Raw genomic sequence first — 121,896 nt, forward strand, 5'->3', positions numbered from 1 at the left:
TTATATGGGAAGAGGAAATGTATATGTGTATAGGGTTGTTAAATCCATCTTGTAAAAAGTACAAGTTTATCCTCTCAAACCAACATATCAACTGCTATCCAGAAGCAGCCATAGTTAGAAAAGTCAGAAATGATGATGGCCACCAATTTAGATGACTGTGGAAAGGAATTGGCTGTATTCACAGAGCAGCTTCTTCCAAATTCAACAGCCTGTTGGGTTGCTATATACTTTCTAGAGATTAGCTTACTTTTGCATAGCAGTCACTCAGAACAGCCCTTTAAGAAAACACATTAAGTGTGTTGGTCTCTCATTTTCTTCTTCTGTCCTATCACGTTCTCATGTGGTTTCTAGATCTAGGCACAACCTCTGAGATGAGGTTGTTGAGTTTCTAAGTTCCATCATGGAAAATATCCGTTTCCAGAATTAGCTCAGTCTCACACTGAAAAGGTAGCAAAACTGGCATATTGGAACTGCTTCTGTAAGCCCTTGGAGAGGATGGACATATCTCTTTCTCTGATATGAGCCTTCCATAGTGCTCTTCTTGGATGCTTGCTGTGGAGGGGAGTGGCTCATTCCAAGCCACAATGGCTTGTGCAGGTAAGGACATAGGGGAACCTTCATCTTTTCTGTGTGGGTAGGAGGTCAACTCACCACTCAGATGGACTCTCTGGGTGGCAGAACGGTTGGGAGTACAGCAAGGAAAATGGTGGCCGCCCAACAGGCTCCTGAATGCCCGCTGGAAGTCTACATTGAAAGCATAGATCACCGGGTTGATGGTGGAGTTGGACCAGCCAAGCCACATGAAAATATTGAAGACAGATGGGTTGACGCAGGTCAGCTGCTCAGGGCTTCTGTCCTTGGAGCCTGTGTCACAAAAGGGCAACAGGCAATTGAGCAAGAAGAATGGCAGCCAGCAGCAGACAAAAACTCCTAAGATGATGGTCAAGGTTTGAAGCAACTTAGTTTCTTTGCACAGTGAGCTGCGCAGAGAAGAAACCGGCTCCTTCCCCTTGACCAAGCCCAGGCCACCTGCCCTTTCCAAGGTGGAGATGCGACGGATCTGAGCCTTAGCAATGCGAAATATCTGCGCGTACATCCCAATCATGACGGAGACGGGAATGTAGAAGCTGACCAAGGAGGAGACGATGGCATAAGTACGGTTGAGACGCGTGTCACAGTGATAGGGAAGCAAGCCAGGGGTCGCCTCGGCGCTGTGCCAGTGGAGGTGGACCGGGATGAAGGAAATGAGGACAGAGAGAGTCCAAGCCAAGGTGATCATCGTGAAGGCCAGGGACTGTGTCATCCGCCGCTCATAGCAGAAAGGGTTGGCGATGGCCCAGTAGCGATCCAGGCTGATGATGCAGAGGTGGAGGATGGAAGCCGTGGAGCACATGATGTCAAAGGCCACCCAGGTGTCACAGAAGGTGCTGCCAAAGAGCCACGCCCCGCCTGCCACTTCTGTGACCGCTTTCCAGGGCATGACCAGCAGTCCTACGCAAAGGTCAGACAAGGCCAGGGAAAGCACAAACCAGTTGGTGGCTCTGGTCCGGAGGTGGGGGAACCGGAGGATGGCCAGGCACACCACACTGTTGCCCACCAGGGTGCTCAGCACCAACAGCGACAGCAAGCATCCTGCCAACACCCTCAAGCCACTGAGCGGTCCCTGGCGGTCCCAGGCCTCCCAGCTGTGGTTGGAAGCATTCTCCATCGGGGAAGGTCTTTCTCTTTCTCCTTTTCTGGGCTTCTTCTTTGAAAAAAAAAATTTTTTTCCCCCTCCCTTCGAGCCTGAATTTGGTGGGCGCTTGTAGGGGACCTGGCCAGCCGCGGGTTCATCAGCAGGTCCGCAGCGCCACCATCTTCGAATCAGAATCAGAACCACAGAATTGGAAGGGGCATTGGATGTCTTGGATATCTTCTAATGGTGCAGTGGTTAGAGTGCAGTACTGCAGGCTACTTCTGCTGACCTTCGGCACTGCAATTTGGCAGATCGAATCTCACCAGGCTCAAGGTTGACTCAGCCTTCCATCCTTCCGAGGTGGGTAAAATGAGGGCCCTGATTGTTGGGGGCAATAGGCTGACTCTGTAAACCGCTTAGAGGTGAAGCGGTATATAAGTCTAAGGGCTATTGCCATTCTAATCCAAGCCCCGGCTCAAGCAGGAGACCCAATACCATTCCAGACAAATGGCTGTTTAGTCTCTTCTTAAAAACCCCCAGTGATGAAACACCCACAACTTCTGAAGGCAACTTCTTTCCACTGGTTAATTATCCTCACTGTTAAGAAGTTCCTCCTTCATTCCAGGTTGCTTGTCTCCTTGATTAGTTTTCATCCATTGTTTCTTGTCCTTCCCTCTGGCGCTTTGGGAAATAAGTTGTGTTTTTGTCTTTGTGGCAGTAGCACCTCAAATCCAGGGAGAACACTGCTCTCATATCACCCCTTCATTGGCTCATGACCACCAGCCAACGAAGAAGTCTGGGACTCGCTGCCTTCATTCTTGAGAATGGTCCAATGCAGACTGGAAGAAAGACGGAGAGAGAGAGAGAGAAGGAAACCGGACGGCGCGCCTCCCCGTTGAGTTGCCTCCGTTTCCATTGCCAAACTTTCCTGCCTTTGGCGGGCTGCGAGCGAGGATCCGGGGTTGGGGCTGGGGTGGTCGATGCTGCAGGAGCCGGTGGGATGCTACGAGATCCGGGCGCTCTGCCTCTCCCTTGAACGCGGAGCCAAGCAGAGGAGGCGAGGCGAGGCGAGGCAGGAGCCAGTTCCGGGGGGCGATGTATCCGCGAACCAGGTTAGCTGTTTGCCGGCGTCTCGTTTGAAAGTGCGTGGTGCTCGCCCCAGATCTTCTAGCCAGCTTTTCGCTGTTGAAAGAACGGGGAGATGCCTTCCCTTCCCTGAGTCTAACAAGCCAGCTCCGCTCATCTGTGTGTGTGTGTGTGTGTGTATCTACCCACCTACCCACCTACCTATATATCTATATATCTATATACCTACCTACCTATCTATCTACCTACCTACCTATCCATAAATCTACCTACCTACCTACCTATCATCTACCTACCTACCTTTCTACCTACCTACCTACCTATCTATCTACCTACCTATGTATCTACCTACCTATGTATCTACCTACCTATGTATCTACCTACCTATGTATCTACCTACCTACCTACCTACCTATCATCTACCTACCTACCTACCTACCTACCTACCTACCTATCTATCTATAAATCTACCTACCTACCTATCTACATATCATCTACCTACCTATCTACCTTTCTACCTACCTATGTATCTATCTACCTACCTACCTATCATCTATCTACCTACCTACCTACCTATCATCTATCTATCTATCTATCTATCTATCTATCTATCTATCTATCTATCTATCTATGATGATGGCAGATGAGATTCTGCCGAAATGTTGCTACAACTTTAAAAGCACAGCTATGATGACGTGGGAAAATACCCGAACAAAGCTGAATACCATACATCTATCTATCTATCTATCTATCTATCTATCTATCTATCTATCTATCTATCTATCTATCTATCTATCTATCTATCTATCTATCTATCTATCTAAACAGCCCAGTCTGAAGCTGGCTCAGATAGAGAAAGACTGGGCTATTCACAGCATCATGGGAGGCAGGCAGAAATTCTACAGGTGCAGCTTTCCTCTCTGATAAGGAGGAACAGGAGGTGGGGGACAAGCTTGCTGCCTAATGCACAACTGTGTAATACTTACAATAAAAAAACAAAAAACTACTGGATGAAATGCCAACTGATGCTGAATTCCAAATGGGCCACCAAACTTTAAGCCTGTGAGAAGAGGGCAAACCAGTTTAGAGGCAAACCAGTTTATTCAGGCCAGGCCAGCAATTCCCTTGAATGGAATTATTAATGACAGAATTAACAGAATATATATTCTGATTTTACTATATTAATTTATTTGATTTTACTATATTAATTTATTTGATTTTACGAGTTGTTTTGTTTTAAACTGTGGTTTTATATGTTGTAAGCCACTTTGAGTCGCCATGGCGAATAGGCGGCAATACAAATCTAATAAATAAATAAATAAAATATAAGAGAGTTGGAAGGGACCTTGGAGGTCTTCTAGCCTAACCCTCTGCTCAAGCAGGACACCCTGTACCATTTTCGACAAATGGTTGTCCAATCCCTTCTTAAACAACATGAGTTCAATGTGCAGCTACCTGCCTTGATTGTAAAGAACAGGGATCCCCAAACGTGGCAACTTTAAGACTGGTGGACTTCAACTCCCAGAATCCTCCAGCCAGCTGGCTGGAGAATTCTGGGAGTTGAAATCCACCAGTCTTAAAGTTGCCAAGTTTGGAGACTTCTGGTCAAGAATGACCTAAGCCCACAACCTCAGGAAAGAACAAAAGCGAATCGATCCATCTGTCTCTCCTTCCTTCACACACAAACACCCAGTTTATCAGTGTATCTTATCGCAGCCCTGAAATTACCCTGAGGGTTTTTTAATCTGTGCTATTGTGGCTTTTGAAAGGAGAGACAGCAGTTAATCTGATTTAAGAAAAGGTTTCCTGAATTGTGGTTAGCCATTCCGCTCAGCTGTTCGTTTGTCTTTTGATTTCGGAGACTTTATTGCTTCCATCCTTCAGAAGAAAATTATACCAGCCTGACATTTGCCTTCCTAATTGTCCGTCTCTGTCCTGATTTTGTTACTCACGGTCATCGTAAATTAACATGTGGCAAAACTAAACACATTTTCCATCCCTTCTGGTTGCCTTGAGATGGGGCTGATATAAGGGAGAAAATGCTCCTTTAAGACCAGCATAGCTAAGAGTCTCGCTCGTGGATTGGACATTAAATGAAGGCAATACGATTAATTTTTGGCATCACTTGCATCTTTTTAAATACATAGCAGAAAATACATAAATAGAAAACATTTGAAGAATGGTTGCTGGAATTGGGTATGTCAAGTTTAATGAAAAAGGAAGACTAAAGGTGACATGATATCTGTGTTCCAATATCTCAGGGGTTGCCACAAAGAAGAGGGAGTCAAGCTATTCTCCAAAGCACCTGAGGGCAGGAGAAGAAGCAGTGGGTGGAAACTAATCAAGGAGAGAAGCAACCTAGAACTAGAGAGAAATTTGCTAAGAGTGAACACAATTAACCAGTGGAACAGCTTGCCTTTAGAAGTTGTGGGTGCTCTATCATTGGAGGCTTTTAAGAAGAGACTGGACAGCCACTTGTCTGGAATAAACAGATAACAGATAATCAGAGTTGGAAGGGAACTTATAGGTCATCTAGTCCAACCCACTGCCCAAGCAGGAGACCCTACACCATTTCTGACATATGGGAGTCCAATCTCTTCTTCAAGGTCTCAAGGGATGGCACTCCCACAACTTCTGAAGGCAAAGCTGTTCCATGGGTTGGTTGTTCTCACTGTCAGAAAGTTTCTCCTTATTTCCAGGTTGAATCTCTCCTTGTTCAGTTTCCATCCATTATTCCTTGTCTGCCCTACAGGCGCTTTAGAAAATAGCTTGACCCCTTCCTCTCTGTGGCAGCCCCTCAAATATTGGAAGAATGCTGTCATGTCTCCTGGTCCTTCTTTAGTATAGGGTCTCTTGTTTGAGCAGAGGGTTGAACGAGAAGACCTCCAAGGTCCCTTCCAACTCTGTCATTCTGATAATTCTCTCAAATATTTCTAATATTGTGTATGTTGTGGCAGCCTGTGCAGACAGCAGCAGAATCGACAGTGGGGAAGAACGGGGACCAGTCAGGGAGTCTGGAAAGGACTCGGATGAGGGTCCTGCATCCGATGCAGAGATGGGGCCAGGACCATCTGGGAGTGAGGTGCTGACTCTGGAGCCTCCGGAGTCTGGCAGCAGCAAGGCAGAAGAACAAGGGGAGCCTGTTCCCAGTGCGCGTGTGCGCAGAACTGCTGGAAGGCAAAAGCAGCTGAGACAAAAGGGGCGACTCGGGAGTAAGGCTTGGAGGTGATTGCCCCTCTCCTAAGGTATAAAGAACAGGCAAAAGTGACGAAACCTTTGCAGGAAGCAAAGTCATTCTTTCTGTTCCGATTAAACCTTGAAGCTCTGTGTGGACTTTGTACTTCGTTTGGTTTTTTATAATTCATTTGGCACTCTAGTTGTTGGCAGCAATTCAAAGGAAAGAAAGGTGGGCGCTTATCTTGAAGGGACAGTTTGGGACTCATTACCAGCTGGGAATGAACATAATTCTCAGCGTTGAAATAAACCAAGAGTTGTTTTAACTAAATGTATGCTTAATTATGGTCTCAGGAAGCCTTGGTCAGAACAGTATATGTACACCTCACAGAGTCCCTCTATAAGAGAGTTGGGTGGTTTTAAAAATTTGATGAATAATTAAAAAACAAACAAACAAATAATCAGGAGGCATGGCACAAAAGGGAGGTTCCCAGGGCAAAATTCTGTCATGGTTAATGGGATAATCAACAAGTCATAGGCAGGAACTTGGAAACTTGGCCATATATGTCTTGTTCACAGCTTAAAATCATGGGCGCCTTCTTTACCAGGGCTTGATTGCCATAGCTCTCTTAAACCTTCATTTATTGAGTGAAGTTTTGTTGGCTGTGCTAAGCCACAAATCATTGCATAAAATGGTAATCGTTGGCTGACAAATCCCAAGTCAAGTCCAAGCCAACCATGTCACAAGAGTGCATGGTGGATGAATGAGGGAACATGTTAAAACAATTCAAAGAGTTTGGCCCCTCCATTAAAGATAGATGCTTGTTTGTTCATTATCTATTTTCTTATTAGAGTTATATCCCACCTTTTTTTTACCAGGAGTTCCAGAAAACCTATTTAGCTCCTTCTTTGTATTTTTTCCAAAGCAGGAATCATTCGAGTTTCCGTCGTTGAGGCCAGTCTCAAACCTGCCTCCACTCACTATTTTTCTTCTTCTTCTTGCGCCATATCCATCATCGGATGTTGACGATCACGTTGGCGATCCTATTTTACGAACAGCCACACAAAAAAGTACTGCTGAGTTTTGTCCAAACCAAAACTTAGATTTTGAAGCCATGATGTTCTTCTGCCTGCGTCTCATTTGGCTTCAATCTTTCCTTGGAGGATTAAGTGAAGTATGCTGTATTTTTCCAGGTGTTGCATCACACGTCCAAAATATTCTTTCACTTTTTATGGTTTTGATGATTTCCTTTGACTTTCCCAGCTGGCTTATACCTTATCACTATCTTTAGGGTATCTCAAACAATTATTTGGCTTTGGATTTCTCCCTTAGTAACGCAGTAAACATTGCAGGCTACAGTGTTAGATTTATTTATTTTAGAGCAGTCTCTTTCTGCTGATCTCAAAGATATTTGCCATCTTCACCCTTTTTAATGTTAGAGCTGTGAAAATTATATGTTGTTCTGTGAAAGCTCTTGGCTCTAAATGAAGAAACCAGCTGGCATCCAAGTTGGTGATAACATATTCACTTTTTTTAAAAAGTACTCCATAAAAAACAGAGATGATTAAGAGCAGAATACCTCCAAGACATGGCCTCTCAGGGGAAAAAAAACCAAGTTCCTGGTTTGCCAATCAAATCTTTTTCATTACAGTTACCTATAATGGATGGAAATATATGCAAAGGGCATATTCTTTTTCTCCCCACATGTTGGCTGGAAACATTTTTAGGTGCAGATAATTCAGTGATAAAATGTCCCTTGCATTCTGAAGTAGTATAAGATAGTTCTCAATTTTGATCATAATTGGGCCCAGAACTATGGTTGAAGGTTGAGGTGATTGTAAAACCAAGTGCCCACATAATTGTCTCACCTACTGGCCACAATCCCTGCTCTGCCTGTTGCAGCCATGAAGTGACCACACAGGTTGTTATGTAGAAAAGGGGTGCCTCATGGAATCACCTTTGGGAAAGAGATGCAACTAATCTGCTGTGTGACCTTCCCTCTACAGAGATTGAGTGCCAGAAGCAGGTGCCATTTTGGGAGAGCCAGAGGCGGCTTTGTGCAATTCTAGAGCAAGTGCCATCCCACATGTCGCAGAGGTGGCTGCCATAGCGCCAGTGTCATGGTTACCCTCAGAACCCAGTTCGGAGAAGGAGGAGTTGGAACTAGAACCATCTGAAAGGGAAAGCATACCAGGGGCTGAGGACGGTGCTGTCCCAGGCCCCTCTGGCATTGGGGGAGGTAGTCAACCAGATGGAGAGCTGCCTGCCTTCATAGACACAGGGGAGGATCAGCTGCTGACTGGCAGCGGTGCTGATAGACAGCCAATCTCCTCTGATGACGAACAGTAGTTTAATCCACTCTTTGCAAATTATGGATTGTAGTTTTAGTATAGTTAGACCACGTACAATGGACCGACTGGATTTTATCATAGATTTTAGCTATTATTTTGTACTAGAATGTTTAATTGTATATTTACTGAGTGTTTTTATTTGTTCTGGTCTCTGGTCTATTACTGTAATAAACTGAATCGAATACTCCACTCAATCTAAGGGCAAGAAGAGTGGAGTGTAGGGTTAGGTCTGCAAGGCTACTCGGGAAGAGGTCACTCACCCCTCTTCACACCTGCAGGGGAGTTAACACCTGCAGGGGCGTAACTTAAGGAGAAGCTGTGAGAAGTTAATTTTTGCCAGGAACAATTGTTTTCTTTGGTTTACAATCCCCCGGGTTCGACTCGGGCCTGTTGCTGTTTGCCTTGCCTCGCGTGGAAGATTGTTTGGATCTAGCCCTTCTCTTGTGGTCTGCTTTTAGCCCTTTGCTTCGCTGGCCCTTTGAAACTACTTCTTGTCTGGGACCTGTTCCTCATCCTGAAGACTGCCCTTGTCCTGCGTCTGGAGTCTGCCTTGTGGATTGGACTTGGAACCTTGGACCTTGCCCTGTGAGTATGCTCCTACTCTGTGGGTTTTCTTTGTACTTCTGGGGCTGTGTTTGGGAGACGGAGGATGGCTGCCTCCAGGTTAGCGTGGGGGTGGGAGCAGAGGTGGCATTCAGCAGGTTCTGACAAGTTCTGGAGAATTGGTAGCAGAAATTTTGAGTTGTTCGGAGAACCAACAAATACCACCTCTGACTGGCCCCGCCTCCATCTATTCTCTGCCTCCCGAGTCCCAGCTGATTGGCTGGGTTGCTGTCAGGATTCTGGCAGTGACCTCAATTAACTCATGAGTCTCGAGCCAAACTTCCAAAACTTCAAAGGATTTATTGGGAGGTTAATATGTTGCCCTGCACAGAAGAACGGAGCTGGAAAGCAGGTTAGTGGGGTGGGAGAGAATGGGATTTTGCAGTAACCTTGCCCTGCCACGCCTACCAAGCCACACCACGCCCACCAAGCCACACCCACAGAACTGGTAGTAAAAAAAAATTGAATCCCACCACTGGGGTGGAGCCTTACCCGTCATTGCCGTTGGCTGGAATGTTTGTTGAGAGAAATAAAGAGCTATTTGGAGGTCTGCCTTGCCTGGGACCACCTGGGACAAAACAGTCGTACCTTGCCTGCCATTTCATGCAACCTTGTGCAAAGGTCAGGCAAGGCCAGCAGGACCACAAAACAGTTGGTCGTCTAGCTCACAGGCGGAGAAACCGGAGGAACCAACTGCTGTGTGGCCTGCACCGGCCAGGCACATCAGGCTGATGCCCACCAGGGCGCCCGACAGTGACAGCAAGCACCCTGCCAACATCCTAAAGTCAGAATAAAAGATCAACATAAGGAAGCAATTCACATACCTTTATTGTAAAATGAAAAACGGAGTCGCTATGGAAATTGCTAAGAGACTTGGCATTGTCGCCCAATTAGTGTTGAGAAGTTGTAAGCTGCTGTTTAAGAAGGGCAACCACAGCCACATTTTAAAGAAGTAAAAATTGCTAAATTGGAAGGAAGTCTGATAGACCGAACACTCATTAGGGCATAAGGGATCTCAGAAAGGAAGAGGCTACACCTGTGGGCGGTGGGTTTGTGATGGGCTGTGAGATGTCAAGGACAGTGCTGTTTACAGATGACAGGTGAGTTGGAAGGGACTTTGTAGGTCATCTAGTCCAACCCCCCTCCCATGCTGATGATGCTTACACACTCTACAAATGATGTGTGGTCTGCATTGGCTCTGGGACAAGGAGAAAGTGCAGATCTAGTCACTGTGGCGTCAAAGCAACAAAAAACATGCCAAAATTTCAAAGAAGAAAAGATTCAAGCAACTGTCAGGACAAGCTATTGTGATAGACAGAGAATGATGGGCAGTGAAAGACTTGGGTAATAAGCAGGATATACAACAACTAAATGTACATTTTTAAAGGAACGAATAAGAGAAAAAGATGTCAAAAACTAAAAAAAAAAAAGAGAGAGAGAGATAGATTTTTAAGACCAGAAAATCACAGAATCATTTACACCTAAGTTAAGATTACTCCAAACTAATTGTGGATGATATACAGTACAATAGAGACAAATGACATAAAGAAATATGGAAAGTTGGTATTGAAAGTCTGCAGAGAAGATTATAAAATAACAGAAAAAATAAATCAGAAACCTATCCCCCTAGAAAATTAGTTAGAAGACATAATAACCACTTGTCATAAAGAAAACCATCAGATGCAGAAGAAATACCCACTGGGTTATTTAAAAGTTGAGAGGCAGTTAAAGTGTGACATAAGACTTGAGAATCTAGAAAAGATAATAGATTCATAGATATATCTATACCAAAGAACAGAAATGCAAGAGATGGTGTACTAAATCTTCAAACAATCATTTTTTTTATAAAGAAGATAGTCATACTTGGAAGGAGATATATTAAAAAAACAGAGAGCCATATGTGGAAGCAGATATGACAACTAAATCATTAAAAAAAAAACAGGCAAAGGAACACAAAATCAGATAGCTAGCATAAAATGGATTATAGAGGGAATAAATATAAAAAGAAGGTTAACCTTTCTTGTACTGAGTATAAAAAGATGCTTGATTATAGATCATATCTGATAAGGGGGGGCGGAAATGAAGGCTAGTAAGTATACCAGAATAGCTGATTTGAAGAACATTCACAATGAACAAGAAGCTATTGACAGGGGATAATTAGGACTGCAGAAAAAACAATTATTACCAACCTGCCTTCAATCGAGGACCTGTACACTGCACGAGGAGGGCTGTGAAAATATTTATAGACCCCTCACATCCCAGATATAAACTGTTTCAACTCCTTCCCTCAAAACGACGCTATGGAGCACTGCACACCAGAACAACTAGACACAAGAACAGTTTTTTCCCCGAACGCCATCACTCTGCTAAACAAATAATTCCCTCAACACTGTTCAACTATTTACAAAGTCTGCACTACTATTAATCTTCTCATCATTCCTTATCACCCATCCCCTCTCACTTGTGACTGTATAACTGTAACTTTGTCGCTTGTATCCTTACAGTTTATATTGACTGCTTCCTAGTATGATTTGATTGCTTATTGTATCCTATGACTATTATTAAGTGTTATACCTGATGATTCTTGACTCTTGACGAATGTATCTTTTATGTATACAGAGAGTATTTGCACCAAGACAAATTCCTTGTGTGTCCAATCACACTTGGCCAATAAAGAATTCTATTCTATTCTATTGTAAAAACTAAAGTTAAAGAAACAATTGTTCAAAATTGGAAAGGGAATGAGGCAAGGATGCCCATTGCCCCATACATGTATTTATTTTGGATAATTATAATTGTTTTAATTATACTATATTTTTTGGATTGAATGTACACCATCATTGATTGTGACTGGCGGCTATAGAAAATGAATGAATGAATGAATATCTGTTTAACTTGTGTAGAAGATCTGGTATCTAGAATCAAAATACTGTAAATAGGAAACCCTTAACCATTTTTGACGCTGAGATGACACCCACTGTGTTAGTTGAATTAGCTGAATGTAAAAAAAAAAAGACTTGAAACAGTTTGTTAGAAAAATTTTAAAAACAAAGAAAAAAAGTCAGGGTCGGGATTAGATGGATTATGTCAACCAGCATATTTAATGAACTCGCGGTTGATGAAAAAAAGATTAAGATAATTTTGCATTCAGGTATTCAAGGACAGATAAACATGAATAGAGTATGAGAGAAGAAAAGTAGAGATTTATCCTGGCAAGAAGGCAGTGGAAAACTTTCGCAATAATGAAGATATTGTTACACTATGTTGTAAAGATAATCCTCATTTAGCAACCCATTTTGCTTTGTTTGCAACCTGTTGCAGTTATAATTGTAATGAAAAAAATAACTGCAACCAACCAACTGCAATTCTGGAAGAAATAAACCAATCTGTAAAGCAAAGGAAAGCTGAAGTAAAATAATAAGCACAGTTGCAGTTTTAATAAGTGAACACTTAACAAGTAATTGCCAATCCCAATTGTGGTTACTAAACGAGGGCTATTTATGTAATTATGAAGATCAGAATTGTTAAAACAATGTTTCTTTCATTGGTGGTGCACAGTTCTGAATGCTGTGCCTTAAGAAAGAGAAGGAAACAGATTCAAAGTTGTTTATTATGGGCTGCCAGAAGAATCTACCAATTGATTCTGGAAGAAATAAAGACTGACTCTTCCCTTGAACTGATGAGTGGCAAGCTGAAATCACATATTTCGGTTATGTGAGCAGATAACGTACTAATAAAAAACAATTGCCATACATTTGGTGAGATGGAGGGAAGTAGAAAGTCAAGACAAAGGATAAATTAGATGTAGAAGATCAGAGTGTCAGGATTCCAGCAATCGCCCTAATTAAATAATGATTATTGAGCCTAACTTTTAAAAACATCAAAGGATTTATTAGAGGTGACATACTGGCATTGCCCTGTATGAAGCCCACCCTGGCATATGTAATGTACCTGTGACCCTGTTTCTCCCTTCCCCCCTGGGTGTCTCATAAATCAGATTCTCCAATTAAGCACATTCACGGGTTGTCATCAGTCACGTTTTCCAATTAAATATATTCTCGGGCAAAAGCTCTGGTAGTTTAGTTACAATCTTTTAAAGATAAGTGCTGGAATGTACTTTTGATTTCAAACTGCTGCACTGCTTTTCCAGATTTCCTCCCTCCCCCTTTTTTTATGGCAGCTACTAAAACAGGCATAGGAATATTGTAGGAGTTGACACAGACATACCTTTGGGATGTTCCAAAAAGAAGTGCAAGATACTTGTTGATGCTCATCAGGATTAATATCTACACCTGTTGGAAGTTAAAACCCACCCCTCTCCTAGGAAAATGAAATATTTTAGGATATATTAAAAAGGCAGAATATTTCCCCTAAAAAGAGAAACTCAGAAGGATAAGCTCATCCCCACCTTTGTTAATGGGTGGGCCATTAAGGCCTAGACCAGAGTATATTCTACATAACAAAGGCCTCTGCCCATCTCACCACCTGGCCTGGGAAGATTGCATCAGCCAGCACTCAGGTGAACCCATGTGGTCCAGACAAAGCTTACAAAGTTAGTTAAGACCCCCGCCACTGGGAGTCTGACAGCCAATGGGATACATTTCTTGCACAGGAACAGGAAACACTAAGGTGGGGCCCAACAGAAGGTATAAAACTAAGGGTTTCTCAGCATCTCAGCCCTTTTTTCCCCTTATTTCTTAACCCAAGGCATGTGATCCTATCCACCATTAAACCATCTTTCCAAGCAGTCACCATGTTTCCAATGTCTTTCTTCCCCACTTGGAACCGAACCCAGAAGTCTATTTCTTCCAACGCACCACAACGGTGGTAAGATCTTTTTAGAATATGTACTTTGTTCTTTTTGGAGGGAAAAAAAACCTAGCCAAATTGCGTAGGAGAATAAACACAATTGTGCAGGAGACTTTCCTAACTGTAACAAAGCACCATCAAATAGGAAGGCCACAGGCAGGTAACCTCCTCACTGCTTAATTGACAGCAGCTGCAGACCCTTGAAAGCTAACATTTTAGATTTTTCATAGTGCATTACAGCCAGGTCATGTGGGGTTGTGGGAAAATTTGAAATGGTATCCCTGCTGATGACAGATGTTGGAGCAAAGTCAGAAGAGGCAGAATGGGACATTCCATTCAACCCCTAGGATGTCTGGGGAAGCATATTTTTAAAAATGGAAGTCTATCTTTTATGTCCTGCTGTTTAATAATGTTGGTACAATCCTCTGTTGCTTTTGATCCCAGTAGCCTTGAAAACGCAAAAAAGCAAACAGAAAGGGACAGATTTCAAAGAGTACCACTAGAGGGCAAACCTGACATTACAAAAAAGTCATTTCCACCCCGCCCCCTCCCGGTTTCTGTTGACTGTCCCTTGATAGTCCCTCTTGTTCAATGATTCATACTGTCTGTTAACACATGGGGGGAAATTCTGTTTCGTTCTCTAAAGTGTTAGCAGTTTTTAATGTTAGGAGATGAAGTGAGAGACCGTTTAGGACGCATACAAATTGCACTGAGAAATGTAGTAGCTTGGGGAGTAATCCGTTCTGCTCAGAAAAATAAAAATGGTAAAAACAATTGCATTCTGCAACAAGACATCAAGGAGAATAGTTTATCGACTCTGGAAGGCCACTAGAGAATTCTAGGGCTGCCGGCTAAATTTGGAAGTCAAAAAGCCCTGGAAAAAAACACACTTTGATACTGGTATCAAAGAAACTGAATGGTTATGCCCATGAAGATCCCAAGAGGTGGCTTCAACTCAAAGGAGCCTTACTTCATGAGTGGCCAGTTTACAATAAATTTTAAGTAAACCTAAATATGATTAAACCTATAATGCTGTTCAGCCTGCTTAAGAGCAGTTGCCATGTTTTAAACATGCTTTTCTTCCTTCTCCCAGTGAAATTTCTAAATTCTTAGATAAATTAATAAATGGAGTATTATCTAAGGGTTTCCTGCTTGAGAAGTGGGCTGGACTAGAAGACCTTCAAGGTCCCTTCCAACTCTTTTATTCTGTGTTCCATGTTCTAAGTTGGTGGTAGGATCTTTGGGCAAATTCCTTTCTCCTCCTTTTTCATCATCTATATCCTCTCTCTCTTTCTCTCTCTCTCTCTGGTCAGCTATTCTGTTTGGCATTTATTGTTCCAATTGTTTTATAACCAATAATAAAACAGTGTGTGAACTCATTCCTGATTAAACCATCTCAATACTTTAATACAGAACTGGGAAATAGATGCTTTGTTTCAGAGACTTAACATAATATGGATAGCACAGCCAAGTTTCTTGAAGGCATTTTTAATATCGTCTTTTCTATTCATTACACCAGCCTTCTCCATATAAATGCTCGCCACTTTTGGTTTATTTAGTTATCCATAAGTCACACAGTCCCATGTTCTTATAATCCATACGTTGCATCTCAGTAGCAAAAATGCCAAATTTTGATTGGTGCGGTTTTTTTCTTTCTCTCTCTTTTTTTTTTTTTAGAAAGAAGGCATCAAATAGGTATACTAAGCCACTACAAAGTTTGATGAATTGATTTTATAAGAAACACTCAACCCTTTAGTTTATGTTACACCCTTTCTTGGCAAATAATTTTAAAATCAGGGCGGAAATTTCTACTCTCTCCTTCCCTCTGATGGTATAACATAACCGGTTGTATCTGCTGAAATCCTTGGAGGTTAAAACCTTATAATAATTATTCTTCTCTGCAAGAGAATATGCTTCATATGTCATGGTTAAACCAGAATCACAAAGCCAATCTCCCTCTAGATGGCTTCTTCCATGATTCCTTCCTTACCAGGTACCTTATAAACTGCATACATAGTGTGGGTGACTCCTCTGATGAACCAGTCAGTAGGCACAGATTGTGCCCTGCATTCACTCACTGCTGTGTGGAAATGGATGAGGGAAGCCACAACATGTTTCAGGGCTCTTGAACAAAGGAAGTTCTTCCTGTTACTCAATGAAGCCACAGAGTTCCTCTCTGTTTGCAGAGATCTTTAGATATTCAAGCCGGTTTTAGAATGCAAGGTCATGTTTGCCCTTTCCTAGGGGCCCTAAGTTCTTGTTGTGAATCAATAAAAGTGAATAACCTAAATGCAAATTAGGGGTTGAAAACCTGCACACTTGATTGGTCCTTATACAACAACTTGGGATTGGGCCAGAACCAGTCCCTGATTGGCCACTTTTGGGACTGTCCTTATTGGTCAGTAGTTTGAACCTGATGCACATTTTCATTGGTTAATAAGGCAGCAGCTAACCCTATAAAAAGGGTTACTGCTGCCCATAGCATTGCTCTGTTATGTTTATCACTTTATTAAAGAGTTGAAGTCACTGGCCAGATGTCTGGTCTCCATTATTCTCCATACTTAACACTGGCGACGCAGGATGGGATCCGGAGACCGAAGAACTGACTAACCGACAGAGCAACCAACAGAGCACGTGGTCGAACACGCACCATCAACGGCAACATGGCCAGCGGTGCCGTACCACCCGCTCCATTCAACCCAGAGACCGAAGACTGGGAAGCCTACATGGATCGGTTCCAGATGTTTCTGGAAACCAACAATTTGAAAGATGCAACAACCGGCAAAAAAGAGCTATCTTTCTAACGCATTGTGGTCCAACCGTGTTTAAAATGGCAAAGTCGCTGCCAAGCCAGCAGAGGTAAAAGAAATGGACTGGGACGTCCTCGAGCCGTTACTACGGGCTCACTACGCGCCCACCGTACCAACCCTAGTAAGAAGACACGAATATTACCAGAGGGACCAACGGAAGGGCGAAAGCCTTGCCAATTACATCGCAGACCTCCGGAACCTAGGAGGCCTCTGCGGGTTCGCATGACTTAGAAGAAGCCCTCCGGGACCGCCTGGTTCTGGGCCTAGAAGACGGCGCGATCCAGAGCAAAATTATGGCTAAGGGGGACATCAGCCTCACCGATGCCCTTAAAGAAGCCTCGGCAGCAGAGGCGACAAAGAAGTCGGCAGCCCAAATGCGCCGCACCAACGCACCGCCACGTAAACTCGCCACGGATACCTCGCCTCGCTCAGAGAGACACCCGGTATCAACTCACCACAAAGACCTAGAGTCCCCGTCCGACAGCGATGAGGAAGAGGTCAACCGACTTCGAACGGAGAGAGAGACCAGTCCTCACAACCCTCATTCCGACCGTGTGCCGGCTGTGGAGCAAATCACCCACGATCCGGCTGCAAATTCCTTGACGCACTTTGCCGCCATTGCGGGAGACGCGGTCACATCGCAAAGGTTTGCAGGAGCAAACAGAACTCCAAACCCTGACAGGCCGAATTCCAGTCTTCAGGATTCTTCGGCACACACCGAGAAAAATTGAACCACTCCTACAGAAACAAGCCGTCCACCACTTCCACCAGGCGTGAAGAAACCAGGCGGGAAGAGACCCACCAAACAATCACCATAGGCCACGCTACATCCCTTGATGCTGGGAAAATCCGAGTAAAAGTCGCCATCGAAAACAAACCTTGCGTGATGGAGGTAGACTCGGATCTTCCTCTCAATGGTGTCGTGGAAAACGCTCCAACAGCTCCTTCCAACGATTCGCCGCCAAGACCTTAACCCTCAGAGGGTTATACTCAAAGACTATCAGGGCAACCAAATTCCTGTCGCCGGGTCCCGCAGATTCCAGGTCTCATTCAAGGACCGCACCATCGCACTGCCACTGACTGTTGTGGATCGAGACAGGCCTAGTCTTCTAGGCCTCCAATGGTTCAGACCACTCGGAATCACTGTAGCCGGAGTCCACAAGGCCGAAAGCGTCGATTGGGAGGAAGCACTCGTGCAAGAATTCCAAGACGTTTTGCGAACAGACTAGAATGACCCGTTGGTCTGAATTCCTGGCGGCCTACAACTACACCTTGCAACACCGCCCGGGAAAATCGATTCTCCACGCCGATGCATTGAGCAGAACACCGCTCCCAGGCGCTGGATCCAGCCCCAACCCTCTCAACACTACAGATTGAAGCTCTACAGGCACCACCCTTGACGGCTAGAGACATTGCTTTTGAAACGAAACGTGACCCAGTTCTGCAACACATACTACGCTGGGTTGAACGGGGTGGCCGATGGACCAAATTGCACCTGAATGGGCGCCTTTCAAAGCCCGCCAAACCGAGCTGTTTTCCCAAAAGGCTGTATCTTGTGGGGCGATCGAGTCGTAATCCCTAGCAAATTGCAACAGACTGTGTTAGCGGTATTGCATGAGGGACATCCGGGCATTGTGCGGATGAAATCACTCGCACGTAGCTATGCTTGGTGGCCGGGAATCGACAAAAGAATCGAGGCCTGGGTCGCTACGTGCCAACGGTTGCCAGGACGTCAGCAACGGCCCACCTAAAGCAAGCCCAACCGAATGGGAACGCCGAGGGGACCGTGGTCCCGTATTCATATTGACTTTGCGGGGCCTACCAAAGGTCACACTTTCCTGATTACTGTCGATGCCTATTCTAACTGGCTCAAGATTCATCGAATGCACACAACTACAACTGACTCAGTTATTAATAAATTAAACAGACTATTTGCCACGCACGGGTTTCCGGACGTGTTGGTCTCGGACAACGGCCCACAGTTCACTGCATTGCCCTTTGAACAATATCTTGCTGATCGGGGCATCCGCCATGCGCTAACCTCGCCCGCGCACCCTGCGGCGAATGGACGTGCAGAACGCATGGTACAATTTGTGAAAAAGACCCTGCACAAAATGGAATTTGGCAACATCGATGAGAAAATCAATCGAATCCTCTTATTGCAGCACATCACGCCCCACAGCATGACCAACAAAACACCCGCTGAACTTCTTATGGGGCGGAAAATACGATCGCACCTTGACCGACTCCACCCCGCTTCGCACCGGAAAAACCTTTCGGCTCTAGCAGCAAATGCCGGGAATTTAAGGTAGGCGATTTAATCTTTGCCAAAAACTTTTCCGGCGACCGTTATGGATACCCGCAACCGTTACCCACCTCACCGGGCCTAGATCTTACCGCCTGCTAACAGACGATGGGAGGGTGTGGAAACGCCACATAGACCAGCTCCGATCGAGATTACCACCCAGCGGCCATGACTTCCCGGTTCACCAACTCAAGGGGAGGGAGTATCGAGGAATTTGACTTTGATACAACTAATAGCAGGTCAACGGGAGCCCTACAGCCCAGCGAAGCACCGGGCGTGAAGCGGGGAGGGAGTTGATGTCTTCAGGGAACTTTAATACGGGGAAAACAAACTGCAAAACCCGAAGAAACACGCAGTGGCAGAGACAACCACAGTGAATACAGCACGGAATCGCCGTGCAGCGAAATAGAACTTAACAATGGTCATCCAAACGCTCCACGAACCGGACATTAGACAAAACCCGGTGGAGCCTCGAAATCATCCAGGCAGACCAAACGGCCTGCCTATCTTGAGGATTTTATCACAGCTCCCTCAAACGGAACCCAAGGGGAGGGTGTTGTGAATCAATAAAAGTGAATAACCTAAATGCAAATTAGGGGTTGAAAACCTGCACACTTGATTGGTCCTTATACAACAACTTGGGATTGGGCCAGAACCAGTCCCTGATTGGCCACTTTTGGGACTGTCCTTATTGGTCAGTAGTTTGAACCTGATGCACATTTTCATTGGTTAATAAGGCAGCTAACCCTATAAAGGGTTACTGCTGCCCATAGCATTGCTCTGTTATGTTTATCACTTTATTAAAGAGTTGAAGTCACTGGTCAGATGTCTGGTCTCCATTATTCTCCATACTTAACAGTTCTGCTTCCAAGTTTTCTATAACAAAGGAATTTGAGGTTATCCTATCATTTCAGGTGAAGGAAAAACAACGGAAGGCAACAACAACAAAAAAGTTCACGAACACCTAAATGCAAAAGTTCTACAATCCAGCCATCAATAAAAGGACAACTAAAGGTATTAGGTGTTAATGACTTTTATAAACAGAAAATACAAATAACAATGTGATTTCTATGTGTAACTAAAATTATTACCAGCCGAATGTGGAATGTGGCCATATGGAGCTCAAAATGCCTGCTAGCCAATGCTTTCTAACTGCTCTAGGTGATAAGACCCCTTCTCTCGGACCAGGCCCTTGTAATCTAACATATAGCCAGGGTGGCACAGTGGTTAGAATGCAGTATTGCAGATGAACTCATTATTCACTGACAGCAGTTCGATCCCGACCAACCCAAGGTTGACTCAGCATTTTCATCCTTCTGAAGTCGGTAAAGTGAGGACGCAAATTGTTGAGGGCAATATGCTGATCCTGTAAACTGCTTAGATAGGGTTGTAAAGCACTGTGAGGCAGTATATAAGTCTAAGTGCTCCTAATAAGTGCTATTGCTATATATGGAAAACATCTGATTGGAGAAGGCTAACCGCATTTTAATGTGCTCAGAGGCTTTGGACTTCAAGCAGCCATCTTCATTTCATAGTTATGTGAAACACTGCCTTTATCATTCCAGGTAGTTCAGTGAAAATTAGTAGAAACAATCTAATGGACAGGTTCAACCTTTTGGATGCACCTAAAGTAGATCTTCAGATTGCTCAACAACGTGATATATCACATGAGAAGGTTCAGTTCCTCCGTTTTTCAAGAAATGTGCTTGGTGGGCCATTATTGTCTTCTAATATATTTTGGTCAACTTCCTTGTCTAGCTTTCAGAGACAGATGTGGTATTCAGCAGGTTCTGACCAGTTCTGGAGAACCGGGAGCGGAAATTTTGAGTAGTTCGGAGAACCGGCAAATACCACCTCTGATTGTCTGCCTCCTGAGTCCCAGATGATCGGCTGGGTCTTCTTTGGTTGCCCTGCATAGGAGAACGGAGCTGGAAAGCAGGTTAGTGGGATGGGGAGGAATGGGATTTTGCAGTAACCTTCCCCCAGGGGTGGGAAGGAATGGAGATTTTACAGTATCGTTCCCCTGGAGTGGGGTGGGAATTGAGTTTTACAGTATCCTTCCTTTGCCATGCCCATCAAGCCACACCACACCTACCAAGCCATGCCCACAGAACCGATAGGACAAAATTGTGAATCCCACCACTGTTCAGAGGTGGTAGTATATTCCAAGTTGAATGGAGAGAAAGTTGCAAGTTGCAAAATATTGCCACTTTGGAACAGCAGTACATTTCTCTTTTCCCAGGAAAATGAATAGCCTTTTTGGTTTTGTTTTATTATTTTATTTGTATCCCACCTTTATTATTCCTATAAATAACTCAAAGTGGTGAACATATCCAACACACCTTCCTGTTTTCCCCACAACAAGAAGTCTAGCTAAGAGAGAGTGATTGGCCCAAGGACTTTCATGGTTGACTTTCATGATTAAGGTAAGATTTGAACTCATGGTCTCCTGCTTTCTAGCCTGGAGTCTTAACCACTAGACCAAACTGACTTTACTGTATTAAAAGCAAGAAGATCAAGGAATTCTTGCCCTAACCAGATTCTTTTGGAGTATTACTTAATAAAACTGAATAAAACTGAATAAAACTGAACAAAGGGAAACAACAACAGAACAAAAATTACACACTTAAGGGCCCACATACACAGGGGTGGGATTCAAATTTTTTAACAACCGGTTCTGTGGGCATGGCTTAGTTGGTGGGCATGGCTTGGTGGTCATGTGACTGGCTGGGCATGGCCAACTCAACATCACTCACATCAAGGCACGCATCTCCTCACCTGGCCTCTCATGACTGTGGGGATGCTGCAATAGTCGTAAGTGTGAAAAATGGTCATAAGTCACTTTTTTCAGTGCCATTGTAACTTTGAATGGCCACTCCACACAAGCAAAGTACCAGTAAAGGAGGGGAAAAAAACTCCAGAGAAGTTCCTGAGACAGGAAGTCTAGTCCTGCCAACAATGTAATAAGGGTTAACAGAGAGTCAGTTTCTATAAGCAACACCAGAATGTTTCCTTCTTGCCTTCCTTACAGGATTAGGCCAGTAATTTCTTCTAACAACTGGTTCTCCGAACTGCTTAGAATGTTAACAATCGGTTCTAGCGAATAGGTGCGAACTGGTAGAATCCCACCCCTACACACACACAGGTAAACTTATACAAACAGTCAGAATAACAAGGTTGCAAGGGACTTCTAGTCCAGGGGTCCCCAACCTGTGGGCCATGGCCTCCTAGTGAGCCGTGAAGGGTTTGCAATCAGGCCATGGAAACGGCCAGCAAGCATGCGCACATTTGCATCCCCACTTGCATGATCAGCGGGCGAGCGGGTGCACACACGCTCCATTTAAGTGAGCAGTAGGTGTGTGTGCATGCCGCTCGTGCAAATGGTGCTGCGTGCACATGCGCAGGCCTGCCAATTGCTCGCGCAGAACCATCCCCTCTCCCACTGAATCCGCAAAGCCAGAAACATTGGGGAACTCTGTTCCAGTCCAACCCGCTGCTTAAGCTGGAGAGCCTATAACATTTTCGACAAATCGTCTCTAGTCTCTTCTTAAAAGCCTCCAGTGTTGGAGCATCCACAACTTCTGAAGGCATGCTGTTCCACGGGTTGATTGTTCTTACTGTCAGGAAATGTCTTCTTTGTTTTAGATTGCTTCTCTCTTTGTTCAGTTTCCATCCATTGCTGTTTCTCTTGCCTTCTGGTGCTTTGCCAAATAGGTTGAACCCTCTTCTTTGTGGCAGCCCCTCAAATTTCGGAATTTAGAATACTTAGATACAATGAATCTATCCATCTGCCAAGATTTTTATAGCCTAAACCAGGGGTGTCCAACCTTGGCAACTTTAAGACTTGTGGACTTTGCTGGCTGAGGAATTATGGGAGTTGAAGTCCACAAGTCTTAAAGTTGCCAGGTTGGACACCCTCCTACAACCTACCTTCCTTCCTTCCTTCCTTCCTTCCTTCCTTCCTTCCTTCCTTCCTTCCTTCCTTCCTTCCTTCCTTCCTTCCTTCCTTCCAGATACCAGCTCAGAAAGAGTGTTATCTCCTGTTATTGCTTGGAAAGGCAATGAGATTGGTGTACAAACCGTTATCTTAAGCCTGAAGGTAAAAAGGGGGAATTGGCAAAATTGTGAAGATTTTAGTCAAATTAAGCTTTGACTTCAGCTTGGTTCACCCATCCTGCCAAGCCATAAATCAGAGGGTAGGATGCAGCTTGTTTAGGGCAGTACCATTTGATGTCTAAATGACAGGATACAGCTTAGCATGGCACGAACACAAAGCCTGTTTTTTCTTCAGCAAATCAGGAGATGCAAACTATAGCCTAGCACACACCCATCCTGGCATATGAACCCAGTTTTGGCCCGGTTTAAAAGGAAATGAAAACAAAACGTATTGTAATTGAGACGATTTAGATCACCATTATAGCTTAAGAAACACATGAACAAAAATTATAGTCCATGATAGTAAAAAAAAACCCTCACAAAGAAACCAACTCCGCTGCAACCAAATAAAACAATTTAGACAAAATGGTTTCTTTTTTTAAATGAAGATTCCCCCCCACTCCATTGTTGTAGCTACCTTAAGGCTACCAAGTGCCTAGATACTTCCAATTTTACGCGGGAGAAAACCCGAATAACCAAAGATCCACATACAAATACCCGCGAGAACCTCAGAAAACATTATGTATGTATGTATGTATGTATGTATGTATGTATGTATGTATGTATGGTATTCAGCTTTGTTCGGGTATTTTCCCACGTCATTGTAGTTGTGCTTTTAAAGTTGTAGCAACGTTTTGGCAGAATCTCATCTGCCATCATCAGGCTTTTGTATTGTGCTCGTCTGTGAGTCAGACTTTTACAGTTGTTTCAGTTTTAAATTTGGGGCAGCCTACTGCTGTGCCAGAATGGTTTTTTCTTCATCCTGATTGGTTGGGAGTCTTGGTCTGTGTTTATTGGTCTTGGAGTTTGCTGTGTTCTGCTTGATTGGTGTTTCTGATATCTTCTGTCTGTTTTGTGGCTTTTTTTGTGTCTTGATTGGCTGGCAACATTGTGTTTCTGTATTGGAAGCTTTTAGTGCAGCTTGGCTCCGAGTAAATGGATGGCTATCATTTGTTAGGAAGCTAGGATTCATCTGGGTGCCTGGTTGGGGTGTGTTTGAGCTGGAGGTATCCGGGGATTTGTTTGTGCCCAGGTGTTTGCCTGGCTAGTGGTGTGGAGATTTTTTTGTTTGTGAGTGCAGGCTTCCAAATAATTGACAGTCTGGTGGAATCATCTCTTCTATTCATGCTTTCAGGTCTTTTTAAATCTCTATGGCTTCTCTGATAATTCTGTGGCTGGGGTTTTCTATAGTGGCTAGGGTTTTGGTGCCATTGAAGTCGATGCTATGACCTGTGGCTTTCATGTGTTGGACTACTGAGGAAGTGTGTTCCAGCTTTTTTGCTGCATTTTTGTGTTCATCCAGGTGAGTACTTATTCTTCTTCTATTGGTCTGTCCAATGTATGTGGCCGGGCATGATGCACAGGGGACTTCATATATGCCTTGGTTTTCCAGGTCAATTTTATCTTTGGATGGCTGCTATTTTTCTGTCTGTTTTGAAGGTAGTCTTGATGTGATGCCTATGTAGTATCTTACTGATTTTGTCTGTAGTACCTCTTATGTAGGGTAGGACAGCTGTTCCATAGGTCTGTTCATCTTCTAGGTCTCCATTATGTCTCAGTGTGTTTTTGTGGATCAAGCCGGTGATTTTGCTTTTGTGGAAGCCGTTGGCTGTCAGCACTTTAGTCAGGGTGCATAGTTCAGTCTTTATGTGTGTCTTGTCTGCCAGACATTTGGTTCTAGCAATTAGTGTTTTGGCCACGGAGTTTATCTGTTCTGGGTGGTGGTGGGATTGGGCGTTGAGGTAGCGGTTGGTGTCTGTTTTCTTCTGGTATATGGTGTGTCCTAGTGTGCCATCTGTTTTTTTGTAGATTAGTACGTCTAGGAATGGTAGTTGTTTGTTTGTTTCCATTTCCATGGTGAACTTGATTTTGGGGTGTGTGCTGTTTAGGTGTGTTAGGAAATTGTTTAGGTTTTCTTTTCCATGGGGCCAAATCACAAATGTGTCATCGATGTATCTTAACCATAGTTTGGGTTTGTGGGTGGCATTGGCTAGGACTCTGGATTCGAATTTTTCCATGAACAGGTTTGTAATGACAGGTGACAGTGGTGATCCCATAGGGGCTCCTTCAATTTGCTTGTATCTTTGTCCTTTGTATATGAAATATGTGTTGGCTAAGCAGTGTTCTGTTAGTTCCATGAGGGAGGGCACAGAAAAAAAGTCACTTTTTTGCACGTACATAGTGCTCTCCCCTGACCTGGAGCAGCCTGAAAAGTTGAGGTGATAGAGTTTGAGGACATCAAATCAGGTTAAATTGGTTCGGCCCTCTTCAACAATCCCAGTTTCTTATGTGGCCCACCCCGTCTTCTGGAGAAGGAAAATAGGAGGAAGAAAATGATATGTGGTGTTTTAAGCTCCCTAACAACAAGAAGAAAAACAAAGGATATAAGTCTAATAAATAAATCTCAACAGGGAGCGGCAGGTTGAGAATTCATTCCTAGGCAGAAACATGTTTCTCTATCACGATGCAAAGAGAAGATATCTCCTGTGAACTCCATGTAGGCGTCAGGAAGGGCAGACAGCCAGTAAATGCTCAGCTCCATTCAGTCGCCCTGACCCCACCCCGAAACAAGGAATTATAGAGTCGTAAAAAGAAAAAAATAAATCTCAGTAGGATTCATCCCTGAACAAACACGCTAAGGAAAATTAATTGCCCACCCATGACATAAAAGAATACTATGAAAAGACAAGTGAGTAGGGAAGTAAAATGTAATTAATACCTTTGCTTTACCAGTCTTGAAGTAGGAACTGGACCTGTCTTGTATTCTCATAATAGAAAAAAAAAAGACTAGATTGGATACAAAGGCCTTGTTGTAATTAGAACAATGAATAATGAATGGATTGAACAAGGAAGAGTAATTCAGAGGGTACTATCTCCCCTGATTTTTCTGAAATGACATTCTGTAGACTTAAATAGCATTGATAAACATAAGTTCCTTTCTGGTAATTTGAAAAAGAAGGCTTTGTGAAAAGAGGTTGGTCCAGCAATAGTCATCAATTGTTCTTTGTATGCAATCACTAGCAGCCTTTCGTCTCGATGTAAATACTGTACACAGCTCCCTTGGCATCAGTATGATCCATATTGACTAAGCTGTACAATGGCAATTGTTCAATCCAGTGTAAAAGAGGCTGCCCAACAGGGACATTTGCAGCAGAGATTAAAACATGACACTGTAATCCTTAGCATGTTTGTTCAGGGATGAATCCTACTGAGATTTATTTTTTTCTTTTTACGACTCTATAATTCCTTGTTTCGGGGTGGGGTCAGGGCGACTGAATGGAGCTGAGCATTTACTGGCTGTCTGCCCTTCCTGACGCCTACATGGAGTTCACAGGAGATATTTTCTCTTTGCGTCGTGATAGAGAAACATGTTGCTGCCTAGGATTGAATTCTCAACCTGCCGCTCCCTGTTGAGATTTATTTATTAGACTTGTATCCTTTGTTTTTCTTCTTGTTGTTAGGGAGCCTGAAACACCACATATCATTTTCTTCCTCCTATTTTCCTTCTCCAGAAGACGGGGGTGGGCTTCAAAAACTTTAGCAAGGGGTTCTCCGTCCTTGCTGGGTGGGCGTGGCCATGGTGGGTGTGGCCTAGTCGGCCTCCTGCACTATAGCGGGGGAATGGATTTTTGCCCTTCCTGGGCGCTGGAGCCTTCCAAATTCACCCAATAAGCTTCTGCAACTCAAACTGGAACTCGCCTCTCCCTGGTCTTAGGCCACGCTGCCATTCAGTGGATAATTCTCCCAAGATAACCTATAGCCTGAAAATGTGTCTGCCCAGATTTTATTTTTTATAATTGGCAATTATTATATTGCATGAGATCTAAATGATTATAGTTGGGGTGCATTTTATGATATTTCGGGTAAAATAGGATGTCCTTGGAATACTTGTTTTTCATCTTCTAACTATAAGTGCTCTCTATTGCTGCTGACTTCATTATATCCAGCCCCAATGTTTCATAGAAGAAAACAGAAACAGATATGTTCTTTTATAACCTTGTTTTCAAAGTTACAGTCTGATTCTCTTCCCCCAGCCCTGCTCTCAAATGTCATAGAGGTGGGGAAACTGTGACCTTCCCAATGTGGAGGAGCTACAGTTTCCAACAGCCTCAATTATCCTGGCTAATGTGAGACCTGATAGATCTTGGACTAGTGAAGACATTAAGCCCAAAAGAAACTGGTTATCTTCCATTCTTCTTTAAAGGCTGTCTTCAGAAAGTCGAAGGGGCAGAACTGGAGATCTGCTTATCTGCACGAAATAAACCTGTCTTAGTTTGGCTGGAGAAGTCAGCCTCCTAAATAATTGATGCCTTTCTATGTCTAAGAATAAAGAAAAAAGTTGTTAATTCAGAAAGCTCGAACTGCCCAAGGAGCTGCTGATACATTTCTACAGAGGAATTATTGAGTCTGTCATCTGCACCTCTATAACTGTCTGGTTTGGTTCTGCAACCCAACAGGACAGACACAGACTTCAGAGAGTAATTAGGACTGCAGAAAAAACAATTACTACCAACCTGCCTTCAATCGAGGACCTGCATACTGCACGAGTCAAAAAGAGGGCTGTGAAAATATTTACAGACCCCTCACATCCCAAACATAAACTGTTTCAACTCCTACCCTCAAAACGACACTATAGAGGGGGGGGGGGGGGGGGGCGGGGGTGGGGGGGGGGGGGGGGGGGGGGGGGGGGTTGGTTTGGGTGGTGGTTTTTTTTGGTGATGGGTGGGGGGGGGGGGTGGTGTTTTGGTTTGGAGGGGAGGTTTGGGCGTTAAAGGATTTTTTGGTTTTGGTGTTTATTTTTATAATGGAAAGCGTGGGGGGGAAGGGTTGTTTTGTGGGCTTTGGTGGGGGGAGGGGGGGGTTTTTTCCGGGGGGGGGGGGGGGGGGGGGGGGTTTGTTTACGGGGCGGGGGGGGCGGGCCGGTGGGGGGGGCCCGGGGGGCGTGGGGGAGGGGGGGGTCCTTGGCACTGCATACCAGAACAACTAGACACAAGAACAGTTTTTCCCCGAAAGCCATCTCTCTGCTAAACAAATAATTCCCTCAACACTGTTCAACTATTTACAAAGTCTGCACTACTATTACTGTTAATCTTCTCATCACTCCTTATCACCCATCCCCTCCCACTTGTGACTGTATGACTGTAAGTTTGTTGCTTGTATCCTTACAATTTTTATTGACTGTTTCCTAGTATGATTTGATTGTTTATTGTACCCTATGACTATTATTAAGTGTGGTACCTTATGATTCTTGATGAATGTATCTCTTCTTTTATGTACACTGAGAGCATATGCATCAAGACAAATTTCTTGTGTGTCCAATCACACTTGGCCAATAAAGAATTCTATTTTATGTTATTGTTTATACCTGGAATGTCTGATCAATCCTAAGAATTCATAGCACTCAGAACTCAGTATTATATCATGCATGCTTTGCTTTGCACACAAACAACTTGACCAGCTCTTCCACGCCTGAAATAGTTCATAGGCAAATCTTTTTGGCATGTCCTTCTTTTCTTTGTAACCCAGTGGCAATAATAGATAATATAAATGTTTCTTTTTCCTTTTCAGGAACCGCTATCCTACTACAGGTAGTCCTCGACTTGCAACAGTTCATTTAGTGACTGTTCAAAGTTACAATGGCAGTGAAAAAAGTGACTTATGACCATTTCCCACAGTGTGGCAGCATGGTCACATGCTTTACATTTTGATGCTTGACAACTGGTTCATATTTATAATGGTTGCAGTGTCCTCTGGTCATGTCATCATCTTTTGCAACCTTCCGACAAGCAAAGACAAGCAGGAAACCAGATTCACTTAAAAAACAGGTTATTAATTTAACAACTTCAGTCATTCACTTAACAAATGTGGCAAGACAAGAACAGTTATAAAATGAGGCAAAACTCACTTAACTTTATGACATATGACCTATTACTTACTGTTTGTATGTAGACTATAGGCATATGTACTGGAGGCAAATTCCTTGTGTGTCTGATCACACTTGTCCAATAAAGAACTGTTCTATTCTATTCTATTCTATTCTATTCTATTCTATTCTATTCTATTCTATTCTATTCTATTCTATTCTACAAATTTCTTGCTTAACCACATAAATTTGGGGGTTAATTGTGGTCATACATTAAGGACTACCTGTATAGCTTCTCCTCAAACTAACATAGGTGAGGGGAAGGAGTAATGGTGGAGGTAGTCATTAATCTCCTTTTCTATCGAGTAGGATAAAGGAATTTTTCATTCCAAGATTTAGATCAGCCCAGAGATTGGTACTAATTGAATAAACTTTTTATGCTCCATTGATCAACCATAGAGTGCAGGACTGATGGTAATTTCAGGATATTTCCTCTATTTCTAGATTGGTAGCAATTTTCAACAGTTAAGAGAACTTGGAGAAAGGAAATTGACAGTGTAAAAGTGTCCTTACATTAGAAGATTCACTCTTTCCTCCCCCTCAGCTTTGTTCCCTTCAACTATCAGCCTTCTTCTATCAACTGGCAACCAGCTACCAGCTGAATTCTTCCTTTTCAGTTTTTAAACTTCTAGCATGAGATCTCTGCATAAGGTCAAGTAAAAGGAAAGCAGCCGCAACAACCTTTTGTCTGGGTTTGGCCTACTTAGTTATATAATAACTCATGCAAGGACTTGCAAACTATAAACATCACATGTACAAACAAATCGATAAAAATATAGTGTTCTTCACACAACCCCGAATGTGGCTAAGGAAGGGAATGCATTTGTTTGAAGAATGTTTTCTCTCTCTCTGTTCCACATTAGATTAATCAGTGGCTTATGTTACGGAGGTTGTCTTGCTCTTTCGCTCTGACTTGGAATAATCCCAAGTGTTGAACTTTGATAACTGTATAACTAATGAGTTTGTTTAACAGAGTTGTAGAAAGTTTCTTAGGACACTTTATAAACATGGGCCACATAAAGGGTTTCTTTGAGCCCAAAATAGGGGACATCTAGAAGCCATGTGTCTTTAGGAGACCATGAATGGAAGGATACAACAAGGATAAAATGGCCTATCTTATTTAGTCATATCTGATAGTACTAATGATTCTTTCTGCATCATTTCACGTGCCAACCCAATAAATGTCGTATCGGCAACATGAGCTACTACTCATGTAGTTGGTTAAATATTTCTATCCACCACAACCTCAGGAAGAGGCTTATTTTTGTGTTTGTCTGGTTAGTGAGAGTGGAAGTTTCATAGGCAGGTGACATAAGAAACATTCAACAGTGGTTGCCATTGATAGGGTATGCTGAGGAGAAGAAGTGAGCCAGTTGGTGTGATCAGTTATATTTATCATTGTTTATAAGCAAATTTGTCGTATTATCTACATGCACCCAGGTTCAGCTTCTTTTTCTTCTCCAGACATGTATTTTTCCTCTTCCTCTTTTCTAAAAACCGCTTAGGATGAGTGTTTCCCCTGAAGCAGAAGTGAAGTAAAAAAGTGAAAACCATCACTCTTGTAATCAATCTATTCCCTTGCATGATCATTCCCAGATTGTGTGATTGTGTAATTCAGATGCTTTTGTGGAAGCTAAATGTTGTGAATCAATAATAGTGAATAACCCAAATGCAAATTAGGGGTTGAAAACCTGCACACTTGATTGGTCCTTATACAACAACTTGGGATTGGGCCAGAACCGGTCCCCGATTGGTCACTTTTGGGACTGTCCTTATTGGTCAGTAGTTGGAACCTGTGCGCATTTTCATTGGTTAATAAGACAGCAGCTAACCCTATAAAAGGGTTACTGCTGCCCATAACATTGCTCTGTTATGTTCTATCACTTTATTAAAGAGTTGAAGTCACTGGTCAGATGTCTGGTCTCCCTTATTCTCCATACTTAACACTGGCGACGAAGGTGGGATTCGGAGACCGAAGAGCTGACTAAACCTACAGAGCAACCTGCAGAGCACGTGGTCAAACACGCACCATCAACGGCAACATGGCCAGCGGTGCCGCACCACCCGCTCCATTCAATCCAGAGACCGAAGATTGGGAGGCCTACATGGATCGGTTCCAGATGTTTCTGGAAACTAACAATTTGAAAGATGCAACAACCGGCAAAAAAAGAGCTATCTTTCTAACGCATTGTGGGCCAACCGTGTTTAAAATGGCAAAGTCGCTTGCCAAGCCAGCAGAGGTAAAAGAAATGGACTGGGACGATCCTCGAGCCGTTACTACGGGCTCACTACGCGCCTCCGTACCAACCCTCGTAAGAAGACATGAATATTACCAGAGGGATCAACGGAAGGGCGAAAGCCTTGCCAATTACATCGCGGACCTCCGAACCTAGGAGGCCTCTGCGGGTTCGCCGACTTGGAAGAAGCCCTCCGGGACCGCCTGGTTCTGGGCCTAGAAGACGGCGCTATCCAGAGCAAAATTATGGCTAAGGGGACATCAGCCTCACCGATGCCCTTAAAGCCTCAGCAGCAGAGCGACAAAGAAGTCAGCAGCACAAATGCGCCGCACCAACGCACCGCACGTAAACTCGCCACTGATACCTCGCCTCGCTCAGAGAGACACCGGTATCAACTCACCACGAACCTAGAGTCCCCGTCCGACAGCGATGAGAAGAGGTCAACCGACTTCGAACGGAGAGAGAGCAGTCCTCACAACACTCGTTTTCGACCGTGTGCCGGCTGTGGAGCGAATCACCCACGATCCGGCTGCAAATTCCTTGACGCACTTTGCCGCCATTGCGGGAGGCGGTCACATCGCAAAGGTTTGCAGAAGCAAACAGAACTCCAAACCCGACAGGCGAATTTCAGTCTTCCGGATTCTTCGGCACACACCGAGAAAAAGTGAACCACTCCTACAGAAACAAGCCGTCCACCACTTCCACCAGGCGTGAGAAACCAGACGGAAGAGACCCACCAAACAATCACCATAGGCCACGCCACATCCCTTGATGCCGGGAAAATCCGAGTAAAGGTCGCCATCGAAAACAAACCTTGCGTGATGGAGGTAGACTCGGGATCTTCCCTCTCTATGGTGTCGTGGAAAACGCTCCAACAGCTCCTTCCAACGATTCGCCAAGACCTTAACCCTCAGAGGGTTATACTCAAAGACTATCAGGGCAACCGAATTCCCGTTGTCGGGTCCCGCAGATTCAGGTCTCATTCAAGGACTGCACCGTCGCACTACCACTGACTATCGTGGATCGAGACAGGCCTAGTCTTCTGGGCCTGCAATGGTTCAGGCCGCTCGGAATCACTGTGCCGGAGTCCACAAGGCGAAAGCGTCGATTGGGAGGAAGCACTCGTGCAAGAATTCCAAGACGTTTTCGCGAACGGACTAGGCAAGTATAAGGGGACCCCAATCTCGTTTAACTTGAACCCTGAAATAGCACCCATCCGCCTTAAGCCGCGTCAGGTGCCGTTCGCCTTAAAGCCTAAAAATCGACGAACAACTCGATAAGCTGATAGCGCAGGGCGTACTGAAACCCACCCGACCACGCCCGTTGGAAACCCCAATAGTGCGCCTATCAAGCCTGATGGGTCCCTAAGAATTTGCGGAGACTACCGGGCCACATTAAACCACGCACTGCAGCAAAGTGCTTATCCAGTACCGGTAGTGCAACACTTACTCCATTCTCTGGGCGGCGGAAAAGTTTCGCCAAACTAGATTTAGCCCAGGCGTATCAACAATTGCCTGTAGACCCAACCACAGCCGAGGCGCAAGCGATCGTAACACATAGGGCGCATTTAAATGCAACCGGCTCCAATTCGGAGTAAGCGTCGCCCCTGGAATCTTCCAGAGCTTAATGGAAAGGTTGTTACAAGGGATAAAGGTGTTGTCCCATATTTCGACGATGTACTCATCGCCGCACCTAACAAAGACATCTTAGAAAAACGACTCAGAGAGGTTTTACGAAGATTCCAAAATGCAGGCCTCAGAGTAAAAAAAGATAAATGCCACTTATGTACCGAAAAAGTAGAATTTTGGGATACCTCCTGGACAGCCAAGGAATTCATCCCACCGAAGACAAATTACGAGCAATTAAAAAGGCACCCACTCCTAGGAACAAGGCAGACCTACAGGCGTTCCTTGGACTTATCAATTTCTATGATGTGTTTTTACCCCACAAAGCAACAGTAGCTGAACCATTGCATAGACTATTAGACAAAAAAGCAACGTGGGTTTGGGGACAACGGAACAACATGCTTTCCAACAAGTAAAGAAATTGCTAACTTCTGATTCAGTACTTATGCAGTACAACGAGACTCTGCTGCTCACTATCACGTGTGACGCATCACCTTTTGGGGTTGGGGCAATTCTGGCCCACGTGTTACCAAACGGAGCAAGAAGCCCCATCGCGTTTTTCGAACCCTAGCTAAAGCTGAGCGAAATTATAGTCAGCTGGACAAAGAAGCTTTAGCTATTGTTGCTGCAGTTAAAAGATTTCACGAATATGTTTATGGCCGTGCATTTACAATAATCACTGATCATAAACCGCTACTGGGGATCATTGTGGGTAATAAACCAACCCCGTATATATTGTCTCCCAGAATGACCCGTTGGTCTGAATTCCTGGCGGCCTACAACTACACTTTGCAGCACCGCCCGGGAAAATCGATTCTCACGCCGATGCATTGAGCAGAACACCGCTCCCAGGCGCTGTTGTGGATCCAGCCCCAACTCTCTCAACACTACAGATTGAAACTCTACAGGCACCACCCTTGACAGCTAGAGACATTGCTTTTGAAACGAAACGTGACCCAGTTCTGCAACACATACTACGCTGGGTTGAACGGGGTGGCCGACTGACCAAATTGCACCTGAATGGGCGCCCTTCAAAGCCCGCCAAACCGAAGCTGTTTTCCCAAAAGGCTGTATCTTGTGGGACGGTCAGTCGTAATCCCTGCCAAATTGCAACAGACTGTGCTGGCCGTATTGCATGAGGGACATCCGGGCATTGTGCGGATGAAATCAATCGCACGCAGCTACACTTGGTGGCCGGAATCGACAAAAGAATCGAGGCCTGGGTCGCTACGCGTGCCAATGCTGCCAGGACGTCAGCAACGCCCCACCGAAAGCAAGCCCAACCGAATGGGAAACACCGAGGGGACCGTGGTCCCGTATTCATATTGACTTTGCGGGGCCTACCAAAGGTCACACTTTCCTGATTACTGTCGACGCCTATTCCAACTGGCTCGAGATTCACCGAATGCACACAACTACAACCGACTCAGTTATTAATAAATTAAACAGACTATTTGCCACGCACGGGTTTCCGGACGTATTGGTCTCGGATAACGGCCCGCAGTTCACTGCATTGCCCTTTGAACAATATCTGGCTGATCGGGCATCCGCCATGCGCCTGACCTCGCCCCATGACCCTGCGGCGAATGGACGGCAGAACACATGGTACAATTTGTGAAAAAAGACCCTGCATAAAATGGAATTTGGCAACATCGACGAGAAAATCAATCAATCCTCTTATTGCAGCACATCACGCCCCACAGCGTGACCACCAAAACACCCGCTGAACTTCTTATGGGGCGGAAAATACGATCTCACCTTGACCGGCTTCACCCGCTTTCGCACCAGAAAAACCTGTTGGCTCCAGCAGCAAATGCCGGGAATTTAAGGTAGGCGATTTAATCTTTGCCAAAAACTTTTCCGGCGACCCGTTATGGATACCCGCAACCGTTACCCACGTTACTGGGCCTAGATCTTACCGCCTGCTAACGGACGATGGGAGGGTGTGGAAACGCCACATAGACCAACTCCGATCGAGATTACCACCCAGCACCCATGACTCCCGGGTTCCACCAACTCAAGGGGAGGAAATATCGAGGAAATTGACTTTGATATGACAAATAGCAGGCCAACGGAAACCCTACGCCCAGCGAAACACCGGAACTTGAAGCGGGAGGGAGTTGATGTCTTCAGGGAACTTTAATACTGGGGAAAACGAACTGCAAAACCCCGAAGAAACACGCAGCAGCAGAGACATCCACAGTGAATGCAGCACGGAATCGCCGTGCAGCGAACTAGAACTTAACAATGGTCATCCAAACGCTCCACCGGAACCGGACGTTGGACAAAACCCAGTGGAGCCTCGAAATCATCCAGGCAGACCAAATGGCCTGCCTATCTTGAGGATTTTATCACAGTTCCCCTCAAACGGAACCCAAGGGAGGGTGTTGTGAATCAATAATAGTGAATAACCCAAATGCAAATTAGGGGTTGAAAACCTGCACACTTGATTGGTCCTTATACAACAACTTGGGATTGGGCCAGAACCAGTCCCCGATTGGTCACTTTTGGGACTATCCTTATTGGTCAGTAGTTGGAACCTGTGCGCATTTTCATTGGTTAATAAGACAGCAGCTAACCCTATAAAAGGGTTACTGCTGCCCATAGCATTGCTCTGTTATGTTCTATCACTTTATTAAAGAGTTGAAGTCACTGGTCAGATGTCTGGTCTCCCTTATTCTCCATACTTAACACTAAACATAGCTACAAGCCCATCTTGTTGATTAGGAAAAAAGATAAGGAGTCATTCCTTCCGAGGTTAGCCTCATAGCTATTAGAAAGATAGCTTTCTTAACAATTAAGGAAATATATGTGCCTAATATATATTCCTTAATCATTATATTTCCTTAATCATTACGTATATATCTGCTGCTATTAACTATATTTTAGTTCCATCTTTATCATTCCATTGGGTGAATTCTCCTAATTTTATTTTGGTCCATTCGATTGAGTTTTAAAACACTTGAAATATTTGTTAAAAATAATTGCTGTCATCAAATCAGTATCAACTCTTAGTGACCATATTGATAGATTTTTCTCTATATATCTATCTCAAAACTTCAGAATTCCTAGTAGTGCATCCGTAGCTGCTACCATGCGGGTGGCCATCCTTTTCTTCTCTTATACTTTTTCCATTATAATGGATTTCACAGGGGAGCTAGGTCTTCACATAATGGACTAAAATGTGATAATTTAAGTCAGGTCATTTTGATCTCAAATAAGAACTCGGGATTGATCTATGATCATTTGCTTGTTTCTTGGTTAACCAGGATATTCTCCTACAACACCAAACTTCAAAATATTCAATTCTCTTTCTCGCCTACTTCTTCAACATTCCATTTTTGCTTTCGCGGGGAAAAACATTGGTTTCATGATTGTGACCTCTGTAGCTATGGACACATCATGTTGTCTGAATATCTTTTTCCAAGTCCTGCATTTCTACCCTACCAAGTGTTGGTCTGCAGTTCCTTTTCTTGTTAAAAGTACTAAAATAATTAATTAAGGAATCCTGTAAACCAGGATCTCTGAAGTTCTGAGCTAGGACAGACAATCTTAAGCAGCTTTCTACATGAGTAAAAATTCAAAAACAACCAGAAAACTTTGACTTTACTTTCCACATACTGATCTTGGCTGCCTGAAGCCACTACTTCATTCTGCAGCAGTGTGGAAGGTGGTAACCATCATAAATTAGACTACACATGCATCTTCTCACCACCACCTTGGAAATTACACCAGTCGAAATGTAGACCTTTTACATGTGAACTCAGGAGCTCTATTGCTGAGTGCTGGTTCCACTTGCCGATCTCTTCAGACTCCTAAAGTACCTGGTTTAATGCTACATCTTCTACATCTCTCCAGATGTAGAAATAAATCACAGTGAGTTATGAAAGGCACAATAGTGGAACAAAAACATAAATCCTGAAAACTGTAAGTGTTCTGTAAGCAACTGGATGCTTCCAAGTTTGCTTTGAAATATTTAACTTCCAGATGGAGATACTGTATGCCAAGTTTCTGGACTGTACTTTTATAGTTGAGTTATAAGCCTGTGTAATATTAAACCAAATAGATCCAAAATGACAAGGTAAAGGAGCAAATGCAGGACAAAAAAATATTTGATGAAGTATAAACAAAATAATAAGGGTGGCATTGAGTTTGTCATACAAGGTTGGCTTAGGACAGGATAAACTTGTTTTGATCTCTACATTGGGATACACCCTGTAATGTATAATATTATGAGGAAATATTTGGTATCATATCTTGAATACAGTAACACACATGCGTGCATGTTCAAATAATGTGCATTCTGTAGAAAATTGCCTTAAAGAAAGCTATGATATAAAAATGTGAAGCTATGCTTTAACAAACTCAGCAACTCAAATTCTGTCATGGTTCTATTTATTTGTTTGCTGGATTTTAAATAAAAGTAAACGTGAAACTTGGAGCTGATCTCATCTCCATTCCTCTGAAATCTTTGCCTCATATAACACTATTTTCAAATGTTTTCCAATGGTTACTTTATGAAATAACAGGCTAGATGCCTTGCTTACATGTACTTGAATTAGATGTTTTAATGTTTTTCAGTGTTTGAATGGTTTTTTTTTTTACTATTTTTATTGTTTTAAAATGTTTTTAAGATTTTAATTGTAATATTTGTTTCTGAATTGTGAGCTGCCCAGAGTTGTTTGCTGAGATGAGAGGCTATAGAAAATAAATAAATAAATAAATAAATAATAAATAATAAATAACTAAATGTGATGCATACAGGTAGTCCTTGACTTACAACATGTCATGCCCCTGTTGGAGTCTGACTCTGAGGGAGAGGAGGAACAACCGACAGGAAGTGGAAGTGTGGCTCCAGAGGTTGTCAGAGGAAGACCCAGGCCCATCCCCTCTCCATCCTAGGGCATGAAGGGAGGAGAGGATAAGGGAGAGACATGAATGGTGTGGTCTACAGGGGGAGGAATGGGCCTTGATCCTCTTCATGGGCTGCAGCTGTGAGAACTGGTTAAAAGGATGGACATACATATGGGCCAGTGCTGGAAAAAAAGCATGGAAATATCTCTAGTCTGTTGTTCCTCTCTGAGTTTGGCATCCTTCCCAGTGTGTGTTCCAATATCTGTGGACGTCTTCAAGCCCTTATCTTGCCTGGTTCCCTTAAATTGCTTCAGTGTGGTTTGTGTTGTTTTTACTCTTTATAATTTATAGGCATTTTTAGTTTAAACGGCATTTCCTCCTTTTCGTAACTGCTTGTGGGGGAGTTTTTTTGTCTCCAGTCAAGGATACTTGGAGCTCTGAAGCAAAGTGAAGGAATAAAAGTATCCCACCCTGGGTCATCACATAACAGTTCATTTAATGACTATTCAAAGTTACAACGGCACTGAATTTTCCATGGTCGCATGATGAAAATTCAGAGGCTGGGCAACTGGTTCCTATTTATGACAGTTGGTGTAGTCATGTGATCAGGGATGGGATCCGACCAGTATAACTACCGGTTCTGTTGCTCTGCGTCGCGTGCATCGCGTGAGTGCAATTTACGACCAGCTGAGCTGCCCAGACAGCTAGCAGCGCTGCATGCAAGTGCGCAGCAGTTGAAAAAGCATTTTCCCCCTTGCTTTTTCAACCGCAGCTGTGCTGCACAAAGCAGCTGCGGTTGAAAAAGCAGGAAATAAAGGTCAGGTAAGAGACCGGGCGGCGGGCGGGCAGGTGGGCCAAAACAGCAGCAGACATAGAACTGGTTCTATGTAGGCTCTCTGTTTGCTGCTTTTCATAGCAATTGGTTCTACAGAAGTGGACAGAACTGGTAGAATCCCACCCCTGCATGTGATCCCTTTTTGCAAACTTCTGACAAGCAAAGTCAACGGGGAAGCCAGATTCACTTTAACAACTGGGTGGCTAACTTAACACCTTCAATGATTCACTCAACAACCGTGGCACAAAATTTCGTCAAAATGGGGCAAAACTCACTTAACAAATGTCTCACTTAACAACAGAAATTCTGGGCTCAGTTGTGATCGTAAGCCGAGGACTACCTATATTAACTTTCACTCTGGACATTTGATAATCAAAAAATATCAGCACCGTTACCAGAGCCAAGGACGGGGTAGAGACGTGTGAAAGTAATTGACTGCAGAACATTTTAGTACAAGTAAAGCGCTTCTCCTCAGAGCAATGAAAGCAACAGCCTCATTTACAAAGCTTGCTGCTCTCATGTCTGTTTCAAAGTCTATTCCTGACTGTTTGCAGCTGGCTTTTGGGGAAGTCTCAGTTATAGCCTTTCTGAGGCAGGAGTGTGAGGCCTTCCAAGTAATGTAGCCTCTTTCACACTTTAAGGAAAGGCCTTTTTCATGCAAACGCAGAGTATGGAGTACAGCATTAGTCCCCGACTTACAACAGCATCTAGTGACTGTTCAAAGTTGCAACGGCACTGAAAAAAGTGACTTATGATCGTTTTTCACACAACCTTTGTAGCATCCCCATGATCATGTGATCAAAATTCAGATGCTTGGCAGATGACTCATACTTGTGACTTTAATTTTCCACATTCCATTACAGTTTCCCAGCCAGTCTCACAATTCCTTGCTCTCTGGTCCCCCCACCCCTCCCTTAGCAGCAAGAATGGACTCATCACATGGCTGTTAAAGAAGCAACTTTAAGGTGAATAAAGAAAGGCTTAAATACTTTTTTATTGCTTTATGTGTCTCTTCAAATATACATGTGTATCTACATTGCATTTTGGTTCAGGTTCTCAAGGCACATACAAAGTGCTCCATCTTTCCATACAGGTAGTCCTCGACTTACAACAGTTCACTTAGTGATCGTTGAAAGTTACAATGGCACTGAAAAAAGTGACTTATGGTCGTTTTTCACACTTACGACATTTGTAGCATCCCCATGATCGTGTGATCAAAATTCAGATGCTTGGCAGCTGACTCATACTTAAGACCATTGCTGTGTCCTAAGGTCATGTGATCACCTTTTGACAAAATCAACGGGGAAGCCAGATTCACTTAAGAACCATGTTACTAACTTATCAACGGCAGTGATTCACTTCACAATTGTGGCAAGAAAGGTCACAAAATGGGGCAAAACTCACTTAACAAATGTCACACTTAACTAGAGAAATTGTGCTTGTAAGTCGAGGACTGCTTATATCTCTTTCAAAAGCTTAATTGAGCCCTATTTTGGGCAGGTCCACAGGGCGTTGCTAGAGAAGGCAATTGTTCTATACTGAAGTAGCTTTAAGAGTCCTGTAACAATAAGCACGCACTTGCTAATGTGAAAGATTCAGCTTTTAATGGGATTATCAGGAAAAACTTTTACTAGGAGAGTCCTTGACTGCAGAGACAAGACAAATCTAAAGTTCCGTCACTCGTATCAAACAGTTGATTCTTTCGCATTGTCCCCTTTTCTACTTTCTAACCCCCCATAAAAACTGAACATGATTTTCAATCCGTTGGCTTAAAAACTCAAGAGAAAGTGAAAATCATTAGCTTACCTTGACCTTACATTGTGTTTCTTTGTTTGGCAGTCTACAGGTATCCTAACTATTCCTGGGGATTAGGGGCAGGGAAAGCTGAAAAGGGTACTTTTTCCCCTAGAAAAAATTACCAACTTGGCTATGGGAAATGATTCACCTAAATTAAAACAAAGTTTCACAGCAGTTATCAAGTATACCATGAGAATCATAGTGGGGCAGAGCTGATCCTGGAATAAGTAAGCTATTTGTACTTGATCTTCAAGGCAATATTCTGTTCTGCTTTTGCATTGTACAGGTGTTGTCTTTTTGACTTCTGATACACAAAAACAGATTAAATTCAATTAAAGGCCATAACTACTATTCATTCAGTGCCACTGTAACTCTTTGAACAGTTGCTGAACAAATGGTTAAGCACTAGCCATGTGTGTATTGTCACTGTATGTGTGTGTATTATATTATTTTTCTTTTTATTATTTTTCTTTCTTTTATATGGTGCTTTTCATCCTTGTTTTTTGTCCTTGAAAATAGAAAATTGGAATATCAGGGGAAAGATTAATCAGGTTATTCCCCCTCCAGTTTTGATATTAATTTTTTTTTCAGCATGTTGTGTTGTTTAATGTGAGAAATACTGAAATGCCAGTTGTCCATGAGGATGGTCTGCAGTCCGAAGTAGTAAGTCCATGATACTTGGTGCATATTATCACTTACCTGGATGTGTAGACTAAGTCTGAGTCCTTTTGATTTGTTGGGGAAAACGTGAGTATCAATGGGCTGGAGACATATATTACACTAAATCTAAATTAGATCTAAGCCTAGTCTGTATATACTTGACAGTTGGTGGGATTTTCAAATCATAAGTGAAAAAGTTAACCATCAGCCAAATGAAAGATGTGCATCTCTGGCTCAAAATCAAACCATATTTTGTCAGTCGGTGGGAACCACGTTCTTATATGCAACCTTTCAATTCAAACTAATTTTCTTAAATTAGTCTTATGCATGCCTATTCACAAGATAATTTCATGTTTAATGAAGATTAATCTGAGGAATGCACTCAGAAACTTAAGTCGAAAGTACATCGGATAGCATGCAGTGTTTTCAAAGTTTAGAAACGTTAGAATCTGTGGACTTCAATTCCCAAAATTTCCCAATTCAACATGGCAAGGTTGGGAAAGAGGCAAAAAGAGGCGATGTCTCAAAATAAGCCCCCACACCGCCCCGAAACGCTTCTTCCAAAGAAGACAAAAGGAGACGTGTTCTTCCAGCCGCCGTAACAACCTTCGTAGAACTCCGTTTCGTAGGCGGCGCTTTTAGAGACTATACGGTAAAAGCCAAAGGCTTCCGTCGATCTTACTCGGGGCGGCCCCAGACCGCACCGGATGTTTACAAGCTGCATTTCCGCACTAACGAAATCGTCTCTATGATCGGCCGCCCCTGGGACCGCTGAGAGGGTCGGATGCGCCTGCGCGAGCCGGGCCCCTTTAGGCCGCTCCCGCCGCCACGACCATCCACGGGAACTGTATGCGTTGAGCGGAGACGCGCGGGCTCGGCGGCGCCCACAGCAGCAGCCGCCCCGCCCTCTCCCCTCCGGTGGTCCCCGCTGCGCCGCCGTGAGGAGCCGCTTCTCCTCCCCGCGTCTTCTTGCTCTCGGCCGGGCCGCTGGCTCCCCTGGAGTTCCGCGGCGGCAAATGGTGGGGCCGGAGGATGCCGGAGCTCAGGGCGGCGCAGCTTTGCTTGCCTCGGGCCGGGACAAGGAGGCGGAGGAGGCGGCGGCGGAGGAGGAGGAGGCGGACGGGGAGGACGCGGAAGCGGACGGCGAGCGGGATGGGAGCCGAGAGAGCTCCCGGGACCGACTGCATCGCTACCTGGCCGGCAAGAGGCCGCCCAACGGGGACGCCTGCGGCGGAGGGAGGATGACCAACGGGGACGCCGGCTTTCTGCTCCTCGCGCCGCCGGTCTCCGAGGCGGCCGCGGCTCCGCAGCGCGGCGAGGAGAAGAAGCAGCAGCAGCAGCAGCTCCTCAACGGCGCCTTGTTCCTGAGCGGCGTGGCCGGGGCTGAGCCGCCGAGCGGGAGCAACAGCCTGGCGGGGGCTGCCGGGGCTTCGGCCCCTTCGCCCACCTCCTCCGCCTCGGCTTCCTCCTCCTCCGCCTCCTCCAGCTCCTCGGGGACCCCCGAGGAGGCGGAGGGCAGCCTGTCTTCCCCGGCGAGGGCTCTGCCTTGCCTGCCCGCCTTGGCCTTCATGGACATCAGCCTCAACTCCCGAAACACCTTCGAGGTGAACCGTCGCCGCAGCGCCCCGGACCACTTGCCTCCCCCGGAGCCTCCCGACGACCCCGCCGCCGGCGCTCACGCAGCGGGGCCCGGCTCGGAGCAAGGGGATCGGGCCAAACGGTTGAGCGGTGGGATCGCCGGGTCCAGTTTTGCGGAATTTTTCACGAGGTAAAAGGAAAAAAATATGACTCATCGGGCCCCTCCCTGGCGCGGGAAGGGAAGGTACGGTGCGCTCGGGCCCCGCAGACCCGAGTTGTGCAATGCCGGCCTCACCAAGGAAGGCGACGGAATCGAAGCGTCCCGGGACGAGGGTGCGGGATCCCATCTGGGAGATCGGCTCCTGGGGAGACCAAAAGCTCTGGTTCCCGGGGACCGACCCAGATTGGATCCTGCGAGATTCTGGTCTCCTCCGTCGTCAGATCCTCGGTAGCATCGATCTTCCTTGCTGGCCTTGCCGTGGAAGGAGTGTCTCAACTGCATTTCAAAGCCTGGGCTTTGCAAGAGCAGAATAAGGCTCTGAATTATGGATGGTGTGAGGTTGCTTATTTGCACTCCCCTCCCCTCTTCTACCCAAGCAGCAGGTATTGCTTTCTAGGTATCCTGACCTATTGCAAAGGATATGGATCTGGAAGGAGGGGGGGATGGCCCACTTAAAAGATGTTAGGCTAAGAAATTCCTTGTGAAAGGAAAAAAATAATAATCTTAGCAGGTAATATGTAGGGCTGTCTAAAGCACAACCCCTTCATTACTGATGAACCAGTTCTGAAGGCAAAGAAAATTACACATATGGGATGTGTGTAACCTTCAGAGTGGTGTCCTTTTATGGAGTGTGCCAACTTGAATGCATTCATTGCTTTGTTTAATGCTTAACGTAGGGTACATTTAAGAAATATTTTAACTTAGTTCCACTCAGATTTCTACTTGTAAATTGAGTGCAATCAATGATGAACCAGTTCTGAAGGCAAAGAAAACTACACGTATGGGATGTGTGTAACCTTCAGAGTGATGTCCTTAACTTTTATTGAGTGCCATTCACATAAAGCATGGTCAACTCGAACGCATTCATTGCTTCGTCTAATGCTTAACGTAGGGTGCATTTAAGAAATATTTTAATTCAGTTCCACTCAGATTTCTACCTGTAAATTGAGTGCAATAGTAGTTTATGCTTTGGATAGCATTATTCTAGCTTTGCACAAATGCCATATTAATGGATAATGGGATAATGTTTAATGGGACTGTTATCCCATTGATGGGATAATGTTTTGTATCAGATGTCTTGTTACATAGCTGCATGTGGGCATTGCTACACATTTGATTACTTTCGAAAGCAAAATGTGCTTTTATTGCATTTAGGGAATTTGACCTCTACAGTTCCTTAGAAGCCTATACACCAGGAAATATTGGCAGACCTTTTAATCAGAAGCATCTATTATCTCTCAGTGATACTTCCTTTTTGAAGCAGGGAGCTGTTTTTTGTGACATGTGGAAGAACATACTAAATCATTAGCTTCTGAGGCCTCTGAAGTAGCTGCACAAGCACATCAGAATATCTGTTAGAATGAGACCTATCATAACACTAATGTTTCCTAATCATTCTCCTCTTTCATGTTACAAAATATTATTTTCATATTCTTTACTTCAAGTAATTAAAGGCTTTACAATGTTTAGGTTAATAGGAAAGAAAAGGAATTCTATTACAGGCTAATGTTGCAGTGTTACATTGTTCTTTAGGTACGCATGACATACTCCAAATTGAGCAGTTTTCAGGAATGAAACCTTACATCATTATTTGGCTGTATGTTCAGTTTTATGAAGGACCAATGCATTCTTACTTGTTCTTAGCTTCAATAATGCTGGAAGACTTAATTACTGGAAATGGTGGAGTAAAAATTAGCCACTTTAAATTATTTTTCTAAAGGGATTTTATTCTATCACACCCTGATGCAGTATTCGGTGTTCTGGACACTGAAGCAATTTATGTTATGTTACGTTTGTTACATTTGTTATGTTAGGTGCCTAGAGTAGCCCTATAGCAAAATAGGCAACAAATAAATTTAACAAATATATAAATTTATGCTCCCATGCATGGTAGCAGCTATGGATGCACTCCCTACTAATAGGTAGTTTTTGAGTCTCTATCTTGATGTTTACAATCTAAAACCCATGAAGACCTGGCTCTTCATCCACACCTTCAAGAAAGGGAGAGTAAAACTCATCATTATGCTTGCCATTTGTTACCATTATGTGTATTCATTTTACTGTAATGTTGTAATTATGAACCACCCAGGCATTGAGAGTCAGAATCAAGTTAAATAAATTATCACTATAAAATTATGATACAAAAGAAAAACAAGATGGAGCTTGTAAAAGAAAACAAGATCATTATAGCATCAGTTCTTGATGTTACAGGGATTCTAATCTCACATATAATAGTTCACTAGAGTGGCTCTTAAGTCACTAGTGTGGGAGAATCAAAGAGAAATTTACTTTTTTGAAGAATATAGATGGTGGCCTTGCTTTCCTTCTCTCCTTCTGACACAGTGCAGTGGAATGGCTTCTGGATTATGGCAGTTATTTAGAGCAGAAACTTTAATTCTGACTGTACTAAAAGGTAGGATGGTTTTAAGTTTTTCCACTATGTTATTGATATATGTTTTAGTATACCAATAAACTTAAAATCATTTATTTCTTCAACTTTTGCCTGGTGAAGATGGGTAGAGAAGAGGAGAAAGGAAAATGACAATGGACAAATCCTTTAGAAGTAGCCAACTGGTATTTTGCAAAATATCCTGCTGAAACTTCTGATGTAATTTACAATACTTGCCGGAATTGTGATTCTTGTATTGAGGAAGTATTTCTTGTCTCGGTATTCATGAATAGCTTATTTGTTGCCAGTTGCTCCTTTAACAATTATCTAGAAACACTTCTCCATCTGAAATGCTCACTATCTCATAACATAGCGTAATCTAGAAAATGTATCATTGGAAAAGTATTAATCCTATTTACAGAAATGTGCCATTTATCCTGAGTGGTATAAGAGACTATAGAATTATACCAGTGCTTTTTCTAACATCCAATTTTGTCTGCTTTCACCATTTCAAAATCTTCTGGGTTTGTTTTCTAACTGCATTTCCTAAACACCAACAAATCATGATGAATAGAGTAATAAAATTATTTAATTATAATATCTGTAAAAGTTGAGTTCCTAAGTTTTTAAGATTGCAATAATCATGTGAAAGCTGTTTGTATTTCTTGAGCAGAACTCTTGCTTCTGCATTCAAGTTTAATTTCCAAGCTTCTTTCTCATTTACCCTACAGCAACTTTGTGAAGTAGATTAGGCTGAGAGAGAAAGAATGGCCAAAGTCACCCAAGGATAAAAATGGCATAGACTGTGGGTCACTTAATCCTGGCTCTCTGTCTTGTCTTGTGCGGTTCATAATATGACAGCAGAGACTAAAGCCTGAATTACTTAATATATCCCCTATATATTCATATATACATATGAATAGTATTTTGAAATTGTGCTTGATCATTGATCAAATATGAGTCAGTAGTATAACCTGACTTTTAAAAAGGCAAAATGCAAATTTGAATTGCCTCAGTAGAGGTATAACGCTTCAATCACATGAAGTAAATGGTTCCATTTTCTTTTTCATTAGTCAGAGACAAGGTAGAACATGTCCAGTTCCAATGATCACATTTTAAAAAAAGTTCAGACAATTGACACAGGTGCAAAAAATGGGGGGTGGGTGGAAGGGTGGGCAGTACGGATGATGAAGCCGGTAGAAACTAAATTCTACAAGGAGATGTAGAATAAATTGGCTAGGTCTTGGGAAAAGAGAACTGGTAGGGAAGTGTCAGCAAGCATTTTCCAAATATCTGAATGGGGAATCACAAAAAAAGATCAAGGCCTGTTTTCTATTGCCTCAGGTTGAAGTATACAGGCAAACAGATTTTGGCTGAATGTGAGGCTAGATTTACAATTTTTAGATGGTAGAAGTGAATGTTTCAGGCAGCCATCTGTTGATGCTTTAATTTGGGTTCCTGCACTGTGAACATAGTTTGATTTATGGGTGTAAGGGATCCTTTCCAATTTTATGATTCTGTGATAATTGTCTCAATTCATCACCTTTTGTTTTGACAAGCTGCAGGTTAAAAAAAAAATGCCAGTGGTATCTGGTATAATACCTCCTGAAGGGAAAATTGCTTCTGTATTCCTTCTAGATCATTTAGGAAATTCAGGAGGTATGTGGAATTGCCCCCACAATATTGTTTAAAGGGAATGTTAACTATGAACTTCGCTGTCAGTGCATCCTTCAGGATCTAATCTGATCCCACTGTTCATTTTGAGAAATGAGAAAATCGCATCTTGGCATATTTGCTTGGTTTATCACTTTTCTTTCATACAACTATCCATTTTATAGTTCGGCAAAATCTGAAGTCTTCCTGGGTTAGTTGTTACTTGTTGCTGTATCTGGTAGTGACATGAAATGTCAATTTTATATTGAAAAGCAAATGCTTAATTTCTGCTAAGGCTACGGTCTAGAACAGGGGTGTCAAACTCTCAACGGCACATCATCACACGATGCATCGTGACTTTCCCCTCTTCGCTAAACTGGGGTAGGCGTGGCCACCGTGTAACGCATCCAGCCCACGGGCTGCGAGTTTGACACCCCTGGTCTAGAATTTCTTTTGAAGTGTGTATCTCTGAGCATCATTAATAAAGTTAATCATTTCATAGTAACACTATGTCTGAAAATTGAAATTTTATTTAAGCATTTAGTAATGGTCTGCTACATAAATGCCCACTAGAAGTAATGTATTTGATGTAGCAGTGTCAGAATTGTGGAGTCCCAGATGCTCTCTGAGCTGGGTTGTTTGCTTGCTGACATTTCATTACAGTGTAAGCTGCATGTGAAATTTGGACAAAAACGACCAACGAGTAAAAAAAACCACATAGCTGAATGCAAATTATGTACATATCCAGACACACATTTCATACATTGTTATCCTTTTTATTACATGTTTTATATGCAGTATTGTAAAATATGCTGCTAAAACTGTACAGTTAAAGTCACCTACCAAGGAGAATTTATTTCTGAGTTGATGCAACACAGTAATATAATTCAGTCCTTCAGGTGCTTTATACATATAGTACTTTCATTATTGGTACTAAAAGAGAAAAGTGTTCTAGGAATTACTTACCTAAAAATGAATAGAAAAGAAATTGTATAAAGACACACCTCCATTCTACTCTAAGTTTATACTAGATAAGGCTATAAGTAACCTACTTTAAAAGTTGATAAACTTGAATGTTGCAGGGCTGCAATGTGCTGTGGCATGTTTTACTACAGCTGTAATGTTTCAGAAATCTAATACTTTAATAAACAGATATTGAAACTGGTACAAATATAGGCAAAGAGTACTTGTTAGCTGTCATTTTAATTTAAGTTCCCCTAGCATCTCAGCTGAAACTCAATGTTTCGGTTTGATTGTAAACTTGTTTTTCAGGTTGTGATTTCATTTTTTTTCTTTTTCATATTTATGTGGGTAATACTTATCAGTGTACTGAATGACTTTCATAGGTATCAGTTTCACCTTTGTCTCAATCCATAGTGTTTACAAAACTTTTGTTAGAGATTTAGTTTATGCATATTTCATTGAATACAGGTAGCCCTTGACTTAAAAACCATTCATTTAGTGACTGTTTACAGTGGAACCGAAACAAATTACTTATGACTGTTTTTTACACCTATGATGATTGCAGCATCCTCATGGCCATGTGATCAAAATTCAGAAGCTTGACAACTGGCATGTATTTATGCCGGTTGCAGTGTCCCGGGGTCATGAAATCACTTTTGCAGCTTTCCGACAAGCAGAACCAATGGAAAAGTCAGATACACTTAACAACTGGGTTGCTAACAACTGCAGTGATTCACTTAACAACTGTGACAAGATAGATCATAAAATGGGGCACAACTCATTTAACAACTGGCTTGCTTAGCAACAGAAATTTTGGACTCCATTGTGGTTTTAAATTGAGGACTACCTATAAGGTATTCATCTATACCTTAGATGAAAAGCATAAATTTAAGTCAGCTACTATTTCCTCATTTGATATTAACTGCAAAAAAAATTAAATGGATTTTCTGGATATATGTCAAAGATACAATAAAGTTTACTGATAGATAAATTGTATTGTAGACCTGTTGAATACAGAATGTTACATACTGCTGCTCGTAATGCCTGTGTCCCATTTGCGTGATGATGATGATTACATGCCATCAAGTCGTTGTTGACTCTTAGCAATCACATAGATTTGTCCAGGGTGATCTGTGCGTAACCTGGCCCTTCAGGTCTTCCAATGGCTACGCTCACCACTACTGTAATTTAATCTATTCACTTTGCTTCTGATTGTCCTCTTCATTTTCCTTCTACTTTCCCAGCATTATAGTAGTCCTTGACTTAAAATCATAAAAGAGCCATAAAAAGCAGATCATTCATTGCATGATCAACCCAATTTTATGACCTTTTTTCCCTTGGTGCTTGTTAAAGTGAATTGACATAGTTGTTAGTGAATCGCAGTCACTAGGCAAACATTGCAATTTTTGAGCAAACTCATTTTCCTGACAGTTAGAACAATTAATCAGTGGAAGACATTGCCTCTAGAAGTTGTGAATTCTCCAACACTGGAAATTTTGAAGAGGCAATTGGACAACCATTTGTTCGAAATGGTCTAGGGCAGCGGTCGCCAACCAGTGGGCCAGGGACCACTGGTGGTCCGCAAGAAAATTTTGGTGGTCCCCAGAGAAATGTCACCCCCAAAGCAATTAATCCAGGCTGTATGGGAACACAAGGCTGTGCTGCCCACATGGCCCGTGGGAACATAAGGCTTATATCACTTGTATTGCGAATAATATGAGGTAGTGAGGGGAGGGGGGAAAGGGCAGAGGGGGGGAACTTGCCCCACGCACCTGGCCTGGCCACCAGGCTGCTTCTTTCCGCTTCTTTCTTCTGCTTTTGGCTGCACGCAAGGAAAGCAGCAAAAGTCTTTCTTTTTCTCCCCCAAACTCCGCCAGAAATGAGTCTTTGGGACCCTGCAAGGCATCCTGCTCAAAGAGGCTGCGCTGGCACGACAAGTCTCATGAAAACTCATTTCTGGCGGAGTTTGGGGGAGAGAAAGAAAGAGTTCTGCTGCTTCTGCTGCTTTCCTTGCATGAAGCCAAAAGTCTCTCTCCCCGAGAATGGAGCTGGAGACAGTATCCTGCGATCCCAAATAAAGAATGATTGATCGGTAGGAAAACAGGGTGGGAAATTTTCCTACAGACTTTTTTTGGAATTTTCCAAGGGTCCCTGGTCCGTGGGATTTAAAATTATGAGTTTGGTGGTCCCTGAGGTCCAAAAGGTTGGTGACCCCTGGTCTAGGGTTTCCTGTCTGAGCAGGGAGTTGGACTAGAAGACTTCCAAGGTCCCTTCCGATTCTGTTCTGTTCTGTTCCATTCCATTCATTGTTCACTAGGGTGCATTTTGCTGAAAATCCGAAGTAAACCTGTTTTTGGCCAAACCATAAACCACGGTTGTGCAATCACACAATCTACTAATGCAAATTGGGTACTGAAATGTGGTCATGTGACCATGGAGGGGGACCTAGCCATCAGAACATCAGAACTGAGTCGTAAGTACATTTTGGGGAGGGGATCCACCATAACTTTGAATGGTTGCTAAGTTACTGGTCATAAGTCAAGGACTGCCCTTAGGTCTTTTCATAATGTGTCCCAAAGTAGGATAATTTCACTCTGGTCATTTGTGCCTAAAGTTTGATGTTGCTTGATGTTTCATTTATTTGTTTTCTTGACTCTCCACAATGTTCTCTTGTATTAATGCTTTTGAACACCAAAGTTCAAAAGCATCAATACTTCTCCTAGCTTGTTTCTTAAAAGTCCAACTTTAGCGTCCAGAGTGTCACAGGGAATATCATGTTTTGCACATTTTTTTTTATCTTTGTAGGCATTTACAAACAGTAAAAAATAAAAATAAAGATTGTTATAAAAAAGGGAGAGCAATATGCTATTGATCAAACTCATACACAGAAATTACACACACACACATACATGTGTGTGTATGTGTGTGTCGTAGCACTGACATATAAAATTGTAGAACATGGGAGAAAATTGTTTTGCTTTGTGAGTAAAAGCCTGTTTTATATCCCATTATATGTCATTGGAATTCTATTTTTTGTTCGTAGGATTGGGATTTTTTCCCAAAGTTAAGTGACCCAAATTTCAACTCAGGATTTCTTTTTACCTCTTTTCTCAATAATCAAAAGGCATTAACATTTAAGTTGAAAAAATGGATTCTAAAATGGCAAATTCTGCATCATTGTGCCCATTGCTATATAATTTAACCACATGAGCTACATGATAGCCAGTAAATAAATGGGTATATTCATGTTCACCTCCTAGAGAGCTTGTATAATAATAGAGTGGAATACATATTAATTAATAGTTAAAATTGCTCAACAACACCGCCGCCCCATAAATTGGACCCTGATACCTTTACAGGTTAAATCCCTCCTGCTCCTCCGGTTTATATGTTGCTCTAGCTCAAAAAAAAAAAAAAAAAAAGTCTTGCACTTCTCATTCCAGACATAAGGTTAAAATACAATTTAATTATAAGAATACTTCATTCTTCTGTTAAATTATCAGTAGATATAAAATATCAGTTACAAGTAAAAGATCAAATGTAATAGTCCTCCACATACAACAATTAGTTTAGTGACTGTTCAAAGTTAAAATGGCACTGAAAAAAAATGTGAGTTATGACTGTTTTTCACAGTTCCAACCTTTGCAGCATTCCCATGATCGTGTGACAGAAAAACCCAGAAGCTTGGCAACCAGTTCATACCTGTTTATGACTTTTGCTGTGTCCCAAGATCACGTGTTCCTTTTTTTCTTTTTTCTTTTGGCAACCTTCTGACAAGCAAAGTCAATGGGGAAGCCGGATTCACTTAACAACCGGGCTATTAACTTATCAACTGCAGTGATTCGCTTAACAACTGTGGCAAGAAAAGTGGTAAAATGGGGGAAAACTCACTTAACAAATGTCTCACCTAACAACTAGAAAATTTCAGGCTCAATTGTGGATGTACGATGAGTGCTACCTGTACCGTTAGACCTTGCTTAGTGACCATTCGTTCAGCAACTGTTCAAAGTTACGACAGTGCTGAGCAAGGAGAGTTGCAACCCATCCTCAACGTTGCAGCTGTTGCAGCCTTCCCACAGTCACGTGACCCCAATTCAGGCGCTTGGCAACCAGCTTGCGATTATGACGGGCTAATTGAACTCACACAATTAGACTGCTAGATCACCCCGTTTAAAATTGCTTTCCTACTTCAACTTGTTAAACGTTGAAAGATTTATTTCTGCAAACCCTTCATGAGAATGTAGTGGGCCTGGAGGGTAAATTATCTTCTTTTGGGGGAAGTGAGTGGGTGGGGGCTTCTTGTGTATTCCATTTTAAAACAAAGGTGTGCCAAGAAGGCATGCAAGAAACACATTTGTTTTTAAAACAGAATTATAATGTCATTCAGTGTGCAGCGTGTTTGTCAGAAAATAAGAATCCGCCCAATGTACCCCATTGTTATGCCTTTGCTGTGTTTAATCGTGATGGTTCCTGCAACCTGCCTTCTCACAAACCTAGGGTAAAGAAGAAGGAAACTAAATGACTAGTCCATTGTGCCACAAGTATGTTCTGAAACTGGCCATCTGAATTCATATTAGAAGCTGTATTCATATGAAAGGACTTAAAGCTTTTGTCAACTTTTCTAGAGCAAGGTAATTCTGTTTTGATGGTATTCTGAGAGGATTCCTCCCACATGGAGTCACTATCTGTACGTTTCGCTTGTATCCATGTTGATAGAAGGATACAGGTATATACAGGTTCGGCTACTTGACTGTAATCCATCTTTTTGGGAGAGCTGGAAGGAACACCATACTAGTTGTTACCAATAGGTGAGATACACACTTTAGTTAGGATCATCTCCTCTGGTTATTCATCTGTTACTTGCAAAGTAAGAAAGGTGGGTTTAAAAAAAAACAACCCTAATATTTCCAAAATTTCTGGATGCAACATAAGCAACGGCAATGCTCAGTTTCTCTGGATGCCACGTTACTGTAAAAATGTAGTTGTCATTTAAATGTGAATGCATCTGGCTGCAGTTGGATATGCCGCATGAATGACTGTATGTCCATCCAAACGAAACGAAAATAAGGAGTCAGTAAAAATATCCAGGCAACAGCCTTTTCTCCCTTCCCTATGCAGATTAGGGAATGCATATAGGGAGTGTATACATTCATATGACACCATATTTGCAATTTATTTGAACCAGCAGGGGCTTGGACTAGATCATCTCCAAGGTCCCTTCCAACTCTGTTGTTCTATGTGTAAAGTACAAAGTAGAATTGTATGTCCCCCATACAGCACTTCCTTTTCTTTAAAAATCTATCCCATCTCCATTATTTTTTCAGCACAGGAACAAAAGCTAGGAATGATTACAATGGTACATGAAGGTGTAGGTATTTCTACTTAGACAGTAGGTTTCAGTGAATCTTTAAGTGAACAATAACTAGCACAATCTCCCCACAATAGTGTACCTTGAAGAACTCTTCTAACTCTGAAATATTTTTGGGCTTCCTTGACAACACTTCATGTTTGAAATCTCCTCACAGATTTTCAACTGTGTTCAAGTCTGGGGAATGCAAAGGCTATTCCAAGATTTTTGTCTTTTTTGTTCCTGGAAGCATTTCATGGCCAGTTTGGAGGGATGTTTTGGATTGTTGCCTTGCTGAGATATCAAGTTTGTGTTCAGCTTCAGTTTGTTCACCTACTGGGACATCAGCCTCAAGGCCAAGAAAGATCTCTGTTAGAACTGCCTCCAAAACTGGTTAGTTCTGTAAAACGGAACCTCTGATCATTCCAGACAAAAACAGAATCCCTGGTCACTCCAGATAACTGCTGAAAAGTTTAGCTGACACTGGAGCCGTTTTCTGCAATCTTATAGTATAGGATTGCTTAAACAACAGTAATCTTCCTGTGAGAGTTGTCAGAATTTTTTGTTTTATTTTGTTTTTGGTTCTCTATAACAAAAGTCAATTATACAATGCATCCATAAATTGAACTTGGAATCTTCCAATCATTGAACAAAGTAGTTGTTAAGCAAGACATCACACGACTGCTTCCGTCAATGATCACAATCCCGGCTCTCCCAATGTGGTCATTAAGTAATCATATGAGTTGTTAAGCAAAGCATGGGGGGGGTCCTGGAGTAGAGGAGGCTCTTTGCAGACTGCAGGGCCCACCAGTGTGTGGAAAGTTGTTGCAGGTCGGGGGGGTCTAGGCCAGCTGCTTATAGGGGCCATTGGCGCACAGAGCATTCTGAACAATTGTGAGAATGGCATCTGCTTGCAGAATGGTATGGTGTGTCTGTAGGAAGGCCATGCCAGGTGTGCCTGTCAGCAGCTGCAGAAAAATGCAAAGATAAGTGGAGCAATTGATGTGCATTGCTAAGCCATATAGCTGTCCTGGCCCTCCAAGCCTGGCCCAGTCCTGGCCCTCCCAGCAGTTTTCTATGTATACCGGTGGGGGCTATAGTAGCTGGCCCAGGCTACCTAGTCCATGGCAATTTTACATGCACTGCTCAGTCCTGTAAGTGGCTGTGGCCTCCCAGGCATGGTAGGGTGGGGATTGGTAAGGATTAAGCAAGGATTATTTGTATACAAAAGAAAACCTTGAGTAGCCTGAGATATTTTGGAATAAGATCAAAGAGGGGGGGAAAACTATTTGGCTGAAACTATGCAAGATACATTCAGAGAAAAGGAGTGTAGCAGGAGTTTCAAGAAAAGAGCCCCCTGACAACTTGCAGAACCACAGGAGTGGCTCTATTATGCTTTGGGGATGTGTGACAGCCAGCAGTACAGGAAATACTATGTGGCCAAGCTGAAGTATAGATTAAACTAAATAGTAATATATCTGAGAATATTTATGGACTAGCAAGAGTGGGAAGAGTGGGAAGTATTCTAAACAAACAGGAAGACTTTTAATTGTCTGTAGGAAATATTTGGAAGCTGTTGTTTTTCCAAAAGAAATCTTAATGACCAAAAGGCTGTCTGAATTTCTACAATGCCTTATTCATTCTTTTTTCATATTTTAATCTGTAAACAACTGCACATAAATATTCCTTAATTTGTTATTAAGCTATATACCAAAGGTTGAATTTCTTAATTGGATTGTACTGTAGATGTACGGTATATCACAGAAGGGAATACACTCTGTCACATTTTGTAAATATTTATATCTTTTCATGTGACAACACTGAAGAAATGACACTTGGGCTACAATTAAAGTAGTGGGTATAAAGCTTGTATAACAGTGTAAATATGCTGTCCCCTCAAAATAATGCAACACACAGCCATTAATGTCCCTGGGAACAAAAGTGAGTACACCCCTAAGTGATAATGTCCAAATGGGGCCCAAGTAGCTGTTTTCCCTCCCTGGTGTCATGTGACTCATTCGTGTTACAAGGTCTCAGGACGTTCTACGTTTGTATATTAAACAGTCCCATTCAAGTCAAAACTTGATTTCCCCCACAACTGAAAAACCAATAGGCCAGGGATGGGGAACCTTTTATAGCTCACTCAGGAATTCTGGGAGTTGAAGTCCATAAGTGATAAAAGAGCCAAGTTTCTCTACCCCTGGCCTAGGCTATAAGAAGATTGACAAGACCCTGAAACTGAGGTGCAGCATGGTGGCCATGACCATAGAGCGGTTTAACAGGACAGGTTCCACTCAGAACAGGCCTTGCCATGGTCAACCAAAGAAGTTGAGTGCCTATGCTCAGCGTCATATCCAGAGGTTGGCTTTGGGAAATAGACATATGAGTGTTGCCAGCATTGCTGCAGAAGTTGAAGGGGTGGGGGGTTAGCTCAGACCATACGTCGCATGCTGCATCAAATTGGTCTGTAGGGCTGTCATCCCAGAAGGAAGCCTCTTCTAAAGATGATGCACAAGAAAGCTCCCAAATGGTTTGCTGCAGACAAGTAGACTAAGGACATGGGTTTTTGGAACCATGCCCTGTGGTCCGATGAGACCAAGATAAACTTATTTGGTTCAGATGGTGTCAAGCGTGTGTGGTGGCAATCAGGTGAGGAATACAAAGACAAGTGTGTCTTGCCTACAGTCAAGCATGGTGGTGGGAATGTCATGGTTTGGGACTGCATGAATGATGTCAGCAATGAGGAGCTACAGTTCATTGAGGGAACCATGAATGCCAACATGTACTGTGACATACTGAAACAGAGCATGATCCTCTCCCCTTGGAGACTGGGCCGCAAGGCAGTATTCCAACATGATGATAACCCCAAACACACCTCCAAAATGACCACTCTCTTGCTAAGGAAGCTGAGAGTAAAGGTGATGGACTGGCCAAGCATGTCTCCAGACCTAAACTGTATTGAGCATCCTGAAACGGAAGGTGGATGTGTGCAAGGTCTCTAACATCCACCAGATCCGTGAGGTCATCATGGAGGAGGGGAAGAGGACTCCAGTGGCAACTTGTGAAGCTCTGATGAACTCTATGCCCAAGAGGGTTAAGGCAGTGCTGGAAAATAATGGTGGCCGCACAAAATATTGACACTTTGGGCCCCATTTGGACATTATCACTTAGGGGTGTACTCACTCAAGTCATCATGTGAATGCAATTTGCCACTTTCCCTGCTGGCTTCACCATTGACTATGCTTGTTGGAAACTGACTGGGAAGTTACAAATGGTGATAGATCACCTCAGGAACACAGTGTGAGGACTGGTCATAACTCATTTTTTCCAGCACTGTTGCAACATTGGAACAAGCACTAAATGAATGGTTATAAGGCATTTGTTCACCTGCAGTGCCATAATGTGTGGCCTAGGTATTAGGATTTGTATGTTGTCTTTCCAGAAAAGAGCCATACCATGAAATTGTATGTTACCATGGAGTTATGTATGTCCAATAGTATTGCTTTGCGATGCTTGAATATTTGTTCAATCGACAATACAAAATGAGCATTTTCAGTTGTATGCAGTACATCCACAAAAATTTGTGTGTGTGTGTGTGTTAAATCTTTGCCAACTCTTCAACAACATTTGAAAGAACTTCCATTTTAAATCTTCATGCTGCAGTACAGAAGACAAGAGAGATTGTTATTTCTTCCTAGAAGTAGCAAAAATTGGACAGGACAGGGAGAGTGCCACTATTCTACAAAGAAGAATGGTGACTTTCACAAATGGCTTCAATGCTTGCTAAACCATGTAGTTAGTTTCTCTGAATAAACACACATATTAATTATGCAAGTCAAGTTTCTTGTTACTTCAAGGGCAGCATAGCAATATATGGTAGGTACCAAACACTTCCCAAAATTAGATTTCTGCTTCTCCTAAACCCTGTTTTTCCTCCTGTGTGTCAGTTTAGTTTCTTGTCATGCATATTTCATGCATATTGTCATGCATATTTCAAACTGGTAAAGGATTAGCAAATTTTTGGAGTCGTCTCTGCCTTGTCACACACAAAAATTTGTATTTATAGATAACCTGTGCAAAATGTCATTTGTGGCATGTGTGTGCCTTTCTAGCTTTTTCCTTATGTTATCCATGAAGATAGAAAAAAACCATTTATTTCATAGATTTTATAGAAGAAAACAATTCTATGTTCAACAGGGAGAATGGATCTCTAGATCAGAAGTATATAACTGATTGTTATACAACAATGTAATTATAACACAAAACAAGTTATTTCCTCTAAACTTCTAAGTTAATTTTGTTTACTGTTATAACTATATTTCTATTTTATATTATATATTGTGAGTAACATAAAACATCAAGGGAAAGAATTTTTATTGGGATATTAAGTGTTTCTTGATTTCAGTGATGGTTGAACTCTGTAGCATCTGAAAACCTTATTTTTAAAGTCAGTGATACATCTGCATTAATTTAATCCTTGTTCTTTTAAATATTTAGACTGGGAAAACAGTTTATTTCATTCCATTCTAGTCAGAATAAATAAAATATTTTCCAATTGCTGTAAAATTAGTAATACATAATGCTCACTTTTAGATGAGACAGCTTTTTATTTCAGTCTGTTAATGTAGTGAAAACATCTACATTTAGATTTTATTTTTTTTACAGGAACTTCTTTACCAAAAGAACAAAGGAACTCAAGTCTGGCATCCATAGTGCTCCTGGCTGGAAGTTATTCGGGAAAGTTCCACCAAAAGAGAACCTGCAGAAAGACTCCAAGATAATTCAACAGGTTAGCATTCTAGAGTGGTATCATAAGCTTTTGCCTTCGTTTTTAGACTGTTCTTCCACTTCAAGTCTTTCTCAGAGTGATTAACCCTTTAAAAAGAACCCTGTATGGAATCTGTAGATTTGATGTGTATTTGCTTTAATGATCTTCAGTTGAACTAAACTCCTATTGACTTCAGTGACATGTCCAGTCATCCACCCACTTTTTTTAGCAGCGGCTGGCTGATCTTGTCTAAGCTAGAAAGCTAAGTAGGTCTGGAGCTACTTAGTACCTAGGTGGGAGACTACCAGGGAAATTGAAAAACATGCTGGAAGAAGAGATGGGCAAACTTACATCCTACTGTAAGTGCTAAAGTACCTGGATGATTGCATCCATGTAGTCATCAGGAATGAGCTCGATTCAAAGGAGATATAACCTTTAACTTTGCTGTAGTGGTAAAGATGATTGACCAGGAAAAGAAAGATCCAGAACTGCCATTTCCATTGCTGTCCCTGCCTATCTTGCCTACCTGGTCAGTTTTCCCAGTAGCTTCCCTCCCTCCCCACTTAGCCACTGCTCTTAACTCATTACATGTTCATGTTTCCAATCTTTCCAACTATTTTCCAGCCTTCCTTTCTCAACTCTGCCCCAGCATATCAACCTGTCTTCTCTCACCAGGGACTCAAACCTGATCCATGCACAGAAGAAACCTATATTTTTGAAGGGAAGCAGAAACTACTTTCCAGATTGTTTCCCCACATAATGGACAAGTCCATTATTCCAGGGCATTATACCTGAACTCCTGAAGCCCCCCTAAGTAGTAAACAACTAAACTGAAGGTTTATGTACAAGACATAAATAGTGTAATTAGAATTCTAAAGATCCAGTAGCTTAAAGCCATATGGGATGTTTCCAGTAACAGTATAAATTTCATCCTTCGGATTTGGAGGTGAGAAATCCCCACAGCTTCTTGTCTGCTTTGCTTATTTTAGGAGGTCTACTAACTCTAGAACAGACCTAAGAATGCATTTGGACTGCAGAGAAGACCGTATTAGGAGGAGGAGAGCATTTCTGAGTTTCACCCAGTTTTATCAACAAGAACAGTCAAATTTTAATAAATAATATGAATAAAAATACTTCATCATGAGACAGAAACATATTCTTTTACTATTATTTACTAAACAATATTTGTTGCCAAGCTCCTTCAGCATTTTTCAGTAAAGACATAAAACTACAATTAAATCTGAAGTTACTAAAAACAATTAAAAATCCGTTTGAGAAGGCTAGGTTTAAAGGCCAGCAAAGATTAAGCCATTCAACCTAGTTGAGTACATTTCAAAGAACTGACATTTCTGCTCCATTTGAAATTTCAGATCAAGTACTGAACTGGCTATGTGCAGAAATGCCTGTAACTGATTCTGATAGGCTCAATATTGTCATGGTTGCCAGAAATTTCTATTATCAGAAGAAACAACACAAAATAGATCATGAAGTTATCTAACACTATGAACCTGGGAAATCCCAACACCAGCTCAGTCACAGATTTCATTAAGCAGCCTGAAAGATAAAAGGGGGAAATAGCACTTCCATTTTTAATCTCTTTCCCCCTGTAACAGATTGCTAACTTGTCAACAACACCAAGAATGCTGTTTCTCATTACTACTGTAATTGCTGCTCTGGATTAAATAGATACATAATACATATACTCCCCATCCCGATGAAGTGCTGAATGAATAGTTCCAATAGCTATTTAATAGGCAAACCAAGTATTGAAAGAGGATTTCTTTTTAAAAAAATGGTGAATCTTTCAGATCAGAATCCTATCGGGGCCATCAGGAAAATCCAGTACCTTGTAACTCAGCCCAAAGATTGAATATATTCCCTGAAGTGTCAATCAAGCTTATAACATCACTCCCAGTGAGTTCCTTCTCTTAATACCAGTTGAGCTGGTTGGACTTAAATCAACCGTTTCTGCTGGTCTTGGTTGTTTCCCAGGGACAGCTTCAGGCTTTTTATATTTTCACACCAACACCCACACCACACCAGTAGGGTTAGAGCTCTCATTTTTATGTTACTCCAAAGTGGCATATCCCAGAGGGATAACTTCCATTGCTCCATGCTAACCAGCTTTAAATGCAACAATCCCAAAGAGATTCAGCCAGCAGCTGGTTGCTTGATTCTTCCAGGACAGGTCTTCTCCTGACTCACAGCTGACAAGCTCCTCCATGCTAGGCAGATTGTTGACCCAAGCAGCATAGAAACGCAACAATCAAATCATATGTTTCCAAGAAATTTGTCTCATGTGCTCCTTGATTGTCTTCTACTTCTGTATTCTGGCTATTGAAAACTATGGTTGCAATTTAAGATACATTTGCTATGTTTTTCTACTTACTGTTGTATAATTGGCAGCCCTGTTTTAAACTTTTTACATTGGTTTTCAAGCAATACTTTTCAAGGTGAAAATTCTGTCTTTAAGGTTAATCAGTTCAATCAGAGAAGAAATATTTTACATTCAAAAATATTTTACATTCAATAGCACATGCTATTTTGAGATGGGTATATTCTCTATATCAAAAAACGTTAGCAGTAAAATATATTGATTCAATTAGAGTCATTAACTTTCATGTGCTGCAGAATTATACTGAACTAGATAAAGACACATCATTGTACTTCCCATACACAGATGTAAAACGAAACTATTTGAATGCTGTAGAAATCCTGTTGAACAAAATAGACGAATTGACACATTTCCTGAACATGTGGGAAAACTATGATTGGCAGATCTTTCCCTTTCATCTCCCACAAGCAGTTAACTTGAAGAATATATTTGTATCGAGATTTTTTTCTTAATTCAGAATGCTGCAAGGGGGCATTTTGGAGATAACAAATCACAACTGGATAGGGAAAGTGTAATTCACATCCTTCTATACTTATGTCTCTTTCCTGCCCCAAATTCCTGACATTCCTGCAATTGGATTTAGGAAAAAAGATCCCATTTATATTAATGAGAATTTTTCTGATAAGGATTGTAAGGAGCAATAATATAAAGGGGGAAGTAGAGGGAATAGAACAGGAGAGTCTTAAATAGATGGTATGACTACATGGGAATTTTAATGGAGGTGTGCAGGATGAATGAAGGTTAGGAGCTAGGGTGATGCAGTGGTTAAAATGCTGTATTGCAGACTAACTCTGCCCATTGCCAGGAGCTCGATCCTGACCAGCTCACGGTTGACTCAGACTTCTATCCTTCTGAGGTTGGTAAAATGAGAGTCCAGATTGTTGGGGGCAACATGCTAGAGTCAGTTTTCAGGTGTGCAATTTTTTGACGCCTCTCCCTGTCCCCCAAAAGGATAATGATAGAAATCAAAGTCTTTGGGACCATTTCAATTTCATAAAATTGCACGCCTGAAATTTAATCAGTTCATCACTAAATTTTAGTGGTATGACTTGGAACTTATTTTCAAGGTTTAAAGAGATTTTGGTGATGAAAATAGATTGTAGGGCTGTTTGGCAGCTTCTGAAATCTCAAATATTATCCACCCTGGTGTAAGAAAAAAACTCCACTCTGTGTAGTTTTAGAGCAGCTTAATTGTTAGGCAAAAGGCATAGTAGGAGACAAAAGATTTCCATTAAAAAAAAAAAAGGAGTGGGGGGGAAACTACACACACAATTGTACAGTCCTGGTTGGTTTATTGGATAGCGAAACATAAAACTTGTTTTGTACAGGCCCGTACTAAAAATAAAAATAAAGAATGAAGAGTGTTTTCAAGTTAAATGGATTGAGGTTCTTATTGTTGCTTTTGAACGCATAAAATTATAGTCTAATTCTGGTTTTGGTGATTAAACAAATCTGTAGTTATTTAGTAAATATGCACACTCTGATAATGCAAAGATAAAAGCTGAGGAATTGTTGTTTATTGTGAAATCAACTAAGATGAGTTTTATGCATTATTCCAGCGACTGAAGTTTGCTTGCTATTTATTATGAACTTTTTAAAATCTCCATATTTAATAAACTGATTTTTGGGGGGTAGAGGGGAGGGTGGATCACTGATGTTCACTAGAGCAGGGAAGAAAAATAATTTCTGCTGATTCTATGCCACCCTGCCTGCTTAAGCTGTTGGAACAGTGGGCTTGCTGCAGCATGAAGATGTTCTCCTTGACTGAATTTTGAGGGACATGCCATGATATTGTTGCCTCCATTTTATAGCCAGCTTGCTACTGAGGCAGTCTAAAGCCATCTTTAATTGTTTCCATTTTGAAGTAGTTTGCTTTCCCATGCCAACACTCTAGAAGAGCAGTTTGCTCCACAAACACCTCTCTTTGACAAGTCACAGGTCACTGCTTCCCATGGCCCGTTTTGTCTTTTATTTTTTTCATTGCATTATTGATCTCCCAGGAGACTAAAGGATTTGCCAGCCAGGAATCCTGTTGTTTTGATTTGTGCACGAATGTAGGTCTACATTGGAAGATACGTTTATATATTATTTAATTTATACGCTGCCTGATTCCCACTGATTGGACAGTTTACAAATGATTTAAAATGTGAAAAACAAGGCAAAAATAACAAAAGACAAAAAGGGACACAGAGGACGGAAACTAAGGAAGCAACCTAGATTAAAAGGAGTCATCCTCACCAAAGGCCCAGGTAAAGAACTACATTTTCAGGGTCCTTTGAAATGCGAGTAGTATAGGGACCATTCAGATCTTGGAGAAAAGCTAATTACATAGGGCAGGTATGCTTCCATGATTCCAGTAGATAACATAGTTTAATTGAAGGAATCTGCCATGTACCTTTAAATGCTGAAGTAAACAGATGCTCCCTCAAATCACCAGACTCTGTGCCTTGTAGGGCTTTATAAGTAACAATCAGCATCTTGAATCACACCCAGGTGCAAACTGGCAACCATTGCAGCTTGTTAAACAGAAGTGTTATACGGGCATACCGAGGCATTCTGAACCAGTTGAAGTTTCTGGGTGGTCTTTCAGGTCAGCCCCATGTGGAGCACATTGCAAAAGTCAAGCCATGGGGTGATCAGAGCCTGAATGCCCCTCATCTAGGAAAGGATGCAATTGGTGTATCAGATGAAGCTGCGCAAAAGCCTCCTTAGCTACAGCAGCCACCTATTCATTGAACAGCTCTGAGTTCAGGAAGAAAAAAACCTTCAGGTTGTTAAGCAAGTAAGGAAGCGCATAGCACATTCACAAACACGAAATGCAGACTGAAGAAAGGCTGATCTGCCTGAGCAAAACCAATTTGTGGAGGGGATTTGGCTTTAGGCTGAGAAAGGTAGAAAGATGTAAACCCTAAAAAGTCTGAAAGGGATTTCCATTCCTTAAGTGTTATTAGGCCATTGTCAGACTGGCCCTAGCTTGTCCCCTAGGAAAGAACAACCCTTGAAAAAGTACTTTTAACTAGAGAGTGAGTACAGGGTGAGAAAGGCAAGCTCTGAAGGAAAACCGCGCGAAAACCATATATTGAAAGCAATCCCCAAAGTCCTAAACCCGTCCAGTCGAGTCTTGTTCTGATGTTTTGGGGACCTGGTGCCCCAGGGCGTAGTAAATTCCCTTCCCAGGACCTGTCAGTGTCCATACTCCCCAATTTCCCATAGCTTTCCTTTCACACCTTCAGCACTGAACCCCTCCCAAGGGCCCCCTCCCCCCCTGGTCATGGCAGTTGCTAGTGCGCTTCAAAGAAAGCAAAGATGGGCAGCTGTCAGCCCTACTGACTCTTGATCACTTTGATCACCTAGTAAGCCTGGGTTCAACCTGTTAAGAGTCTTTGGTGTAGATCAGGGGTGTCCAACCTTGGCAACTTTAAGACTTGTGGACTTCAACTCCTAGAATTCCTCAGCCAGCTTTGCTGGCTGAGGAATTCTGGGAGTTGAAGTCCACAAGTCTTAAAGTTGCCAAGGTTGGACACCCCTGGTGTAGATGTTACCCTCGGTCTCCTTGATGCAGTAGTGAAAATACTGTAAAAGATAACTTTTTTTAAAAGCCCAAACTTGAATTTTGCCTAGGTAAACAACCACACTTTATTTATATTAGTCTTCTACTAAGTTTTTGTGTTAGTGTTGCATTTATCTTTAAACCTTGTATCTTCTAAACGTGTAAGCTGGTAGCATGTGTATGTGTTTTGAATTGCATTCCTTCTAGCCATTTACAAGCTCACAGACAGCTCTGACATTTTAAGGCAGAGAAATTGTTCTTAGCAACCTTTTTCTTTCAACTTATGCTTAATGAGAAGTAGAATAGTTCAGTAGCTCTCAACCTACTACCATAATTGAGACTGAAATTTCTATTGTAAGTCAGAAAGGTGAGATGTCACATGACTGCACTGACGCTGGCAACCCTGGCTCTCTCTGAGAATCATGGGTTGTTAACTGAGAATCATGGGTTGTTAAGTGACTACCCATCCCAATCAAGCCATTCCAGGTGTGGTCCCTCCCATCCCAAGCCTCAGTATGGTCAGGGACTGCCTCCAACTCCCCCCACCTGCCTATCTTCCTTCCTACCTCTGTTCTTTTGGTCACTCTGCACCTCCTCCCCACTCTGCACCCTCACTCTACAAGCCTGCTACATCAAGCAAGCCAGCAGACATTCCTTCTCTGCCCAGCAAGTACCAGTAGGCATATATGCACCCAGCTGCCTTCTCTCCCAGTTCTCTGCACCAACCTTTAGCCTTTTGCGCCCAGCCCTTCTTCGCTGCCTTTGCGGTGTCCTTTTTCAGTCCCAGCTTCTCCAGTAACCTTCTTCCCTCCCCATTTCCAAAAACGACTAAAGCTGCACCCTGTGTTTGCAAACCTTTCCAAAAAACCATACGGTTTTGGCCGGAACAGAAATGAGTCCGTAAAGGAGACAGCAGGCAAGGTGCTGAATGCAAAAGAGGAAAGGTTGATATGGAGACCTGGGAAAGAAGGCAGAATGCTTGCTGGCACTTGCTGAAGCTTTTGGGGGCCATAGCCAGGCAATTGTGGGGACTGCCCCTCAAGTCAGGGTACAAGATGGCCCAAAGGGTAGAGATGGGGGGGGGGGCAGAATAGATGGGTGAGAGGAGTTGAAGCACCCTCTGTGGTCATAAGTGCAGTGGGATGCCAAGTACCTGAATGTTGATTATTTGACTGCAGGGATGCTGCAATGGCCATGTCTTCAGGCACAGGTCACAAGTCCATTTTTTCAACACCATTGTAATTTTAAACAATTGAATGGTTGTAAGTCAAAGACTATATACAGCCAGGATTATGTTCAGTGTTGTCTGCAAATAGAGTGAGGTTTTTTTTTGTTCTGCTTTGGAGAAAAATCAGAAAACAAGAGGTGTCTTAAAAATGTGAATTATTCCTAAATAGTGCTGTTATCAGTAGAGTAGAAAGCAGACCAGATTTATGTCTCTGCATATATCAGTTACAAATGGAGCTAGCAATTCAGAAGTGCTAACAGTTTTTGATCGTGTTGTGTCAGGATAATGGGCAGAATGCAAACAGTTGCAAAAATAGTTTTGTGATCATCAGCAAACTTGAGGATTTCTTCTTTAACAGTAAACTTTTGTTCCATAGTTTTCTTCTTGCCTGTTTGCGTTGAAAATGGGCAAGCCTCCATATCGAAGTTACTCTGGAGGGGGGTGGAATCCCCAGACTCAAACTTTTTGCATGAGTCAGGAAGTATCATATGTGTGAAAGTGGGTGGGGTAGAAGGTAAGAATATCCTGCTGGGAAGAGGTGTTTCTAACTCTACCTCCCTTTCTGATAACTCTTGATATTACAAAAGTTGTTTTGGAAAGTCTTAGGATAGAAATGAAGTGTTTTGGCTTGAGATCTCTGATTTATCATCTCTTCTGGCCTACTGTTAGCAAGAACATAAACAACAGAATTGTTTGCTTATGCTCTTTGTCCACGAATGTTCTTTTTAATCTAGCAGTAAAGGTCTTTTATGCCAGAACATAAATATTTTCATCTAACCATTTGTTTTAATCTCTCCTATAGAAAGGAAGCAAACATTCCATATGTATTCACTGCATTAAAATACAGTCACCTCTAAGCACTGAAGCACTGATTGAAAGGAAAACTTCAAGCACTGATTGAAAAGAAAACTTTCTTTTTTTTAAAGGGCCCTAGAATTATAATCAATATGGTATATTTTCTAGAGCTTCCAAGTTCTTCTTGAGTGGGTGAAACTGAAAATCCCTGGTATCAGCTTTTCTGCTTCCCTTTTAAATATGTCTACTTGTCTCCTTTCTCACAATTATACTTCTCTTAATATACTATATACAGTCTGATATTCTTTGGTGATTTTTAAACAGGTTTTTCTGGTTAATTTTGAGAAAGTAATGTTAGAACAACTAAGATGTGTTAGGTTACTCTAGCATGGGGCAGTGTCTAACTTTGGGGCTCAAGGTTTTTGAGAGTAATTTCTAGGTTCATGGCCAATCATTTCTGAAACCAAGACATTTTCAAAACCAGTAGGTTAAGATCATTGTGGCTGTCCATGGAAAACAATGTAAAATAAAATCTTATCTTTTGTATACCTATCTTTTGTGTTCTGGATTTTAAATTACCTCACTTAAATTGGAGTTAATAAATATATTTTGGTCAGGTTATTTTTAATACAAAGGAGGATTCTGTGTAGTGATGTTACTTCTAAATAAGCAAAGCTTTCCCCCCTAATTTGCAAATATATTGATGCAGTACAGAAGAAATGTTTAGTCCCACATAATGGGCTTTCAAAGCTATGAGCAAATAATCCATAGAAGTGGTTATTTTCTATCAAGTTTCCTGGTATCTCAGTTCAACCGGCCTTCTAGGATTTTGGGGATTATTTTTCAGTTTCTGAGAAGGAACAAAAATTGTTGGCTTCTGTATGTCTTGTGATGTCTGGAAATATGTCAGCATTTTGATTGGAAGGTGCTGTCCAGGAGAGGGAGAGTTATTAACTTGAATTGATTAGAAGATGGAGAGCTAGAAAAAATGTTTAAATACATAAAAATTGTGGCTCATACCTCCTTGTACCAGACTGGCAAGGTTTACAATATATCAATCCATTATCAGCATATCAATATATCCTGCTGCATCACATACAGGTTTGGCAGTTTGAACAGTTTGTTATGCCTCTTCCATGGTGAACTCTGCATACATTAATCATACCACTAAAGCAATTTAATAATAATAGATATTTAGTGTAATTTTATCTACTCATTAACAAAAAAAATGTCCCAACAACACAAAATAAAACCAACCGGTAACATAGGAAATAGGAGAACAGTTTCAATTTTTCCATAAAATGCAAGTGTGCAAATGGTTGGGAGAAGGAAGATGGCACAAACAGATAACTGGTAGTACCAGACATGTTCTTTGAGGGGATATTTTGTAAATGAGCGTACTCTAGCTGAGAAGACTTTCTTCCCAACTCCCAAATTTCAATTATAAATCTTAGAGAGAACGTAAAATAGATTTAACAAATGTAAATATTTTAGAGTGAACTTTTAAATTCGATAAGCGTTAAAAAAAAGAATGTGCAACACAAGTGGTGATATTCCATAATTATGTATCCCTGTTGAAACTCTCTATATAGATTAAATATATGTGCCTTACAGAAAATCATTTTGGTAGAGCCTATGATATGGGAAATAAAGGTAGTTAATGAATAATTGATAAGAGACTTTTAAACAATGGCAATTGGCTGTGATTTTAGACTAGACTGGTTTTTTAGTTTTGGAGAATGAAAATGGGATAGCTACATGACCAAATGCCAGATATCTTTGAGACTGCCTCTGAATGTTTTCCTATATTTTGAAGTAGTTGAAATCTTGGAAATTGTAAGACGCTGTCAAATTTGAATTTAAACCTATCAAATTTATTTAAAAAAAACATTAATCCTACAGACTCCTAAATGAATGGTATAATTAAACAAGAAAAGTTTAGCTATGCAGTAGCAAAAGCCAAATCCCCGAAAGAATTAAAGATAATAGTTGGGTTTGGGAAATCTTCAGGATTCAAAGATAAAACTTGTAGGAAGTCTATATATCTAACTCTTTATCTATCTAGAACTTAGAATTCTAGTATAGTATGGCTCTTCCTTAGGCATGCACACCTCTTCGCATAAAGTCTTGGAACAGCTAGAACTTTTTATAATAACTGTCAGTGTTAGAGTTTACGTAATTGCTTTTTTGACTTCAGAATTTAGACTGGTGTTTGGCATACTTTTGGGTATATATAGGCAACTTCAGCTAGCTAAATTTGAGCCATTAATCTGATTTACCAGTACCTAGGTTATAAAGGAAAAGCTAAGTTTTGCATGCGTAATGCTGTATGTTAATGATTGTCAAATGTTTCTCTAAGGATCTACTTCTGTTTTTCTCATTAGGAAGAAAGTTCTGGCACTGTTGCATCAGTATCTACACTCAGTCTATTAAACACTGGGGTATGAAATTTAATATTTTTCTTTCACATTCTATGCCATTTAGGATCTTCGTAGCATTCATTGAAATACAAGGTACATTACATAATGGTAATATGAGTGAATAGTACTAACACATCATCATTAAATGCCATTAACAAAAAGGGGAATTATATTAACTGCTTTTGTTTCATATTAAATATTGGTATTAACTGCCTTGTTTCTCTTAAGTTTACATAATTTTACTGTTCAGTTGAAATGTGCTTTAATATATAAATTTCATTTATATTCAGTTGATTCTGCTGCATAATACATTTGGCCAACTTATTTTGTTGGTGTAAATGTATAGACATTTTCAGTAGCTTTAAAATCTCATTGCTTTATGAAAGTTGTTACTTTAAATATAATTGAATGTTGAAATCTTCCAGCAACAAATTTAAATGAGTTGCTAAAAGAAAAAGAATGTTAGACTTGAAATTGTTAAAGGCTTTAGTTGTATTCTTGTAATTTGAAGAAATATGCTAAAAGAATAGTTGATTCTTTGATCATCTGGGCTCATACAAAATATTCCTATATAAACTGTTTACTCCTTCCAGTGTAGCTGTATAATTGTTCTCTCCTTAAGGTTCAAAGGTTCAGAAGCAAATGGTTTATTTATTTTAAAAAAATCATACAGCAACTAATTACAAAATAAATCTTTTAATTACAAAGAATGAGTCACAACTAATAACATGATCCATACATCACAGTTGGGGATGTAATGACAAATGGGATGGTGAACAACTAATAACATGATCCATACATCACAGTTGGGGATGTAATGACAAATGGGATGGTGAACAACTAGGCCTAGCTTTTTATTTAGAAACCTGCTCTTGCCCTCTTTAGAGGCAGTTACAGCTTTCACTGTGACTATTTTATTTTAGGTAGCAAATTAAGCACAATTTTCTTAATGTCTTAAAAGTTTTACTAATGTCTTAAAATTTTCCTAATATCCTAAACCACACATCAGTCTAGCCTTTTGATAAATTTGGTTTGAATTTTCAGTATTTAGATATTCTCAACTGCTATTTAATATATTTTGCCCCTTTCTATTTAATTGTTGTCAGTGGTTTTAATAGAAAGTTACATGGTATAAGAGTTACTGTCATCTCATTATATTTGACAAAAAATATGTATTTTATTCCATTTAAGATACATCAGAATGGAAAATAAATTGGGTTTATGTCAATGTACTGTATGTTTACAAATGCAAGGGAGGTCAACTTTGCTGTGATATTTTCCTTTCCTCACTCTCTGCTTTGCCTTTGTTGAGCTGGTTTTTCTATCCTGTATATATTTGGATGGCTTTTCTTATTTTGTGACTCTTCATGAAGCCAAAATAATAATCTTGGGAACAAGCTGGAAGAACCAGGGAATTTGTGGGGTAATGATAGCATGTAGTTGGGGTCCTTATACTATTTTTAAAAACATCTTTATAAGAGACCTGACTTGAATTGGAGACTATGAAGAAGTCATAGAGCTGTAGATTAGATTGGAAAGTTAAAAACAAAAACAAAAACCAGACAGACCTTTTATGTACATATGCTGTGTAGCTGCCAAGAAGTGAATTTGACGAGGGCATCTCTCTTTTATCAGATGTTTTAAAATGATGCTTCTTCTTAGGACTGTTTAGTGCTTTGGATTCAAAAGAATAAAGTTATTTTGCATGCACATTGCAAAGAAAGATGTGCATGCACTATCTGAAAAGCTTAGTGCATCTCAAAACATTGTATAGCTCTATTGTTTACAAAAAAGGAGACATGTTGATTGATTTGTTACTCCATTTAGTTATCTTCACTTCCTCTTTGTGGAAGTATGTTGCCATATCCATGGCTATGCAGCCTGCTTTTGTTCTGATTATTTTTTTTATGAGGCTTCCTGTTTAATATCCACCAAAGTCTCTTTGATTACTAATGCCAACATTTTCTCTCTGAAGTGCAAATTTTGAAATTAAGTGTCTCGTATTTAGGAAGATCTGATTTTGGTTTTGATCATTCATTTAAGTCCAGACAGAAATTTATTGTGTTCTATTCTGGGAAGAATGACATATCCTGTTTTAGTATATTAAATAGAATACTTAATAAATTTAGAATTCCTCATTTGAACTCAAACTCAAGTTTCAATTTTACAATAAAGGATCATACAGAATGGGGTCTATGGTGCAAGAAATTGGATTAGTATCTGGCTCAGAATTCCTCTAAACCAGGGGTGTCCAACCTTGGCAACTTTAAGACTTGTGGACTTCAACTCCCAAAATTCCTCAGCCAGCTTTGCTGGCTGAGGAATTTTGGGAGTTGAAGTCCATAAGTCTTAAAGTTGCCAAGGTTGGACACCCCTGCTCTAAACTATATATTTTTATGGTTTACATCACAAAAACTGGGGTTTCCATCAGTTCTCCTGAACAAGTCTGTTTCCAGCAGGTAATGGATAAAAGAAAAGTTTTTGATGAAACAAGACAGAATTAGCAAACTGTCCATTTCCTGAGTATTAAATGAAGGAATCCAGTTGAGCGGTGTGGTGGCCTAGCAGTAAAGACACTAGCCCTCTCCTCGGAAGGTTGAGAGTTCAATCTAGGTAGCAGCAGATATTTTCTCCTAGGAACAAAGAAGATATTTTTCTCATAGGGAACAAAGAAAAGATATCTGCTGCAAACTCCATGTGGCATCAGGAAGGACATCCGGCCAGTAAACACTCAGCTCCATCCAGTCGACTCTCCCCCAATTAAGGGATTACAGGGTCGTAAAAATGGAGGTTTTTTTTTTTTAAATCTAAGGAATCCAATATGTCTATTTAAGGACTAACAGCTTTAAGAATTCTAAGAGAGTAAAAAACATATGGAGATTAAAAAAACAAGACATTTCCTGCCTGAATGCTTACAGTATAGTATAGTTTTCCGCCCAAGTAAAAAAGGGAGTGGGAGAGAACACATTGCCAAGTTTCTTTGAGCAAAAACTCCAAACTAAATAAATCTCAGTGGAATTAGGGGAACCTTAGATGCTGCTACATATCTACAGCAGTGATGCTTGCTGAGGCTGTGCAGCTGTTCCCCTTGGCATTTTCCCCAATGCAGTAGACATGAAGCATATGAACTGAAATGCTTACTGTGTACAAATTAAAAGCTGTAGCAAGTGTTCGGCTGTGATGTGCAAACATGATTCTCTACAGCGTATCTTAACAACTAAGTACCTTCAGCAAATGGATGGCTTCCCATCCTGCTCATAGCATCTTCATGGGCAGTTGAGGAATCAACCGCATTTCAAAGATCTGACTGACACAATGCAACAGAATTTAAGGAATATAATGTGGATTAGTTTTATTATTTTAATCTAGATTTACTAGTTCTTAGAAATGTTTAAGACATCTTATCAAATGTTTAGCAATCTGAATTCAAAACCCAGACCTGATTTGGAACATAGGTGAGTATACACATAACATTTCTCAGAAATTCCTCAATTCTTTCTGGGGATTCTAGGTGAGTTGAAGAGGGAGGTTGTGCAAATCCAGTTAAGGTTGCAGCTGCTTCAATGTATTTCCAGCAGGTCCTTTTATGCATCTATAGTGCTTTGCCTTATATTTTGCCCTTCAGATTGGGAAGCTTTTTACAGTTCTACTATGTATATCATTTTGTATTAGTCATAGACCTGATTTATATAAAGGACCAAGTTTATTTACCTGTGGTTTCCTTGGTTTGGATTTATGTGCTATGTACCCTTAGCTACTGTGGTTTGAAAATGATGGTGTATGGTTTAGCATAATCTGTATAATTCCTAGTTTCTGTAGCTTCTTCTGGAAAATTATCATTTAAAACTGGATTATACAATGCATGAGTGCAACCATTGCTTTGTAACTGCTTGATTTTTCTTCTTGAAAACAAAATGTCAAATAAGGAAAGCAATATGTCACAGTCTGGGGGAATATAATATATTGTATATTTTTCCTCTTGGTTCAGAGGTGGTATTCAGCAGGTTTTGACTAGTTCTGGAGAACTGGTAGCGGAAATTTTGAGTACCACCTCTGACTGGAGATTTTACAGTATTCTTCCCCTGCCACGCCCACCAAGCCACACCCACAGAACCGGTAGTAAAAAAATTTGAATCCCACCACTGTCTTGGTTCATATATTTGAATTCCTTGAGACTGTGCTGCGTATATAGCTGAAGTTCATGAACATTACCTGGTCTGTTTTTAGCCGGTGTTACAGTTAAAAGAAGTCATGAGATAACAATATTAGCCTAAAGCATTATTTTACCTAAAATATACAGCACTCTTTTATTACAAAGCATATAGTGGATTGTTTTTCATTTTGTCACATGTACTAAAGACTATATAAGGAGTTCAGGGTTTAGAATTTTTTCCCTCCTTTGATTCCACAGAAAACAGTGCCCAAAACTACATTTTAACTGAGTTTCAGTTTTTTAATCAAAAAAATGTTATTTACCTTAACTGTCCTTAAAATATATATTTAAACATCGATTGATTTATTAAAATATATAAATCATCAGTGGTTTCACTGTACAGTATAGAATTTGTATTGGTACAGAATTCAGTAATTTAATAATTTCAACTTTCATATTTTTATGTTATTTCAAAGAGCAGTTTTCTAATCCTTAAATTTTGAAGGCTAGTGTAAAAGTACTAATAGACAACACCTGGGTAATTATTTTATTATTTCAGTTTCTGTCTGTATGCTAGATAGGTTTTAACAGGATAAGCAAATAAAATAATGTGCAGGAAGCTGAAAAATTGTAGTACATTAGCACAACATGTTTTGAATATCCTTTTGAGTGTGCTATCTGCTAATAAACCACGAAAGCCTCCGCACCTGTATCTTCACTGACACTTTTTCTGTTGCATTTTGTTGCACCGTTTATACAAGTGTGTTGATTCTGCTGATTTGTTCTTGGAAATGTATCAGTGTGTGTTCTATGTCCATTATCTGAGCTACTGGTTCATCCCATAGACCCATGAGGTGGAAATAAATTTAAATTTAGAATTGGGGTGTGTGCGTAATAATTTGGATTTCTATTGGCAGTTATTTAAGATTAAAAAATACTACATATTAGGATATTAATAAATATTTGTATTAGTCAAATAGTATTGCGTGAGGTTGACTTCAAACTTCTTTAATTAAAAAGAAATGGCTGATTCCACCAGATAGCTGTAAAACAAGCACATGTAGTCCTTGACTTATGATCACAGTTAAGCCCAAAAATTTCTGTTGCTAAGCAAGATAGTTAAGTGAGTTTTGCTTCACTGTGTAAACTTTCTTGCTATAGTTGTTAAGTGAATCACTGCTGTTGATAAGTTAGTAACCCAGTTGTTAAGTAAATCTGGCTTCCCCTTTGACTTTGCTTGTCGCAAAAGGTCGCAAAAGAGGATCGCATGACCTTGGGACACAGCAACAGTCATAAGTATGAATCAGTTGCCAAGCCTCTGAATTTTGATCACATGACTATGGAGATGTTTCAGAGGTCAGCACTGTGAAAAATGTCCATAAGTCCCATTTTTCAGTGCCATTGTAACTTTGAATGGTCGCTAAATGAACTTTTTGTAAGTTGAGCACCACCTGTGTTTGTTTTAGATTGAAGTATCATGTAACATAGCATACAAAAAGTAGAAGAGATACAGGTATTCTTTGACTTATTATCACAATTGGACTGGAATTTTGGTCTCTCAGCACTGCAGTTGTTAAGTCTGTCATTATGTAACCGGACTTAATTCTACAACCATTTTAACAATGGTTGTTAAGCAACTCAGGTGCTGGCTAAGTAAATCCAGCTTCCTCAATTGACTTTTCTTGTCAGAAGCCAGTTAGGAAGGTTGCAATCACATGACCACAAGGTACTGCAGCTGTGGTAAATGTGAGCTGGGTACCAAGTGTCCAAATTGCGATCATGTGATCATAGGGGATAGCACAACAGCCATAACTTCAAGGACAGGTCTTTTCCAAGGCCATTGTTAACTTTTAACTGTAGTTAAACGGTTGTAAGTTAACAAGCACCTGTAGCAATATAAGCATATTCAAAAGACCTTTTTGGTGGACCATTGTTTATGGTGTAGCATTTTCTAGTTATGCTGCTCTGGCATGACGCTTGATTGTTATCTTGTTTAATCAGAATTTAAGATCAGGTATTATATTTCAGTCCAATTGCTATAAAATGAAAGGAAAATATTCTCACTCCATCCTCAGTGAGGCTGGAGGAGGACAATGGTGCAAGTGTGAACCCAAGGTCCTTGTACTCCTATTTCATCTGAACTAGGAAAGTGTTATTTCTCTGGTGTTTTTCCTTCTCTTTGCTTGTAACTTTGAGCTTGCATAATATTGTTGTAGGTTGTAAGTGTCAGAAACTACATTTCTCTGTGGCATTGATGCAATGTTTCTCTTTTAATCTTAAATTAGCCCTGCTTCGTGGCAACTGCTGTTTATCTAAAACGAACCTGAAATAACTTTAAATCACTTGATCTCAATAGAGGGTAGTATCTGAACTGTGCAGGTTTTTTATTTACAAATCTGTAAAAGTATATTATTTAATTTTGTTTAGGAATATGAAGCACGAATAGGAAAATTGTGTAAACCTGCACCCCAAGCAACAAGGCGTAGACATTTTGAATTTGAGCCACTTTCAACCACTGCTCTTATTCTGGAGGATCGACCATCGTAAGTCCCTAAGGATTCTTTTTATAAGTGTCAGATCAAAAAGTAAGCTGAGGTAGATACTTAGGTAAATTATGTTTGGATTGTAGCACACATACATACATACATACATACATACATACATACTGGTGCGGTTGCCTAGAGGTGGAACTCTCACCTCACAATCCGGAGGCTATGAGTTCGATCCTAGTTTGAGGCAGATATTTCTCTCTCTGGGCATAAATGAGAATATATCTGCTGGACAAAACTCCACATTGGTGACACGAAGGGCATCCGGCCAATAAACACTCTGTTAGCTTTCAGTTGCCCAGACTCCACCCTGCAAGGGATTGTGGGGTCATTAAAAGATGATGATGATGATGATACATACATACATACATACATACACACACACACACACACACACACACACACACACACTTAAAATAAAGCCATTACATAGTTCATATTAGGAAAAGTAAAACCTATCTTAGTAGGAACTGCAAAAAAGTATCTTAAAAAAACTTTTGCTAACCATCATGCTCTAAGGGTAAACTACGCCGGGCCACATCCCCGTTGGTCTTTTTAATCCCCGCCCGAAGATTGGTACAAATTAAGGTTTGATGTGAATGATTGAATGATTGCATTCATTTGATTTTGACTTATAATGACAGGCATTTCGACACCAGGTGGCGGCCGTCTTCAAATTTAAAAGTCAATAGGCCCCAAGCTAACCATCATGCTCTAGCCTGTAGTCTATTTGAATACAATCTAATACTGCTTTACTTATAAACTTAAATCATTTAAAAATCTAAGTGGGTACAACTTTACCACATAAGAATTAGGCTTTAATGTTAGCTTATATCTGAGGAACTGTACTTTGTACAATTGACATGCTACTGAAAATAATCCTGTTTCTAAAGCAACTAGTAATGCTTTCTTTGGAACCCTGTTTTTGAAGCAAAGCTTTGAGATATAATATTAAGATTAAATAATAAACCTGCATTTTATCACTTTAAAATAAATATTGTCTACTCTGCATTGAGTTGATAATTCAAACTGATTCAGTGAAGTAACTTGTTGCTTGTTTATTTTTAATTTATTTAGAACACTTACATGTCAAAGATCTATATGTTAAGGATTCAGAGTGTTTGATATTTTGTATATATCAAGAGTCCTTTTGGCTAAAGTCAAGTTTGAAGGTTAGACTACTAGGCGGATCAAGAAGTAAACAATGAAACATTTATAGAGTAACACTTAATAAAGCATGAAGCTGCTAGTAAGAGTAGAAATAGACACTTAGGTGATTTATACCTTGCTCTTTCAGCATTAATGCGGGTAACATACTTGGAAAGATTTTTTCAGGGACCAGAGCAAGCAACTTTGCAGCTCTTCACCTTGTAGAGAGCTTTTTTAAAATCCTCTAATCAGCTTTTTTTCTCAAATCATTCCTATTGCTAATTAGAGTAGCAACAGAACACTTTCTAAAATCCTTGAACATTTCTTTTAAGTTTGGTTTGGGAGGATATTATGACTTCAGGGAAAGATCATCTGAGTGATTGGAGTAGGAGTTAGATGAAAAGCAACTTATTGGAGCTGCAGGCCTAGGGTAGCGAATGATTTTACAGCAAGGAAGGAGAGAAGGATGTCAGAATAGATATATAAAGTTTGTGTGGAAGAGATATGTTTCTATTTTTTGAAAGCTTTGGAATAGGCACAGTCCTCAAATATAGATGAACAGTTGAATAATGAAAACAGTGACGTTGCATAGTACACTGGAGACTAATTATATTATATCTCAGGGGTCTATTCCTTTGGGTTTCATGGTACCATTATCTTTTTGGTCTTATTTCCGCACATACTTGCATTGGTAATTGGTCTATTTTTCTCATGTACTCCTCAGAACCGATGATGGGATATGTTTATACTTAAACAATTTTCAGCACTCTTATTCAGTAATTTCAGGTCTCTTTCAGATAGAGCAATAATAATCCCATATCATTTCAGATTATCCTTCAAATAGTCCAAACTTGTCAGAGAACAAATTGGTTTGACGTGCACCTTACACTAAATCTAGAAACTAAATTGTTTTAGCATAAAACCATTTAGTTCAGACTATAATTTGTTCCATTATTTGTAATTAGACTTGCTCTTAAAACATTAGTTATTACGTTTTTATATACATTATTTGTGATAACCTGTAAAATGAAGGATTTGTTGGGAAAATATACCATTCAAGCATTCCATTTTTTAACGTATGGAACATTTAACAAGATTTTAATTTGATTAATCTATACTACTTAAAATTCTTTTTAGGAACCTTCCTGCAAAATCTACAGAGGAGGCTTTACGTCACAAACAAGAATATGATGAAATGGTGGCAGAAGCAAAAAAGAGAGGTATGTCTGATCTAATAATATTTAGTACATTATGTAATTTATCTGATTTAACCAAACTAAAAAAACTGGCTTGTTACAGAGGCACTATATTCTTCAGATAAAGTTAAAACAACATCGTTCCAAGTCTTAAGTGCCATTTTTACTACACACACACACACACACACACACACACACCAAAAAAATAAAACAAAACCACATTGAACAAGTAAAATACGCAGTGTATGTGTCAGCGTTCTGGACATGAATATGGACATGAAGAAGTCCACTTTTTTCTATCCACAATAATCTTTCTCAGAAAGGCATTCAGTAGATCATTTTTGAAGCCAAAAAATAGCCATCTCTTTCCATAAGTGAACCATATTTATATCTTTTGCACAGGTGTGCATTGTTTATATACCTGAAATGTTTGTTGTTTGATTTATTACAAATGTAAGTATTAAATTACTTCATGATTTGATCTTTAACTCACTTTGTCAAGCTGATCATCTTTGATGACAAACCAAAGGTGCTAGTTAAAATACACACACACACACACACCTTTATAAATATGTAAGAGATTGTTTATTAGAAATGCTTCCCAGAACCACTCAGACACATTTGGTTGAAATGGAAAAACTATAGAAATTAAATGAATGAATGAATGATTCTAGCAACAAAATGTTTGCTACATGAAAGAAGCATAAATTTTTATACAAAATATAGCACATGCTATTACGTTAAAATACCTATAATTAGTATTTTCAGTATTTCAGTCCCAAGTATGCTACTAAACCAGATTCATTCCATCCCTTATTTCAGTGGGCTTAATCTGTAGAAAATTATACTGTATTTAATCATACAGAGAACTCTTATCTTTAATACCACAAGTATTTCAACAATTGTAAAACAGAACATAAAACAACTATTGTAGATTGCCACATATTTTCAGGTGGAAGCTTCTAAGATTGAGATTATTCAATTTCATCTTTATATTTAAGTATAGTTGTGGTTCAGAGTATAGTAATAGTCTGATGGGTCAAGAAGCAAAATTGTAAATTATTTTTTAATGTATCTTTGAGGGCATTTTCAAGATTCTGACAGACCAAGAGGCAGCATTTTATTTTGATTTTCCAATTTTTTTGTTTGTTAAAGTCATGGCTGGGAGAACTATTGAAATAATTGTTTCCAATATATTTTTAACATATTATTTTTGCTAATTTGAAGAAATAATACTGATCCACTCATTTTGAAATACTAAATTAAGTTACGGATGAGGGATGGGGGCCCCATCATTGCTGGAACCTACAGAGCGTCCATAAGCAGTTTTCCTTGACATCTACCAGACTCTGTGTTTTGATATGTAGAAAAGTGACATCAGAATTTACTATGACTATGTAGATTTTCACAGTTGCAAAAGGTTGACTGTACGATATGGACAAAACACTTCATCCTTAAAAATGTAACATTCTTGAAAATGTTCTCATTTTATTCCAGATCATACCACCTGACAATTCCAGGTGTTATGGGGCTATTTCCCTCTAGGAAATCTTCCAAAATAAGGAAGTGATTTATGGTGTTCCAAATCTACTTCTAGAAAACAGCTGGACACCACTCTTGGGATTGCTTAATAGGGAAAAAAAATAACACTCTAGAATCCCTCAGAATGTCCTTTTCTGGAGATGGAAGACTTTGCACATACCTGTTTACTTTTTCTGATGTTGAAAAAAGAGCTGCAACAGTGTAATAAATACATTCATTCCTGTAATCAGAATTATCTATTATGAGAATTATCTATTATGAGCTGTTTACATAGCAGATATATTATTTTATAAGCATTTATATTTAAGGGACCCATATCCTTTAATGATCTAATATTTGTTTTAAACATGGCTTTTGATGTCACATTGCAATTAAAATTCTGAATTTAATAGAAATTAAAGAAGCTCACCGAAGGAAGAAAATAATGAAAGAACGCTTCAAACAAGAGGAGAATATTGCTAGTGCTATGGTGATTTGGGTCAATGAAATTCTGCCTAATTGGGAGAGCATGTAAGTGTAGAATTACTTGGTAATACAAGATTGATGCAAACTTCTGTGTGTTTTCCTTTCTGTTCTCCGCTGTACTTTTAATTCATCACAACATAGAATTACTTTTTCTTGTATCTGCTATTTTATTTTACAATTCAGAAGTCACATATTAATATAGCAATGCTGTCTTATAAGATCAGGCAATCTTACACTCACAGGAAGCACTACTAGTAAATATCAATAGGAAATCTCTGGCTTCTTATACAAAGCTAAAGTTTACTGCTGTATTTGATGCTAGGATATTTCTAGCAGTGGTCAAATTTTCACACTATTTTTACTTCTGTGTCTTTATAGGCGTTCTACAAGGCGAGTGCGAGAATTATGGTGGCAAGGATTACCTCCAAGCGTTCGTGGAAGGGTTTGGAGTCTTGCCGTAGGAAATGAATTAAATATCACTCCTGGTAAGTTAGAAGCATATAATAGGTTCAAGCGATATTCTGCAATGTAACTCACCCTTTGGTTATCTTGAGTGTATGATGGTGTGCATTTTGCCCAGGAATAATTGCATTATTAACTGTCACACTTCAGTAACCTAGTGCTTCCCTTATAAATGATTAGATTTATGCGGCACTTAGATCCCTGTCTTAAATTGAAGCCCTTTCTTTAAAAGATAATCAAAAGGGCTGAATGAAAAAAATCAGAGTTTTTGAATTATTCTACAAGTTAAACTTACATGGTGGTGACTAACATTTCTTATGGTATACATTTAGCTAGTAATAATCTATAGTATTTTAAATGTTAGCTCTAAACAATGTAGAAATAACGTGGGGTTAATATAAGTGAGAATTCATTTGTGAAGGCTTAACAAACTAATTTTCTTTTTTAGTTTGAATAGTTAATTTCTGAACAGATTATCAAAGGTTTTGCTATATCAGTGCCCCCTCTCAACACTTCTGGTTTAGGATAATGTAGACATATTTTCCCCAGAAGGAGGAAACTACTAAAAGGACATTAAATAGTATGTGTGTGTGAGAGTTGGGGGGGGGAGAGAGAGAGAGAGTTAGGGGGAGAGAGAGAGAGAGAGAAGCTTATTTTCAATAGCTGCAGTTACGATTCAGTGACTAGAGAGGTGATGACCAGGTTGTTTGAGCCAAACAATGATAATCAACAGTTGCTCATCAAACTTTAATAGGCATCAAATGGTGTACCATTGAATTAGATCCTGGGCTTTCTACTCTTCATTTTTATGAATGACTTAGATATATCACATTTGCAGTTAATACAAAACTTGATGATAAAGTTAATACTGTAGCCCACAAGAGCAAAATTCAAAATGTTTTTGACTGATCAGAAAGCCGAACTAGAAGTAACAGAATAATGTTTAATGGAGATAGGTGCAAAGTTTTCCAGTTAGGAAATAGAATTGAATGCATAAGAAATGAGGATTATCTGGCATGATAAATGAGAACAGAATATTTGAATTGTAGTTGAATGTGAAAATGAATGTGAATCAGCAGTGTAACAATGCTTCCAAGGAGGCAAATTCAATTTTAGGAGCTACAAATCTACTTTCCAAATCAGGGAAGCAATAATTCAACTTACTTTTGGATTGTTCAGCTCTTTCTGTTGGCATGAGTAGGACAGGCTTGTCCTACCAGAACAAAATGGTTCATCAGGTAGCCTAGACCTAGGCCATTAAGGGCTTTAACGGTCATAACCAACACCTTGAACTGCACTTGGAAGCAGACCAGTAGCCAGTAAAATTCTCCGGGCAGAGGTGTAACATGTATCAGGTGCAAGAAACCAGGAATCAGGGTTGTTTAAATGAGTACAACTTTATTCCATGCTAGCTTTCTTTGAGAAGCTGAATTAGTAACAGTCAAGGCAAATTGGCAGATTTGAGACAACGGAATTCAAGGAGGGCTGGACTTAGATATCTTATGGGTGTAGAGAAACTCCAAGCGACATACTTGACCCCACCCTCAGGCTCAGCCTGGTCATCGCCTACATCCTAGGGATCCCAAAGACTGCTCTCACTGCCGCACTTGAAGCTTCTGAATGAACGTCAAGGGTAGCCCCCTGTAGAGCACATTGCAGTAGTCCAGGCGAAAAATGACCATGACTTGACTAACTGCGCACAGGGAGTCATAATCCAGGAAAGGTCACAACTGGTGTACGAACCGGAGCAGTGCAAAAGTTCCCCTGGTCATGTCTGCCACCTGCTCTTCAAGCAGGAGATGTGATATGTGAGGAGAACCCCAGATTGAGAACTAGGGTCTGAATGGGGTAGTGCAACCCCGTCTCAGTATGAGGTCGTTGCCTAGCAACTGCAACTGGGATTACCGGAACTGCCATCACTAAGTGGTACAAACAGGTGACATTTCGCCTAACCATCACTTTGCTTAGGGATAGAAATTTCAGTCCCAGTTAGGGTTGATAAGCAAGGACCACCTGTATTCATGGTATACCATATGTATACCATATTCCTATATACCACCACCTGTATACCATATTCATGGTAACAAAAGCATGTGTTTGTCCCTTTGTATTCTCTTTTTACCCTTAGGTGAGTAGAGGTTGAATCTAATTACTGAGGTTAGAAGTTCCTAAATCATTAAACCAAGACTTCTACTAGTCAATTTATAAAAGTTATGTTTTTTTTAAAAAAAAAAAATCTGTAAATTAATACTGGAATGGGAATTATACCGTTCAATTTGCAAAGTCATAAATTTGATTTCTGGCTGCATTTTGCTGTGTTTTGCAGAACTCTATGAAATTTTCTTATCTAGAGCCAAGGAACGATGGAAAATTTTTGGAGAGACAGGCACTGAAAATGATACAGAAGGTATTTCGAAATGGCATGATATACTGTTCGTACTGTTTATGATAATGCAAATACACTTTCAGGGATTTTAACAATATAATTTCCCAACACAGAACCATTTAGCAGACAATTGTGTGTTTCATACTTACTTAAAGGGAAGGTCAGAGAGAAAAATTCTAGAAATGTTATGTAGAGGGTCACATTTGGGACTCTAGTCTCTGTAGTGGTACAATTCTGAATTATTAGTGCTATGTGGAACTTCTGGATATGCTCAACCCTGTGTTAGAAGATGTTTGTTTTACATTAAACTTCATAGCCATTGTTGTTATAAGCTTCATAATGCCCTTTTCTTCTGAAATAACAGCATGACTTAGTAAGATTCTGGTTTTATAAGTCATGCTAATTTTTTCTACCTAAGTTCACTTTTTATGCCCAGTCAGTTTTGCTCTTTTCTTCTTCTGACTATTACAAAACTGAGGGAAAAGATGATATTTTTTTCAATACAAGATCCTAACTAACCCTGTCATTTGCTAAATGGCTGTATGGCATACATATTCCTAACACACTTACAAATCCTAATTACATGTAGTTCTCATTCAGCAGCTATTCAGAGTTTTTACAGTGCTGAATGAGGAAGGTTGTGACAGGTCCTCAAAGTTGCAGCATTCCCGCAGGTCACATGATCACAATTTGGGCACTTGGCAGCCAGCTTGCAATTATAACATTGCAGCATCCTTCCTGTCACATAATCCATCATTTGCAGCCTTCACTGCTAGTTACCAATGAGCAGAGTCAATGGGGAAGTCAGCAGGAAGTCACAAATGGCAATCACACGATGTTCTTCCCAGTGACCATGAAGGCTAAATCAAACAATAGCAACCAGAACTGCCATCATAAGTCGGTGCAGTTGCATCACATTTGACTTTATAATCGTGCCAAACAGCAACAGAGTTCCTTGTCCCAATTAACCATTGCTAATCGAGGATCACCTGTAGATATTTTTCAAAAACAGTGCCAGGGAAAAAAAATTACGTTTGCTGTTATGGTAACCTCATAATGAACAGCATGTATATTTGGTGCAGAGAGAAAAGTCCATATTAAAAAGCAACAGAGCTGAGTCATAGCTTGTTAGGCAGAAAAAATGGTTTAATTAATTGAAGTAAATGCCTCCCTAGTCTCATGCTAAAGTTTAGTCTGGAGAAGGAGGGAAGAATAGGGAAGAATCAAAAAGGGATAAGAGATAAGCGAAAAGACAAAAAAAAAAAAAAAGAATGAGGGATAAACACAGGGAATAAACATTGAGCCAAAAATTCAGATAGAGGAAAGCTAGTGAAAATGACAAATATGTATAGTGCAGCATTTCACTAATGCAAGAATATTCATATAAGAATATGAATGAAACTAGGAGAAGTTCAACTCTGCTCTTGGAAAATGCACCTAATGCAGAGTTCCAAAAGTTCGTGTTATAAAATGGTTAAAAAATGTCAGTTTAAAACTATTTTCACAGGAGCAAAAGAAATAAAAAAAAGGCTCCCTTCAGGTGGAAAGCAAAAATGGCTAAATTTGGTTCACAAAATTTTGGGACACAAAAGGTTCAATGTGTTTGGTTTTGTCAGCAGATGAGAGGCAGGCTGTAGTCCTAAATAATTATGTTGTGAAGATGTTTGAATAAGCAAGTCCACGATTTATGGAGCCTCCGGAAATTCAGGTTTAGGACAGAGTCCTCCATGTTAGGAAAGGGTGACTGCTGCTCATTGTAGATGGGAAGAATAGAGTCACACAAAATGGAGGTTGGGAGGAAGGGGAATTATGGGAGAATTCTGATAATACCGTTCCTTGTATTTTGCTGTGAAAATAATTTTCTTCTGTATAATGGCATGTCAGTTAAAGTTTAAAGTAGATGTAACATAACAGAAATATTGAAACAGTGGAAATGTGTGAATGCTTTTACTTGAATATTGAAGTAGCTTGTGATGAAATTGCTGCCCTGTTCTTTCTTTTGTTTTTGTTTTCAATTAGCATTCCCTTTGGAATACAGGTAGTCCTCAACTTGTGACAAATCACTTAGCAGTCAGAATTACAACAGATGTCTCCCTGGGTATAGTTATGACCTGGATTTGAAGTTCTGACAATAGGGGGGGACTGCAGTCACACGACCACTTTATGCACTGGGAAACTGACCACATTTAGCAGTGTCCCAGTCACGTGACTGTGTTTTACAGTGGATTTGCTGAAAACCAACATCAATGTCCAGTTTTTGCCAAAACCACAACTACAGTATATAGTGAACCATTGAGCCAAGAGTTGCGGTGGCACAGTGGTTAGAATGCAGTTTTGCAGGCTAATTCTGCCGACTGTCAGCAGTTTGATCCTGACTGGCCCAAGGTTGACTCAGCCTTCCATCCTTCCGAGGTTGGTAAAATGAGGACCCAGATTGTTGAGGGCAATATGCTGACTTTGTAAATCGCTTAGACAGGGGTGTAAAGCACTGTGAAGCGGTATATAAATCTAAGTGCTATTGCTATTGATTTGCTTAACGACCATGGTGATTCATTTAATGACCACTGTAAATATTGTAAAAGTGGATTGATTATGTGAGTGATCCAGTTTATGACCACTACAACTTCCAACTGTGATGGCAGGAGCCATTACATAACCCAAGAATACCTGAATGTCTGTGATTGATTTAAGAAAACTTACAAACTGTGTTTCAGAGGAATATAATTTTACATTACTGGAAATCAGTCTACAGACATGTATAAATCTGCAGGTTTACTCTCTCTAGATGCTGGAGCATCACTTGCTGACCGAGAAGCTAGCTTGGAGCTAATAAAATTGGATATATCCCGCACATTTCCATCCCTTTATATTTTTCAGAAGGTAACATTTATTGATTAAGCTTTGAGATTAGACTGCTTGTAATATAATGGTTGCTAAAAGCAAGAATTCTATCATTGGAAGACTTTTCTGTTATAGTTTAATGCAGTCAATAAGTTCCTTCTCCATTAAGAGGGGCTTAACTAAGATAAAGATAGTTATAAAATATGTACAGTTTGTATATATTATAAACACTCTTGCAAGCTGAAGTAGGGCAGAAAGGTTGATGTTTGGATTTCTGTAGAACTGCAGCTGTTATGTGTTGAGCTTTTTAAAAGCCTATACAAGAAGAAGAATGCAAGCAAAATTGCTCGGGAGTATAACACCTGTGTTGTATTTTTCAATCAAAATATACTTAGGGGGGGAATTTTACATTTTCATTTTCAAAGTTGTGTGAAGGAAAGAATTCAACCCCAGTGTGTACATGTTATGAAACCATTTTTTAAAAGCATATTTTTCTTTTGCTTGTACATAAGTTAATGTTCAGGTACCGATATTATGCCCCTCAAAATGTTGATACTACAATTCCATCTCTTTATTACAGAGTAATAAATAAAATAGTAGGTTCCTCTGATAAATGTCTCATTGTGAAATTGAAGCTGCTCAATGTTTTACAGTAGTGTTTCCCAACCTTGACAACTTTAAGATGTGTGTGGACTTCAGTTCAACAAAATCCTAAGCAATGACTGTCAACTGTCTGATTGGCATATGCAGCAACATTATTTTACCAAGAGTATAAGTTTTCTAATAAATCCATACGGGCACAGAAGAAGTGAAGCTAGCTCTGAGGTTTTTCGTGCAAAAAACAGCATAGTTAATTTCCCCTTTTCCCCATTTGGGCCACCTTTTGTCCAATATTGCCCACTAATCCAACACATTCTTTTTATTTTGGGAAAACAGTCTGCGCTTTGGAAGGTTCCCATTGCGTGGCCTTGAAGTATAGGGATTTTATCAGGTTGCAAATGGCTCACATACATCCCTTATCTTTGTTCCAGCTCCCAACACATTCCAAATCATTTCTGTGGTCAAGTTGCGAGTAGGGATGTGTTACCAGTCAACCTTGACAATGGCTGTTTTGACTAGAAATTGAACTTTACACACCTTAAAGTTGCTGAGGTTGGGAAACAGTTTTGCAGTGAAATCCTACAACTAGTCTGGGAACAAGGCTGGCATATCTTGCTTAGGCAGTATTTCCATTTATGCACTTCGAAACGAACATTTATCAATACGAAAGCTCCTTTCCCCTTCCTGTTTGAATTACAAAATGCTAAAACATAACATATGGATTTGAAGCCTTCTTTATTTCATTGTGACTAAACACATACCGTATGACTGCATCACTTTTATTAAATTGCAAATTATTTCAATCTTGTTTATTGCTTGTAATCATTGTTGCCTTGCCCCTAATTAGGTATGTCAGAAAAGAATGGGCATATTAGATTTCCTCTTTCTCCCCTGAGCTGTTCAGAGCATCCAGAAGTGGGAGGTGCTTCAGTCTCTTCTGGAAAGGCTGGGCTTAAAACTCCGGGACGCTCCTCCTCCTCCATGGGACACCTCCCCAGCATCCCCCAGTTTTAGCTCAGCCTTTGTGGTAAGAGGTTGTGCACTCCCTGACTGGAACGGTTTTCTGATTCAGGTTTGCTCTTGGGTCATTTCGGCTTTTAAAATTCTTCACCATTTAATTTGGCTTTTTCAGGCTTGTCCCTCTATTAGGTTACCTCGATTAGTCCAAAAAAAAAAAAAAAAAACCCAGTTCCTTTGTAAATAGCGGAGCCTGCCACTCCGCAGGCAGCTTGAGGCTACCACCTCAGGCAATTCTCTTATCTAACTTTCCGATCGCTTTCTCTGCGATCGGAGCGGAGCCTTGTCCCTAATTAGGTATGTCAGAAAAGAATGGGCATATTAGATTTCCTCTTTTTAATAAAGCTGCTTTTTAAATGCAGTAGCCTTCCAGTGAAAATTATAATGATGAGAGCAGAACAGATTATTGAATGTATTATCCTGGACCGTTAGTTCTAATGACCTAATGTAATTCATAGTATTGATTACAATTATTTTCTATATTAATATTTGTAAAGTTCCTAGAGTCTACTAGGATTGAGAAGGCAGATAAATTGCCCAAATTAATGGGTAAAAATGCCTCCATAAGGAATAAATTTTGTTACCACACAAAATAATTCTTCCTCACATAGATACTAATTGCCAAGCTTCTGGCAGTGGGTAGAGACATACCTTACGTATAATCTACTTTGCACTGGTTAGCATATAGAATATATTGTATTCATAGATCTGTCTAGGCAAAAATACAAGCTTTACAATACAAAATTTAGAAAATGGAATGTCTTATCACAAAAGCAGAGTATAAAACATTCCCGTCTTTGCTGAAGTTGAACCTAGTGTGTATTTAAAAAAAAAAAAGAACAGCGATTGACATTCAAGATCATCAATTCATTCACATAAGAGTTATAATGAGGAGATTTAAAAAGTAATTTTAATGACATGATTGCTGGGTGATAAAAAGTTGGTATTAATAGTTATATAATATATATAAACTTCAGTGTGATTATTCTATGTAGGTTTTTTTCTTGATTTAAAATAACTTTTATCATATATCTCCATTTTTAAATTTCCGTTTTTAACCTTTACTTTTTTGATCTACTGTTTCTATTTTAGGGTGGCCCTTATCATGACCTTTTGCACAGTGTCTTGGGAGCATATACATGTTACAGACCTGATGTAGGATATGTAAGTATTTGTACAGTGTTGTCAATCTTTCAGCAACAATGACAGTGATAAAGTAGAATGACTGTGGAAAAGAAAGCAAAGGTAGTATCAATAATAATCAATGTTCTTGATGCAATTCCAAAATATCTGGAGCACAACCTGAATATCATGGGCATTGACAAAAATAATCATCAGTTGCAAAAGGCAGCTTTACCTGGATCAGTTTACATCCTGTGACTTTACTTTCAACACCATCAAACACCAACATCTTCCTATCCCAAATCCCTGGGAAAGATTTGATAGTTGGATAAAAATGCCAAAACCAGTCTAAACACTTGGCTGACTGTGCAACCAACCATAATAATGATAATAAGGTATTACATTTGTATGCCTTCCAACTCTCAAAAGCCTGGGTATTTCACAACAATAAAATAGAAATTAAGTAAAAGCAAAGCTTCCGTAATTTATTATATTGATATATATGATCATTGATATGATTATAAATATATGCTTTATAAATTGAGTGAATTACCACAAACTTAACCTTTTGACCCCAAAAGGGAAAACATGTTCTGCTACACTTCCATAGTTGAAATTCAATTCTGTTGCTGTCTAGGGAATTCTGGGAGTTGGTCCACTCCTCTTAAAGTTGCTGAATTTGAGAAACTGGTGTAACTATTCTGCTGTAAGGTATTTCACATCAAAGGGTGCTCTTCCTAATGCTATCCGTGAGTTATCCTTTTATAGTCGCTAGGAATACAGAAGAGATATCCCTAGCAAATATAAATATCTCAAGATTAGATATCTCTAGATATCCTACTTCTCAGTAAATATGCACAGGATTGCATTACTTTAAAGTGACACTCTAGACAAATGGAAAGTAGAAAGAAATTGCTGAGAATCATTGTATGTATAGAACATTCATTTACCCACATATATTTTCCTTCCTTCTATACTTGCTTAGAACATGTGCCAAATTTTAGTTGTCTAAAGTAAAATATTGAGCATCTTTTACTCACGATGGGCATATTTTTTTCTATATGCATAATCACTGTTATTTTTAGACTAAAGTATAATTCAGCAAGTAAATGAATGAAAAATAGGAGTATCTGGTTCAGAATAAGCTGCCCATCTTATTGTCATAATTTGGTGATATCCTAGTTTTCAAAAATACTACAACTTAAGCCATAGCATAAAAATGAGTCTTTTACTTGGTACACTCAAAAGTTTGTTTCTGTGTTTGTTTGTGTGTTAAAGGTCCAGGGAATGTCTTTCATTGCTGCGGTTCTCATACTTAATCTGGAGGAGGCAGATGCTTTTATTGCCTTTGCAAACCTTTTGAACAAGCCATGCCAGCTAGCCTTTTTTCGTGTGGATCATAGCATGGTATGTGCCCATATTATGACTTTCTACTATTATATGACTTGATTTCTTTTTACTGCAAAATGTTTGTGGACAAGTAAGTTTCTATTGAAGTCAGTGACATTCTTAGTTTTCAAAACACCAAAGTTTAGTATACATCCTTATAGCTAACAGGTATTTGCACCCAAGAAACTGTACCAGCAGCAAATGCATCAGTAGAATGTGTTGTCCCTTTGCAGAAGTGTTGCATTTTTCAGAATTTGCACATTCTATTTTCAGTTCGTCTAGTTTCCTGTGACACAATGGTAATCTCTGCAGTCTTTTGCCTTTTAGACAAAGAGATAGCAAGAAGAAAATAGTACTCTGATTATTTATACCTAGTAACACATGTCTTAGATACACCAGGATTGGATTACTGCAAGAAACTCCTCATTGGGTTACGTTTCAAAAAAAAAAACACTTCAGAAGCTGCAGTTCTTTGAGAACGTTGCTGCCAGGAAAATATAGGGGTATAATCTTGCATTGTTCCACTAAGCTGCCGATATGTTTGGTCCAAAACATATACAGGTGAAACTTGAAAAATTAAAATATCGTGCCAAAGTTCATTTATTTCAGTAATGTTTTCATAAGCTGTAAGCCAGCATCACCTCAATTATGACAAATCACGGCTTGAACTATCTTGCTTTGCATGTAATGAGTCTATCTCATACGTTAGTTTCACCTTTTAAGTTGCATTACTGAAATAAATGAACTTTTGCACAATATGCTAATTTTTCGAGTTTCACCTGTTGTGTTTCCTCCTATACCATAAGTGGGGGTACTCGTGCCTTTCCAGTTTTTACTGAATAACATGCTGGTGGGAAATTCTGGGAGTTGAAGTCCACTCATCGTAAAATTGCCACAGTTGAGAAACATTGTCTTATAAACTTCTCTGTCTACCTACCATATAGAGGTAGGTGATCAATGGTGATGAAATTAAGAGCATTTTTTATGTTTGCACCAGTATTGTGGGATATTACACCTGGAGGATATTGCATCTGGTGAAACATTGGTGGCCTGGTCTCTGGTTATGTTTTGCCCTTAGTGAAAATAGTGTTGTTCTGGTAGGCTTCATTTGATCAGTTGTGCTAAAGATTGTTGCTGAGTTATCTTTCTATATTTTTATAATTTTACTGTATTTTTAATGTAGTGCATGTTATACTGAGTTTAAATTATTTTAAGGGTATGCACACTTATGCAACCACATTACTGTACATTTTTATTGTTGTTGTTTTTCTCCCTAAAAGATTTCAGTTTGTGATTTTTTTACAGCTCAAAAATCTGACAATTTTAACTGGAGTGTATAGACTTTCTATATTCACTATATCTTTATTTTTGCTACTATCTGTATCAGTGTTTCTCAATCCTGGCAACTTTAAGATGTGGACTTCAACTCCCAGAATTCCCCCCATCAAGCAATCTTTAAGTTGCCATGGATGAGAAACACCGGCCTACGTCGCAAGGGTAATTAAAAGCTGGAATCCTTAACCCTGAGTGTTTGAATATCAGCTAAATTATTTCTCAACTGCATAATCTGTTATACAGTAACCGCAGTCTCACTTTAAGATTTACTGTTTAAATTAGGCATACTCTATTCTGTAAGCTAATGTATAATTCTGCAGAAGTTTCAGAATTTGTGGCATTTTGTAGGTTTTCCTGAATTTTATATTTTTCTCCCTTTCCTTTACAGATGCTGAAGTACTTTGCAGCATTTGAAGTATTTTTTGAGGAAAACCTGCCTAAACTGTTTCATCATTTTAAATCCTATAATCTTACCCCCGACATATACTTGATAGATTGGTACGTTGAAAACTTAATGGTCACATCATGCCACACTGATAAGCTTTCAAGGTGAAGTTAAATGCAAGCCAGATTTTAATGGGCATTCTAGGATTCCTTGTGATTGAAGGTGAAGGTTCATTTTCCAAGCTTGTGGGTTGGTTTCTGAACATTTCATTACCAGGCTAGGTAACACCTTCAGTGGAGCTTAGGGATTGTCAGCGTCAGTGTTCCGCTGAAGATGTTATGTATCCTGATAAGGAAACATTTGGAAACCAACCCACAAATTCAGAGAACAAACCTTCATCCTACACCTGAGCTACAGATATTTGCCATTATTGCAACCCTTGTGATTGGTTAAGGATATCTGGTTAGGAGAACAGAAGTAACTGTAACATGTATGCATAAGGCACAGAGGGGTAAACAAGAGAATGGGATTTAACTGGTAGGTGGTTTATTGAAGGTTATCCCATGGGTTTAACCTTCAGTTGCTTATTTACAACAAAAATAGTTTTCTCCCTGGCCAAATAAGGTTGGTAAATATAAGAGAAGGAGACTAAACAATGGTGTTTCACCTAACTAGCTTCTGAACTAAATTTTGCCACTAAAAACAAATTCCCGGATTGAACTGCACCTCAGAGAAAAATCTGCTGCTTATAATATTATGTGTTCCCATTCTGCTGTCCCCATTAACCACTACGGTGGCACCAAACCACAGCAGGCAGATTTTTTTTTAAATGCAGTGCTGAAATCTAGTTAATGGATACAATAGGTTTTTCTCCAAATAGAACTACATATCCACTTACTAAATTGGCTTTTTTTTTTTTTTTTTTTTTTGAGTCTTCAAGTCTTTGTTGATTTTAGGCAACTGGATACATCCCTGCAGTTTTCTTGACAAGATTTCAAAAGTAGTTTGTCAGTGCCTTCTTCCCAGGGTTGAGATTACCGGTTCTGTGGGTGCGGCTTGGTGGGCATAGCATGGCTTGGTAGGCGTGGATTGGTGGGTTGGCAGGGGAAGGTTACTGCAAAATCACATTCCCTACTCATCCCACTAACCTGCTTTCCAGCTCTGTTCTCCTATGCAAGGTAAAAAAAGAAGACCCAGCTGATCAGCTGGGACTCGGGAGGCAGAGAATAGATGGAGGCGGGGCCAGTCAGAGGTGGGATTTGCCGGTTCTCCAAACTATTCAAAATTTCTGTTACCGGTTCTCCAGAACTGGTCAGAACCTGCTGAATATGACCTCTTGCTTTGTGCTGACGGCAGGACTAGAACTATCTCCTGATTTCTAGCCTGGTATCTTAACCGCTACACCAAACTGGCTTTCTAATGTTCATATTACTTCACTTGGAATGTAGGAGGTACACTTGGAAGTTGATAGTTGTTGCAAATGAAACATTTACTGGTGTTTCATTCCTTAACCCAGAGCGTGATTGTTTAGCTAGATTAAATAATCACTGATAGTACGAGAGAAATTAGAGGGTGTGGTATTTTGCCCCTTACGTGCCTGATTCTTTTTAATTTCAAAATGCAGGATCTTCACCCTGTACAGCAAATCACTACCCCTTGATTTGGCCTGTCGAGTTTGGGATGTCTTTTGTAGAGATGGAGAAGAATTTTTGTTCAGAACTGGATTAGGAATCCTTAGGATATATGAAGATATTCTCCTGCAGATGGACTTTATTCATATAGCACAGTTTCTAACAAAGCTACCAGAAGATATCACATCGGAGAAGCTCTTCTCGTGCATTACATCCATTCAGATGCAGAATAGTAACAAAAAATGGGCTCAGGTAAGTACCAGCGGTATGTCATGGATAAACGTTTAATTTTTATCAGTAAGCAACTCTCAATTTAAAAGAGGTGCAGCCACGAGCAGAGATGGAGATTAAGCTTGTCTAGGAAAATAAGACTTTGCCCAGGGGTGGGATTCAACATTTTTAACAACCGGTTCTGTGGGCGTGGCTAAGGTGGTAGGTGTGGTTTGGTGGTCATGTAACTGGGTAGACATGGCTTGGTGATCATGTTATTGGCTGGGTGTGACCAACTCAATATCACTCACATCGAGGCACACATCTCGCCTGACCTCTCATGACTGTGGGGATGCTGCAACAGTCGTAAGTGTGAAAAATGGTCATAAGTCACTTTTTCCAGTGCCACTGTAACTTTGAATGGTCACTCCACACAAGCAAAGTACCAGCAAAGGAGGGGGAAAAAACTCCAGAGAAGTTCCTGAAACAGGAAGTCTAGTCCTGCCAAGAATGTAATAAGGGTTAATGGAGAGGCAGTTTCTGTAAGCAACACCAGAATGTTTCCTTCCTGCCTTCCTTACAGGATTAGGCCAGTAATTTCTTCTGACAAATGGTTCTCCAAACTGCTTAGAATATTAACAACCAGTTCTAGCGAATAGGTGTGAACTGGTAGAATCCCACCCCTGGCTTTGCCTGTTGCTGAATGAAGGTGGTTGCCTTAGGAATAGCATTCTTGGCATGGACACTACCACTGACATGTCCTTAAACTCTCTGGCCACCTGCCACATATATGTAGTCCTTGATTTACAATTACAATTTGGACCAGAATTTCTGTTGCTAAGCAAGGCAATTGTTAAGCAAGTCATGGTCAATTTTATGACCTTTTTTTGCCATGGTTAAGTGAACCACTGCAGTTGTTAAGGGAATCCAGCTTTCCCCATTGACTTTGCTTGTCAGAAGCCAGCTGGGAAGGACACATGAGGTGATAACTCAGGCATGCTGCAGCCATCCTAAGTGCCTACCAATTGCCAGGTGCCCAAATTTTGATCACTTGTCTGTGGGAATGGTGCAGTGGTTGTCAGTGTGAGAACTGGTTGTAAGTAAGTTTTGTTCAGTGTCATTGTAACTTTGAAGAGTTGCTAAACGACTGTTTGTAAATCAAGGATTACCTGTACTGGATTGCAGAGACACATCCGAAAAGCATTTATTGAAAATATTGCCTATATTTTAACTTATTGCACCTCTGTATGGTTTGCCAATTGCACAGGGGCAGATAGGAAAGCACTCCAGAGGGTTAATGTCATTGCCCAGAGGATCATTGGTTGCCCTCTCCCCTCTTTGGAAGAGCTTTATAGCTCCCACTGCCTTAAGGAAGCTCAAAACATTCTCAAAGATCCATCTCATCCTGGGAACCCTTTTTTTGAACTATTACCATCTGGCAGACGGTACCGAATAGTAAAAACAAGGACAAACAGGCTGAAAAGCAGCTTCTATCCCAGGGCAGTAGCTCTTTTGAATTCTACTGTATAGTGCAGTATTAGTGCGGTGTCAGGGGTTTTTGGTTCAATGTGTGGATGGTGAAGGAAGTGTGTTTGTATTATTTTCATGGTTATGGTCATAATGTGTACTGAAAATAGTGTTTGATTTCGTTGTACAAGGTGCAATGACAATAAACTAAACTAAACTATAGACAGGGACATGCAGATAGCATTTTAAGAACTGCTGAAACCATGAAGAACTTTGATGATTCAAACCTGCACTGTGAGTTCAATTGCTGTAGTTGAGGCAATATTATTTTATATAGACCCTTATATATAATTTTGTGTGTGTGTGTGTGTACACAGTTATATATAATTTAATGGCTGTAATTTGGAAAACAGTTTGTATATGTCACATCACCTTAATCTGAAAATTATCAGTAAATTGGTGAATGTAGACTTTCATTGTCCATGGAATTCCTTTCTGTACAAAGAAGCGTGTAAGAGATTACTTGTGTCTTAGGTCAGGGGTCCCCAACCACCGGTCCACGGACCGGTCCCGGTCCGTGGAACAAGTCCTACCGGGCCCCTGGTTTACTGGGCGCCGTCATCTTTTTTTGATGAAAAAGTGCTTCCGGTGAGCTTTTCCGGGTAGAAAGCTCACCGGAAGCACTTTTTCATCAAAAAAAGATGGTGGCACCCAGCTAATGCCGGTACCGGGCTGCGCCCTAAAAAAGGTTGGGGATACCGGGCCGCGGCATAAGAAAGGTTGGGGATCACTGTCTTAGGTGATACAGTGAACATTCACAGGCTGTGTACTTAAGATAGGGGGAGCTGCAGTCCTGGATAAGAAGTAGCAATGAACCATCCCCCAAGCATACTTTATTTAGATCAGGGCCATAGCCCATTCGAAACCGGTCTACACAAGCCCACGCACACCTCCACTTGCACAAGTAGCACGCACTCTCACATGTGAAACTCCACTTGTACTCACGGCAGGCACTCACGCAGAACCATACCTTCTCTCACCCTGCTGGGCCACCATGGCCCATTCAGAACCGGGCCATGCAAGCAGGGAGTGTGTGCACATGGGGGGGGGGGGACTTGTGCAAGTGGCGGGCACTCGCGCGCAAGGCTGCATTTGTGCAATTGAGAATGGACTATGTGTGCTCATGTGTGCCCCTACCGCTCACATAGAACCATCCCCTCCCGTCCCCTGGGGCGCCTAGCCAGAAGGTTTGGGGACCACTGGTGCCTAGATTGAGTTGAGTGTTTCTCATTGTTGATTAATCATCATTTCCAGAACCAGATGTAAAAACAATATGAAAATTATTTCAACACAGAGATAAAGAAATAATAAATAAATAGATAATAAATGTTAGATCCAGTCCCTGCATCCCTGCTATCAGGGATTTTCTAACTAACTTTCAGAAATTTAACAAGTTATAGTTGCATTTTTTTTTCAAAGAATATGCTATGATCATGATACTGCTGATCATAAAGCTTCCTAGATGGCGTACTGAAATTTAACTGAAATTGGTATTACTTTGGATACATTAGAGTTGATTATTCTTATATTAGGCTGTACTCCTCATACCCTCCTTACACTACAACAACTGTTGAAATCAATTGGGCTTGACTTTTAAGTTACTCATGATTGACTGAATCATGATTGACTGGGTGAGTGGGGTCCTTATCTATCACATAAAGGCTTGTTATTTGGTTCTCTGTTTATAATTATTATAAAACTAATATTGAGCTATTGAAAAATAGGGGTAGGGGAATGATGGAAAGGAAACGGTTACGACAATGAGAAAACCTTGTAGGAATGGCTAGTTTTTATAAACGTTATAAAAAGGAATGAAGTTGTGGCCCATTTTTAAGTTTTATTTTAAAAACTGGTTTTCAGGTGTTTGCCTCATTAATGAAGGATAGCAAAGAAGGAGACAGGAACCATAGTCCAGCACTAAAAAGCTAACTTCCAAATTCAATTGGAGAAACCACTTGGTTGTGAAAGAATTCTTCTAGAACATCTTCTCAGTGAAAACCACTAAAAACTGCTTCAGGGACTGAAGAAGAAGCAGTATTGACTGAACGCAGTGGTGCAATTTGACGGTCCTTATCCTGCTGCCAGTATTAAAGACCTCTTTTGTGAGAAGATTCCTTTTGACAGGAAGCAGAACAATAAAGTATGAAACTGAGAAAGTGGCTATCGCATATTTAATATTTAAAGTTGAACGCAATAACATTTGTAATAACTTTTGTTGGTACTTAAAATTTTGAGGGATACCTTTTTTTATGATTACCACAAAGGCACTTTTGGGGGCAGGGCTGGTGTTTTAAAGTAAGGCCCCAGAAAACTGCTACCTGAACCAAACGTTTTGGTACAAATACCTCCAAAATTACAGATGGAAATCCTTTGGACCAAATCAGGTTTTGTTTTGGTGTACAGGCTTGCCCAGGAAAAGGCGGCTTTCACGCGCCTCTCACGGATCTCCTTTTAAACCGCAGTTTCGCTTTCCAACTAAGTGAACGCATGCATGTAAGCAAATACAGAGGAAACTGCATGCAATTTTTGCTGTGGAGCCATTGGCAAATAAGTCTTTTGGCTAAAAAGTGGCAGTTAACTGTGGGCTTAGGTAAGCAGCCAAGGGGGTGTTCAGCGTTTTACATTTTGAAGTATTTTGCTTACAGGAAAATTGGTTTCTAATCCATTAAAATCATGTGAATTTTTTTAAAATCAAAGTGACTTATACTTGATAAACACTAGTATAATTAATAAGCTAGTGATAACCCTTTTGCACATTTTACGCAATGTTAATGTTGAAAGTTTTGAGTCCCTGTATATTAAAAGTGTTTTCTCATTTAAATTTAAAGTTGATTACTGCAGTGTGTACAATAATGAGTACCCAAAATGCATATTATTATTAGTCCATATCTTCTCTTTTAACGTCAGCATCGATACTGTAAAGACAACATGCGGAAGGTCAAACTTCCTTCACACTCCAAAATGCTTTAAAATGGCTTTTGAACTGAGGGGGATGGAAAGGATACCTCTTAATCTCTCTGAGCAGCTAATGCTTGTTCTTTCTAAGTCCGTTTTGATAGTATTAATGTAAATAAAATTGCTTTTCCTTTTTTTCCCTTTGTACCTGGTCCCTGTATGTGCAAATGAAGTCAAAATTTATCATTGCATTAAAAAGTAAGTGAGACTGCTTCGGTTGTCAAATGTTTAAAAAGTTGCAGAGCCTATTTTAAAGATTTGGTTACAGTATATTGTAATATTTATGTTGCTATCAAATGTAAACCACACTTCAATATTACTTATTACAACATTCAAGTTGAAGTTCAAATGTCTGCTTTTTTTTTCCTCTTATGTATTTACTTGCTTCTGGTGTATGTCCTTTATTTGGGTTCTCTTGTACAGTTTTCTTACTTTTCAAGTACAGTATACACATGTATATAAATTGTAAATAGAAGGAATTTAGCCTTCATTCAAAACTACTAGTAACAATTCCTGTGTAAATAAACTTGTAAGCAGAATGAATACTGTCTTCATTTCAGTTTGTTCAGCCTTCATGTATAAAGGAGAATCTTCTGTAGCTTTCCCAATGATCTGCTTCAGGAGTCAGTCACTTTCTGGCCCATCCAGACATGAGTGCTAAAATCTTTTTCAAAGTTAGGCTTTTCAAAGATTATGGTTTATATCTTCTTAAAGAATCACCACTGGCTGTTACACCTACGTCTTCAAATGGACGGGCATACAGGTTGCCGAACTACAGCCACTGGCCATACTGGTTGAGGCAGTGTGAGTTGTGACCCCCACGGCAGTGGGAGGGCATTTTTGCCCTCCCTGGACTCCAGAGGCTTTCCTTGAACCTCCAGTGCGAAAACACTGTGCGAAAACACCCTCCCCGGGCTCCAGAGGCTCTCTGGAATCCGGAAACCGGCCCATTTCCGGCCTTCCTGAACGCAAGTCCCATTTTTCGCCTTCTCTGAGCCTTCTCTGAGCCTTGGATGCACTTACCTGCATCCAAAACGGGCCACGTGGGGACTCCAGGGAGGGGTGGGTGGGGCCAAACGGCAGTGGGATTTGGGGGTTCTCTAAACTGCACAGAATCTTAGGGGGTCTCCCTGTGGACCTCCAGCAGCCCAGCCCTGATCTTAGATTGTGCATGAGGAAATAATTTCTCTTTGGAAGCTTCTGTGATTTGGAGCAGACCAGTACCAGAGTTGCTATACAGGTAATCCTCGACTTAACGACCACAATGGAGCCCCAAATTTCTATTGGTAAGTAAGAAAGTTGTGCATTTTGCCCCCATTTTACAATCTTTCTGGCCACAGTTGTTAAGTGAATCACCGCACTTGGTAAGTTATTAACAAGCGTTAAGTGAATCTTGCTTCCCCATTGACTTTGCTTGTCAGAGTCACAAAAGGTGATCACATGACCCCAGGACACTGCAACCGTCATAAATACGAATCGGTTTCCAAGCATCCAAATTTTGATCACGGGACCATGCAGATACTGCAACAATCGTGCTTGTAAGTCACTTTTTTTTAAAGTGCCGTTGTAACTTTGAATAGTCAACTAAATAAATGGTGCTAAATTGAGGACTACCCCTATAAATGTTTTACATAAATCCCTGCAGCCGTCATAAATATGAATTGGTTTCCAAGCATCCGAATTTTGATTGCACGATCATGTGGACACCGCAACGATCGTAAGTGTAAACAATGCTCATAGGTCACTTTTTTTTTAGTGCCGTAACTTTGAATAAATAAATAGTTGTAAATTGAGGACTACCCATATAAATGTTTTACATAAATTTTGTGGTCAGCCTGGAGCACTTGATTACAATTCCCCTTTTCAGAGCTGTTTATCTTGGAATAGCTGTGTATTTTCCTCGGTCAGCAGCAGGCTGGCATTTTGAGACTTAAAAGTTTCAATAATTACTATTCTTTCTCTTTTATTTTTTATTTTTGGCTTCCAGAAAAAGACTGGAGGAGTTGGCACTACAGCAGGGGTCCCCAAACTTGGCAGCTTCTAAGACTTGTGGACTTTAACTCCCAGAATTCTCCAGCCAGCATAGCATAATTCTGGGAGTTGAAGTCCACAAGTCTTAAAAGTTGCCAAGTTTGGAGACTTCTACATTACAGGATGGCATTCCAAGTCTTTTGATCAATTGATTGATTGATTGGGGATTATCCTCTCCCATTATTATATTTTAATTGCCAGAAAGGGGGCGCCTGGTCTTGCCACGCCAGCATCCCCAAAGTAGGAGTTGAGACCGGCATGGCATGTGAAGAGCTGAAGGCTTCTCAGGCCCCCAGCTTTCCATCCCATGAGCTCAGCTGAGTTATCGGCCGCAATGCTGCTGCTTCTGGACCGACTCCCGTCGCTCGTCGTTCCCGGTTTCTCCGCACGTTCTGGAGCTGACGTTGCATCCTCCTTTCCGACAGAGGGCGCTGTGGACATGGCGGCATTTCCGGCCCGGCTAGCGCCAAACTCCCACTTCCGCTTCTTCTCGCGTGCCCGAAATCAAGTTCTGCGGGGAGCGAGGCAGAGACTTTCGGTTTTCCCTGCTTGGCAGCTGCCATGAAGCCGGTAAGAGTACGAGAGGGCTCGCTGCCGGGATAAATAGCGTGCTGGAAGTCCGCGGGAGAGGGGAGGCCGTGATAGTGGGGGACGTAGCCTGAGAGCCAAGTACTGTGCGCGAGTAGTAAAGCGCCCTGCTCGCTCGGCAGGAGCGCTGGACTTCCATTCCCAGAATCCCTAAAGGTTCTGCAGGCGCAAGGATTTATGGGAATGAGAGTCCAGCTCGCTTGGAGGGCACCTGGTTGGGGTAGAAGAAGAATACAGATGGGTTTGATGTTTGGCTTTTAAGCAGCGGGCGTCCACGTTGGATAGGAAGAGGTTTCCTAATGATGGCTGTGGGTTGTTTCTTTTTTCCTGGGGGGATGTAGAGAGAGGTGTGAATAAATAGGAATTCTGATGGAACCTGTGTGGGATGCATTTAAAAAATATAGGACTCCTTTTCTCCCTTTCATCAGTTAAAGTGACTTACTTCAAAGATATTAAATGGCTACTTCATTAAAAAGTAAAACAACCAACACTATGATAGCATGGGCAAAAAGATTTGGGTACACAATAGAATTAGATAAATGGCAGAAAATATGGGAAAGAAATTATAAATTAACAATATCGACAGCATATCAAGAAAACTTGTATAAAATGTTTTACAGTTGGCACTTGGCACCAGCAAAACTGGCAAAGATGTTTAAAGATAAATCAGCCAAATGCTGGAAGTGTCATCATGAACCTGGAACATATTACCATATGTGGTAGACATGCATAGAAGCTAAAAGATATTGGACAAGAATACACACATGGTTGGAAAAAATGATAAAGAAACATGTAGATTTGAAACCTGAATATTTTTACTAGGGATGGTACCTGAATGTTGTCGCAAAGAAGAAACATATTTAATTATACATATATTAACAGCAGCTAGGATTGTATTTGTGCAGAATTGGAAAAAATGCTAAAAATACCAGCAGAGGGAAAAGTGATTGAGAAAACATTTGAATGTGTAGAGATGAATAGATTAACACTGGAAATTAAAAAGAAGAAATGGAATATTATATGATATGGGACTTATTTTATAAAGGGTTAAAAAATAAAACAAGTTAAAATTGAGTAGATGAATATACAAAGTAATTAATTAAGATGGTTATAAAGATAATAAATATAAGAGGAAATGGTTTATGATTTGCAAAGAAAATGTGATTATTGTTATATGGGTTAAGACATATTAATTATGATTGTTAGCACAAGATATATGTACCCAGTAGACACACTGTATTAATGAAAGATGGAATTATTGTAACCATTAAAAAAAAGAAGTGGTTCCGGGTATCATTCATATTTATCCAATTCAAAATAACTATTAATAATCTCTATCACATTTATCCATTTTAAGTAGTCCTCATTACATTATTCAAACATACATTGGCAAAAAAATGTCAAACTCCTCATCTTTATCTCTGTCTTCTTGTTCGATCTAAACATTTCTCTATTGTACCTGAACAAATTTGAATAGATATCATTCGTATTAATGATCTCCCAGAATTCTTCAGGAAGCCATTCCCTCTGCTGGCTAGGGAATTCTGGGAGATGAAGTTCACCCATCTTAAAAGTTGCCACGGTTGACAAAACATTGCCATATGGTATTTGTTATACGGCCAGGGGATTTCATTTCATGCCAGCGCTGAAAAACTTGGGGGGGAATGCCCACAAGAATTGACTCAATATTTTAATTGTGAATGTAATAAAAGGGGATGATTTTTGTATGCAGGATGAATAACGTTAACTGCGGTTGATTCATTCAGTGTAATCTTAATTCGACAATCATATTTAGCCCAACCTGCATTTTGTCCCACTAACTTATAGAGTGCAACCTTTGACACTGCAAGACCAAAGGTACATCTCAGTTCAAGAGATTTTTAAATTCAAAGAGTTTAATAACCCCATGTCAATACTGTAAAGCAGTAAGTAAGTGTGTCAAACTCACGTTGTCATGGCAGCATGACATGATGTATCAGGACTCCCCCCCCCCCCCACCCCTCAATGTGTGGGCATTGACAGCCCTGCTATAAAACATTTTTGAAATAATGCTACACTGCAGAATCCTCTGTAGGAGTCAGCCTCCAAAACATACATTGAGTGTATGGATGGGCACAACAGGAAGTTGGGAAATGGATGTATAAAATTTGCCTTTTTCCTTCAATTTTTTTCCTTTTCACTTATAATGAATAATTGCATTGCTAACACACCCCCCCAATATACAATAATATGGCATTGTAAGTGTATATAAAAATATATAAGCTGCAGATTGGTTTAAAAGGCATACTAATTTGATTCTTATTTTCTCCAGAGGAGAAATAAAAAAAGAGTTCCAAGTTTTCGGAAGATATTGAAAACAAGTAAAATAAAACTTGAAAACAAATTAAAAAACAAGCAGTTCAAACAGGAAAGTGCTGTCAAGAAGTATCGTAAAGAACAAAGGAAACTCAGACAAGCTGTAAAAGATGCTGTATCTCGGAGGCCAGTGCCTTTGGAAGATCACAAAAAGCCTCCAAGTAAGAGGGGTGGATGTGTGTGTGTGTGTGTGTGAGAGAGAGAGAGAGAGAATATATAAGCTACAGAGGTCTTGTTCAATGTCATTACATGTAGTCCGCGACTTATGAACACAATTGAATCCCAAATGTACGTTGATGAGTGAGAAATTTGTTAAGTGAGTTTTGCCCCATTTTACAACTTTTCTTGCCACAGTTATGAAGTGAATCACTGCAGTTGTTAAATTAGTGACACGGTTGTTAAGTGAACCCCATTGGCTTTGCTTGTCAGAAGGTTGCATGACTCTGCAACACTGCAATGCTCATAAGTATGAAACAGTTTGCAAAAGCTTGTGAATTTTGATCCCATGATGATGGGGAGGCTGCAAAGGTTGTAACAGTGAAAAATGGTCGTGAGTCACTTTTTTCATGCCGTTGTAATTTGGAACTGTCACAAAATGAACTGCTGTAAGTTGAGGACTACCTGTATTTTATATTATTGACTCTAAGGATTGTTTAATAATCAGATTGTTGATTGACATAGGTGTGGGCTATTTGCAGGCCACTTTAATTTGCAAACAGAGACCAAATTAAAGTGGCCAACTCCCAGAATTCTTGTGGACTTCAACTCCCAGAATTCCTCAGCTGGCAAAGTTGGCTGAAGAATTTTGGGAGTTGAAGTCCCACAAGTCTTAAGGTGGCCTAGGTTGGAGACCCCTGATCTACAGAGAGACAACTTGAAGGACGTCTCTGTAGGTGACATAAAAACTTCTAGGGTTCAAATAACCAGCAAATATCCCACCCCTGCCCCAGAGGAGTTGTTCAGTTCAAACGGAAGAAGCTTCTTAAATGAGAAGCAACATGTTTTCAAGGAAAAAGACTTAAGAAAGTCCAGCTGCCTTTTGGAAAAGCATCTTTGGGACTACCATGACCTGGATGATTGAGGATCTTCATAGACATTTAGCCCACTCCTATCTTAATAGGATCTTAGTATAGATTATAAAAAAGAACGCCCAGCTAATCTAGAGGATAGTAGTTTGAAGAAAAACTATCTAAATCATAGTAAAATAAATCAAATTTAATTTTGCATGGGTCCTTTTGGCTTTATAGATATAACAGCATGCAAACAGAGACCAAACAGGAGTCTTATTGTTGAATTATTTGTTCATGTTCTCAGACAGGTATACAAATGGAAAATCAATACGTTTCCACTTATCTATAGCAGACTTATGTATGTATATTTCTGTGCCTCTGGTTTTTTTTCACTTGTCTCAACAGAGAGGATTGAAAAAGAAGAAGAAGAGGAAGAAGCACTCCCTCTAGATATGATGGATGAAGATGATCTGAAATTAATGGAAGAGTTGGCTCAAAAGGCATCTTTTATAACAAGGGACTTGTCTTCCAAGTGAGTGCTGGCAAAACCAAAACTTAATAGAAAACCTTTCAACACTTTCTTGTTTATCAAGCTTTCATTCTGCATTCACTGACGTTACCCAGGTCTAAAATATAACTAATGTTTTATGTGTTGATCTTTCAAATTTAGATCTCAAGGGTTAAGAGCTTGACTGTATTTTGCTTTTGTACAGTTAACGTCTGAAATAATGGAAATTATTAGAAAATAATTCAGTGAAGCATTAATTAAAATAACTGCATAGTCCTCATGAATAAATCACACAATTTGGCAAAGCCGTCACCGATGGGGCCCTTGGCCATTTTAATCTTTAATGGTAGCGGTACGTAGCTGGTCCTTCGTAGTGAGATTAATGACCCAAGTCGTTTGAATAGACAAAAATGATTCATATGCGAATTTCATTCCATAGTGAACCAGTTCATGCCAAGAAACGCAAGAATGAAAGTGTGATTGACAAATATGAGAAGATGCCAAGGCGCCTGGAGTCTGAACCTGAAAAGGAACTGATTCATCTGCTTCCAATCAAAGATAAGCATAGAATTATTCCACAGACCATGGAAAAGCCAGGTCAGATACACTTAGGATTGCCTCGCAAACCATCAATAAAAAAATGTGGAATCTTAGGGTGTTGTTTTTTTAAAGGGCATGATCTTTCTTGCAGTTATAAGTGTTGAAGAGGAAACAGAAGAGAAAGAAGTAGTAGTTGAAGAAAAGGAAGTGACAGAAGGTAATTAATGCTTGGAAAATAATAATTAGAACAGTTGAAGGTGGGTTGTTTTTTTTTCAAATGCCGTTAATATTACTGGGATGGTGGTATAAGCAGTTTAATTGGTATTTCTTGGGAAGGAAGCTAAACACACGTAGTCCTCGCTTGACTGTAATTGCAACCAGCAATTGTCTTCCAAACAACATGGTTATAAGATTTGTGACTGTGGATTTGAAATTAACTCTTTGCAGCAGAGTTAATTGAGCAAATCCTGCTAAGCACAATCATTGAGCAAATCCTGCTTAGCACAATCCCACTTGCAATGTCCTGCCAGCTTTCCCATTGACTTCAGTTGTTGGAAACTGGCAGTGAAGGTTACAAGTAGCAACCACATAGCGATGAGATCCTGTGCTCATAACAATTGCAAGCTAGTAGCCAAGCTCATGGATTGCAATCACGTAACCACGGGAACACTGTAATGAGTGCAACTACGAGAACCGGTTGTAAGTTTCCTTGTTCAGCACCATTGTAACTTCAAGCGATCACTGAACAAATTGTCATTCGGTGAGGACTACCTGTAGCTGGACTTTAGCCAAGCAATAGACTGCTGTTAAATTGCTCCACATGTCAGACCAGTTCTGATCAGAAAATAGATGCTCTTTTCAAAATGAGGCAGATATCTGAACCGTTGTTTGAAAGTAGATATGATGCAAAAAGTCCAACTGTCCCCTGTTGTGGTTCGCCGGCAGCAGGTGCAGACGGCTGAGATCTCAAAGAGCGAGGACTCGGATGAGGGGCCTGCGTGTGATTCAGGGATGGGGCCAGGACTATCAGAGAGTGGGGTGCTGCCTTCGGAGCTTATGGAGGCTGGCAGCAGTGATGCAGAGGACCCCGAGGAGCCTGTTCCCAGTGCGCGTGTGCGCAAGGTTGCTCAAAGGAAAGAGCAGCTGCAGCAGCACGGGTGACTTGGGAGTTAGGCTGCAAGGTGATGGCCCTTCCCATAAGGGATAAAAGCCAGCCCTCAGGTTGGGTTCTTTGCAGGAAGCAAAGAAGTTCTTTCACAAGTCCTGTCTATTCTGGTTTGTTTTTGGAGACTTTTGGTGTTGGACATTTTCCTTCAATTAATCTTGTGTTCTTGGTAGCCTTTCACAACCTTGAAAGGGCTTGTCATGCCCTTGTTGGAGTCTGACTGATGGGTAGATTGAGGAGATGACAGGGAGTGGGATGTGGCTCCGGTGGCTGTGGAAGAAACGGGGGAAGAGCACAGTCTGGTTGGGTATTCAGAGGAAGACCCAGGGCCATCCCTTCCTCATCCTAGGACACGCAAGGAGGAACAGAGAAGGGAGCAACGTGTCTTATGGGAGAGGAAAAGGCCCTGATTCCTTTCATTAGTTGCAGCTGGGAGAACAGGATATAAGTGGGACATTTTAAATAGCTTTTTGCTGGAAGCAAAGCGTGCTTTATCTTGGTCGAGGCTTATCTGGGTTTTGGCATCTTCCCAACTGTGGTTGCTGCGGTATCTTGTGGAAGTCTGCAATTTATCATCCTGGCCTGCCATCTTAATGACTCCAGTGTGGTTTGTGTTGGTTTTTTTTTATTTCTAATTATTTTTACTTTTGGTTCGGACTGCATTTACTCTCTTCATAGACTGTTTTTGGAAGAGTTTGATATCAAGCCAAGGATAATTGGACATTGGTGCCCAAGTTGGAGGCATTAAGGGGAATTTATTCTACTTTTGTGACTGTATTATTTTTGTGTCATGCCCCGAGTCATCACAAGGCTTGGTCTTATCTGGGACAATTAGTTTTAATGACTCTTTGCTGTGAATGAACAGAATTCCCAGAGACACATTAAAAAGATTTGCTTTTATATATACTTGGTGTTATTTGATTTGAACTAGGCTTGGGTCAGAATATCCCCCCAATATAAAGTTATAAGTTTACCTTTACTAGAAGCACTGAGCCTGGAGTGCATCTTTCTAGAAAATCATAAGATGGAAGCAGAGAGATCAAAAAAGTCTAACTAAAAATCCTTAGATTAACAGTTCAAAAACAGAATGTTTCTGTTGTGGCCCACCAGCAGCTGACAGAGCTGGCCGCAGAGTTGGACAGTAGTGAGGAGATTGGGGAGGAACTTGGGCCAGTCCTGGAGGCTGAGGAAGATCTGGAGGAGGCTCTGTAGAGCCTGGAGGCAGAGATGGGGCCAGGCCAGGCTGGCAGTTAGCAGCTGCCTTCGGGTTCAGACAGCAGTGACGCGGACCATTCAGCTTATGGAACCGGTTCCCAGCCTGCGCATGCACAGAACTAGCAGAAGACAAGAACAATTGAGAAAGCAGGGTCGACTCAGGAGTAAGACCACACCTCGGAGATAATTGGCCCCTCCCATAGGACATAAAAGAGGGGTGAACAGGACGTGAGCTTTAGCAGGAAGCAATTATTTCATTTGCTCAGAACACAAGCTTTGAAAAATCCTGTTTGACTCTGTGTCAAGTTTGGCTTTGCCCTGCGTCTGGCAATTAGCACTCTGGCCACATTCCAAGTGTGATAAGGTGGGTATTTATCAACATTCCCCTGAAAGACTGTATGTGAAGCCTTGTGAATGAAGGTAGTTCACAGCTGTGGAAATAAAAGAGATTTTGCTGGGATTAAGATTGTGTTCTGTGCTTTCTAAGGAAGCCTAGGTCAGAACAGTTTCTTCCAAATGCTGTCTTTGCCATTTCTGTTTCCACTCTGGCTCACTTGCATATGTTTTTTAAACAGTTGTTTTCTTTATCACCAGCCCTTGAAGACCCTTTATCTGGTCTTACTGTTGAAGAATTATTAGTCCATCGGAAGAAAAAGCTACAGGAGAAGAAGATGCAAATAGCTGCTTTAGCATCTGCAATTTTGTCTGATCCAGAAAATACTGTAAGTGACCCTGGTTTTGGAAATAAGTTAAAATAATGGACATCTCAAAGTTAAGGCAGAGAGATGTTTTGGGTTTAATGACTTGGCACAATCAGGTCTCCCAATGATTTACATTAAGCTTTCCATGCTGCCATCCTAAACTTTGTGGAAATTACCTTTTAGATAAAAGGTCAGTTTTCTTTCTCCAATTTTAAGATCTGTGGACTTTAATTCCTTTAAGAACTGTGGAATTATGGGAGTTGAAGTCCACTCATCTTAAAGTCCCAGGGTTGGACATCCCTGCTCAAACAGTATTCATGATCTTATTCTTGGTCACACTTGCACATTTTAAATTAATACTATTAATGTTGATTAACATTATTTAAAAATATTTGTAAATATTTTTAAAAAAATACTGTCTTCTTTTCCAAAAATAAAAAATGAAATATTTTTAGCTACCACTCAGAGATTTAAAAAAGCTTTATAGCAAGAAATTTAGAACTCAAGCAGAGTTGAAAGATTCTGGAAATTTTTAAGAGAGTAGATTGTATGACAAAAGATTATTCCTGGCTACTTGTCAGAAATTCCATCTGGAATATACTAAGGGAGGAGTAGGCATGAAGGTTTCGTTTTATTGTGGAAATATAATTACGGTCAACCACACAAGCATTGGAGTTCAGGGGTAGATATAAATTTACCTATCACACTATATCTGAAAGATTGAGTTGGCTAACATGAAAATGTCATGAAGTTAAAAATGAGATTCTGAAAATCACACCGTTGCTCAGTTCCAAGCCTCGTTTTTTTGTTCTGTTTGTTCTTTGTAAAAATTCCTTTCCAATTTGGAAAATGGATAAAATTTACACATGCTAATTTTTATGATACGGTGTATGTGAAAAGCAGCATTTTGGTGGGTCAAAGCTCAATATTGCTATAATTCTACCTAGGAGAGTTAACTGGAGCAGCAGTCCTAGTTCTTACCCTAATCTGGATTTTATCATTTCTATCCACTTCGGTCTGAAAAGCCAAAAATATCAGAGATGAAAAGAGTGGCAGCAAAAATATCTTGAAATGTTTTGGTTGGTAGAGTTGGTGATGGGATTCTGAAACTTAGCATAAAACTGGATTTCTTATTTTTAATAACAGCATACCTGAATATTTACACTTTAGCGTGTAGAGTGACGGTTATGTACTGAAAGGCATGTCATTTTTGAGCAGATAAAGAAACTGAAAGAGCTGCGTGCCATGTTGATGGAACAAGATCCCAACGTGGCTGTGATCGTGCGAAAATTGGTGATGATTTCTTTGATGGAGCTCTTCAAAGATATTACCCCATCCTACAAAATCAGGCCTTTGACCGAAAGAGAGAAAAACACAAAGGTGAGGAGGTTATACAATGACGGGGCCTTAATATTAAAACTGGGAAGGTTTAAAAAATGCTTTGGGGAGAAAACGTCAAGATTCAGTTAGGAGTTTGCAGTTTGGATTTTAACAGTCATTTGAATAATTTTATCTTGATCTTGGCATCATCACTCATCCCTGCCGATTTATTGAAAGAAAATCAACTTAAGTGTTTGTCAAATATCAAATTTGCAAAGATTGCATAGTGTCCTGGTGAATAAGAATCTGGAGTGCTACAGATAGTCCTTGACTTATGACCACAATTGAGCCCTAAAATGTCTGTTGTTAAGGGAGACATTCATTACGTGAGTTTTGCCCCATTGTATGACCTTTCCTGCCACAGTTGTTAAGTGAACCACTGCAGTTAAATTAGTAACATGGTTGTTAAGTGAATCTGGCTTTCCCATTGACTTTGCTTGTCAGAAGATCGTAGGAGGTGATCCCATGACCTTGGGACAGGACAATGGTCATAAGTATGAACCATTGTCCAGTGTCTAATTTTGATCACATAATCACGGGGATGCTACAAAGGCCTTAAGTGTGAAAAAATGGTCATAAGTCACTTTTTTTAGTGCCATTGTTACTTCAAACAGTCAGTAAACAAAACTGCTGTAAGTCGAAGAGTACCTACACTTATTGATGAAAATGGAATTTAAATTAAATCCTGATTTTTTTAGCATTTGCCCCATGGGTTACCTCCTTGACTTAGAAATCCTATTGTAGGATGCTCTTGCAATAAATGGATTTAAGCTCATTGGAACTTTTAAAGTTGTACAGGGTGTGAGAAAAAGGGAATCTAGTTGCTAAGTTTCAGAGAGCTCTTCAGCATAGAATTCTGTATTTTTAATACCAATGCTTTATATTTGGCATAGTTCCAGTGAAATAAATGCTTGTCTGAAATCTTGCACATTAATCCTTTCAGATTTGTGCATTACACTACGTAGAATACTGCTGAGTAATGTTTTTTTTAATGTAAATGATTGAGAAATAAAATGGATACATGGCAAAATATTTTTTACAACATTTTCTTTTTATCTGCAGGTTAAAAAAGAAACTCAGAAATTGAGAGAATTTGAAGAAGGCCTCGTGAGCCAATACAAGTTTTATTTAGAAAATCTGGAACAATGTATAAAAGGTATAACCTGCAGGATGGTTCAAGATACAAATAAATGTTTTTTTTTTTTTTTTTTACAGAATGTCTAGTTAGGAAGCATACCAATTCTTATAAAAGATTAGTCTTACTAAGGCCAGTAAATAAATATGTCAAATTATATTTGAATGAGTCTTCTCTTCAGTACAGTACTGGGTATTCCATCACAGAGGAGGAAAACCCTTTCAGTAAATTGTAAAGCATCATATTTAATATTTAATCTAATTTTAGAATTATTATCTGTGTTTTTTCCGGATTCTTTTCCATTTTTAGTCTGACTTCTTTTTCTCCATTTCAAGTCTTATGGGAAAAGAGAGGTTTTTTTTCCTCAGAAGAATGTAATAATAACCTACAGGTCAATTTACATTCAAGATTTAAATCTGCTTTGCATTTCTGATACCTGTGAAGAAAATTAAAAAAAAATGAGTAAAATATGCACTAGGTTGAGGAATGGCCACGCCTTTGATCTTAAGTTGATGGAAATTAGATATAAGAACAAAAATATTCTTACCCGTACATGAAGAGCCACAGTCCTTTTCCGACCTTTTGGTGTGTTCTGTTAGCAACTACAATTGTAATTGGAAGCTTGGTTAACAAAGTGGTCACTAAGTGAAACATCACAATTTTACAATCTTACTTCAGCGTTTCTCCACTTTACAAGCCTGTGAGGGTCATAACTGCAATGACTGGTCACAAAATAACTTTTTCGTTGTAACTGTGAAGGATCACCAAGAAAAGGCATTCATTAATAGTTGGTAGCTTCAGGTCTTTGCTAAGACTTTACTAAAGTCAGTAGTGGGATTTGTCAAAATCAGTAGTACAATAAGACTGTCGGCAAAGGTCTTGTGTTTGCGTGTATATATGTACACAGACTGAGGAGAGGCTTCAAAGTAGTTACACCAACTGTTCAAGAGGATGTAGCTGCTTTAATGCTCAGAGGAGAAATAAATTTGCGAAGCACTTCTTTTCATTTGTGTAGCCCTAATTTTTCTCAATTTCCCACTGTGCCTATGTATATTTGGTAGTGTTAGAAAGGAGCAATAGCAATAGCACTTATATGCCACTTCACAGTGCTTTACAGCCCTCTCTAAGCTGTTTACAGAGTCAGCATATTGCCCCCAACAATCTGGGTCTTCATTTTACTCACCTCAGAAGGATGGAAGGCTGAGCCAACCTTGAGCCTGATTAGATTTGAACTGCCAAATTGCAGTCAGCTGGCAGTCAGCAGAAGTAGCCTGCAGTACTGCACTCTAACCACTGCACCAACATCGCACCATTATTTATGCTTAAATAATAATTATAATAATAAGGGGCGTGCATAAGTGCACCATCGTGGCTCCTGTCCCTGTCCTATTGTCCCCATTTATTCGTACCTATTTCCTGTATTCTTACTCATGTTTATACTTATACCTATTATCTTGTAAGCGATTGACAAATCAAATAAAAAATAAAAAACTTACTCAGTTGAAAGAACTCAAATTTTTATTTTGAGCAAATTTTTGAAGATTAATAATTTTAACAGAGCAAACCGCAGTCTTTTCAATATTCCAGTTAGATCCTCTCAGGAGAATTATCATCCAGTGATGCAGTTCAGTGCCCAGTTTTCAGGCATTCTTCCCCTCTGCATTACAAACTATTCCATTCAGGTTTTGAAATCGAACTATTAATAACAAAGGAATCTGGAAATACTGAAGCTTTGCGTAACATTTCCTTTAGATTGGAAGCAAAGGAAGCTGAAGAAAAGCAACGTGATTTCAGTGAAGGCGTACAAAGGCCTGGCCGAGATTGCCGTGAAGTGCCTTTGTGAGCTCCTGGTAGCCCTGCCTCACTTCAACTTCCACAATAACATCATTGCACTGGTTGTACCGCTTATGAACGATGATTCAAAAAAGGTAGGCCTTCCAGTACTGCCTGCTGGGCTTAATTTTATACTAAACATGTTGATTTCCAAAAGGAATCCTCTAAACTGGGATTTCTAAACCTTGCAGATTTCTGAACCGTGTTGTGATGCGATAAAAAGCCTCTTCAAGCAAGATAAGTTAGGTGTTGCTTCACTTGGTGTGGTGAAGGTCATTTCTGGCCTGGTGAAAAGTCGGAATTATGACGTGAGACCTGAGGTGAGTTTGTTGGTATGTTCGTTTGTTTTTGAGAAAGCATTGAAGATGGATTCTCCTGTTTCTATTGAAATGGCATCAAATCTTCTTCAATTCAATGCTCCATTTGAAGGATTGGATATATTTATTTCTGTTCTTCATGAACGACTGGCAAGAATGACATCTGACAACCTCTGTCTCACAGGTGTCCAACCTTGATAACTTTAATACTTTTGGACTTCAACTCCCAGAATTCCTCACCCAACGTTCCTTGCCAGTAGTTCATGCTGGCTGGAGAATTCTGGGAGTTGAAGTCCACAAGTATTAAAGGTGTCAAGATTGGACACCCTTGCTCTGTCTAGAGAGAAATTGTTTTAATTTCTCATATATATAAAAATATAAATATAAATATCTTAACTCCACAATTTGGACCAGAATTTTGGTCGCCAGGTGATGCAGTCATTAAGCAAGTCATCATGTGACTAGATTCAACTTCACAACCATTGTTTACTGTGGTCATTAAGCAAATCATATGGTCATTAAGTGAATCAGATAGTAGTTAATCTGGCTTCTCCCATTCTAACTTGGCTTGTCAGAAGCCAACTGAGGTTCCAAATCACGTGATTGCTAGATGATGTGTCTATCTATAAATGTGAGGTAGTTGCCAAGTGCCCAAATTAAAATCATATGAACATGGGAGTAGTGTAATCATAACTTTGAGGACAGGTCATAAGTCACTTTTTTTTTGACACTGTCATAACTTTGAACCATTATTAAACAAGTATTTGTAAGTGAAGGACTTCCTGTACACTTTCAGTGAAAAAAATAAATGCACGCGGATTATATTTAGGTTTTAATGGTGCTACTTCATCTAAGAATTAAAGAAGTGGAAGTAAAAAAAGATGCAGAAGACATTACGCCAAAGAAAAAAATCATGACCTACAAAGACAAAAGGAAAAATTTATCCAGGATGCAAAGAAAGGTACTTTATTTATTTTTTGCTACAATGAGCAAAATGTGAAATAGAATTCGGAACTAATAATACAGTATGTCCTGGATTCAGAGCCAAGTTCCATTGGGTATCAAGGGAACAGTGGCTGATTGAGAAGACTCGGTATGTTTACATGTACCAAAATTCATTGAAACTTGTTTTGGATCTGATGATATTGTTGGCTAAATATATAAAATGCAGAGAACCCAATCATTGGTAGTTCAGCCTTGCACGTTTTATTAACATTACTCTGCCCCCTATTTCCCCCCACAAAATATTCAGAATGTAAGCAGAAAATGCACAGAGAGAGAGGGGGAGGGAGAAAGAAAAGAAAGGAAGGAAGGAAGGAGAAAGAAAAAAAGAAAGACAGAAGGAATGAATGAACCAATGAGGGTCTTAGATATAGATACATTCATCCAGTCACCTCTGACACAGAGCCTGATGACAGCCATAGGGTTCCTGCCTACCTGACTGGTGTGTGTGTGTGTGTATGTGTGTGTGTATGCGTAGGTGGCAGGGGGCGGGGAGAAAAACCAACAGGCAAAGTAGAGGAGACCCCTTATTCTCTCCCAGCCAAGTGTTGGCTGACTTGGTCATGGAGGAATTCAGTGTTGTTATGAATAAATCAGGGGAAAATGCCAGTGCCAATTGGAAGTTCAGGGATTCAAAACCATTTGTGTCCCAATTGCCAGATCTGGTTAGCTTCTAAATCATTTGTTCCTTTTCAGTGGAAGAAAGCAGAAGAAAAACTGGAGCGAGAACTGTTGGAAGCCGAAGCCTCCGAAAATACAGAGAAAAAATTGAAACTGGTATCTATTTTTTTCCATATATTTTATATTTTCTGGGGGTCCTTTTATGTTGCACATGAAGTAGGACTGGATTATGCAACGTATTTCTTCCAGATTCTGTTCCCACTCAAGTAAAAGTGGGGGCCATGAACAAAGACTTAAAACCTGATATTATACAAATAGTCCTTCCTTAATGACCACAATTGGGGCCAGCAACTCTATCACTAAGCATCCTGGTCACTAAGTAGAAAATCGTGTGATCATGACAGGTTTACCACATCACTTCCCATCACTTCTCATTAATGGCTACAATTGTGGCCCTCACATGACCACAATTTGCTGTTTTACTTCTGCATTTTCTGTTAATTCTGCTTTTTGGAAGCCAGTTGCAAAATGCCTGAATGGTGATTACATGACCGTTGGGCCCTGCAATGGTGATAAATGTGAAAACTGCTCACAAAACTGTTTAATCGTCTCTAAATGAAGTAGTCGGTAAGCGACTATAGTCATGGGTTCATCTCTCATTGCGCCATTGGTATTCTTCAGAAGTTTAGCAAATCCAAGAATACAGTAATAGATTGTTACTTATGTTTGAGCTAGTAAATAGCTTTTTGTTTACTAATGTGATTACATTAATAGAGGTTGTGTCATAGCTACAGTTGCTGTTAACTCAGAATGGTATAAAGCTGTAATGTTTCTGGCTGCCAAAATTATATTTAGACAGTTTATTGAAAAGCCATGAATGTTTAATGGTGGTTTAGGTTTATTAGCTTCTAAAGTGTTGCATGAAGAAGAAAAAAAATGATTAAAATGAAATCATTCAGGTTCGTGTATCGTTTTATGCCTTTTTACTATAGCATACAGAAACGTTGAATATCGTATTTTTGACTTACTTCCGAATCTTGAAAAAAGCCCAGAAATCTCCTCTTGTGCCTGCTGTGCTGGAAGGCCTTGCAAAGTAAGTATTTCAGAATAATTTTGAGATTTCTTAAAAAAGAAAAAGAAGAGAAACCCAAGAACTACATGCTAAGGTCTCTGCTTACATGATAAATATATGAGCAATTGTTTACAACATTCTTCAAAATTAAATACCATGATATAAAAAGCGACATTTGAAATATTTAGTTGACTAACAGTTCTGTATCTGCTTTATGTTTTTTCGTTGTTATCAATATGCATTTTGGGATTTCCGAAATTCCTCCTAGTAAGTGAAATGAAGCCTTGTTCCTTGCTATGTGCATTTATTTAGGAATTAAAACAATGCTACCAGAACAAGACTAAGGGGCAATCTTAAGCTATGACCTCTCCAAAATAAAATGCCAAAAGAAACAAACAACATAGAGTTTTATGGATGAATCCTGTGTAAATTCAAGTTTCTTTCATTTAGATTTGCCCATCTCATAAATTTGGAATTTTTTGATGATCTTCTGATGGTTCTCCATTCCCTTATTGTGTCTGGGGTAAGTTTACTGCTTTCTGATTAAACGAGGCCCCTTGTTCTGTGTCAGAAGTAAGGAATCTGCAATTTGCTGCTTGTCATGGCCTGTTTTGGCCCATGTTTGCTTTATAAGGCTCCATCCTCAGATTTCCCCCTTTTCCCACTAGGCCCCAGCATTAGGAAAATAAAAACGGTGTTCAGAGCGGGAATTTTCTCTCCTCTCGCTTTTTCTTTTATTCATTGTTTCATCATAGAGAATAAAAACAACAGAACAATGAAAGCAACAGTAAAATTAAACAAAGCAAAAACATACATTCAACCCCAACAACAATAACAAAAAAGAAAAAAAAATAGTGTACAAAAAAGGAAGAAAAAGTGGTCAGTTGGATTTTATATTTAACATGTAAGGATCCACCCTTGCTGAGGGCTGAAAAAAAGAAAAGAAAAAGCAATAACATCCTCCCCTTTTACAAGCCAACAGGTTGAGCTAAACATACTAATCTAAGATTAGGGGTTTTCTCTCCTCTCAACTCGGGGTGTGTGGAAATGGTGCATAGATCAGCCCTGGGATGGATTGGGAATAGACGTAGAGAAATATTGTGTTCTTATGGATGGACAAAACCAGTTACATAAATGGGAATGGACAAGAAATGCCTGAAGTTTGGCGTTAAGAGCCCCTCACTCCACCCCTCTTGTGGTCACAGAGCCTTGGAGTCTATGCCCTTACAATTCACCTTTGACCTTTTTAGGTGTTAAGCCACAGAGAGAGCCTGCACTGTATCCTCTCAGCGTTTCACATTTTGTCTGGGCAAGGTAAATGATTTGATTTGATATTGCGTCAGGTTTGGCATTGTACAATCAGCTTGAAGGGATGCAATTCCATAGTTCAGGCAGAGAAATTAGAGAGTTGTTCATTTTGCATCAAAACTCTCCTCAAGAGAGTTTGTTGAAGACAGCAAGGAGACTTCTTTCGTCTGGAACTAAGCTAGGATCACTGATTTTGTTGCCTGGTTTTTGTTCCTGTGGGGTTTTTTCCCCCCTATCTGCTTTTACATTTGTAACTAAAACAAAATAGCAGCAGTTTGACCAATTTCCAATAGGCATTTAGAGGTACTCCTCCGTTAATACTACCGTAATTGGGACAGGCAACTCTGTTGTTAAGTGACACGGTTGTAAACCAACATGTCACATAACTTTGCCAACTTACGACAACAGTTCAGATTGTGGTTAAGCAAATCACACACAATCATTAAGCGCATCACATCATGTCACCGCAACTTGCAACTTCCTGCCAGTTTCCCCACTGATCCTGTTGGAAGCCTGCAGTAAAGATGTCAAATGGCCTGCACATGATTGTCGTAATTGTGTACCAATTTGCCAAGTACCCAAATTTCGATCACATGACTATGGGGACACTGTGATAGCCATAATCACAGGGACCCGTCATAAGCTCCCCTCATTCATTGCCGTCATAACTCCAAATAGTTTAGTGGCCAGTAAATGATTACTACCTGTATATCAAAAAGAAGTTATTAATTCTCATGGAAGGTAAGGCTTTTAATCTTAGCAATGGAGAATCCAAATGCATTGCTGGATTTTCAGATATAGAAACCTACTTAACTGGTTTTCTTTTCCATAGGTGATGTCCTTAACATTGACCCCTTGAAGTTCTACACTCATCTTTACAAGACCTTATTTAAAATACATGCAGGTAATTCCTGATATCGATGTATTGAATATTTAACATATAATATTATCTGAATATATAGCAATGGATGTTTTATAACTGCCCAGATTTGTTTCACTGATTGTCCTCTTAATATTTAAAGCTGTTTGGGGACACCAAAGTTTGAATGACATCTGCCCCCTTTTACAGCAGATGGCTTGGGTATCTCAATAGCTTTGAGACACTATTGCAGCTCATCAACAAAGAGACTAAATCTCAGTGTAAATCCACATTGGATTCTATAGAGCCTCATCTACAGAGCCAGGTGATCCTTAACTGATTAAAAAGAGGGTAGTAGAACTGTAGTTTTTCAACTTTGGGGGCTGTTACTGGGGGTTTCGTTTTGTGTTCAAGGAGCTACAAATGAAGATGCAGCAATAGTGTTGCAGTGTCTGGATATAATGCTCGCCAAGCGTAGAAAACAGGTGACGCAGCAGAGGGTGCTTGCTTTCATTAAGCGTCTTACCACCATGGCGCTCCAGGTCCTTCCGAACTCCAGTATTGGAATCTTGGCAACCAACAGAACATTAATGCATGTAAGTTGATAATAGCCAGGCTGATATCTCAAAGGTTATGGAGTGCATAGTGCTGTTGCATCCACTTTTTTGTCATGAGACACAATCTCATTATTAGGAGCCATGGGGGCGCAGCATTTAGAATGCAGTATTGCAGGCTGACTCTGTCCACTGCCAGGAGTTCGATCCTGACTGGCTCAAGGTTGACTCAGCCTTCCATCCTTCCAAGATCGGTAAAATGAGGACCCAGATTGTTGGGGGCAATATGATGACTCTAAACTGCTTAGAGAGGGCTGTAAAGCACTATGAAAATTGTACATAACTCTTAAGTGCTATTGCTGTTGTGTTGTTCTCCCAGCTTCACTATGTCTTCAGATTTTCTTAATCCTCTGAACTATGTTTATACCTTAAGTATTAATTATATCTAATTCAAATGTGTAGAGAAAATACACTCATTGGATCACTCTCTTATTCAAGGAAGCAGGCCATATCATCCCAGTGAAGACAGTATATATTTATTTTGTTTAGTTATTTATTAATCAAATTTATATAGCCATCCATGTTACCAAAAGGCAAAATACATTATCAGTTATAAACCGAGTCTGGTATATTTTAATAGCTGCAGTTGATAGATGGTGGTTCTGCTTTAAATTGTTCTTGTAATTTCATGTGTTCTTATTTGTTGCATCTTCATAGGTGCACAATGTTTTGTATTGATAAGCTATAAATAAATAACCCTGCAATGTACAAAATAATCCAAAGCTACTTTAGTCTTTATGAGGTAGAAGAACCTATTTCAATAGCTAACATACTATAGACCAGGAGTATCCAATCTGGACAACTTTTAGAGCTGCGGACTTCAACTCCCAGAATTCATGGCTGGCTGGGGAATTCTGGGAGTTGAAGTCCAGAAGTCTTAAAGTTACCAAGGTTGTATAGTCTTGCTGTGGACCATATGTACAATAGAGATTCTGTATGAAGAATTAAGTGCTCACTTGGGGGAGAAATTGCTTTATTCTTTCAGATAAAAAATGGCATCTTGTAATTTGTGTGTGTGAGAGAGACTCTTTTTCCTCCCAACAAACTTCATTACAGATTTTCCCAAAGACGGACCTTCTTTTAGACAATGAATCTCAGGGGAGTGGAATTTACCTGCCTGAACTGGATCAGCCAGAATACTGTAATGCTCAGAACTCGGCCCTCTGGGAGTTGCATTCCCTCTTGGTGAGAACTACAGAGGCTTCCATTTTGTAGCTTTCTTCTCGATTTCTACTGTAGTAATCCTGTTTTCTTTCCTTCTGAAGAGTTTATTATTTCCTCCTGAGCTAAAACCTCTAGGCATGAGTTTAGGAATTTTATGTACTATTTTCAACCTGTAATATGAGTACTCATCTAATAATGGTGGTTTTTTTAGTTTTCGTAATCCTGATTAACTCACAGACATGTTTACTCCACCCCACCATTTTTTAAAAAAAATTAAAACTGGTTGCTTTGTTATTTTTCAATGATTGCCTGTTTTTATCTTGGCCAAGTAATATATTTAGGTTGAACAGTGGTTTAAGATTACCTAGCCTTATTGTTTTAATCAATTGCTTTTAACAGTTAAATAATGTTTATGATGAACTCTTCAGAGAAATGAATCGGGGTTAAGTGCATTGATACAGGAAAATGTCAGAAAATGTCTCATTCTGCTGTGGCTTCTCCTGTTTTTTCAGAGACACTATCATCCAGTTGTTCAGAAATTTGCAGCTCATCTCTTGGCAGGAGCTCCAGCTGAAGGATCAGAAGCTCTTGGCCATGACCTTGGCCGGAGGTGAGGGAACATTCTGTGCAGTGGCCACAAACAAGCCAGCATCACTTTTATCATCAAATTACATTCAGTGGGATACTATCTCTAGTCCTGCAGGCTTTATGTGGCTGTTGTGACCAGTGGCTGGTCATGAAAAGATGTTTTCTATATTAATTTCAAGAAGAAAATAATATTCATTGTTACCCTTAGTGGGAAATAAAAGATTTTCAGAAATTACCTTATGTCCCCGGAATTGTACTTCTGCAGTATCCTAACGCCAAACATGCCTTCTGATTTAAGTCTAGCTCTATAGATTTCTGGCCTAGATTCTGTCATTATTACGGCCTGTTATTGCTTTGCTTTTTCAAAACTTGTTTGAATTTTAAGATAATGTTTGGAAATAACGGAACTTAAAATATTGCTATGTATCATAGGTCGCCCAGTGAACTTTTTGAGGCCTACAGTATGAAAGATATGACTTTTGATCCTTCTATTCCCTTAGTTGCACGTAGGAAAAAGGTACTTCTTCAAAAATTTGTTTCTTAAAATATGGAACATTGCCGTAAGATTTATAACTCTTTACTTTCACATTTTTATGATTGTATGCTTTTTTGTTTCAGGGTAAATTTTTACAAGACGATTTATTTCTGAGTGAGGACGTGACTAAATTGGTTAAATTTCATCTTGAAAAGCCCGGTTTACAAGTACCCCTGGATTTTGCTGAAGACATAAAGATATTTCCAGCAACGTAACTACATTGCAAGCTAATTCGACCTGTTTGAAAATACCAGACCTGTAAAAAAGTGACTTTGTTCCATTGAACCATAACTTTTTGGAATGCAGAAACATGATAGAAGAGTGTTTTTGTAATTCCTACAATATTTGAGATAAATTCTTTAAAAATTCAGAAATGATGACTTCACACTGATGGCTAAAGTTTAGAATTTCTAATTTATTCAAACTTGCAATTGTAAAAACCAATTGTACAGTATTCTCAGGGCAAAATAATGCCTTTTTCCATAACTGTATAAACATGGTTGATTCCTATAATTTTTTAATTATAAATACAGAACTTTCTTTTTCAAAAAAATGATTCTGGACTAGTTTGTTCTAACTCATAATTTGAGTGGTGTAAGCAGAACTTGAACAGATGTTTAAAAACAAAAATGTAGAGTTTTCCATTTGTACACACTGTATTCATTTTTTTCCATCATTACATTCATTTAGATAGATGCATATCATCTGTTAAGAAAAAATATCTATGAAATATTATCTGGCCAAGGACTTGATTTGGCAGAAGGCGTAGTCAAACATAGTATTCATGTGTCAGGATACACTGACAGGATTAAAAGCACATTTTGGATAACCTCAGAATAGACACCATACCTTCAGGGCAGGTATCTAGGGTGACTTTGAGCATAAGGCTTAAGTTCTGCTTCCACCCCATGCTTAACTGATGAAGTGAAGAAGTGATGAAGGAAGGTGGTATGCTGTGGAAACATCAAAAAAAGGTGACTTGATCCAGCCAATTAACTCTCACAGATATAAATATAATCCCAAGTAACCAACCTTGCATAAACAAAAACTCAGTTCACCAGACACGTTGACGAACACCTAAAGCCAGTTAGGTGCCGCATTAGGCATACCTAATCCCAAAGTAAAAATATTGGAGAGCAGCTAAAAAGACTTGTTATTATTTCGAAAAAATGGCAGAGTCTTTGCATCCACTGAATATACCTGCCAGTGTCTGACTGCGAAGAATTAAATCATCCCCTTAGAGATTGTTTGCAGACCTGTTTCCTCTAAGCACTTAAACATTAAAAAAAAAGAAAATATGAAAAAAAACACCTTAGTTAGGTTCCGCATGTTGTTAGAGACTGAAACAATCCCATGCATTGCCCAAAGCAAACAAAATATAATCCGTGATGAGAAATAACAGCCGTGGTTTCCAAAAATGAAAACATTTCCCCAGATACCTCCAGAGTATGCCAATGCTTGCCAAGCTTACTTCAAACGTTGCTTTAGCCACTCTCTTAAGAGCATTCAGTGGGCGCATCAAAGCACCTGCTCCCTATTAATCTGGGAAAAACGTTCCCCAAGCCGCCTCTCCATGCCTTGCAGAGGTCAAAAGTCATCCACTGAGCTTCCATGCCAGAGGCTCTATCTGGTTTTGCATTTCAGTCCTACACGTTTTAACCCAGGAGTTCTGAAAAGAAATGCATAATTGATCCCTCCTTCCAAATAAGGAATGTAGAGAGTCACGCAAGGAATAGATCCATGGCTTCCTATTGTAAAACATGTAACTTTTCTCATATAGGTAGTCCTCGAGTTACAACCATCATTGAGCCCAAAATTTGTGCTGCAACATTAAGTGAAACATTAAGTGAATTTTGCCCCATTTTATGACTTTTCTTGCCACCGTTAAGTGAATCATTGCATTTGTTAAATTAGTCACATGGTTGTTCAGTGAATCTGGATTCCCTATTGACTTTGCTTGTCTGAAGCTGATCACATGACTCCAGGACAATGCAACCGGCATAAATATGAACCAGTTGCCAAGCGTCTGAATTTTGATCATGTGACCATGGGGATGCTCCAATGGTTGTAAGTGTGAAAAACGGTCATAAGTTGTTTTAGGTGCTAAAACAATCATTTTAAGGATCAAAACAAGTGAAAATGTAGTCATTATATGATTGCACAATTGTAGGTTGATTTGAAAAAGGCAAATTGGAAAAAATCTCATGCAACAATATATCTAGCTGGCCCTCCATA

The 121,896-nt window shown here is 40.2% G+C and overlaps 3 protein-coding genes across 4 annotated transcripts; 2 read left to right on the forward strand and 1 right to left on the reverse strand.

Annotated features, from left to right (window-relative positions):
* Positions 1 to 233: 233 nt before the first annotated feature.
* On the reverse strand, positions 234 to 1,708 carry LOC113414016 (D(1) dopamine receptor-like). The gene has a single exon (XM_026670685.2). The coding sequence runs from the start codon at positions 1,706 to 1,708 to the stop codon at positions 389 to 391; it is 1,320 nt and encodes a 439-aa protein (XP_026526470.2). The 3' UTR covers positions 234 to 388.
* A 39,535-nt stretch (positions 1,709 to 41,243) lies between these two features.
* Positions 41,244 to 97,663, forward strand: TBC1D12 (TBC1 domain family member 12). Of its 2 annotated transcripts, XM_026670772.2 has the most exons (14): positions 41,244 to 42,668; positions 57,716 to 57,839; positions 68,171 to 68,227; positions 74,787 to 74,902; positions 77,195 to 77,277; positions 79,188 to 79,305; positions 79,639 to 79,745; positions 82,049 to 82,129; positions 84,894 to 84,988; positions 87,659 to 87,730; positions 88,967 to 89,095; positions 90,801 to 90,910; positions 92,422 to 92,680; positions 96,026 to 97,663. In XM_026670772.2, the coding sequence occupies exons 1-14, from the start codon at positions 41,917 to 41,919 to the stop codon at positions 96,092 to 96,094; spliced, it is 2,172 nt and encodes a 723-aa protein (XP_026526557.1). In that variant the 5' UTR covers positions 41,244 to 41,916; the 3' UTR covers positions 96,095 to 97,663. The 2 variants fall into 2 exon arrangements, with proteins under 2 accessions (XP_026526557.1, XP_026526556.1); XM_026670771.2 differs by lacking the exon at positions 68,171 to 68,227.
* Positions 97,664 to 99,620: 1,957 nt separating this feature from the next.
* Positions 99,621 to 120,792, forward strand: NOC3L (NOC3 like DNA replication regulator). Its single transcript, XM_026670770.2, has 21 exons — positions 99,621 to 99,721; positions 102,051 to 102,255; positions 103,510 to 103,636; positions 104,052 to 104,209; positions 104,304 to 104,369; positions 107,127 to 107,254; positions 108,452 to 108,613; positions 109,676 to 109,769; positions 111,501 to 111,676; positions 111,773 to 111,901; positions 112,728 to 112,859; positions 113,597 to 113,677; positions 114,514 to 114,614; positions 115,044 to 115,116; positions 115,844 to 115,907; positions 116,734 to 116,805; positions 117,175 to 117,356; positions 118,431 to 118,559; positions 119,051 to 119,148; positions 119,559 to 119,643; positions 119,745 to 120,792. Exons 1-21 carry the CDS (start codon positions 99,713 to 99,715, stop codon positions 119,874 to 119,876), a joined length of 2,403 nt encoding a protein of 800 aa, XP_026526555.2. The 5' UTR covers positions 99,621 to 99,712; the 3' UTR covers positions 119,877 to 120,792.
* The last annotated feature ends 1,104 nt before the right edge of the window (positions 120,793 to 121,896 follow it).

The sequence above is a fragment of the Notechis scutatus genome, chromosome 4 (genome assembly GCF_049901735.1).
Source record: "Notechis scutatus isolate UNSWTSFEM ecotype Mainland chromosome 4, rNotScu1.2, whole genome shotgun sequence".
Classification (NCBI taxonomy): Eukaryota; Metazoa; Chordata; class Lepidosauria; order Squamata; family Elapidae; genus Notechis; species Notechis scutatus.

Excerpts from the sequence above, each read along its gene's own strand:
- LOC113414016 (XM_026670685.2), bottom strand. The coding sequence starts at position 1,708 with ATGGAGAATGCTTCCAACCACAGCTGGGAGGCCTGGGACCGCCAGGGA.
- TBC1D12 (XM_026670772.2), top strand. The coding sequence starts at position 41,917 with ATGGTGGGGCCGGAGGATGCCGGAGCTCAGGGCGGCGCAGCTTTGCTT. Across the intron at positions 68,228-74,786 it reads TCAGTCTATTAAACACTGGG|GAATATGAAGCACGAATAGG; the intron begins GTATGAAATTTA and ends AATTTTGTTTAG. Across the intron at positions 89,096-90,800 it reads TTCGTGTGGATCATAGCATG|ATGCTGAAGTACTTTGCAGC; the intron begins GTATGTGCCCAT and ends TTTCCTTTACAG.
- NOC3L (XM_026670770.2), top strand. Across the intron at positions 102,256-103,509 it reads AGATCACAAAAAGCCTCCAA|AGAGGATTGAAAAAGAAGAA; the intron begins GTAAGAGGGGTG and ends TTGTCTCAACAG. Across the intron at positions 103,637-104,051 it reads ACAAGGGACTTGTCTTCCAA|TGAACCAGTTCATGCCAAGA; the intron begins GTGAGTGCTGGC and ends TTCATTCCATAG.